General features: G+C 36.8%; 1 protein-coding gene and 1 pseudogene across 2 annotated transcripts; both read left to right on the top strand.

Moving 5' to 3' along the window:
* Nucleotides 1-31,842: 31,842 nt before the first annotated feature.
* CEP120 (centrosomal protein 120) lies at nucleotides 31,843-110,867 on the top strand. 2 transcript variants are annotated; one of them, XM_055112587.2, is made up of 21 exons: nucleotides 31,843-32,414; nucleotides 32,893-32,973; nucleotides 37,352-37,508; nucleotides 39,724-39,838; nucleotides 43,303-43,444; nucleotides 56,561-56,709; nucleotides 62,351-62,548; nucleotides 64,509-64,736; nucleotides 65,715-65,931; nucleotides 67,250-67,424; nucleotides 69,136-69,285; nucleotides 70,664-70,846; nucleotides 72,717-72,813; nucleotides 72,911-73,063; nucleotides 73,598-73,687; nucleotides 77,383-77,475; nucleotides 78,275-78,436; nucleotides 83,033-83,155; nucleotides 91,222-91,320; nucleotides 105,665-105,810; nucleotides 109,008-110,867. In XM_055112587.2, the coding sequence occupies exons 2-21, from the start codon at nucleotides 32,925-32,927 to the stop codon at nucleotides 109,240-109,242; spliced, it is 2,961 nt and encodes a 986-aa protein (XP_054968562.1). In that variant the 5' UTR covers nucleotides 31,843-32,414; nucleotides 32,893-32,924; the 3' UTR covers nucleotides 109,243-110,867. The 2 variants fall into 2 exon arrangements, with proteins under 2 accessions (XP_054968562.1, XP_054968563.1); XM_055112588.2 differs by having other exon boundaries at nucleotides 31,843-32,642.
* On the top strand, nucleotides 51,494-56,540 carry LOC100975278 (keratin, type II cytoskeletal 8-like; annotated as a pseudogene).
* Nucleotides 110,868-112,140: the final 1,273 nt, after the last annotated feature.

The following is a 112,140-nucleotide window of genomic DNA, read 5'->3' as shown; positions in this document are numbered from 1 at the left end:
ATATTTGTCCTCCTTTCACTTCCCTTTCCCTCTCCCCATCCTTCCTCTTTAATTGAAATGCCAATAGGAATTTGACAGTGATGGACACCCTAGTGGCCTCATAATGAAGTTTGCAGATCGGGTGCAATATCTCCACTTCTAGTTGCACAAGACTGAAAAATGGTTATAATTATCCTTCTTTGCGTATGTTCAAGCACAGTATGGTATTGCAGGGTGCTGTCTCTTAAAATTGTGAAACTGCAAGTCATGGTGTTTTCGGAAGACTCGGTGAATATTGGTTTATACCCTTTAGTTCCTAACTACTTGAAGCTTCCCTGTGAGCTGTATCAGAGAGGATGGATAACCAAAACAGAAACATTTGAACTCTCTGAATAACTGGGGTAATTCCTTTATGAGCTTGCTTTTTCCTTTTAAAATTTGAAAATAATATATACCATCCTATATCACACACTCTGGTTTTATGTTAAAACAAGCAACCTGATTTTTCAATGCATATTAAATATAAATATTTGCAAAGGAATATTAGTGATAATGATGATGGGGCAGTCATGGTGGTTTTGGAAAGTTTGTATGTGAACAATAGACCTTTCCATTTATATATATATATATCACTTTCTGGTTTCAGGCTGCTACTGCTATTTATAGTCTACCCTTGATGGTAAGCCGATGTCTCTACTCTTAATCTCTTTCCTTAGCCTTTGTTTCAGGCAAGCTGGCTCATTTCTAATTGTTCCACACTGGGCTAATCCATCCCTTTTTCTTACAATATGCTTGAATGGCACATGGTTAGATGCTGCTACAATGCAGATATTAGGGAATCCCTACATAGTGCATTCTGTGAACATTCCCTGCTCATTGGCATTACATAAAAATGCCCATTATTGAAATGCAGAGATAAATAGGGTTCCAGAACCAAGTGACTACTAGTGCTTCAGGACCTTACCATTTTCTATTAAAGTTGATTCAGAGATAAAGCTCACAAAACTGGAAACACCACCAGATGGGACATCAACTGGAGGTTAGATGTACTTCAGGATATATTAGCAACTGTAATCACAAATTGTTCAGCTATATATTCATAGTAGAAAAGATTATTAGTGGATCAGGGATTCCTAATCATCAGAGTGTGTGGCAGATTAATGTGAAGAGAAGGTTTACAGCCAGGCTTCAGATTATTGTGTACAGCCTGCAGCCAACTGTATCTCTACTATGCCTGTAGTAACAGTGGGTATACATACTTGTGCATATAAACATGACTCATCAGAAATGTCCTGCAGAAAAAAAAAAAATAGTTCGCCATTCCTCACTACTTGTAAACCTACATTTTTCCCTTAGAGTTTCATGTAGATTAATTTCCTTTTCTGTCTACCATTCTAACTCTCAAAGAAAAAGCCTTCTAGGAAATATAAATCAGTGGGTTGCCTCAACTGACATAACACTGAATTGAGAACTTTATCAATAGTTGATATTATGGAGACATTTAGTACTTTTGAGGGAAAGTTGTTTAAGGAAGTAGATACCCATGGGACTATCTTACTAGCACTGCATGCATTTCAGGCTTTTACTGTGCTCAATCAGTAATGTGTTAAAATCACAAAAGCATATGGAAAGCTTTACTTTGTTTAGGAAATATGTGTACTGAATACAGTGCAGGCATATACAGTTGCCCAAAAGGGAAAACTAAGAGGAGATTCTGTTTGCTGATTGCTTAAAGGGGGGTTCAGGATTTTATTAGCATCTTTATGTAACCAGGAAAGGGGAATCAGAGTCCTGGACTGAGCCTAAAGTAAGATTTAAGCCCATTCAAACATGTCTGAGGAACTTTTAAGCAGGACTTTCATGAATCCATTTGCCAGACAGTTGCTCTTTGAAAAACGGGAGAGGTAGGGAGGTTTTGTGCCTCAGGTATCCCTGTTTCATAGCCAGGGCCCCAAGCGTGAAGTTTAAAGAGAAAGGCATAGTAGGCATGAAGCATCGAAGCAAATTCCCTAAAGCACTCAAGGGAGTAGAATGTGGCATCAAGAGGCAGGAGGCTAAATATTCCCTTCCCTTCTGGGTGGAAAAGACCTTGGCTTTGGTACAGTAAGACTCCTGGAAATCCAATGTTGGGAGCATCTAGGGGAGGCACCCTGGTGTGGCTAGACATTAGCCTTGTCACAGGACCAGCAGCAGGGGAGGTAAAACGTACCCTCAGGTAGCTTAGGCAGGATCTGAGTTTTTGTAAGCCCATGAAAACCTTAAATGGGGAATCCAGACATATATTGGTAAGACTTTAAGTGGGGCAGAATTCCTGAAATCACAGGCAGGGGAATGAACCAGTGTTCTCCCCTCAATATTAGCCTATGTGCAATAATGACCACAGACAACATTTCTTCTGAGCATCTTACAAGTCCTAAATCATCGCCTTTATAAGTTGGATACTATTATTATCTTAAGGGTTTTTTTTAGATGATAAAACTGAGACGCAGAAAAGTTAAATGACTTACCTAAGGTGACACAGTAATAAATGTAGAGCCCAAAATCAGACCCACCCAGACAATCTGACCCCAGACTTCTCTCTTTACCCCTTTACTATACTGCCTTGCAGTATTAAACACACCGGTCTGAGATCAATCAGGTTACCTATGTGACTTTCTATTTTCTTTCAGGAACATCGTCCAACCCTTATAAATCTAAGTAAACATTAGAAACTGTTTATATTATGATAAATTAATTAGCATTGAAAGTTTTCTCTTTTTTTTTTTTCCCAAGACGCAGTCTCTCTCTGTTGCCTAGGCTAGAGTGCAATGGTACCATCTCGGCTTACTGCAACCTCTACCTTCCGGGTTCAAGCGATTCTCTTGCCTCAGCCTCCCAAGTAGCTGGTAATAAAGGAGCCTGCCACCACGCCTGGCTAATTTTTTGTGTGTTTTTAGTAGAGATGGGGTTTCTCCGTTTTGGCCAGGCTGGTTTCAAACTCCTGACCTCAAGTGATCTGCCCACCTTGGCCTACCAAAGTGTTGGGATTATAGGCATGAGCCACCACACCTATGCATTGCCTAGCCAAAAGTTGTCTAAGTATCACTGGATTTGCAGGAAAAATGGCACTTTAGAATTATTTATTAATTTGACAACTGTATCTAAACACTCATGAATAGCTGTCAAATTAGTGAAGGTAAAAAATGCAAAAAGAGTAGTTGAGGAAGCTTGGTATATGGAATGGACATGGAATGAGCAAAACCTAGTTCAATTTTGACTCTTTTGGCCACATGTTTTACTATACTTACATTAATTTCCTTAATGAGAGGCTCTGAATCTAGTAGATGACAACAAAGGAAAGAGCTCCAAAAACATCGCCAGAAACATGCAGGGTTCATAGTAATCAGCTAGTTAGAGAAGCATAGAAAGGAAGTAGAATAGGGCACGGAGGGGAGCCTTCCTCTCTTTTAATCATCCTATGTTGTGAAAGCAGATGCATTATAGATTAAAGATGGTGTTTGCATCTAATAGGACAAGGGTCTGGCTTGACCGTTAGGAGAGGTAGAAAAGCTTTTTAAACATAGCATTTTGATTTGTTTTTTTTTTTAGTTATGGTCTTTCAGAATTCAGCCTGTCAGGGTTTGAGACCTTTTCCTTCAACCTTTTCGTCTGGGTTGTATTCTGTTTAAGTTTTTACTCCAGGCTGAAGGAACCTGGAGTCAAGAGTAAATTTACATTTCTTTCTGGCTTCCTGTGATAGGCAAAGGAGGAAAGGATAAGGGCCCCAAAACACTGCCTGGGATTAAACGCTGTATTAAGTTTGGGCCCAGCTCACAGGTACCTAAGGGGAGAGATCAGGAGGGACATACATCCTGGTAACTTTGCAGTGTATTTGTTGGTTACCGTATATTAAGGGCCAAATTTCTGAGTTTCACTTATAAAATGATGATAGCACTGTATATCCTACTTACTTCCCGGAATTGTTTTCAAGATTAAATAAGATGATATACATGTAGGTTTTTAGAAAACTATGTAGATTATTTTAAATTAGTAAGTAATTATTCTTTAAACTATATATTTGTGTGCTATGGCTTTTCCATTAGTAGTTATGATTATCTTAATATAATAGGATTCTTTATTAATCACAAAAGCAGCGATTTTATAATATCTTTTGAAAGTAAGTATATTATACTACAATTTGTGCTCTGTAGTCTTATTCAAGTTGAATGACTTTTCATTTATATATTTTTTATTCTTTCCTAAATTTTGAGTGCCTTGAACTCAGGGAGTATTGGATTCATCTTTATTCCCAAGCTTCTGTCACTCAATAAAAGTATGTGACCCAGATGAGTGAATATGCAACCAATCAGTGATTCACAGTCACCAAGGTACATATGTGAAGAAAATGTGATAAAATTTTCATCAAGTGAAAAATGTAGATTGTTAAATAATTTTTGAGAGAATAGAAGTTTTGGATTATTTGTTAAATGACTATACTAAATGTCTTCAGTTCTGGTTTAATGTGTTTGGAGGTTCATAAATTCTTTCAGGCTACTAGGATGCCCTTTTAGTTAAGATAAAACCCTATTTTACTAATGGTACCCTAGTGACCTCTGGACATTAGTGAAAACTGCCTAATTTATGCCTGTGGCTAACTCATTTATCAAGTAAAGTCCCACCCAGAATACAGACATAAAGAGAAGCAGGGTTTAGATCACTCCAGGGGCAACTGAGCATCTGTTCAGTGCCCCAGGAGGCAAGATATTGAAAAACATATTTGAGAATGAAGAGATGTAGGGCCCTAATCCTGACTCTGCCACCAAACAGCTGTGCGACCTCAGCTGATCAAGCCTGTTTTCTAATCTTGAAACTCGCAGTGGATCTCAACCACTACTAATTTACCACAAATATATATATGTAGCATAGATGGCAGGCCTGAGTTTTTTGAACAAATTTTAAGACATTATTATAATGAAAGGAAGCACAAAACTCATAAAATTTTGTGTTTGCATTTTGTTGTTGTTTACTGTTTTTTTCTGTTATGGTGAGACCTAGGAGTTTGGTGGATTTATACCATATAAGAGGTTGAAAACCAATGGAACTGAATGATTCCTACTACATCTTCCACACTAAGGTTCTGTGAGTCTAGTTAATCACTGAATGTTTGTATGAAAGGAAACAAAGCTGGCCATGAGCCAGAATTTGTTCTAGTTGTCAAGCCAAAGCCTGCCCCTCAAAATAATGAGCTTTTAAAGTGGCTAAAACTGTTTTTATTCTTACAGTGAGCAGCTTGCTTATAATAAAAGGATAGCAGACTTCAAGAGTGTTCTATTCACTACAAATCTAATATCCACATCAAACGAATCTGCCATAGACAATTATAGTTGCAAAAATTAGAAATGATTGTCATAATTTTTCCCTTAGAGTTTAACCACATATGACAGGGAACTTTTTCAAAGTTATCTGCTATATTTTAAAAAGCCAACAATTTTCTTATTCTGTGTAAAATTCAAAATTTCTTTCTAAAAAAATTAAATGAGACAAAATTATTGTTTTCTTCATCTCATTGAAGAAGAGAAAACAAGACAGTATGTTCCAATTAGCATAAATACACAATAGATATTTTCTGCTGCAGACTTAGATCTCTGATAGGAGACATTATGTCTGGTACAAGTTATCAGGAAAGGATCAAAAGTATTTTGTAGCATGACATAAACAAAGGCACAAAAAGCAGAAGGGAAAAGAAAACTGTAGCTACCACAGCAATAATGAAACAGCATAACATTTTACTAACCTTTCAAAATTTTCAAGATTCAGGAGTGACTCAAAAGCAGTGAGTTATTTTACAGAGATAAAATCAGAATCAGAACACTTGCAACAGTTCTAAAGGAGAGAAAAATAGAAACCAAATAATCATTATGAAAACTTGCAATGATTAAAATAATTAGAAATATTAAGGGGAAAAAGGAGTATGTGAAAGGACATGAATTGAAAACAAATGTATATGTGCCATTATATATTACCACAAATCCGCCTTTACCTCCAAGTAGACTAGCCTAGATAATAGATTTATCTAGCTCTAATTTATATGAACTGGATCATGGAAGGATAAGATTTCTAGAAGAAAGTCATTAATCTATTAGTCAGTGTTTTCAGAACTGAGAACTGTTGCAATATATATATACTGGTTGGGAGACAATTCTCCATGGGTCTTTCACATTTATGCACATATTGTGACTGCCCTTTTTTGTGGATAATCTCAAGGGTGTTTGTATAGTGAATGGACTTGGCAAATGGAGAAAGTGTTGTGCTTCTGAACAAAGGTTTGCTTACAGCCTTAGAAGATAGAGACAGTGTCAAGCCTCTGGGGCAATGGACAGGCATGCCTAATATCCAGTATAACAAAGAGAATATCTCATTCCAAAGCAAAGGGCAGGCGTGCTCACTGCCCGTTGTAAAAGATTCTGGCTCTCTAAGTTCAGGTTCCTTTCCTGGAACACAACCAACAGTGTGTTACAGCTGTCATCTGCCCCATTTGTGTTGTCCTGTAAGAGTTGGGGCTCAGAGAACCAGCACAAAAATTCTGACACTGGCTCCTGCTATCTTTCATCTCTGGTCCAGGAATCTTGTCTTTTTTTCAGCATCCATGAAACTGTGGCAGCATAACTTGTAAGCCAGAAAGCAGGGTAAAAATCTCAGAACCTTCACAGTTCTTGACAACACTGACATTTGTAATTAACATCATGGTCTCTTCTCTGGAGTTCTAGTAAATAGAAACATTTCATGTGTTTAAAATGGATAATTTTTCAGAATGTATAAACAGTAGTTTTACTGTCATATGGAGAGGAGATACAGAGGTATGTACACAATTTGGTCACCCCAATAAGCCCTTAGAAGTACCAGTACTTGCATATCTAGAAATTCTGTATTGTCTGGGTCCTTAGAGTTGATACAGCCTAGGGACTAACAAAACTCATATGAGATCGATAAATAGTTCATAATGCCTCTGCGTTCATTTACATAAAAAAATATAATCTCCAGCCAGGTGCGGTGACTCATGCCTGTACTCCCAGCATTTTGGGAGGCCAAGGCAGCCAGTTTGCTTGAGCCCAGGAGTTCGAGACATGCCTGGGCAACATGGCAAATCCCTGCCTCTACAAAAAAATATATAAAAATTAGCCAGGCCTGGGGTTGCATGCCTGTACTCCCAGCTCCATGGGAGGCTGAGGTGGGAGGATCACTTGAGCCTGGGAAGTCGAGGCTGCAGTGAGCCATGATCATGCCACTGTGCTCCAGCCTGGACATCAGAGCAAGACCCTGGTATCAAGAAAAAAATACATAATTTCCAAGAAAAAAATACATAATTTCCAAGTGGATCAGAAGTTTGCCAGAAAAAGAACAAGTAAGTGCAACTCTTACATGCAAATCAAATGTAACAATTAAAGAGATAAATGCTCTCAATGATTAGTCTCACCAAGTCTGGTACATGCATGACCACTCAGTCCAGGTTGATTATTCATATCACTTCATCAATGTGCTCCCTTTTGTGAGTAATGCTGAATAACCACAGATTTTACTTTGGAAGATGTTATTTTTCCAAAAATCCATACAGATCATTCCCTCCCTATAAATACCTATTTTCTTCAGACAGAAAGCAATTCCACTGATTAAGTTTTAGCTTTCATTGTCACAATTTCTTTCTAGTTAATTTAATTTCATTGAAGATACAACCTTTGTACTTTGGCCAGACTCGGTTGTTCCCAAACCTCTTCTGCTACTCATTTAGAGATAATAAAATGTCTAGTTTCACTAGTTGTGTTTTCACTTTCAAATTCGTTCTGACTTTCTTAAGCTTACATTCTAAAAACATGAAATTAGCCGTAGATTATGTGGTTTTCATTCTTTTGTTTTCAAGGTGTGGTTCCCAGGCCACTATCATTGGCATCACCTGGGAACCTATTAGAACTGCAGCTTCTGGTTCTCTACCCTAAACCTATTGAATCTGAAATTCTGGAGGAGGAACCCAGTAACCTCTGGTTTAATATGCCTGCAGCTGATTCTAAGGCATGCTAAAGAGCCACCATATTAGTTAAATCTCACTAGATGAATAAAGTGAATTCATCTAGAGGGCTGTTGAAATTATTGAAAAATATGTAATCTGCTTAATAAAAACAATATGGTCATTGACTGGAAATATTTTGTTGAGTATGAAAAATCTGCTAATCATGTTAATATTTGCTATCATTGGGAGAAGCTGGATGGAGAATGCATAGTACCTCTCTGTACTATTTTTATTATTGATTTGTTTAGAGACAGGGTCTTACTCTGTTGTCCAGGCTGGACTGCAGTGGCACAATCTTGGTTCACTGCAGCCTCAACCTCCAGGACTCAAACAATCCTCCCACCTCAGTCTCCCGAGTAAGCAGGACTACAGGCGCATGCCACCATACCAGGCTTTTGCTCTTTTTTTTTTTTTCTGCAGAGATGGGGTCTCACCATGTTGCATAGCCTGGTCTTGAACTCTTGAACTTCTGGGCTGAAGTGATCTACCCACCTCTGCCTCCCAAAATGCTGGGATTACAGGTGTGAACCACCATGCCTTACCTGTACTATTTTTATAACTTGTTGTGAGTCTATAATTATTTCAAAATTAAAAATTAAAAAACCTTTAAAATATATTTTTATTATTAAGGGAATTTGCTTTCATATAGGAAGAATTAAGGTAGCCTCGTGGCACATAAATGAGAAAATAAAGATGTTCACCTATGCTATCTGTGTTATACTGAAATCTCCCTTATGCTTTTTTTCATCCTATCAATGAGAGGGAAAGTGAGAAACACATCAGTTCTAAAGATCCAATGTCTACTTGGGCACTATATGACAAACCAAAAACAAGTTGATATTCCCCCCAAATTAAAAAAATTGCAGAATATGTAATTATATTCACAAAAACTTTTGTAATTAATAAATATCAGAGTTTAATTCACAAAAGTATAGGTGTTAAGTTTTACAGATTTTCAACAGGATTGTGCTTCAAAGGATAAAATTGACCACATTAAAGGTTGGATGATTTTTCTGTTCTTGCCCTCAAAGGAGCAGGTGCCAAATGGAATTAGACATGCAAAAACTATGCCAATTTCGGACATTTTTAAAGGAACTCTGTGTGAAAATTTTCCATCATATATGGTTTGAGACCAAAACATTCTAATATGGTAAAAGTTAATATAATAGCTTTCATACACACAGTAAAATACCCAATGTAATTTTTTCATGACTGTGCGACTCATGTGTACAGTATATTGCTGTATACTGAAGGACACAAAGCCCCAGCCCAGGTCTAGCAGTGCCTGTAAGAGCAAGGCTACAGACTCCATCAGAGCTCTCTGATGATCAGGTGTTCACACAGTTGCCATTAATGGCCTTTTCATTTGTTTGTTTTTAATTAATAAACTTTGTCTTAGACAGTTTTAGGTTTACAGAAAATATGAGTGGAAAGTACAGAATTCCCATATACTCCCTGTCCTCACTCCGTCTCCCTACCCTCTACAGTTTCTTCTGTCATTAGCATCTGGCATTAGTGTGGTATATTTAATGAGCCAGTATTGATACATTATTATTAACTAAAGTCTACAGTTTATGACTGGGTTCACCTTTTTGTGTTGTACAGTCTATGGGCTTGACAAATGTATAATGACATGTATCCACCATTACAGCATCATAGAGATCAGTATTACTGCCCTAAAAATCCCCTGTACTCCACCTATTCCTTCCTTCCTCCCTTACTCCCGCCTCAAACCCTTGGCAACAACTGTTTTTTGTTTGTTTGTTTGTTTTTTACTGTCTTCATAGTTTTGCCTTTTCATGTAGTTGGAAGCACAGTATGTAAGCTTTTTTAGATGTGTATTTAAGACATGTATTTAAGCAATCTGCAGTTAAATTTCCCCCTTCTCTTTTCATGACTTTGTAGCTCATTTCCTTTTATCTTTGCATGAATGTACCACAGTTAGTTTATCCATTTACCTATTGAAGGACATCAGTATTGCTACTCTGTGCCCCCTCCCCTTTTTTCTTTTCTCTTATTTTCACAGGTGTTCAACTGTGGCCCTTTTAAAGATCAAAAACAGCACTTTTATGAGGTATTACCGACTTATTTATTAAGTACTCCAGTGTGATTCTCACTTTATGCAGAAGGAAATATAGCAGGTAGGATAGGCAGAGATTTTCTCCATTCCAGACTCAAGAGAGTCCCAAATCTTTCTAGCACAAAACAAAGCTTTAATCATAGTAAGTAGGGATTTCTGAAAAGAACTTAATGTTTATGGCTGTTTCCACTTTAATCTCAGCTACTAATTAATACCCTTTCAGCAAGTAAACTTTGAGACTCAAGCCTGAATCAAACTTGTATTTCTAAAACTTTGTAAATATTGTTGGTAGTTTTCTAAAGAGATGTTCACTGAAAATAAGAACAGAAGGTAACGCTGGATTGTAGGAAAGGTATTCATTTTCTTCTAGCTTTCCAGTAAATGGAGATAGACTTTTAAAATCCATTTCCGCCCCTTAAAAAAAAATCTCTGCAAAGGGAAATAGATGGTTTTCTCTTCCTAGCACACCTGTGTTACTGGTTACGCTTAGTCAGATAAAGCTTTAGACACAAAAGACTCGCACTGGTTTACTAAAAAAAAACCTGTATAATTATAATACACATGTTCTTCTACAAAGTGTAAGGGAACTGAGGTGTTTTCCAGTTTTTTTTAAAAAAAACTACAATTGTCATTAATAAAAGATTTTACTTAAAAAATAAAGGGAGATCAACTGCCTTTTATTCTAACCACAAAAGTAAAACATGTTTGGTCAGGTGTGGTGGTTCACACCTGTAATCCCAATACTTTAAGATCTGTTGAGCCCAGGAGGTTGAGGCTGCAGTGAGACATGGCTGTGCCATTGCACTCTAGCCTGGGCAACAGAACAAGCAAGACCCGGTCTTTATAGATATATATATAATTTCTAATAGTTGTTATCTAATAAATTTGGTTATTTAGTGGCAATGAAAATCAAGGCAAACTAAAGAGTGCAAAACTGATTTATTTATGCATATACACTGCTTTCAGCTTATAGTCCTTGTAAATTCTTCTTCTGCAGTCTAGTAGTATACAATGTTGACTTTCTGTATCATTTACGGAAAACAAAAGGAACTCAAGAAGTGAAATAGCATAACAGTATTCTCCCTTTGTGAAAATTATGTAGCCACCTGTGTCCCCAGTTATAGTTCAGGTATTCCACATAATAGCGGGGATAGCAAGCCACTCTAACTTAATGCTTTTCCATTGTTTCCTGAGGAACATGGTAAATTCACACACCTACTCAACTAAATCTCCAGGTTTTGCACTATACCAGGGGCTCTAAAGAATGTGATGAACAGGCAGAGAAAAAAACTCTCCATATTCTCTCTGAGCAGAGAAAATAGGTAGGTGCCATCCTCACTATTTTGCAGAGAAGACTAAACAACTAGATCAGAAGTATAGCATATGTAGGTTTATTGCCATGGTATAGATTTTTTTGGATTTTTCTATTGATTTTCAAAATAGGGATTTTTTTGTTAATTTTTCAATTCATCGGAGACATAATACAATATATACAGATTGTATATAAAAAGAATAAGTGGAAACTTAGGCTTAAGTTGCATCAATAAACAGACCTAACACAGCATTTTTTAGTCTTTATTATCTGTAAAAAAGAACACAATTCAAGAAGAGAAGAACCATCGTATTTAATCTAGCTCTCCTCTCACTCCCTTCTAGCAGAATAATCTTTTTACTTAACGTGTATGTCTGTGACACAATCTGCTCTTGTAAGACGTACAATCATTCACCCAGATCAAGCCATGAGTAATGCAAGATGAAAAATACACACGTGAATTTCTTCTTCCTCTAACTTTAATTGTCTCTTAGAGAAAGAGTAGAGGATGCCAAACCTTTGTATAAATCAGAATAAAATGTGATTTTTAAAATGTGTATAAAATCCTGTCTTGTCCATATAGTTACTGCTTGGTTCAGGTGGATGTTTTATTTCCTAATTAGATTGTAAACTCCTTTTGGGGAGTGAATTTATCTCATCATCTTTTTTTATTCCCTTATAGTATATACAATGAATATTTGTTTACAGATTGCTTTGCAAGGCTTCAGGTAAATGAGCTAAAAGTAATGAGAAGCATGTAATAAAATATACTCATAATAAAAGTTAGTGCCTTGAAACAATATTACTCTATATTAAATAATTCTGAGGACAGGCTCAGTAACTCAGGCCTGTAATCCCAGTACACTGAGGGGCTGAGGTGGGAGGATACTTAAGGCCAGGTGTTGGAGACCAGCCTGGGAAACATAGCAAGACCCATCTCTACAAATAATAATAATAATAATAAAATAAATAAATTTAAATGTTAGCAGGGCATAGTGGTGTACATCTATAATTCTAGCTACTCGGAGGCTGAGGTGGAAGAATCGCTTGAGCCCAGGAGTTCCAGTTGACTGAGAGCTATGATTGCCACTGCATCCAGCCTGGGTAACAGAGAGAGACTCTACCTCTAAAAAAATAAAAATAAATTCTGAGGCAATGGCTCACACCTCTAATCCCAGCACTGTGGGAGGCCCAGCGGGCAAATCCTTTTAGCTCTGCAGTTGGAAGCCAGCCTGGCCAACATGGTGAAACCCAGTCTCTACTAAAAATACAAAAAAAATTTACCCGGGCATGGTGGCATGTGCCTGTAGTCCCAGCTACTCTGGAGTCTGAGGTGGGAGAATGGCTTAAACCCGGGAGGTCGAGGTTGAGCCAAGATCATGCCACTGCACTCCAATCTGGGCAACAATGTGAGACCCTGTCTCAAAAAAAAAAAAAAAAAGTATATATATATATATAAAATATAAAGTTTAAAAATCTGAAAGACAGGGTTTATTTGAAAATAAAGACATTTCTAAGTTTTCATAGAGTGCAGTGAAACTCCACTAAACATAGGCCATTATATATTCTGCATATGTATATTGTATACATATATGTGTGTGCGTGCATTCCCTATCATGTTTGAAAATAACTTTTTGTCCCAAACATGATAAATAATCAAGAATAGAAATATACCATTTTATAACTGTTTCACTCTTAGGTAAGACTAAATTATTAAAAACTTTTATTTTTCTTGCAAAAATAACAATAAAAATGGAAATTTGACCATCAGCTATTTGTTCTCCCATAAAAGGCTGTCATTGCATATATCTCTAAAGCTAAACTGGAATTTTAAGTTTTCTTTGCCTCCCTCTTTAACTACAACCCTTTATATTCAGAGGAGCAAAGAGTGTAGTGTCTGTTTCTGAAACACACACACACACACACACACACACACACACATACACACACAGCTTCCAGATGGCAGGTGATTAAAAGATATTTACTACATGCATTTTTCTTTCAGTGTTTTACTTAGACGCTTATACAAATCAGTAACAATTTGAAGTTTTCATAGTAACTTATGTTAATACCACTATCCTAGATAGGCCTTTACTAATGGATTAAGATATGGAATGCTGTTAAATGCATAATAGTCTTAATTTAAAAAAAATATTTTTAATGCTATAATAACTATTTACAACAAATGCCTGGATTGGCCTACATAATAAACTGTGAGTTAATTATACATAAAATAGATTGACCAGATTTGAACACTGAAATTCTAAAATTAAAAAAATAGGCTGTGAATTTTATAACTACTATAGTATAATATGAGTATTTCAAACACATGTTTTGGTGGTCAGATTTTTTTTTAAATAGGAATCAACATAGTACACAGAAAAAAAAAGGTAGTAAGAAAACCAATGATTTGCATGATCTACTTTTGCCTGAATAGTCCATCCTCTGCCAACTAAACATATTCAATTTTTCTGTATCTTGGAACCAATCATTAAAATGATGATAATATTTACTAGGCACTTACATGCCAGGCACTATGGTAGTTCATTGAATCCTTAAAACAACATTATGAAGTAGATATTACTAAAGCCATTTTACAAATGAGAAACCTGAGGCCTAGGAAAAGGTTAAATAACTTGCCCAAGGTCATGGAGCTAGTGATTCAAATCTAGCTGCTCTAGCTTTACAGCTGAGATTCAAATCTAGCTGCTCTAGCTTTATAGTCTACGCCCTTAGCTCCTGTTCCATTGCTTCAAAAATATGTATGGAGCAAGGACAACGTGTCAGGTACCCTGCTGGATGCTGAGGAAAACATAGCTGTGTATTTTCTGACCCCAGTGTAGCCTAGTAGGAGAGACAGACAACAAAAAATAAGACAAATGACTAAAATAATTACAGATTTATGTGTATGGCTACAGCACAGGCATACAGCTCCTAGGCTTGGGGTGGCACTGAGTCAGATGGTTCTTCCTGACATCACTGTGTCATCTAGTTCCTGCAGTAGCATCTCTTTGATGTTCTTCTGTCCTGCACTGTCTCAGTTTTCAAGAAGGTTGAAGTAACAGAATACAGGAAAGCATTTGATTTGTGTCATTGACAAATGTGTCAGCTGAATTGTTCATCTAACCCATAGCAGAAGCTAGAGGGAATTATGCCAGAAGGGATGATTCCAGTTCCATTACAGAAATTTACTGCCTCCCTCAGAAGTCAAATTACTAACCCTCAAAGTACCCCAACTGGGCATCAGGCCCACCTGGCATGTAGGGCCATGCGTGTTTAGTTTGTACCCTGGTACAGTGGCTTTCAGTTGATATAGACTAACTGATTATTATCTTATTTATGGCTAATTTTATGATTTTATGGGGGCATCATTTTGGAATAAGGTCCATTTGCATCTTATGGCAAGAGCTACACCTCTGAGGACATTGTCAATCAGATTTATAACTCCATTTAAGTGTAGGGCTGTTTCCACCATTGAAGTATGTACATGATTATTTAAATGATACACAGGATTGCCTTTAATTGCTTGACTGGAACAGGTTCCTTCCACAGTCATGTACCGCATAATGACATTTCAGTCAATGATGGACTGCATGTATGACAGTGACCCCATAAGATTATAATAGAGCTGAAAAATTCCTACTGCCTAGTGATGTTGTAGCTGTAGTAACATCATAGTGCAACACATTACTCAAGTGTTTGTGGTGATGCTGATGCAAACAAACCTATTGTGCTGCCAGTCTTATAAAAGTATAAAACATGCAATCATGTACAATTCATAATTCTTGATAATAAATGAGTATGTTACTGGGTTATGTATTTACTATGCTATACTCTTTATCATTATTTTAGTATTTATTCCCTCTACTTATTAAAAAAAAAGTTAACTGTAAAGCAGCCTCAGACAGGTCATTCAGGAGGTATTTCAGAAGAAGGCATTGTTACCACAGGAGAGGACAGCTCCATGTGTGTAATTGCCCCTGAAGACCTTCCAGTGAGACAAGATGTGGAAATGGAAGATAGTCATACTGATGATCCTGACCCTGTGTAGGCCTAGACTAGTGTGTGTGTTTGTGTTTCAGTTTTTTAAAAAATGTTTTAAAATTAAAAAAATTTAAATAGAAAAATGTTTATGGAATAAAAATATAAAGAAAGGAAACTTTTCGTACAGCCTGTACAATATATTTGCGTTTCAAGCTAACTATTACAAAGAGTCAAAAGCTAAAAAAAACTTTGAAGTTTATAAAGTAAAAAAAAAAAAAAAACACAGTAAGCTAAGGCTACTTTATTATTGAAGAAAGAAATTTTTAAATAAACAGTGTAGCCTAAGTATACAGTATTTACAAAGCCAATAGTAGTGTACAGTAATGTTCTAGGCCTTCACATTCACTCACCGCTCACTGACTCACCCAGAGCAACTTCAAGTCCTGCAAATTCCATTCACGGTAAGTGCCCTAAATAGGTATGCCAATTTTCTCTTTTATACCATGTTTTTACTGCACCTTTTCTATGTTTAGATAGGTTTAAATACACAAATATTTACTATTATGTTACAATTGCCTACAGCATTCAGTACAGTACATGTGTAGAGGTTTATAGGCTAGGAGCAATAGACTATATCATATAGCCTGGGTGTGTAGTAGGCTCTACCATTTAGGTTTGTGTAAGTGCACTCTCTGATGTTTGCACATGATGAACTTGCCTAACGATGCATTTCTCAGAATGTATCCTGTCATTAAACAATGCACATGTACTCACTGGCTGTCTCCCTACGCATGATTTCCACCAGGAATCTTAGAAATTGCCATACCAGCAAAGAAACAAATCCAGATGGTCTCCACATGTGGTCTAGGCCTTAGCGCCTCTGTAATACTTCAGGAAGCAAGTCAAAGCACTTATACAAAATCTGTATCTCTGAATGTTGTTCCACTTGAGAAATGTATTGGTTTTCTAGGGCTGCCATAAGAAAGTACCATGGAACATGTGACTTAAACAACAGAAATGCATTTTCTCACAATTCTGGAGGCTAGAGGTCCAAGATCAAGGTGTCAGCAAGGCTGGTTTCTTCTGAGGCCTCTTGGCTTGCAGATGGTTGTCATCTCCTGTGTCTTCACATGTCTCTCCTCTGTGTCCTAATCTCTTTTTTACAAGGTAACCAGTCATAAGGCCCACTCTAATGGCCTCATTTTAACTTAATTACTTCATCAAAGGCCCTATTTTCAAACACAATCACATTCTGAGGTTCTGGGGGTTAGGACTTCAACAGATGAATTCTGGAGGGACACTAGCCAGCCTGTATCAGGACAGTTCATCAGATGGGAGAGCATTCCCTGACCAACATGTCATTCAGTTATAGAGTGTAGGGGTTCATGGTAACTCCTCAATTCCTGAACAGTTTCCAAGGCTGGCCTAGGGCAACAGCCAGGTCTGCTCCCTAACGCTTTACACAGGGCAGCTTCCTCCAGCAAGTGTTTGCTAGAGGGGTGTGCACCCCGGGAAAGGAACTGAGGTAGTAAAAATAATATCGAATCATATAGAGAAAGTGACTCAATGTGCTCGCAGTTCTTCTGAGGAAGTCCTTGAACAGTACCAGTTTGTTAAAGCTTTTAACTATGCTAAAATGCTAACTCCTCCTACCTACTCCCTAACCTTTTTTTTTTTTTCTAAACAAACAGAAATCAAGCCTCAGGCTCAAGAGCCTTTGGCAAGCAGCAGCAACTAGCCTTAACTAAATACTTTTAAAAATTGTTTTCTGTTTGTTTTCATTGAATTAATGAGGTTGCCTTGCATATCTATTTGTGGTAAATGATACAGTTTCTTAAAATTAAAATATTAATATGATTTTATTTAACAAATATTTACATTTTAAGAAGTGAATCATTTCCAAAAATATTAATAATAGCACAGGTGGTAGGCAGATATGGAAAAATCATGAAGGTAGTCTACAAGGGATCTAAAGTCTTGGAAATGCTGCTGTACCATAAAAACAGAAATACTGGTTTTAGTTACTCTGGAGTTGTCCACTAAGGGACACTTCTTAGAGCAATGGCACTTCCAGCTCTACCCTGAGCCACCATTCTCAGTACTGCAGTCAACACTTGTTTCCTGGGCCTGGTTGGTTTAAAGGCAATGTCAACTTCTTGCAACAATGACTGGGCCTGAGCAAGTCAGCTGTGGCATTCCCCTAGCCACAGGACTAGTTCAGAAATGAGCATGAGGGCCAATGAGAGCCAGTGAGATTCCAGCTGCTTGGAAAGAAATGTTCTTGCTTTTAGGAGAAAACTCCTAGAAGAGACATCCCCTCTTTCTCTGGCAGTCTGGCATGCTGTTGCAATGCCCAGGACTCTTACAGCCTGGCTTCAGGGAGGGAAGCTGACCTGAGAATGAAACAACTTAGAGAAGACAGCACAAATGAAAAATTTGCACTAATCCTAAAACCCTTCCTACTTCTAAAGTATCAAAGGCATACATTTTCTTATTCTGTAAGCCAATTGGGGTAAAGTTTTCCATGTCTTGCAGCTGAAAGCACACTAATACTGATACAATATATATAATATTGAAGAATTATTCAAAAATATATATGTATCATCTAACTTACCACACCATAGGTTTTGTGTGATTTGAGTTTCGCTTCATAGGTTGGAATGAATAAGAAAAAGGAAGTGGCTTTAGTCTATCTAGTCTTGATTGAAGTTAATTACCTAAAATAGCATCTTAAATATTAATTCTAAAAGTTTCCATGAAATACAGCATCATAACATGGTTAAGTTATAAGAGATGATGGCTTATAGCAATCACAAAATGTCAATGATTTTCAGCAAATCTCAATAATAGGATTTATGCTTAAACTATGTTTTACCTGTATTATCCTTGGGATCTAATCTGAAAATATCAATGCTGATAAGAAGTGATTAAAATACATTCTTTGTGAATAATTTATGTATCACATCATCAAGCTGAAGAATTACATTAAAGAGAGAGTTCAATAACTATAGTAACACTGGAAGAATAATCCTTATGTTTTTTAAAGTGGTGTCTTTTCAGATGGCTCATTCAGTCCTTTAAATTTATTGAAATATTTTAAAACAGCAACATTAACACTACAACATTTAAGGTGAGTTCCTTTTTCCCTCTTTAGTAAAATTATGTTATATTCTATTTTGTAATTCGCATGTCTAGGAAGTCAGTACCTTTAGAGTGTGGGGAGGAGAGGAGGTGATGAAAAACAGATGCAAGATAATCACGCGATGATTTTCTAGGAGAAATGTAACTGCATTGAAAGTATATGTTTTTGAAGATTACTTAGGTGCCAAAATAATTGTGGCATACCTGTATTACATTTTGATAGAAAAATCATCTGACCTTCAAACATGCTTATTTGGGGGTTTCCAATTTCTCTTCATTAAACTCAGCAGTATTTATTTTGCAGACTGCAGATCCACAGGCATATTGCCACCCATCTTCCATTATTTACTTATATTTAATTTGCTAGATTCATACATTTCTACATATTATAACAGCATATGGCCACAGCGGAAATAAAGTATTCAAGCTGGCTGAATATTGATCATTGAGATTTAAATTGATTTCCATTTTGCTGACACAAGGAAGTAGGAAAAAAGATTGCTACACCAAAAGAGAAAGCTCTTAAATTAAGGAAAAATGCATTAAATTGGCTCTATTCTTTTTGGTTGTGGAGTTCATGTTTGAGATTTTAGGAGGGAGGGCAATATCTGAACTACCAACTAATTAGACAACTAATATGAGATGATTTGTAGGTTCTACTTCTAAAAATCTAAAACATTTGAATCCAAGGAGACTTTGTTTAGGGGAAGAGGGCTTGTAAACAAAATATCTTAATGAGTAAAGTTTTGATTGAAATAAATGCCATAGATGGATATATTATTAACTTTGAATAAAGCCACGGTCAACCTATTTGAGGGGGGTGGGGAGATGAAGAATGTAGTGAATAATTTTTCTCTCATTACTGGATATCTAGTTCAAATATGTTTGATTTAAATAGATTTGAAGTTAATGAACAAGAAAAACTGCTATGAAGTTCCACCTCTTTGTATGAAAATGATAACATTAGGGACCCATACTCATGAAAACCAGGTTGGGCAAGGAGAAAGGTAAATTGATCTAGGCAGAAACACTTTAGGGGAAAGAACAAGAAAGGAAACATGACCGCACTAGTAAGATGAGTGCTCCCTAAGCTCTACTCTTAGAAGTGGTAAGTTGACTATTTGCATGGGATGACAATTGGATCTATTGAGCTGCATTTGTTATACCATTTAATGCTTTTTAAGTGGAAGCAAACTCAAGCCCTGGAATGTCTGCTCAGTTTTCCTAAAACTTAGAAGCTTCCTTTAATTTAAAAAAAAGAAAAAGAAAAAGAAATCACCAGCAAACTCTACTGAAAATAGATATGTGATAAATTTATTTGATTCCCCTGTGTACATTCAGAGGTAAATTTTTCAAGATAAACAACAATGTGGATTGGGGCATTTGAAATTTGAGGAAACTCCTGGGAATCTTATGGTGCCTGATGGTTCTACTTTGGTCCAGTTAGGAAACAGGAGAAAGACCTTGAAAACCTCTGATTTCCACATAAAAATTGAAGTTTAAAAGTTTGACAAATGGAGAAAGCTACTAGCCAAATACAATAAAATATTATAACATTTTATTGTGAAGAAATGAATATTCCAAGAAAGTGTTTAATATTTTGATTCATTTACTTTACAAAAGAGGATATTACTCAAATATATCATATCGGGTTAGATTTCACAGTCAGTCCATCTACTGGCTAAAATCTATTATGTATCATATTGAGTACTTATTGTACTCCAAGCATTATTCTAGGCCCTGGGGATAGAGAGGTAAACAGGTGAACAAACAAGATGCCTATCTCAGGTAACTTAATAGATTGTACTTCGTTGGCACTTGTGCTAGCAATATAATGACACTAATTTAAACAAGGATTTAGGACGCACTATATCAAAACTCTTAAAATTCACAACAAGGAAAAAATAACAAACACATTTTATGTGTGTGTGTGTGTGTGTGTGTGTATATATATTTTTTAGACGGAGTCTCACTCTGTCACTCAGGCTGGAGAGCAGTGGCGTGATCTTGGTTCACTGCAACCTCTGCCCCTAGGTTCAAGCGATTCTCCTGCCTCAGCCTCCCAAGTAGCTGGAACTACAGGCGCCCGCCACCAGGCCCGGCTAATTTTTGTATTTTTAGGAGAGATGGGGTTTCACCATGTTGGCCAGGGTGGTCTCGAACTCCTGACCTTGTGATCCGCCCATCTTGGCCTCCCAAAGTGCTGGGATTACAGGCATGAGCCACCACACCCGGCTAATAAAATATCTTTTTAACTTCACCCTGCTCAATAGACATCATTTTAGTGTGTTCATATTCCTTGATAGAGAGAACCCAGTTTGTTAATAAATGCTGCCTGGATAGTAAACAAAACTATAATAGTCTCTATCTTGATCCTTTGTAAATGTTATATAAATAAGAAGTAGTAGAAGTGGCTGACAAATACATAATTTCAAAAAACATTCAGAAAATGCCACTCATTGTATTAGTGTGTATTCGTTTAAGTTCTTCAGATGTCTAGATTTTTAACCCCCCTCTCCTTCCCCTCCCTTCCCTCTCTCCCTCTCCCTCTCCCTTTCCCTTCCTTGTCTCTTTCTTTCTCTTGTCCCTCTCTCACTCCCTAATGGAATATCCTCTGGTTGTCAGGCTTCTTGTGGTACTGCCAATGAAAACACTAATATAACATATAAACTTAATATTATATCCCTCCCTTTTCTTTCTTTTGTTCAATTTTTCCTCTTTCTCCTCTTAACACTTAGACATATTTTCCAATGTTAACCTACTTACCCTTATCCCTGATATTCCTCCAAAATCATCTGTTTACAGTCACCTTAATATTTGAGCCTTTTCCCAAAGCATTACTATAAATTTTTCTCTTCTCCTCCAGTGCAATAAATAATTTCCTTTCATAATATCAAAAAGCTTCTGAAATCAAATAAATACATCATAATGTTTTTCTTAATGTATCAAAGAATGGCTGGCAATTTTCTCAAATGCAATCTGAGTAAGACAATCTCATAGCCACATTTATTTATCTGCACTTAATTATGTATTCATTATTGTCTTCTACACATATAAGAATTATATCTCTATTACTCTATCACTGGTGTAAAGTTCTAACATAGTTATAAATTTAGCTTCATTTATTTATTAAATGGGAATTTATTGAGTCTTTACTATAAATTTATTCAAGACACTTCTAGGCACTAGGAATAGGGTAATAAAAAAGACATTATTTTATAAGTTACTATAATTTACATTTATCAACTTTTGGAAGATTATATTTTTCTGGTTAATGTTAAGCCTGTAAATGTTGATATTACAGACTCTTAGCCAGAAACTTTTTTTAAAAGAAATCACTATTTTGTACCTCTGATTTCACTAATCTGGGATATTAATCAATTTTATGATTAGCAAAAGTACTTCACATTCATAACCATTTATAGAGTACACTAACATCCTGTTTTCACACTCAGCAATTATAAGGGTACCTCTCAGTTAAACATTCAGCCAAATGTATCTGGAGTACTAGAATATCCAAGTGAAACTTCCTAAAAATTTCATTCACTATATTGATGTAACAACGATTTTAACATGTAATTGGAATAACTTTAATCTTCTTCTATCCCATGGAGCATAATGTGGAAGTAGCACATTACTTCCTCTTAAACATTAGGAAATGTTCCCCTTTTACTAATCCAAACAGCTTTTAATGTGATCTGGCTCAAGAATGTGGGTGATGAGCTTCTCAAAGATTCCCCAAGTTACTTCTTAAGTGCAGAGGAGAGTTAACATGGACATGGTTTCTGTAGGTTGAGGGCTGAAGATGTAATCCAAAACAAATTTCTTTGAGGTATTATATTTTATATTTAAAAATCATGCAAGGCCATGCGTAGTGGCCCATGTCTGTAATCTCAACACTTTGGGAGGCCAAGGGAGGCAGATTGCTTGAGCCCAGGAGTTTGAGACCAGCTTGGGCCAGATGGCTAAACACCGTCTCTACAAAAAATCAAAAAACTAGCTGGTCATGGTAGTGCATGCCCGTAGTCCCAGCTACTCAGGAGGCTGAGGTGGGAGAATCATCTGAGCTCTGGAGATTGCAGCTGCAGTGAGCCATGATCATGCCACTGAACTCTAGCCTGGCTGACAGAGTGAGACCCTATCTCCAAAAATAATAATAAATAAATCATGCAAATGTTTATTGTATCCGCATAGTTTCTATTTGTTTTATTATAAATACAACGTTTTAATTTCTTACCATTGATGAACATTGTTGCTCTACAACATGATATACTGTTTCTGCTCCAGTTTCCTGGCACAGCTCCATGTTCTCAGGGTAATTTGAGAATAACTTGCGTAGCTTAACACAAGCACTCAGAAGACCTGAGCTCTGATTGTTATCAAATTGCTCAGGTTATCAAACTTCAGATTTTCTTATCTGTTAAAAGATGGTAAAACGCCTGCTTTTCCCTCCACAGTGTTGCTGAGGAGATCAAAAGGGGCAATATGTATGACTGGTTTATTCAACAATCTGAACTTGGGTCAAGTACAAATATGAAATAGTTCAATTTTTCTCCAAATATTGCTTTCAGCTATGTTCCACTGAGTCTCTTTTTCCCATCCCTTAATCACAACTTTGTCAGATACCATAAGCTTTCTGATCACTTCCAATTATTAAAATGTCAGTTCATTCCATTTTGATCGAATTTAAAATTTCATCTCATATCTATTTGAAGTCTCATCTCCTCCTACCCCGCCAATTTCAGCAAAGTTTCTGTCTGAGGCACTTGGATTCGGGTGGGAGCGGGATCAATTTTTTTCACTCCTTTTTTGGGGAGCCTTTTCCTGGGGATCAGAGACAGACTACAAATATCCTTAACTTAGCTATGTGGCTGTGTTCCTCACTTGTCTCTTGCTCTTTTTCTGTTAAAGATCCATCAGTCGCTGATGCTAAGTGGATCCCAGCTAAATGTAGAGTCTCTCCCGGGACACGTGTTATTTCTGGGTTGATGTTGCAGAGTGGTGGAGTGGGGGGTCCCGGTGCCATATATTCTGTTCTGAGAGACCTGCATAACTCAGTGACTTCTGACATCTGCTCAACTCTTTTGAAACCAAATCAGTTCTTATTTTGGATTCTATACCAGGTAACGTTATGCTGCTTCAGTCTTCTCACTGGGTGGCCTGTCAACTTGGACACCAAAATCACTGAAAGTGACCTGCCGTTATATTCTTTTCACCCACAGGAATCTCACACATTTTGCCACAACAAATCGGACACAGGCTGCTAATCAATTAATCATCTCTCTCTCTCTCTCTCTCTCACACACACACACACACACATACACGCACAGTCTTTCTCTCTTTTCTTTCTACTCAAGCATTAATGGTGAATTGCTGATTAGCAAGTTCACTCATCTCCGTGAGAGGTTCCCTTTACCTGCCCTCTTCTACCCAGCTTGGGGTGAGAAAGGGAAGTGCTCCCACCTTCTAAACAGAAAGGGCCTCAGGCTTATCACTCAATACTCCTCTGCTCATCATCTAGGAATATAAAGTTAGGTGGTGCTAAGTTGATGGCTGAGGGTAGCAAAGTCAGTGTCATCTCCTCTTACCAAGACTGGGAGTGGTATCTGTGCCTCAGTTTCCTTGGGTGTTCTTTAGAGAAGGGGGACACAACACCTCTTTGTCATCCCTTGGGTCATAGGTGATAATGTGTCCGGAATTGGTGGGTTCTTGGTCTCACTGACTTCAAGAATGAAGCCGCGGACCCTCGCGGTGAGTGTTACGGTTCTAAAAGCGGCGCGTCTGGAGTTTGTTCCTTCTGATGTTCGGATGTGTTCCCAGTTTCTTCCTTCTGGTGGGTTCATGGTCTCGCTGGCTCAGGAGTGAAGCTGCACACCTTCGCGGTGAGTGTTACAGCTCATAAAAGCAGTGTGGACCCAAAGAGTGAGCAGTAGCAAGATTTATTGCAAAGAGTGAAAGAACAAAGCTTCCGCAGTGTGGAAGGGGACCCTAGCGGGTTGCCACTGCTGGCTCTGGCAGCCTGCTTTTATTCTCTTATCTGGCCCCACCCACATCCTGCTGATTGGTAGAGCCGAGTGGTCTGTTTTGACAGGGTGCTGATTGGTGCGTTTACAATCCCTAAGCTAGACACAAAGGTTCTCCACCTCCCCACCAGATTAGCTAAATACAGAGTGTCCACACAAAGGTTCTCCAAGGCCCCCACCAGAGTAGCTAGATACAGAGTGTCCATTGGTGCATTCACAAACCCTGAGCTAGACACAGGGTGCTGATTGGTGTGTTTACAAACCTTGAGCTAGATACAGAGTGCCAATTGGTGTATTTACAATCCCTGAGCTACACATAAAGGTTCTCCACGTCTCCACCAGACTCAGGAGCCCAGCTGGCTTCACCCAGTGGATCCCGCACCGGGGCTGCAGGTGGAGCTGCCTGCCAGTTCCCCGCTGTGAGCCCGCACTCCTCAGCCCTTGGGTGGTCGATGGCACTGGGTGCCGTGGTGCAGGGGGTGGCGCTCGTCGAGGAGGCTCGGGCCGCACAGGAGCCCACGGAAGGGGTGGGAGGCTCAGGCATGGGGGGCTGCAGGTCCTGAGCCCTGCCCCACGGGAAGGCAGCTAAGGCCCAGCGAGAAATCGAGCGCAGCAGCGCCGGTGGGCTGACACTGCTCAGGACCCAGTACACCCTCCGCAGCCGCTGGCCCGGGTGCTAAGCCCCTCATTGCCTGGGGCCGGCAGGGCCGGCCGGCTGCTCCGAGTGCGGGGCCGCCAAGCCTACGCCCACCCGGAACTGCAACTGGCCCGCAAGCGCCGCGCGCAGCCCCGGTTCCCGCTCGCGCCTCTCCCTCCACACCTCCCTGCAAGCTGAGGAAGCCGGCTCCGGCCTTGGCCAGCCCAGAAAGGGGCTCCCACAGTGCAGTGGTGGGCTGAAGGGCTCCTCAAGTGCCGCCAAAGTGGGAGCCCAGGCAGAGGAGGCGCCGAGAGCGAACGAGGGCTGTGAGGACTGCCAGCACGCTGTCACCTGTCAGTAACACTAAGGCAATAAATAAAAGTCACCATTCAACTTCCTGTTAACTGTTACACTTGCTAGAACCTGCTTAGAAACGTACACATTTATGCAAATACAAAGCATTATGTTGGCAGCAGAAACACATACCATAATTCAGGAAGAACAGTTTTGCGGTTGATGCAATAGTCAAGGGATAGAGCTTTGTTATACCCCTTGTGAAATGGGTGACTCAGCTTACTAGCTGCTGGCTGCGGAAGCTTCTTGTGCAGTTGTTTAATATATGATGTAGGCTTTTCTTTTCTCTGAACTCAGGTTGTATGTTTAGAACCTTCCTCTGAATTCAAAGGGGAGGGGGGTTACTATTGACTGTTGTTATAATTTATTTATTTATCTATTTTGTTCCTTGAAACACAGAGAAGTAGGGGATAGTTTTATAACCTTCAGGTGTACTTGTAATGTCAGCATTAAATAGAACCCTTCTGCCAGAGATAGCTTGTAGTAGAGAAGATTCTGTGTTATCATTTACTGGGGTCAGACTTTTATGGGCCAAAACACTCAACCAGAGCCTGGGGAATTTCTTCACCAGACAGCTGAGTAGGCCGGCACCAGTTCTTCCTCTGCTATTGGCTCCGGGGTGTCAAAAGAAAGATTTTTGGATGAAAAAAAAATCCACACACATCAGACATTACACAATAAGTGAATCAAAGTCCCACAATGTCATATAATGTTCCTCAATGTCACAGTGTTACAGAGAGGGATTCCAGCATCTACCATCTGTTCCAATCTCTACTACTAAAATGAAGCCCATTCACAAGTCATCTGTCTCTAGAATGTGGTCATTTTACCAATGGCATAGTTTTTTCAAAGCAAACCTGAGCAGCATTTTTTGTTGGCCTGAAACCCTTTGCTGTAGTTCCAGAATGTCCCTACCTCTGCCTTTCCTCCATGGAGTAGGGGGCATTCTCCCACCCTCCACTCTATACCTTGCCTCAGGGAGAGCCACTGTGACACACACCACAACAGAGTGGCTCAACGCTCATCTCAGTCTAAAGTAATCCCATGAAGCTTACAACACAAAGGACAGTGTGCAAGAAATGTTGCTTTTCTTTATACTCAAATTCAACCCCAATCTCCTTCTGCCAATCAACAGGAAATTCAATCTCAGTAATCACTGGGTCTTCCCTCTCCACATACAAAGTGCTGGGCAAAGGTGCTGGAGTTCTCACACAGAGCAAATATTGGGGGAGGCCTTGCTGGCTCTTGCCTTACTGGTCACTGATAAGCTAATACCCAAGCCAACCTGCTGAGTCTGTCAAATTAGGGCATAAGAATCTATGCCAAGGATAATAAACCAGGACCTATGGTCTCACTTCTCTAGGGTTCCCACGGGGCCACTTTCTGTGTCTGTCCCCTGCCCAAGGCTCTGCCAAGAGTGGAATGTTGGTCCCCACTACATTTTCCTTCATCCTGTTTCTTCCTAGCTTTAGGCAGTCTCTTTTATTTACTGCTGTCTTTTCTCTGCCCTGACATCTATCACAACCATCTCAATGAATTTGGCTGAAGGTAACTAACCTGTGGCTGGCAGAAGTGTTTGGTGATTTTTTTTGAGACAGAGCCTTGCTCTGTCACCCAGGCTGGAATGCAGTGATGCAATCTTGGCTCACTGCAACCTTGCCTCCCAGGTTCAAGCAATTCTCATGCCTCAGCTTCCTGAGTAGCTGGGACTACAGGTGTGTGTCACCACGCCCAGCTAATTTTTGTATATTTCATAGAGATGGGGTTTGGACATGGTGGCCAGGGTGGTCTCAAACTCCTGGCCTCAAGTGATCTGCCTGCCTCGGCCTCATAAAGTGCTGGGATTATAGGCATGACCCACTGCACCTGGTCTGCTTTTTGTTTTTAAACTAAATTTCATTATCGGCATTTAAAATTTGCATGAGTTCACATAAAAATCTGTAATTCTATCTCCTTATGAAACTTACAATCTGTCTTATTGCATGGCAATGATCAGCTGGAGCAGAGCAGGGCTGCTCCTTGAGACAGCTGTGTGCCATACTTCTGCCCTCACCCTGCCAGCCCACTTCACTACTTGACCATACCTGACCTGCAGGACGGTTTGACTTTGGCATGCTCTATTGTGGTGTTTTCACAGAAGTCAGGGAGATATTATGCATTGCAGACCTGTATCAAAATATCTCACATAACCCATAAATATGTATACCTACTACGTGCCCACAAAAAGTAAAAGAAGCCAGGGAGATAGGAGTTGTTTTGGGGATATCACCAGTAGAATATAAATATAGGCCAAAGTGAGGGAATATAAGGGTCTGGTTACCTTTGTAGAACCAAAGAAAGGGAACAAATTTCAAAATAATCCCACAACAAATTATCCCTCCATACTAACAATAAAACTAGCTACCACGTTTGGCAATTTCATCGTGTCCTAGGCCCCTCACAGAAGCAATCCCATTTAATTCTGACAAAAACCATGTGAGGAAAGGACTAATACCCTGTTTTACAGATGGAAAAACAGGTTCAGAGATAAGTGACTTGGCTAAGTCACAAAGCTAATAAGTCATGGAACTTGAAATTCAGGGACATATGACTCTTTGATACTGGGTTATCTTGCCTCTCTTATGATAGATGTTAGAGGCCCTTCTTCCAGGGATCAAAGATGCCTAAATTAATTGCCAAGTTAAATTACAGTAGATCCTGAATTGAAAGGGTTCTGTCTTCTTGACACTAAGCGATGAGGACTAGTTATCACTTTCACGCCCATTGCCTCTTTCTAATGGAGGCAATTTTAGAAGCACCTCTTGAAGTTGGGTCTGGCACCATGCTTTTACAAACTGCAGTTATTCAACAGATGGGCTAATTTTATTAGTCTTTGGGAGCTTGCCTAAAATTTTATGAAGTGTGTGTGTATTTGTGTGTATACAGTGGAAGAGGCTGAAGAAGAGAAACATAGCTCATCATTCCTCCTGTGGTGGTCCACAGAAGTGGTTGACGAAAAAAAATATAGAGAAATCCTACAAAGTAAAATGTTTTTCCAAAAGGTAAAACAACTACAGCAAAGAAAGGCTTAAAATATGTCAGAATGCTTTGTTTTATTCTTTTTTTGATAGAAAATTATGGAAATAGAAAGCCACCTAATATGATTAGTTACTAGGTTGACAAACTAATAAATTCAGAATCAAGCCTTTCATCAATTCTGTCAGTTTCACCCAGGCGTGGTGGCTCACACCTGTAATCCCAACACTTTGGGAGGCCAAAGCGGGTGAATCACCTGAGGTCAGGAGTTCGAAACCAGCCTGGACAACACGGTGAAACTTCATCTCTACTAAAAATATAAAAATGAGCTGGGTGTAGTGGTGTGCACCTGTAATCCCAGCTACTCAGGAGGTTCAGGCAGGAGAATCACTTGAACCTGGGAGGCGGAGGTTGCAGTGAGCTGTGAGCCAAGATCGTACCACTGCACTCCAGCGTGGGTGACAGAGCAAGACTCCATCTCAAAAAATAAATAAATAAAATAAAAAACCTGTCAGTTTAAATTTATAAGCTTATAGTGTAATGAGTCTCATATTGTCTTATAGATAAAAATTACATGTTACTAGCATTTACTTACATATTTTGAAACAGTAATTGGTACTTTATTAACTTACAACAAGATTTTCCCTCATAAATTTAAGCTTAAATGTGATGATTTATACTAGAACTGAAGTTACTACTGTTTAATATCACATATGAAAGGAAATTAGATTATAGAATAACAGATATAGATGATAGGATTATAATTCCATTTCTAGATGAGGAATTTCATATCATTGATTTTGTACATTCTGTTAAAGGAAGCACCAGGCCAACTAAATTGGTGACTTTTCAGTAGCTGTGCTGAAAGTGATTTTAGAAATAATGATGTTGTTCAGGAGGAAAATCCAAATAAAGGGAATCATGTGAAATTTACTACATGAAAAAGTTTCTTTGTTAATTTTAATAATCTGTCAGATTTTTTATGACCTAAAACTATTCTATGGCATACAGTAATGGTTTATAATCTAGGTGTGAAGCCCTGCTAGATATCCTAAAGCAAAACAACAAGGTATGCTGATGGACAGTTCCTGGCTCTTTTCACAGCTACTACTTAAAGTCTGAGATTGTTCATATAAAAAATAGTAACTAAGTGGCATTTACTACATTTAAGTCCTGCACTAAAGAACCATGCATACTATCGTTTTATAGCTGAAACTGAGGCTCAAAGAGGGAAAGTGATTTGCTTAAGGTCACCTGACATGCAAATAGCAGAGGTAGGTCCCAAACTCTGATCTTCTGGGGTACTCTTTCCATCAGAGGTACTTGGGCCTCTCTTTGTCTATAATGCTAAGTACTGTCTTGCACCACTGATAACATTATACTTTGCTTGTGGTTAATTTGTTTCCTAATCTTTAAGTGTTGTTAATGTGTACATATTTATTAGACTTCTCAACAGAGGATATGTTAAACCACAACATTGGTATTATACCAACAAAATTCAGACTGTGGTAAACTCTACAGACACGACCAGTTTCTTCAATAAAGAATTTCAAGAAAAAAAAAAGTAGGATTGGGTACCTCCATTAGTCCGTTTTCATACTACTATAAAGAACTGCCCAAGACTGGGTAATTTCAAAAGGAAAGAGATTTAATTGACTCATAGTTCGGCATGGCTGGGGAGGCCTCAGGAAACTTACAGTCATGGCAGAAGGCAAAGGGGAAGCAAGGCACCTTCCTCACAAGGCAGCAAGAAGGAGAAGAGTGAGTGAGTAAACGGGGAAGAGCGCTTAATAAAACCATCAGATCTCCTGAGAACTCACTGACTATCAGGAGAATAGCATGGAGGAAACCACCCCCATGATTCAATTACCTCCACCTGGTCCCTTCCTTGACACGTGGGGGTTGTGGGGATTACAATTCAAAATGAGATTTTGGTGGGGGCACAAAGCCTAACCATATACATTAAAAAAGACAAGAGACATACCAACCATTGTATTTTGGAACTTGTTTGGATCCTGATTTGAAAAAACCAACTGCCAACAAATTATTAGACAATCAGAGAAATTTGAACAGTATATATTTAATGGGATTAAGAAATTTTTGTTAATTATTAAGTGTAATAATGGGATTGTGGTTAAATACTTAATATTTTAAGATTCTTTAAGAAGTCGTTATCTTTTTTTTTTTTTTTGAGACTGAGTCTTTCTCTGTGGCCCAGGCTGGAGCGCTGTGGCATGATACCGGCTCACTGCAACCTCTGCCTCCTGATTTCAAGCGATTCTCGTGCCTCAGCCTTCTTGTGCTTCAGCCTCCCAAGTAGCTGGGATTTCTGGCTTGCGCTACCACGTCTGGCTAATTTTTGTATTTTTAGTAGATACGGAGTTCTGCTATGTTGGCCAGGTTGGTCTCGAACTCCTGACTCAAGTGATCCGCCCACCTCAGCCTCCCAAAGTGCTGGGATTACAGATGTGAGCCACTACCACACCTGGCCAAAAAGACTTCATCTTTTAGAAGTACGTATCCAAAAAGATGAACTGATGTGATGTTGGGGATTTCTTTAAAAATAACACAACAGATGAAGATGATTGGTCTTAAGTTGATAATCGTTGAAGCTGGGGTCTGGGTAACTGGGGGTTCATTATATCATTCTGCTTTCTTTAAAGTATGTTTGACATCTTCCACAAAAATAATGCATTGTTCAATGATGAATCCAAAGTAGATCATAACTTTGATTTTACATTGAATAGTGCTTCATTTTAAGAATGCCTGTGATAGGACCTGAAAGGGCCTTAGAAGTAATTAGTCCAATCTCTACATATTCCTCCTTTTCTTTTGGGCAGAAAGCAAAGAAGGAAGAAGAAAGAAGAAGAGGAAGAAGAAAACAATAGTGATATTATATTATTTGCTCTCAAAATAACTTCTAAATTTCCAAAACAAGAAAGCAATAGAAGAAAAAGAAAACAGCGAGATATTATATTTGCTCTCAAAACAACTTCTCAATTTACAAAACCAGAAAGTAATAGGAGAAGCCGCACTTATGTCCACTACCTAGTGCTATCTCTGCAGCTTTATTTTATTATGATTTACTTTTGTTTTCCGAAGCAGAATTTTTCCCAAACTTAATAGTGTCCATGATCGCTCCAACCAATTCGGTTATTTAAGTTTCAAGCTAGATAACCTCCAAAAGAACTTTGCCTTTGACTTGAATACATGCTTCTTGCAATTTGAGTAGTGTTTAGGAGGCCGTTCCCTTTACAAGTCTTGAACTGTTTCTTAAATCTGAATTTGGGAGACGTTAAGGGGAAAGGGTCGGCAGACAGCACCTCAATGCCTTGTTTATTTTTGGTTTTGAGTTTGCTAATAACTTTGTCATCGGGGGTGTAAGAACCTATACCTTTATATTTCATTGCCCACGTGACAGTGTTTTTGTTTTAGGGGTAATTTCTAAGGGACAGGAAATTCTCGGGGAGTTTACGTCAGCTTTAACAAGTACAGTAATTACCGTATTGAAGCTACTTCTTTTCAAAGGTCGGAAATTTGAGGTGCCGCGTGAGCACGATTTAGGGACTTTAGAGTTTAGATTTAAGTCATTATTTTTTTGTGATTTAATTTTTTAAGCAGTGTTGACACTGGGTACCTCAACTAAGCTAGGTTTTTTTGTTTTTTTAATCCCCACTAATATAACTCTCAGGTTGTGGCTGAGGCATAAAGCAGGTAATACGCTACACTCACGCTCCTTAAAGGCTGCGCAGCTTCAGGAAGCGTTTACAGCAGTAGTGCGCTTGCGCAGCTGGTCCCACACCAAGTCGCCCGCCTCTCCTCGTCCGGCTAGCAGAGGGCGCTGTGAGGTAATGAAGGCGTCCTCCTTAGGGCTCTGGAACAGAGCGTAAAAGGGCGGGAGGCGAAGCTCGCTGACGGGCGTTCTAGCCTTGACTGCTCTGTCTCTATCACCCGTTGTCCTCCAACCTCCCCTGGGCACTGGGCCTGCGGGCCTCGTTGCTAGGCGGAAGCTGGGCGCGGCGGCGGCCGCGGCGGCCGCCCGGGCGTTTGAAAAGCGGCTACGCAGGCGGCAAAAGGTCCTCGGGTGGCGGGCTTGTCTCTGCTTGCAGACTGGCAGGGCTGCAGCGTGGCTTTTTCCTTGAGTCGGGGCAGAGTTAGGATCTGGGCTGGCGGCCCGAGGCAGAGGAGCCGGGCGCGCTGCAGCAGACGGCGGTGGGACCTGGCTGCGGAGCGGGGTCCGGGCATCAGGGACCGGGGGCGGGCAGTGGGGGTCCCGCCGGGGGTCCCGGATTACCCGCGACTCAACTGGACCTCACTTCCCCCCAGCCGCCTTCGCCCCCGGACCGCTCACCGCAACCATGGTCTCCAAATCCGACCAACTGCTCATCGTCGTGTCCATCCTAGAAGGTGAGCAGCCTGAGGCTTGCTTTTGCAACTGCTGCCTCCCGAGTTTTAAAAGCTTAGTGTGGGACCGAGGCCTTGTTAACCTTAAGAACCCTGTCATCTGTGCTTTTGTGGTCCCCACAGACTTGTTCAAAGTTGTACGTAGTGAGGTCTGTTAGGCAATTGATTTAAAAATCTCTCCAGGGATATGAGCGCTATTAGGGATAAGTGATATTTAGCGTGACTAGCCGTAGCCCCAGAGAATCTAGAGAAAACGATTTTCATCCAAAGCAGCACGTCGATGGCTTTTATATATGAGCTGAACGTGGTCCTGAGAAGCGCGTTCTGATCAGCGGTTCCCAATAATAGCACTTGTAAGAGCTTTGACTTGAATACAGGCTTCCTGCGATTCCAGAAGTGTTCCGGAGGCAATTCCCTTTACACGTCTTGCTGGAGGACTCAGGGGACTACAGTTCTTAAGAGGGTATATTATACATTCCTTAAAAGGTGTGTTTTGGATGAGTGACATTGGTTTATTGGGACTCATTGAGTGTCAGACACTGTGCTGGGAATGTAAGAATAAAACAGTACTGATTCTAAAAAGCTAAGGATGTAGCAAGGAGAGTGTGTCAGCAAATAATTCATCAGGATGTGGAAGACCCTAATGAATGACCACCTCTGTCTAAGGAAACTGCGGAAGTTTCACTAGAGGAGGTGGCATTTTTTGGGGTCCTACAGATGATTAGGAATTTGTCAGGTGAAAAAAGGAAGGGCATTCCAGGCAAAGGGAAGAGCAGAGAGCACTTAAAGTATGGAAAAGCAAGACACGTTTTGCCTTGCTTAATTAAATTCACTCAGTAAACATTGCTTAAATTCAGTGTGGTTGGAGAACAGATTTGCAAGAAAGTGGAGGGCATAGGAGATAACAGGTGAATTTAGGTGAATTGAGGGCATAGGAGATAACAGGTGAACACTTTACGAATAATATGTTAAGAAGGAGTCATCTTGAGCCAGAGCAGAAGCCTGGCTGCATTTTTTCCCCCATGGGAGAGTGTTTTATAAAGGCCTGGCACTGTGTGAGGGATGAGAGCAAAGGAAACATTGTAATCCTAATCTTTGAATTTTGGAACAAGAGACTGACCAGAAGCCATAAAGATTTGGAGCACTATTAACTGTTAGTTTACTTATTGTTTAAAAACATAGGACTGAAATAACCTTAAAATTTGGTTAACAACAGTTTTTAGACTTACAACTGACCATGCTATGAGGAAACAAATACCTCCTTTCCCTCCAAGGATGTAGAGGTCTGTCCACGTGGGGAAATCACAGGACACAATATGTTGGGGTATAATATTTAAAATATGTGATATGGACTGTAAATATAGGTTTGAGGGTAGGGTGAGTGGGATGGCTGAAGTTCTTTAAATAATAAGTGAGCTTTAGATATGTGACAATAGAATTCTATGGACAACCCAGGCCAGTCTGACAACCCAGGACATAAATGCAATTCATTTGGGGAAGCTAGTTTTAGAGCAGCAGAAAATGAGGTCCTGAGAGAGGCCTGTTAGTGCTAATTGGGAGAGCTGTGCGATGTGTGTTAATATTCCTAATACAGAGTTTCAAGTGAGAGCCTCAGGCTTAAACTCAAAAGGTTAGCAGTCAAGGTCTTTCTGACCAGCTTGATTCCCAACCACGTAGCTTGTGCCGGGGTGAGCATGGTGGGTGGAATATTGAAAAGATCAGCAAGATGACCAGGGTAGAGGAAGGTGAATATTTAGAAATGTCATGGTAAGAAATGAGCTTGTACAACTGGAGCAAATAGGCCTCAGAGGATCTTGAAAGCCAGTTTAGAATTAATGTTCCAAGAAATAGGTTGGCAGCATATATTCCTAAATAGAATGCTTTTCTTGAGTTCAGTTTAGTAGCAGTGTGCAAGGAAGAGAACCTGGAGTCAAGGATGTCTGTTAGGTTGTTTCCACAAACATACCCAAAACTAGCATGTGGTCCTCCCTCCAAACTATTCTTCTGTCTTGTTCGTACTGTATTTCCATTCATCATAACCATGCTGTTGCCTTAAGCCAAGAACCAAGGAGTCATCCTCAGCCTGGATTCACTCTCCATTTCTAACTTCCAAATGGTCATCAAGTATAATTGATTTTATTTTCTGAATAATAATAGATTCTACGTACGAGTTTTTGAATGAATGAGTTTACATTGTGAGTGCCTTGGTAAGGGGCCCTCATTATCCACCTAACTTATTGTAATAATCTTTTCAATAGTCTGATTCTTGAATGTTTTCTTCCTTTCCAGAAACATCTAGACTTCTTCCTTTACTCCCTGGGGATGATCTTTCTGAAATGCAAATCTGATTTTCTTAAAGTCCTTCAGTGTCCTAAAGGATAATGTCTGTATTTCTTAGAATGGCATACATGGCCCTTTGTGGTAGACCTCTTGTCTACCTTTTCAGTCTCATTTCCCCTCATGTATTCTCATCCCTTTGGCTTGGTGGAGGACTCGGGGGACTACAGTCCTTAAGAGTTAACTTGCAATTTCTTGACTACACTTTTAGAAATGCCCTTTATTTAAAAGAAAATGGTTAAGCTTTTACCGTGAACAAAATTTGGGCTATGTACTAGATTCCAAGGATGAAAAAGACCATTTCTGTTATCTCTGTGTCATTGTCTGCAGCAAGGCAGGCACCTGTTTGTTCCACTTCACATCCTCTGTTCTCAAGCTTGTTGGAAGCTGCTAGTTATAATAATATGGAAAATATAGGTTCTTTGACATATATGACATTCATTTGGGGAAGCTAGGTATCTTTTGGAGCAGCAGAAAATGAGGTCCTGAGATGGGCCTCTGTTAATGCTAATTGGGAGAGCTGTGCGATGTGTGTTAATACTCCTAATACAGAGTTTCAATGAGAGCCTCAGGCTTAAACTCACAAGGTTAGCAGTCAAGGTCTTTTTAACAGCTTAATTCCTACACTTCCCCCACAAGTAGCTTGTACCAGCGTGAGTAGCAGCAGGGATTTCTTCATTAATCAATGGATAAAATTCCCCTCACTAAGATCCACCTTAACAGATTTATAAACAAGAGAACTAGTTGACTCAGTGCAAGATTCTTAGTGCTTCTTCGTTGATGTTCTTTAGCTTCCTATTTTCAGTTTTTTTTGGTTTGTTTCTCTTAACTAGATCCTCAGTTTTTTTAGAGCAAGTACTCTATTTTACTCATTTTGTACCCCACCATCTGATAAAATACCTGACTCTGAATATGTCTTCAGTAAACATTGATGAAATGGGGTTTGGCAGTACAAATGAAAAGTGATGTGTAGATAGAATATTTGAATATTTCCTGATAGTGTACAGTGTTGTCCTTGAGAATAGAATGAAGGAATCCACGTGGCTATTTTTCTTTAGCTAATTTGGAAAGTATTCTGTTTTTTTTTGTTTTTGTTTTTGTTTTTTTTGAGACGGAGTCTTGCTCTGTTGCCCAGGCTGGAGTGCAGTGCTCACTGCCACCTCTGCCTCCCGGGTTCAAGCTGTTCTCCTGCCTCAGCCTCCCGAGTAGCTGGGACTACAGGCGCATGCCACCACACCCGGCTAATTTTTTGCATTTTTAGTAGAGATGGGGTTTCACCAGGAAAGTATTCTTAACTGAGTTAACAGAAAAATTAAGCTGCAGGCAAATTTGTTTTTACTAATTTATTTCCCAGCTCTTCAGATGACTGTTCTCTATTAAGTACTGCAATAGTAGTATCTAAAATTCGTGTAATCACATTAAGTGTTTAATTCCAGATGTTGTTGAGATCATTCCTACTCAAAGTGTGGACCAAGGACAGCAGCATTCACATCACCTTGGATCTTGTTAGAAATGCGGAATCTTAGGCCCACCCTAAATCTACTGAGTCAAAATCTACATTTTAACAGGGTCCCTAGGTGATTCATGTGCACACTAATGTTTGAGAAGCACACATTTATAAATTATAGCTTTCCATTTGATTCATGTTTCTTATGAATTATGGAAGTGAATGTATATGTGAGCCTGCATTAGTGAGGTAGCTTATGGAATGCATGTCAACCACACTTAACAGATCATTAGTTTTAAAAAAACACATGCTAGGCTGGGCATGGTGGCTCATGCCTGTAATCCCAGCACTTTGGGAGGCCGAGGCAGGTAGATCACCTGAAGTCAGGAGTTCCAACATGGCAAAACCCTGTCTCTACTAAAAATACAAATTTTTAGTAGATTTGCGCTACTGAACTCCAGCCTGAGCGACAGAGTAAGACTCCATCTCAAAAAAAAAAAAAAAAAAAAAAAAACAGCCAAACAAAAAAACACATGGTAAATGATCCTGTTTGATTTTTGTACACTTTTGATTAATCTATATATTCTGTTTCTCCAGGTCGGCATTTCCCCAAACGTCCAAAGCATATGCTTGTAGTGGAAGCAAAGTTTGATGGAGAACAGTTGGCTACTGATCCTGTGGACCACACTGACCAGCCAGAATTTGCTACTGAGTTAGCTTGGGAAATTGACAGGAAAGCGCTTCATCAGCACAGGTGATTATCATTTTCATTTTAGCTTCTTTATTGGTTTCTTATTTTTCAGGCTATTATAAATAAATACAGTTTGAGTATTTAATACTTGGGACCAGAAGTATTTCGGATTTTTGGAATATCTGCATAATCAAAGTAAGATACCTCGGGGATGGGACCCAAGTCTAAACATGAAATTTATTTGTTTTACACTATACACATAGTCAAAGCTAGTTTTATATAATATTTTAAATAAATTTTCATAAAATGAAGTATGTTAAATGCTTGTGTGTGGAATTTTCCATTTGTGGCATTATGTCAGCACTCAAAGTTTTAGAATTTGGAGCATTTCAAATTAGGAATGTTCAACCTATAAATTTTGTATCTGTCATTACGTTTAATAATTATAGTTATTGAGTGTTTTTTTAAATGTGACAGGAAATTTTTTAAGTACTTTGCAACAATAACAGTTAAACATCAGAACAACACTATGAAGTTGGTATTTTTATTTCCCCCATATTATAGATGAGGAAACTGAGGCCTGAGATGTTAAGTATTAGTAACTTGTTTTAAGTCTGTTAGCTTAGTAGTGGTAGAGCCCAGGCAATCCAGCTTCAGAGCCTAAGCTTTTACACTACACTTACACTGAGCTGTTTGGGTTTTTTTTTTTTCCTAATGTGTGAGACAGTAGGTATTCTAGAAATACCTTGATGATACCTACTCATTATTAAATATGGTTGGAATTCCTTGTAATTTCTGTTAATTTATTTATTGTATATTTACCTGGCTTGCCAAGGATATATAGAGCGGTATCCAGTGAAAAGTTATGAAAGTAATTCTATCAAGGTTTCTTTCTAATTAATTTATATTTAATTTTAAACAAAACCACTTTATTAGTATATAAAATAGACTTAAAGTTGTAGTATATATTTTTTGTGAACTCTGACTAGAAGCAGGCAACAACAATAAAAGCAATACTCTTATTTAAGGATTAAAAATATATTTTCTTCTGGAAAACATGTTATCACTTTAATACTTGCTTGTTCTCAGTACTAAATTAAATCAAAATGGAAAGTTAAAAAAAAGGAAAGCAAGGAAAACTCTATTTACCTCTGTTGCTAGAGTAGTCCATGGATTTATTTGAAGAAGTATTGCATTCTTAGAGAATATCAATGTTGGATTTCCTTTCAGTGGTGTCTGTAATGGAGTCCTGCTATGAGCTGTTAGGGCTTCCATTTTGTTAGTGCCAGGTTAGTACCACTCTGATTGTTGTAGGCTGAGAAAATACAGATAAATTGAATTTATAAGTGATGATTTTGTGCTAAGTGCAGTTCTATAATAACTCCACTAGATAAAAGCAGTGGCAAAATCTATTCAGCTTAATGCATGAGCCAGTTGAGGGGTTCCGAACTAAAACAGCCCATGCTAAACAAGCCAATATCATTCTTTCAGAACATTGTTATGTGTTATATTATTAATTTAAATTTTAATTTATTTTATATTTAATTCCTGTTTGTTTTTTAGCTACAAAAGAGCTATAAGCATGTATTTGTAATTTTATGTATGTTACAGTATAAGAGAAATAAAATAGGTCCTGAAAATTCATGATAATTTTTTACTTTCAGAAAGTTTTACACATTACAGAAGCTTGAGAAACATTGACCTACATGATGGCTTCTTAGATGAAAGAATGTAAAATATGTTGACATGTTTTGTATAATATTTAGTTGGTGTAGAGGTTAGTAGATATAATTAATAGTTCTTACCTGTTTATTTTTTTTATTTTTATTTTTGAGATGGAGTCTTGATCTGTCACCCAGGCTGGAGTGTAGTGGCGCGATCTCGGCTCACTGCAACCTCCGCCTCCCAGGTTCACATAATTCCCCTGCCTCAGCCTCCTGAGTATCTGGGATTACAGGCGCGTGGCACCACACCCAGCTATTTTTTTTTGTTTTTTTTAATTTTAGTAGAGATGGGGTTTCACCATGTTGGTCAGGATGGTCTCGATTTCCTGACCTCGTGATCTGCCCTCCTCGAACTCCCAAAGTGCTGGGATTACAGGCGTGAGCCATTGCGCCTGGCCTAGTTCTTGCCTGTTGAAGAGTTTTTTAGACAATGTAAAATAGTTATAGTTTTATCCAACAAAATTATAAGTATCTTGATAATAGGCAATATTTTCAAGGCCAATAGAAAGTTTATTAAGCAAAAACCATTTTATTTATCACATGTTTTGTTATAGGCTACAGCGTACTCCTATCAAACTCCAATGTTTTGCCTTGGATCCTGTAACTTCAGCCAAGGAAACCATAGGTTACATCGTTCTGGATTTAAGAACCGCTCAAGAAACAAAGCAGGTATTGCCCTTTTGATGTTTTGCTAATGATTATGTTAGACAGTCGATTATTTTCAGTAGATAACAGATTGATGAAAAGGACATGAAATACTAGACCTGATCAGTCATAGGCTTGAGCCAATATGGCAGTTCTTTTTTTTTTTTTGAGACGGAGTCTCTGTTACCCAGGCTGGAGTGCAATAGCACAATCTTGGCTCACTGCAACCTCCGCTTCCCAAGTTCAAGCAATTCTCCCTGCCTTAGCCTCCTGAGTAGCTGGGATTATAGGCACTCACCGCCACGCCTGGCTAACTTTTGTATTTTTAGTGATGGGGTTTTGCTATGTTGGCCAGGCTGGTTTCAAACTCCTCACCTCAAGTGATCTGCCTGCCTTGGCTTCCCAAAGTGCTGGGATTACAGGTGTGAGCCACTGCACCCAGCCAATATGGCAGTTCTTATGTTTTAGTTTATGAATTAGATTTAGAAAATCTCAACATTTTAATGATTTCCTTGACCAAGAACTGTCTTGCTCAAAAAGACATCTCTGAACTGACTTGTATCCAAGTTGCTATTACCGGAAGCTTAACATGCCTAGCCCCTGAGCTGTCCTTTTAAAGGTGGTTCATCCTCTTCTAATGTTTCCTGCTTCAGTGAATTGTCAGCATTCCCCTTTCAGTTATACAAGTTAGAAATACAGAAGTCTTCCTTGACATTTTTCCTTTTCCTTCCTCCATAACTACCTGTTCCCAGTTGGGGTTTTTCCCTCCTGATCTGTCTGCTATTCTGCTTTTCACTGCTGCCACCCCAAACTCAGCTGCTATTGTTTCTTACCTTGGCTATCATAATAGCCTCCCTGCTTCCTGCTCCTTGCATTCCTTGCATAGCAGTCAGAGCAAGTGAACTTATTGAAACACAGTTGATGTTATCTAACCAGTACCTCTCTGCCCCCCTACTCCCAAGAAAAAGAACTCAGAATCATCCTGATTCCTGTGATGGTGACTTTTATTATTTAACATGGTGCTGCTTAGGGCTTTTTTTTTTTTTTGAGATGGAGTCTTGCTCTGTTGCCCAGGCTGGAGTGTAGTGGCACGATCTCGGCTCACTGCAAGCTCTGACTCCCGGGTTCATGCCATTCTTCCGCCTCAGCCTCCCCAGTAGCTGGGACTACAGGCACCCGCCACCACGCCCAGCTAATTTTTTTTTTTTTGAATTTTTAGTAGAGACAGGGTTTCACCGTGTTAGCCAGGATGGTCTCGATCTCCTGACCTCATGATCCGCCCGCCTTGGCCTCCCAGAGTGTTGGGATTACAGGCGTGAGCCACCGCGCCCGGCCGCTGCTTAGCGCTTTAAGTATCTTCTGACCTTTTTGTATGTGACCGACTTTAGAAATCTCCCTTGCAATTTTTCTGATTGTCTTGGGTCATAATTTTCTTAAGGGGGGAAAAAAAGTTAAACAATTAAAATAATATCTTCTCTTTTATTTAAAACGCCATTCTTGATTTGAATCTTAAATTGGGATTCTGTGAAGAAAAATTTATCTTTTACTAATATTTTTGCTGCTGATAGCAAGGATATTTGCATATGATCAGTCAGCCTAGCCCAAGGTTGGAATAATTTAAAAGAAACTGAAATTTAAAAATGCTTTAAAAGAGGATTTGTTTTCCCCCCATCCTTGGTACTCACTGCCTCTCTGCCACTAGATCTTATTCTGAAAAGGTTTTTCCTTCTTTAGTTTTAGACCCTGGGCTTTGATTGGGCTCTTGATGTTTCTCTTAACCACCTTCTCTCATGTAGCGTGCAAGTGTCTAGAAGACACTTCTGCAGTCAGTTTAGTTGCAGAGAAGGTAAATCCTCTTAGGGGGGTATCTGAGGGATGAGGTCATGCCTCTAAATACTCTTGGCATTCCTTGTCCCCTTGTCCTTGAGAACAGTTTGTCAACATATTTGTAATCAAAGGGAGAAATGGCTCAGTTATTTAAACTAAATGCTGTATTGCTTATTCTCTCCTGTTTGTCAGCATAAATATTTGTAATTGGATAGTACAATATTTGAAGTTCAAAATAAATTGATTCTCTGTAAATAAATATAAACAGAAAAAAATCCAGATTTATTTTTCTGAGTTATATAACAGAAAAAGTCATCAATTCTCTGAGTAGCTGGAAATCTTTCTTTCAGGCTTATATTCAAAATTATAACATATTTGTTATAAGAGATACATCAACAAACTGTATTATGCATTTTTATCTTTAAAAAATTAGGTTGTTGATTTTTATTTAAAGCTTTGGCCTACTTAATTCTATTTTACTTATCAAACATGACTTGAATATAAAATAGTATAGGCACCATTTATTATGTCTTTATATAACAAAGACAATATAAGCACCATCTACTATATCTTTATATAACAAATTATCAGAGTAAAAAATGCTGTTTCCAAGTATTGAAATGGTATTCCCACTGATCAGTGGTTCCTGCCCTAATAATATATGTAGGCATGATATTTTTCAGGCTATCTTGAGTACTAGAATTTCTGAGGTTGGTCTAATGGGGATATTCAAATAATTTAGGATGCTTCATTCTGTAAGAAGGCTTTTGTTTCAGTATCAGTCAAGTACCTGGTTCATAATCCACCACTCTTCCATTAGGCCTTGACTTTAGTATTTTGTTAATGCTTTTTATTAACACTAATAAGATTTTCTTTTTTCTTTTTCTCATTTATTTATTTATTATTATTATTATTATTTTTTGCGACAGGGCTTCACTCCTGTTGCTCAGGCTGGAGTGCAGTGGTGTGATCATGGCTCACTGCAGCTTTGATTTATCGGGCTCAAACAATCCTCCCATCTCAGCCTCCCAGGTAGCTGGGATTACAGGCGTGCACCACCATGCCTAGCTAATTTTTCGTATTTTTAGTAGAGACAGACGGGGTTTCACCATGTTGCCCAGGCTGGTCTTGAACTCCTGGACTCAAGTGATCTGCCCACCTTGGCCTTCCAAAGTGTTGGGATTACAGGCATGAGCCACCCATCCAAGATTTTCCTATGCTTATTGATATAAGCAGAACGAAGCAGGTCTATGGCAGAAAGAAAAGGTATAATTTAAAAACGTGAGAAGATAGAGGTTAGGGAATTAGAAAACTGGTAGTTTTTTTGTTGTTTAAGGGATGAAGTGAGATTGAGGGTATAAGACGAAAGGTAGAAAGAAATATATTATGCTTTCTTCCTTTTAATATTTTGCCTCTTGAAGCATAGGAAGACAAGCAAAGAAAACAATTTAAATTTCTACGTAGTTTTTCTAGAGGGAAATTCAGTTGATGGCTTCCTAAGCAGGATTGATTTGTTTTGAGAAAAATGTGAAAAAAAAATTGTTTATATAGGATAAAGTACTGAAAAGCTACAATAAATTTATTTAGAACTGTATAGCATTTCCCAATATGTTTTTTCCCTTATTAACTATTAGGTGTTTTGTTATTTTATTATTCTCTAGGCACCAAAATGGTACCAGTTGCTGAGTAATAAATACACCAAATTCAAATCTGAGATACAGATAAGTATTGCTTTGGAAACCGATACAAAGCCACCAGTGGATAGCTTTAAAGCAAAGGGGGCTCCCCCTCGAGATGGAAAAGGTTTGTGCATCATCTCTAAAAACATTCTCTGAGAAGTTCCATCTTTGGACTAGAGCTTTAGGAAGTGGGAGTGTTATAGGGACATATATGCAGGGTGTAAACCGTTCATCAGACAAATATTGTGACATTGTTACACATGCAGCACTTGTTACTCTTAGCTCTTGTTTGCAAATCTTAGAAATAGGAAAATTTATTCTTTATTTGGTATGTAATAGAACAAAGCACAATTTTGTATAGTTTTAAAAATTTGCTACTTAGGACAGTTTTCTTCCTAGGATGAGTATAGGAAAGCCCAAAATGATCATGCTGTTCTCTATTTATTAACTCAACTGTAGGTTAACAAAACCTTTATATTTTTTCTTTTTTAATTAATAAACTTTATTTTTTAGAGCAGTTTTAGTTTCACAGTAAAATCGAGCAGAGAGAAATGAGAGTTCTCCTGTATACTCCCTGTCCCCACATACTTGCAGCCTCTCTTGCTGTCAACATGCCACACCAGAGTGGTGATACTACAATGCATGAACATATCATATCATTCATATCAGTGTCACCCAAGGTCTATAGTTTACATTAGGTTTCTCTCTTGGTGTTGGACATTCTATGGGTTTTGACAAATGTAAATGACTTGTAGTATCCACTATTGTAGTATCATACAGAATAGTTTCACCACCCTAAAAATCATCTGTGCTCCACCTATTCATTCCTCCCTCCTCCCATCCCCTTGGCAACTATTGATCTTTTTTACTGTCTCCATAGTTTTGCCTTTTCCTGAATGTCATATAGTTGGAATAATATAGTATGTAGCCTTTTCCAGATTGGTTTCTTTCCCTTAGTCATAAGTGCATGTAAGTTACTTCATGTCTTTGCATGGCTTGATAGCTCATTTCTTTTGAGTGCTTATAGTCAATTGTCTGGATGTATCACAGTTTATTTTTTCACTCAGCTCCTAAGGGACATCTTGGTCGCTTCTAACTTTTGGCAATTATAAATAAAGGTACTGTAAACTGCTGTAAACATCTGTGTGCAGGTTCTTATGTGGACAGAAGTTTTCAGTTCATTTGGGTAAATATCCAGGATTGCAGTCATTGGATCATGTGGTAAGAGTATGTTTAGTTCTGTAAGAAATATCCACACTGCCTTCCAAAGTGGCCGTGCTATTTGGCATTCCCACCAGCAATGAATGAGAATTTCTGTTGCTCCATATTCTTACCAGAATTTGGTGGTGTTAGTGTTTTGGATTTTGGCCATTCTACTAGGTATATCATAGTATCTCATTGTTGTTTTAATTTGCAATTCCTCAATGACATAGGATGTTGAGCATGTTTGCATATGCTTACCTACCATGTGTGTTTCTTCTTTGAGGTGTCTGCTCAGTTCTTGGGCCCATTTTTAAATTGGGTTGTTCATTTTCTTGTTGAATTTTAAGAGTTCTTTGTGTATTTTGGATAATAGTTCTTTATCAGATATGTATTTTACAAATATGTTTTCCCAGTATGTGGCTTATCTTCTCATTCTCTTGACATTGTCTTTCCCAGAGCAGAAGTTTTAAATTTTAATGAAGTCCAGCTTATGAGTTGTTGCATTCATGGATTGTGCCTTTGTAGTTGTATCTGAAAAATTGTTGCCACCACCCAAGGCCATCTAGGTTTCTCCTTTGTTATCTTCTAGGACTTTTATAGTTTTGCAGTTTACATTTAGGTCTGTAATCCATTCTGAGTTAATTTTTGGAAAGGTTGTAAGGTCTGTGTCTAGACTCACTTTTTGCATGTAGATGTCCAGTTGTTCCAGCACCATTTGTTGAAAAGACTTTCTTTGCTCCATTGCATTGCCTTTGCTCCTTTGTCAAAGATCAGTTGACTTTACTTATGTGAGTCTATTTCTGGTCTCTTTATTATGCTCCATTGATCTATTTGTCTATTTGTTTGTCAATGCAACACTGTCTTGATTACTGTAGCTTCAAGTAAGACTTGAAGTCAGTGTCAGTCCTCTGACTCTATTCTTTTTCTTCAATATTGAATTGGCTGTTCTGGTTCTTTTGCTTCTCCATATAAACTTAAGAATTTGTCAGTATCTACAAAATAATTTGCTGGGATTTTTATTGGGATTGTATTGAATCTGTAGATCAAATTAGGAAGAACTGACATCTTGACAATATTGAGTCTTCTGTGAACATGCACTATCTCCATTTATTTAGTTCTTTGATTTCTTTTATCAGAGTTTTATAGTTTTCTTCATATAGATCTTACATATTTTGTTAGATTTATATACGAATTCTTTATTTTTGGGGGTGTTCATGTAAATTTTATTTGTTCGTTGCTGGCATATAAGAAAGCTGTTGACTTGTGTATTAACTTTGTATCTTATAACCTTGCTATAATCACTTTGTGTGTGTGTGGTTTTTGTTTTTTTTTTTTTTTTTTGCTTGTTTTGTTTTTTGAGACAGGATCTCACTCTGTCACCCAGGCTGGAGTGCAGTGGTGCAATCCTGGCTTACCGCAGCCCTGACTCCCATGTTCAAGCGATTCTCCTGCCTCAGCCTCCTGAGTAGCTGGGACTACAGGTATATGCCACCATGCCTGGCTAATTTGTGTATTTTAGTAGAGAGAGGGTTTCACTACATTGGCCAGACTGTTCTCAAACTACTGACCTCAGGTGATCCGCCTGCCTCGGCCTCCCAAAGTGCTGGGCTTACAGGCATGAGCCACCACACCTGGCCTTTTTTAAAATTCTTTTTGTTGTTGTTGATTCTTTCCACAGATTTTTTATGTAATCATGTCCTCTGTGAACAAAGACAGTTATATTTCTTCTTTCCTCATCTGTATACTCTTTATTTCCTTTTCTTTTGCATTAGTAAGACTCTAAGTATGATGTTGAAAAGGAGTGGTGAGAAGGAACATCCTTGTCTTGTACCTGATGAATTATATTTCTTCTTTCCTAATCTGTATACTTTTTATTTCCTTTTCTTTTCCATTAGTAAGGCTCTAAGTATGATGTTGAAAAGAAGTGGTGAGAGGGGACATCCTTGTCTTGTACCTGATCTTGAATGCTTCAGGTTTTTCACCATTAAGTATAATGTTAGCTGTAGGTTTTTATATATTCTTTATTAAGTTGAGGAAGTTTCCTTCTAATTCTGGTTTATTGAGAGTTTTTATCATTAATAGATAATGGATTTTGTCAAATACTTTTTCTGCATCTATTGATAAGATTATGTGATTTTTTTTTCTTCATTAGGCTGTTGATGTGATGGATTACATTAATTGATTTTTGAATGTTGAACCAGACTTGCATACCTGGGATAAATCCCACTTGATCATGGTGTATAATTATTTTTCTTTCTAAAAACCTTTTGTAGAGATGCAGTCTCCCTATGTTGCCAAGACTGGTCTCGAACTCCTGGGCTCAAGTGATCCTCTCACCTCAGCCTCACAAAGTGCTGGAATTACAGGTGTGAGCCACCATGCCCGGCCTATTATTCTTTTTATACACTGATGGATTTGATTTGCTAATATTTTGTTGAAGATATTTGCATTTGTGTTCATAGAGATATTGGTCTGTATTTTTTGTTTGTTTTCTTTTCTTTATTGTAATGTCTTTGATTTTGGTATTAGGATGATGCTGGCCTCATAGAATGAGTTAGGAAGTATTATCTCTATGTTTCTGTCTTCTGAAAGAGATTATAGAGAATTGGTATAATTTCTTCCTTAAATGTTTGGTGGAATTCACCAGTGATCTCTAGACCTGGTACTTTCTGTTTGGGAAGGTTATTGATTATTGACTCAATTTCTTTAATAGATAATAGGCCTATTCATATTGTCTATTTACTCTTGTATGAGTTTTGGCATATTGTGTCTTTCAAGGAATTGGTCTATTTCATCTAGATTATCAAATTTGTGGGCCTAGACATCTTCATAGTATTCCTTTATTATTATTTTAATACCGGTAGGCTCTGTAGTGATCCCATCTTTCATTTCTGATATGGGTAATTTGTATCCTTTCTTTTTTTTTTTCTTATTGAGCCTGGCTGGAGGCTTATTGATTTTATTTATCTTTTCAGAGAACCAGCTTTTGATTTTGTTAATTTTTCTCTATTGATTTCCTGTCTTCAGTTCTATTGATTTGCTCTAATTTTTATTATTATCTTCTGCTTACTTGGACCTAATTTGCTCCTTTTCTGGTTTCCTAAAGTGGAAGCTTAGATGTTTGATTTTAGATCTTCTCTTCTAACAAACATATGCATTTAATGCTATAAATCTTCCTCTAAGCACTGCTTTCATTGCATGTCACAATTTCTGTGCCCAGCGAAATTATCCTTCAAAAGTGAAGGAGAAATAAAAACTCTCAGACAAATAAAAATTGCATCTCACAATTTTTGTTGTGTTTTCATTTTCATTTAGTTCAAGATATTTTAAATTTCTCTTGAGATTTTTTTTTAACCCATGTGTTATTTAGAAGTATATTGTTTAATCTCAAAGTATTTTGGGATTTTCCAGCTATCTCTGTTACTGATTTCTAGTTTATATAGCTTGACAGCAGACATGGTTCTGTTCTTAAATTTGTTAAGGTGTGTTTTATGGCCCAGAATTGCTCTGTCTTGGTGAACTTTCTATGTAAGCTTGAGAAGAATGTGTATTCTGCTGTTGTTGTTTGAAGTGGTCTATAGATATCCATTGCATCCAGTTGATTGATAATGTTGAGTTCAGTTATGTCAATGATTTTCTGCCTGCTGGATCTGTCCATTTCTGATAGTGTGTGTTAAAGTCTCCAAGTTGGATTCAACTATTTCTCCTTGCAGCTCTGTTAGTTTTTGCTGCATGTATTTTGATACTCTGTTAGGTGCATTCACATTAAAAATTATTTTGTCTTTTTGCAGAATTGACTCCTTTATCATCATGTAATATTCCTCCTTTCCCTGTGAACTTTCTTTGGTCTGAAGTCTGTTCTGTCTGAAATTAATATAACTACTACCATTTTCTTTTGATTAGTATAGCTTTTAATCTATATTTGTTTTTATATTTAAAGTGGGTTTCTTATAGATAACAACATATAGTTGGATCTTGTTTTTTGATCCACTCTGACAATCTGTTTTTTAACTGGTGCATTTAAACTATTGATGTTCAAGGTGATTATTAATATAGTTGTGTGAATAACCTTATTAGTGTTTTATATTTGTTTCTCTTGTTTCTTATTCCTGTTTTTGTCTGTAACTCTTTTCCCACATTTGTGGTTTTAATTTTCTCTTTCTTGCATATCAGTTATACTTTTTTGTTTTTGTTTTTGTTTTTTTTTTACTTTTTTAGTGGTTGCCCTAGAGTTTGCACTATACATTTACAAATTTCAAATAACAGTATACTGCTTTTACTTTGAAGGTCCAGCTTCAAATAACACTATACTGCTTCACAGGTTGTTTTAGGTATTTTAAAATAAAATATTACTAATCCCTCCTTCTTGTCCCTTGTATCATTGCTTTCATTTCAGTTATACATCAGCATACACATGTGCATGCGTGCACACACACACATAATAATTGAAGAACCTTTTATCTGTTAGATCAATTAAGAATAAAAAATAAAAGTTTTTATTTTACTTTCATTTATTCTCTGATGTTCATTTCTTTGTGTAGATCTGAGCTTCTTACCCATGCCATTTTTCTTGTCTGTGAAGAACTTTTTAATATTTCTTGCACACAGGTCTACTGGCAACAAATGCCCTCAATTTTTATTTGTCTGAGAGTTTTTATTTCTCCTTCACTTTTGAAGGATAATTTCACTGGGCACAGAATTCTAGGGTGGTGGTTTTTTTTTTTTTTTTCTCAACATTGTAAATACTTCACTCTACCCTTCTTGCTTGCATGGCTTCTGAGAAATTGGATGTAATTCTTATCTTTGGTCCCTTACAGGTAAGATTTTTTTTTTCCCGTTTGGCTTCTTTCAATATTTTTTCTTTAGCTTTGATTTTCTGATGTTTTAATATGGGATGCCTAGCAGCAAGTTTTTTTTTTTGGCATTTATCCTGCTTAGTGTTCTCTGAGCTTCCTGAATCTGTGGTTTGGTGTGTAACATTAATTGGGGGAAATTCTCAGTAATTATTGCTTCAAATATTTCTTCTGTTCCTTTCTCTCTTTTTTCTTCTGGTATTCCCAGTCTGTGTTTATTACACCGTTTTTAGTTATCTCACAGTTCTGAGATGTTCTGTTCTGTTCTGTTCTGTGGTTTTTTTTCCCCCCAGTCTTTTTTCTCTTGATGTTCCAGTTTTGGAAACTCCTATTGTCATACTAAGCTCAGAGATTCTTTCCTCAGCCTGTGTCCCACCTACTAATGAACCAATTCTCATAGTCATTCATTTCTGTTTTAGTATTTTTGTCTCTAGCATTTCGTTTTTATTCTTTCTTACACTTTAGCATCTTTCTGCTCCCATTATCTCTCTGTTCTTGTATGCTGTCTACTTTTTTCATTAAAGCCTTATAAGGCATATTAATCATAGTTAAAAATTTTTTCTGTTTTGATAATTCCAACATTCCTGCCATATCTGACTTTAGTTCTGATGCTTGTTTAGTCTCTTCAAACTGTACTTTTTTTTTTCCTTTTAGTATGCCTTGCAATTTTTTGTTGTAAGCCGGACATGATGTATGGGACAAAAGGAACTGCTGTAAATAGGCCTTAGTAATGTAGTGGTCAGGAATCGGGAAGGGGAAGCATTCTATAGCCTTATGGTTAGGTCTCAGTCTTTTACTGAGCCTGTGCCCCTTGGGTCTGAACTTCACCATTGCTTCTCAGTTTTTTCTTCCCTTAGATGGGGCAGAGTGTCTGGAGGGGCTGGAGTTGTGTATTCCCTTCCCTTGCATGGAAGACCAGAGGCAGCTGGAGTTGGGTATTTCTCTTCTCCCTGGTCAGTTAGGCTCTGATAGAACCTCAACAGGTTAGGCTCTGGCAAATAGTTTCTCCGAGGGCAGGCCTTGTTAACAAGAACAGAATTGTCTGGCATGTTTCAGAATGGTTTCTTTTCTCTTCCCTATGCCAGAAGAATGAGGGAACTTTTCTCTGATATTCACTGTGAGGACCTGGTAGAGCTCCCTGGAGGTAAAAGTCACAAAAGTGTGGGGCTCCCTTGTGACTGGGTCCCCCTGGAGTTTTTATCTCTCAGGCTGGTTCACACCAAGCTACTAGCAGTTCATCCCAGTTCACGTTTTCCTACTTACTGCATTGGCTCTTTCTGTTCCAAAATTGTGATTCTCCGTAGCTCCCTGTCTGTTTCCTTAGTTTTGGGGAGCAGCAGGTTTCCTGAGACCTCACTTCTCTGACAGATCTATGGAGAGTTGTTAATTTTTAGTTCGTTCAGCTTTTTATTTGCTATTAGGGCTAACTGAAGATTTCTAAGCTCTATGTGCCAGACTGCATATTTCTTCTTCAATGTTTTACAGTCCCTATTTTCTTTTAGGTAAAATGATGGAGTTGGATGAGATAGTCTCGAAAGTTTTTTCGTACTCTAATATTTTGTGATTACATCTCTTCTGTAAACTTTTTCTGTAGAGGAAGAAGGTGTCTTCTGGAAGTGAGAGAAACAAATAGTGAAATTGAAATCATACAATTGATATTCTACTATGCTTCAGTCATGTTGCATGGAATGTCCTAGACTTACATGGAAAACTAATGTTAATAGCAGTGTTTGTATTGGCACATATATTCTTAGTTCAGTGAATTTATAAATAGTTGTCTTGTCCTAAAAGTTTAATTCTGAGTTGAGAATTACCTTTTGAATTGAGAAGATATTATAATTCAGTATTTTAACAATAACTTTTCTTCAGCTTCTTCTCTTACCAGTACTTCTTAACTTCCTTTTGGCCTTTTCGTTCTCTTCCCAACCTTTATATATTAAAGAAATTTCTTCTCATTCTGTACACGCTCTTCCAATGCAATACTATTTATTTGCCAGGCATCAGTCATACAATCATACTCTTCTGTGCCGAAGACCCCCACTTAGGCCTTTGGATCCAAATATCACTTGCCTCCTGGACATCTTTTGGATGACCTCTGGGCACCATAAACCCAAGAGATGGTTAAATTGAATTTCAGCGATGTGTTTGCCAAAATGGCATACATTGTAAGTAGTGAAGTCAGGATGTGAGCTTGGAAGTCAGATTCTAGAGCCTTTATTATTTTTTCCCTCAGTGAAAAAAAATTTTAAGAATTTGTTTTCATTGTGAAATAATCTCAGTCTTCCCCAAAAGTTGGAAGTATGTTATGAAGAAGAATATTTTTCCCTGGACTGTTTGAGAGGAATTTACTACCTAATGCACCTGAATGTTTGGAGTATTTATTAGAGCATTCTTCTTCATATCCGTGGTATATCCATCAGAACTGGGAAATTTACATCAATATATTAACAGATGTAACCTTATTACATTAATGAAACATTGATACATTGCTACCACCTAATTTCATTTGAGTTTTGTTTTACCAATTGTCTTTTCCCAATAATTTCCTCTATAGGAAAAGAATTTAGTTTAGAATTAGATGTTACATTGAATTGTTATATCTGTGTATTCTGAAATAGTTCCTTGATCTTTCCATGACCTTGAAATTTTGAAGATTGCAGGCCAGTTAATTTGTAGATTGTTTCATGACTTGAGTTTGTCTGATTTTAGATTTAGCTTATGCATCTTTGGCAGAAATATCATCGAAGAGATGCCACGTTCTTCCCATTGCATCTTATCAGGTGGTACACAATTTTGATTTGTCCTATTTCTGATGCTAACTTTGATTACTTGATTAAAGTGTTGTGTGTTAGTGCTCTCAACTGTAAACTTGCTCTTTTTTCCTTTGTAATTAATAACTCTTTTGTGGGGCAGAATTGTGAAATTATGAATATATTCAATTTCTCATTAGACCTTCAATTCGTTTATATCAGTCTGAATTTACAGTTTTCTCTTTTTATTTAGTGTTTCACAATATTTAACTATGCTTAATTGTTTGTCCCAGATTTGGGCAGCCCTTTTAAGTTGCTTTTGTTTCCTTTTGAATGTCTCCATGATTCTTTGAACTTATCAACAAATATTTTCAGGCACAGCAAGATGTTCCAAGCTCATCTTGTGCTTACTCTGTCTCAGCTCTGGATTCAGCCATTTCTCTAAGGAGCCCTGCTTCCTTTCAGTAAAGAATGATTTTTAGAAGCCAAGATCTAGGTGCTAGGTATGTTAGCTGATATCGAGGTGTCACTGCTCCCAGGCCCTTTGAGTAGACAAAGTGAGGGAATTTGTGCATATATGTGTACACACACATATAAATACCTACACACATTTGTATATATACATATGGTCTTACCTGTTTTGTGCTGCTATGATAGAACACTACAGACTGGGTAATTTATAAAGAACAAATTTATTTCTCGCAGTGCTGGAGGCTGGGAAGTTCAAGATCGAGGCACTGGCATCTGGTGAGGGACTTCGTCCTACATCCTCACATATTGGAAGGCTGAAGAGCAAGAGAGGAACTCTCTCCACCAAGCCCTTTTATAAGGGCACCTGATCTCATTCATTAGGGAGGAGCTCTCATGACCTAATCACCTGTTTAAGACCATATCTCCTAATACCATCACATTGGCCATTAAGTTTCAACACCTGAGTTTTGGAGGGGACACATTGAAACCATAGCACATATACACCATTTTGCTTATATTTATCAATATACATTGAACAGTGCCAGGTGCGGTGGCTCACGCCTGTTCCAGCACTTTGGGAGGCTGAGGCAGGTGGATCACTTGAGGCCAGGAGTTTGAGACTGGCCTGGCCAACATGGTGAAACCCCTTCTCTACTAAAAATACAAAAAATTAGCCTGGCTTGGTGGCACAAGCCTGTAATCCCAGCTACTCAGGAGGCGGAGGCAGCAGAATTGCTTGAATCCGGGGGGGCAGAGGTTGCAGTAAGCCGAGATCCACTGCAGCCTGGGTGACAGAGCAAGACTCTGTCTCAATAAAAAACAAAAAACAGACCAAGAAGCAGCTTCTCCGCTCCTTCTAGGATCTCCACCTGGTTCGGCCCGCCTGCCTCCACTCCTGCCTCCACCATGTCCATTAGGTGACCCAGAAGTCCTACAAGGTGTCCACCTCTGGCCCCCGGGCCTTCAGCAGCCGCTCCTACACAAGTGGGCCCGGTGCCCACATCAGCTCCTCAAGCTTCTCCCGAGTGGGCAGCAGCTGCTTTCAGGGTGGCCTGGGCGGCGGCTATGGTGGGGCCAGCGGCATGGGAGGCATCACCGCGGTCACAGTCAACCAGAGCCTGCTGAGCCCCCTTGTCCTGGAGGTGGACCCCAACATCCAGGCTGTGTGCACCCAGGAGAAGGAGCAGATCAAGACCCTCAACAACAAGTTTGCCTCCTTCATAGACAAGGTACGGTTCCTGGAGCAGCAGAACAAGATGCTGGAGACCAAGTGGAGCCTCCTGCAGCAGCAGAAGACGGCCGGGAGCAACATGGACAACATGTTCGAGAGCTACATCAACAACCTTAGGCGGCAGCTGGAGACTCTGGGCTAGGAGAAACTGAAGCTGGAGGCGGAGCTTGGCAACATGCAGGGGCTGGTGGAGGACTTCAAGAACAAGTATGAGGATGAGATCAATAAGCGTGCAGAGATGGAGAATGAATTTGTCCTCATCAAGAAGGATGTGGATGAAGCTTACATGAACAAGGTAGAGCTGGAGTCTCGCCTGGAAGGGCTGACTGATGAGATCAACTTCCTCAGGCAGCTGTATGAAGAGGAGATCCGGGAGCTGCAGTCCTGGATCTCAGACACATCTGTGGTGCTGTCCATGGACAACAGCCGCTCCCTGGACATGAACAGTGTCATCGCTGAGGTCAAGGCACAGTACGAGGAGATCGCCAACCGCAGCCGGGCCGAGGCTGAGAGCATGTACCAGATCAAGGATGAGGAGCTGCAGAGTCTGGCTGGGAAGCACGGGGATAACCTGCGGTGCACAAAGACTAAGATCTCCGAGATGAACCGGAACATCAGCCGGCTCCAGGCTGAGAATGAGGGCCTCAAAGGCCAGAGGGCTTTCCTGGAGGCCGCCATTGCAGATGCCGAGCAGTGTGGAGAGCTGGCCATTAAGGATGCTAACACCAAGTTGTCGAGCTGGAGGCCGCCCTGCAGCGGGCCAAGCAGGACATGGCGTGGCAGCTGCGTGAGTACCAGGAGCTGATGAACGTCAGGCTGGCCCTGGACATCGAGATCGCCACCTACAAGAAGCTGCTGGAGGGCGAGGAGAGCCGGCTGGAGTCTGGGATGCAGAACATGAGTATTCATACGAAGACCACCAGCAGCTATGCAAGTGGTCTGAGCTCGGCCTGTGGGGGCCTCACAAGCCCCGGCCTCAGCTACGGCCTGGGCGCCAGCTCCTTCAGCCGCACCAGCTCCTCCAGGGCCGTGGTTGTGAAGAAGATCGAGACACGTGATGGGAAGCTGGTGTCCGAGTCCTCTGATGTCCTGCCCAAGTGAACAGCTGTGGCAGCCCCTCCCAGCCTACCCCTCCTGCGCTGCCGCAGAGCCTGGGAGGGAGGTCGCTATGCAGGGTAGCACTGGGAACAGGAGACCCACCTGAGGCTCAGCCCTAGGCCTCAGTCCACCCGCGGGGGAGTTTACTGCCTGGGGACCCCCACTTTGCCCATGCCTCCAGCTACAAAACAATTCAGTTGCTTTTTTTTTTTTTTTTTGGTCCAAAATAAAACCTCCGCTAGCTCTGCAAAAAAAAAAAAAGCCATATATATATGTATATGTATGTATTTATGTGTATATATATGTATATATGAGATATCTGAATCGATGATGCTCTATATATATGTATATAGACGCTTCAGTATATATATTTTCAATTCAGATTGACACCTTCAATTCCATTCCAGCACCGCAAGATTCTAGTTTTCATCTTCACCCTATTTGTAACTCCCTTCCCTGTCAGTGAGAACATGTCATACTTATTTTAACTTCTAAGCTCTATTGGCCTTATTGTATGATGGCTGTCTTTATTAAAGTGCTTAATGGGTCAGAGTCTGTGCTAAATGCTTTGCTTTCATTATTTGATTTGATCTTTCAACAACTCTATAAAAGCTTTCTAGAAAAAAAAAATGGAGACTAAAAGAGATGGATATGGGTTCCCTGTGCAACAAGTCAAGGACAGAACTGGGATTGGAACCTTGGTCTATGCGACTTAGATATCTGTGCTCTTAATTATTATACTGTTTTCAGCCACTGCTACTGTAAGCACAACTCTTTAGGATTAACTCCTAGAAGAAGGATTGCTCGTTTATAGGGTATGCACATGTAAAATTTTGATAGGCCCTGATATATCACCCTCTAATAGGTTATTCTAGCATGTACCTGCCAACATTGAGAGCATTCACTTTCCTGCATTCTCCTCAACATTGGATATTATCAGTTATTTTAGTTGTGTATGTTTTTTGTTTTTTAAATCAATTTGAAAAACCCTGTCCCTCTTCAGTCTCCTCATACTAAAGCCTATTTGATTATGTCAGTTTTCTTCTCAAAACTAGTTTCATGATTTTCTCTTATTCTTAGAAAACTATCCAAAAATGTTTCTGGATAGCATACAGAAGGACTGTATGATATGGCCTCTGCTTATCCAGCCCCACCTCCCTCTGTATGTCGGTTCTCACTCTGTGATCTGGCACCCTATGCCTGTGTCAGTTTTCTCACACATGCTTTCTCTTGCTTCTGTGTTTTTGTACATACTGTCCCTTCTGTCTAGAACACTCTTTTTTTTACTCCCCCATTCCCTGTTCAGCTGCCCTTTTCTTCTTAGCCATATCTAGCTTATTCACTTTCCAGTTTAGATTCACTGTAAAACCTATGTTAGATGCCTTTTCTATGTGGTTTATTACCTTAAGGTTTTAAAAATGTTACTTCAGAATTTTACTTTTACATACAGAAAGACAATGCTGGTTAAGTAAGGTTTCTTTGGTGAGTATGTAAGAGAGTAAAGGAACCTTATTAGATATTAACTGTATTCATGAAAATTACCAAGCAAATTACAAAATATAATCAGTTTTAAAAATCTTATAATGGTTTATGACAAACTACAATGTAGTTTAATCGTGTTTTTCTCTGTAAAGTACCTGCCATCCTGGCTGGACTTGACCCCAGGGACATTGTGGCTGTGCTGAATGAAGAGGGAGGCTACCATCAGATTGGACCAGCAGAATACTGTACTGATTCCTTTATTATGTCAGTGACCATAGCATTTGCCACCCAGTTGGAACAGGTGAGACTTTCCATGAGATTGGTGACTTATGAATAATTTGAAAACTATGTAAAACATTTTACCTTTCAGGTATTAAAAAGACTTGCAAGTAGACTTTTTTTTTTTAACTTTTGAAAAATGAGTTCAAAACATGTTTTCTTTCATACTGGAAAGAAAACTTCTTAATTTAGAAAAAATAGATTTTGATGATCTTGATTGTAAGAGAATAAATCTCTCAGGATTTAGGAGAATGGCCATCAGTTAACATTGTTTTCTATCGTACTGTGTGGCATTGTAAGGACTGACATGGAAGGATTTTTAAATTTGTGAACGATTTACTTTTTGGAGAAACTTACAATGTCAGGAATACTTTCTGCCACTAATACTTAATGCCTATAGAGTTTTGGGTTCTATTTTATCTTGTTTATAAACTAATAAATTAAGCTGTTACTGTCATGGATGCTAGCAGAAGACACAGGTTCTTGGATCAGAAACAAAAGAATTTATTACCCTTAGTAGCAGAGCAAGAACATGAATATTGGTATATTTCCTTCAGTTGCCCTTACCCCAGGTCCCATGGGGACTACACAGAGGGGCCCAGGTGGTTGCTCTACACATAGTGGGTTTTATCACAGCTGAGGAAACTGAATTTGGGGAACCTGCCACTTTTATTGTAAGCAGTAAGCAGGCCTAGTCTTTGTCCAGGAAGACACATGACCTTATCTCTCAAGCTGCTTAAACAACCCTGGGAAATGGGCTGAGTAAAAGAGTGGTCTGGGCCTTGCAGTCTTGCCATACTCTGCAAGAATGTGCAGGGATGCTCAGGGCTCATGGTAGATTGCCTTCCCAACAGCGGCTCAACACAAAACTAGCTGTTATTCCACTGTCCTTCTCAAGTCCACTTCCCTTTTTTTTTTTCCCTCCTCTGCCATCAACTTGGTTTTACAGATCTACTTTTCTTGACATTATGTTGTTCTATAGTAGCTGAAATGAATTAGTACTTATAAAAATAGATAATATGGTTTATAACTGTACAATTTTTATCAGAGTATTCCCCTCCCCCACTTTTTCCCCTAAGAGACAGGTCTTTCTTTGTTGCCCAGGCTGGAGTGCCTTGGCATGATCATAGCTCACTGTAGCCTCAAGCTCCGAGAGTCAGTTGATCCTTCTGCCTCAGCCTCCTGAGTAGCTGGGATTATAGGCATGTGCCACCACACCCACCTAATTTTTAATTTTTTTGTAGAGACAGGGTTTCACTATGCTGCTCAGGCTGGTCTTGAACTCCTGGCCTCAAATGATCCTCCCACCTCAGCCTCGCAAGGTGCTGGGATTACAGGTGTGAGCCACCATGCCCGGCCTTATTTACTTTCTTAGAGGAACAAAATATCCATGTAATCCACATTCACAAATGAAATTTGCATTAGTGGCCACATTTTTATTTGACTTGCAAGGTACATCAGGTAAAGATTTTTCTCAGGAAATGTGTTTACTTTGTCACACTGAATTCATCCCCACTATATAAAGAACTTGGTGTTCTTTGAGCATTTACTCTTTCTCTCCTTATTTGGTACTGTAAATTTCCTCATTGATACATACATACTTTTGCCTTTATATCAGTTTCCGTATTTTTCTTCTCTTAAAGGTCTGCTTATGGATTGTTAATAGTTTAATATGCCACTCTAGTTGCAGGGAAAGCCAGATATCTATTGCCTTTTTATTTATTAACCACATCAGAACACTCTTGTCCATATGTCAGATAATTAGGAATGTACTGTATTTTTACTGTGTTGTTACCATATTTGCAAAGCATTTTATTTTTTATTTTTATTTTTTTGAGGTGGAGCCTCGCTCTTGTCACCCAGGCTGGAGTGCAATGGTGCAATCTCAGCTCACTACAACCTCTGCCTTCCCTGTTCAAGTGATTCTCCTGCCTCACCCTCTCAAGTAGCTGGGGTTACAGGCACCTGCCATCACACCTGGCCAGTTTTTATAGTTTTAGTAGAGATGGGGTTTCACCATATTTGCCAGGTTGGTCTCAAACTCCTGACCTCAAGTGATCCTCCTGCCTTGGCCTCCTAAAGTGCTGGGATTACAGTCATGAGCCACCATGCCCAGCTGAATTTGAAATCACTGTTTTAATACTTTTATCCTCCTCAGGGAAGCATAATTGTTCATATTTATTGATTACTTACTGTGTAATGCTTTGTATAATAGACATTGTGCCACCCACTCTGCATATTTTGTGTTTAATCCTACCACAATCTTAGAGTTGATCATTTTCATTTTAGAGATAAGGAAACCAAGTCTTAGGAAGATCTTATAGCTAGTTAATGGCCCAAGTATTTCTGACCACGTGGTCATTTTTAATATTCTCTTGTTCCCATATAATGCTCTCTTGCCTCTTAATGAGTTTGGAATAAGATAGATTTGAGTTGGAATCTCATTCTGTTTTCTAGCTCCTTCAACTTAGGCAAGTTACTTAACCTTTTTGAGGCTTGATTTTATATAGTCGTGATAGTTACCATCTTTTCAGTTGTGCATGAGGAATGAGGTAATATTACTAAGGTGCCTACCATGTTGTTTGTGAGAAGCTACATTTGTATGGTGAAGTTTCCTGTGGGTAATTGACCTATTGAGTCCATAACTTTTAAAAACCAATATAATACAGTTCTTGGTAATACAGGTGAATTACTGGGACAAATTACTGTTTCAGTTTAGTTTTAAAAAAAAAAACACACAGGTTGATGTCTGGCAAACTGTTTACTATCTCTATAAAAAATTAAGGCAGATAGATTCCTCACAATGTTAAACAGAATTACCACAGGATCAGCAATACTACTACTAGGTATACACCCAAAAGTATTGGAAATAGGTATTCAAATAAAAATCTGTATGTGAGTGTTTATAGCAATATTATACATGATAGCCAAAAGGTGAAAACTACCCAGATGCCCTCAATAGATGAATGGATAAACAAACTTTGGCATATCTATACAATTAAATACAATTTAGCTATCAAAGTACTACCTGTGGGTGGTGTGGCATACACCTGTAATCTTAGCTACTCAGGAGCCTGAGGCAAGAGGATCCCTTGAGTCCCAACAGTTCAAGACCAGCCAGGGCAACATAGCGAGACCTCCATCTTTATAGTAAAAAAAAAAAAAAAAAAAAAAGGAATGGAGACCAGGCGTGGTGGCTCACATCTGTAATCCCAGCACTTTGGGAGGCTGAGGAGGGCGGATCACGAGGTCAGGAGATTGAGACCATCCTGGCTAACATGGTGAAACCCCGTCTCTACTAAAAATACAAAAAAATTAGCCGGGTGTGGTGGTGGGTGCCTGTAGTCCCAGCTACTCGGGAGGCTGAGGCAGGAGAATGGCGTGAACCCAGGAGGCGGAGCTTGCAGTGAGCCGAGATCATGCGACTGCACTCAAGCCTGGGTGACAGTGCGAGACTCTGTCTCAAAAAAAAAAAAAAAAAAGGAATGAAGTACTGATACATGCCACAACATAAAGGAATGTTGGAAGCATGCTAAGTGAAAGAAGCAAGACACAAAAGGCCACATATTGTGTGGTTCCATTTATATGAATCATCCACAATAGGCAAAAGTTCCTACAAGCAGATTTGTGATTTCCAGGGACTGGGGGCAGGAGAGTATGGATGGTAGGGTGTTGCTGCTTAATCATTGTATTGTTTATGTTTGGGATGAAATTAGCTGTTTAATTTTTTCCTCTCAACTTAGTCAAAGGCAATGTGAGAAAGCATCTAGCAATAAACAGATTTACAAACCTTTTCAGATGCAAATCAGTGACTTAGCACATGTTACTATAAAGTTTTAATAGAATGGAGGATTGAGTTTGGAGCAGGAAGGCCGGCTAGTGACAATCTTGCTTCCTTCTTTTCTTAAATATTGAAAGTCAAGAGTAGGAAAAAAATAGTCTCTAAATATCAGGATAATAAAGAATTTTTAAAGAATTTCTTCCCATAATGGGAATAATTTAGAATTAAATGTACTGTGAAATATATAAGGATCTTTATTTCTTAATGTTTTTATTGCTGTATGATCATGAAAGAAAGTAAAAGAAAATGAAAATCTTCTCTAAACCCCTCCAGAATAATCACTGTAATGGTTAGTGTGTTCTTCTCTAGGTATTTTCCATTCTCACATAACAACAGCTGTGTGCTAGGCATTGTTGTAGCAGCGACTATGTATCTCTTTTAATCCTTCCAACAACCCTAAAACAAGTGCATACACACAGTGATTAAGTAATTTTTCTAAAATTTCACAGTAAGTTACTGATGGAACTAGAGTTAGGGTTTGGGATCTGACTCCAGAATTTGTGATTGTAACAATTATAAGTGCATAGGTGCTCCTCTCAATGTGTGTAAGTCCACATGATTAAAATCTCCTCACTTAAACATGAATACATTTTAAAGTGCAGGATTAAAATAACTTATTATTTATTATGTGTCTGGTACTGTGCTATTGTAATCTAAGTGGTTAGTACTTTTATTTTCACAAACTATACAAACTGTCCTGTAATTTTTTTAAGCCAACAGTGTATCTTAGAGAGGGATCCTCAACCCTCAGGCTGCGGACTGGTACAGGTTTGTGGCCTGTTAGGAACCGGCTACACAGCAGGAGGTGAGCAGCGGGCAAGTAAGCATTAGGGCCTGAGCTCTGCCTCCTATCAGATCAGTGGTGGCATTAGATTTTCATAGGAGCACGAACCTTATTGTCAACTACACATGTAAGGGATCTAGGTTGCGTGTTCCTTATGAGAATCTAATGTTTCTAATCTACAGTTTCCTCCTGTAACTATTCCCCCTATACCTTCCTGTTTGTGGAAAAATTGTCTTCCACGAAACCAGTCCCTGGTGCCAAAATGGTTAGGGACTGGTGTCTTAGATAACTTTCATGTTAATGTGTTACTATTTAGCAGCCATGGTGTATGATAATTATATGTAAGCCATCTCCTATTGATGAACACATTAAATGTTTATAGCTTATTGTTTAACAGTATGCTAGTGAACATTAAAGGTCTGTTAGAAAATATATTTTGTAGGACAAGAATCCCATCTCTTAGTCATATGTGGCCATGAATCTAGCAACTCTGAAAAGTAACACTCATACTACAAAAGGTATTTTTTTGGTGTTATTTTCATAGGCCTCTAAATTTCGACAGAATAGCTAAAAACTTTATCGGACACCTCAACTAAGATGTTATATATTAGATAGCCTGGATTAAATTTCTTTAAAACCTTTCCTCATTCATAACATAGAGCCTCTGATGGCTGAGGAAGTATGAGATGAAATAAAATATGTGAAAATAAGGAAAGCTCAGTTTGAAATATTTAATCTCTTTCTTCTAAGTAGAACTTTCACATATTCTTTCATGGACCAGTTGAATGCAATGAAAACTTTAAAACAACATAAATCTATAAAGTCTTTTAGACTCTGCTTTTCTAAGACAACTCTTTTTTAAAAAAAATAGTAATTTGGTAGTAATTTGGCAGAAGTTCAGAAATTTTATTTGAGCGGTTAAGACATCAAATAAAAAAATCAACATTTTAGCAAATGTTTTTGGAATGTAATAGATACACTAAGCATGTTCAGTAGTTTAGAAAGTAATAACTGTTTTCTTTTTCCTGAAATGTTTAGTTAATTCCATGTACCATGAAACTTCCAGAAAGACAGCCTGAGTTTTTCTTTTACTACTCTTTACTGGGAAATGATGTTACAAATGAACCCTTCAATGATTTAATCAACCCAAACTTTGAGCCAGAGAGAGCATCAGTTCGCATCCGTAGCAGTGTAGAAATTCTTCGTGTTTACCTGGCTCTTCAGTCTAAACTGCAGGTGAGTATTGCAGCAAATCGTTTTTAGCTGGAGGTGGTCTTTTAAGCATTAATTTAGTACCTAAACTAAACGAGAGTTTAGTACCTAAACTTAATCCTATTTCAGTAGTAGAGGTTATCTTTCTGCCACATCTTCTAATTTTTTTAGGTACTATCCTGAGTCATGAAGTTGTTGGCATTACAATTACCTCAGAATTTTATGAGATAACACCTCTTTTCCCAGGAATTGAGAAAAGAGGTATATCAGTTATCAGTCCTTTGCAATAAAAAAAATTATACCTGGAGTCTAGGGCAGCAGGCACGAGCAAGGTTTCATTATTGTTAATGGAGATATTAGGTGTAGGCACACAGATCACACTCTCGATTTCAAAATATTATGCCTTACTGCCGTTAAAAGCAATGAGGTAAGACAGCTTTCTAAAATCTGCCCTTGAATTGAATATTTTTTATGAACTATTTTTGAATTGGACTCCATTTAAAAGCAAACATTGGTGGAGCATGGTAGCTCACACCTATAATTCCAGCACTTTGAGAGGCTAAGATGGGAGGATCACTTGAGGCCAGGAGTTCAAGAATAGCCTGGGCAACATAGCAAGACCCTGTTTCTACAAAAAATTAAAAAATTACTTAGACATAGTGGTGTGTGCCTGTAATCTTAACTACTCGGGAGGGTGAGGTGGAAGGACTGCTTGAGTCCGGAAGTTGGAGACTGCAGTCAGCTATGATCACACCACTGTACTCCAGCTTGGGCAGCAGAGCAAGACTCTGTCTCAAAAAAAAGATAAGTTAACCTTACCTAGTAAACATTACTCTTCTGTCTTTTATGACACTTCCTTTTGATCAAACTGAAATAGGGTGGTGTTGTATACGGTTAGATACTCATTTGTTTAAAATAAAGTAATGGACAGGAGGTGAGAAGAAGCATTAGGAAATTTTAGTAGAACTAAATTTTAGAGATGATTCTGCTAAACCCAAGATATTTAGAAAACTGAAGACTATATAAAATGGTGACATGCAGGGAAAAGCAGTTTGAATTTTATTCTGTATCTAACATATCAGTCCTTACCAAAAGTATTGATTTATTAGTTTCTAATGGAGGGCATTTACATCATAAAAATACTTTTTTTTCCAGCCCATAAAAATATTACACCTTATAATAACTTTGGGACTAAGTTACAGGTCTCAACTCTTTCACTGATGATATTAGAGCTAAATATATTTTACAGCATGATTGCTTATTTATTATTCATTCAAATACTAAGTTTGCTAAGGCTTCAATATAGTAAGGGAAAACAAGTTATATAACATTTATCTGGAAGAGTCTTTTTTTTTTTGGTACTTGTCAAAAGGTGATAATATTGAACTTTTAATTAGCTATCAGTGATTAACAGTATATTCCACTCCAGAGATATTCTTTTACTTACTGTTAAGCACTCTTTTTAATATGAGGTCTGAAAAGCAAGAAAAGAGAAATATTCAAGATATCTTATGGGTGAAAAAAACAAAACTATTTGAGGTTTTTAAATTCCAAATCAGGATTGATCCACTGACTTATTTTTTGAAACTGTGTTTAAATTAATGGTAAATTGGAAAAAGAAAAATGTTGAGGTATTTCTTTGTTTTTTTGTTTAAATTCATGCATTAATTTTGTTATAGTAAAATATTAAAGTAGCTCACCAAAGAGACAGAAAAAGAAGCAATAACATATGATTATGTAATACCGAAAGAAGAAATGAAAAAGGTAATAGCTATTACTGAGTTTTTAGTAAACTTTGTGTTTTATCACCAGTTTTAACAGTTACGTGTGAGAATTCATTACTTAGTCACTTGAGGTCAATGAGGTATAACCTGCATTATATTTTCTTTCCATGCATCATTTTACAACTTCTTATTAAGTTTATGATATTTAGGAGAAAGGAGAAAGTATAAAGCCCTATTTTGATTTTTCCCTTTCATATTAGATTCACCTCTGCTGTGGAGACCAGTCACTTGGAAGTACAGAAATACCTTTAACTGGATTACTTAAAAAGGGCAGTACAGAAATCAACCAGCACCCAGTCACAGTCGAAGGTGCTTTTACCCTTGACCCTCCAAACAGAGCCAAACAGAAGCTTGCACCTATTCCTGTGGAGCTAGCCCCAACTGTGGGAGTGTCTGTGGCTCTGCAGAGAGAAGGCATAGACTCCCAGGCAAGTAGTGGCCCTCCTTCATTCCCCTGGCTTCACTAGTCCCACGCATGATTACTTACAAAAGTTGAATTTCAGAAGAGTTACCTTCATAAGGATATATTTATTAATCTTAATTAGTGACCTTTGTTATATGATACCTCCTTTCTGAAAAGTGCTGTGACTTCTGTTATGGTTTATAAGTGATTCTACCCAGAGCCTTCTTAGCCTTTGAGACAGTCTTTTTGTGTAGTGGCAACCCACTTATGGTCTCCCCCACCCCCAACTCCAGAAAAGGAACTCCAGTGAAAGAGAACATTTTTAGACCTAGTTTCTGGGAATCTGCATTACTGATATCTTTTTGGTTAATGCAACCTGAGCCAAAATAAAATCCTTGGTTCCTTAGTGCTTTGTAGTCCTCATACTCTCTTTAGTCAGTTTTCATGACACAGATGATCATTTATTTGGCCGTGTATTTTTTTTTATTGTATCTATTCCCAGAAATCAACTTTATCTTGTTCTTTCAAAAAGCTGATCTTTATGCAGGTTGTGAATTAAAGATAGAAGAACCGAAATGAGTGTTTAAAAGATACATATACATATATTTTTAGTGGGGAGTGGAATAAAGGAGAGAAGGAAAGTCATACTAGACATGTGTTTTTTCTCTTTAGGAGTATAGTTCTCCATTGTACTGCCTTGGTAGGAATAACCATTCCCGGGGACACCTATGCCTGACTTCTTTTCTCAAATATCCCTTCTTAGGGATATTTCCATTAGGATGCATTTTGGTATTCAGCTCTGGATATCATATTTCCTCTGTTCATCTTCCTTTTTCTGGTCCTAGATGCTATAAGGAAATTTGCAAATTATGAAGAAAAATAGACTAGGAATATCCAAACTGGGAAAGGAAGCTTATATTTTTAAAAAACAACGCCAAGTTTTTTGCTTAATTATGAAGGAAAGTTCTTTGCAAATTATACTTTATTTAAAAATTGTTTTTAGTCTTTAATTGAATTAAAGACCCAGAATGAACATGAGCCAGAGCATTCAAAGAAGAAAGTTTTAACCCCCATAAAGGAGAAGACACTTACTGGGCCAAAATCACCAAGAGTGTCCCCTGTTCCATCTAACAACCAGTCACCTCCAACAAAAGATGATGCAACAGAAAGTGAAGTGGAAAGTTTACAGTATGATAAGGACACCAAACCAAATCCAAAAGGTAAGGTTTTTTGTTGTTTGTTTATAGATCTTTGAAGTATTGCATTTTGCAGCCATCTAAAAAATGACTATGAGAACTTTCATGAGTTATAAGTAAAAATTGTGGGTTTGTTAAGAACCAATAAGGCTGGGCACGGTGGCTCACGCCTATAATCCCAGCACTTTGGAAGACCGAGGCAGGTGGATCACCTGAGGTTGGGCATTCGAGACCAGCCTGACCAAGGTAGAGAAATCCCGTCTCTACTAAAAATAACAAAATTAGCCGGGCGTGGTGGTGCATGCCTGTAATCCCGGCTACTCGGGAGGCTGAGGCAGGAGAATTGCTTGAACCCAGGAGGCGGAGGTTGTGGTGAGCCAAGATTGCGCCATTGCACTCCAGCCTGGGCAACAAGAGCGGAACTCCGTCTCAAAACAAAAAACAAAACAGTAATGTGTGGAAATATAAAAAATTTCAATGCAAAGTCATTGCAATCTATCTAACTTCAAAATATAATTCTCTAAATTAACAGAATTTTTTATTTTACTTGTACACTGGAAATATCCTATTCAATAGACATTAAATAATATAGTTTTTGCAAGTAGATTTTTTAAATGATTAGATTCTTAAATATCTTGAAGTTTGGAGAAAACAGTTGTTAACTGCCTCTTATAGTAAACTCATAATAACCATTTTTGATCCTGAAGTTAAGAGAGAGTCTAAGAATGCATGTTTATCTGATTTAATAAAATTTTTCCATCCATTGCAGTTATAGTTAGTAGTGTAAATAGTAGTGGATTAGGAGTTAGATGTCTTTGCTGTAAGTTACATCTCTGTCACTGAGTGGCTGTGTGACTTCGGCCACTCACTAAGTATCTCTGATCTCTAATAGGTTGGACTAGATATCTGTCTTTTTAAGTTTTAGCTTTCTGTTATTTTAAATATGCCTAAAATAACCAAAATTACTGTAAAAAGGTGATGTCATTATATCTCAGTAAGTCTCATATACAGCCCTTCAAATGTTAAGTTATGTGCCTCTTGGAAATAAGTTAGTGCCTTCTAGGCTGCAGTCATGTATATTTCTCTATTGGTTCTGTACGTTTTCTATATGTATTGAGAGTAAGCTCTTTTTTCACGCAATTCTAGAATGGAAATTAAAACCTGGGTTATTTTTGTGTGAGTTACTTTTAAGATACTTATACCTCAATTCATATGTTCATGAGACAAAATAGCCCAATTCCTGCTTAAAGGTAAATGAGATGATAGCCTTAAACTATCTGTACAATTTAAGAGAAACTGTTAGCAAGTGTGATTATTTTGTTTTATTTTATGTTCATTTCAGCCAGTTCTTCTGTACCTGCTTCACTGGCCCAGCTAGTGACTACATCCAATGCTTCAGAAGTAGCTTCAGGACAGAAGATTGCTGTACCAGCAACATCACATCATTTTTGCTTTTCAATAGACTTAAGGAGTATACATGCCTTGGAGATTGGTTTTCCAATCAACTGTATATTAAGGTGTGATTTGACTTTGTTTCAAAGTATTATTTTCTGAAGAGAAAGGACTTTCCTGTGTTTGGGGAATTGCAGAGAGAAATGTCACCAAAGAAGTTGTAACATTTGTTAAATCAGTGGACTAAAAGGGGGTAAGGCTATATCCTAATGATTTTGAATTCAACCAAGGGTAGCATAGTAGTAGGAGAGGTAACTGTCTTATTATTCTGATATAATAATTGTAGGCATTTATAATAATTTATTCTAAGTAATATAATACATGTATGTATTTTGATAAACATACATAATATGCCATATAAAGTACAGTGCCTCTTAAACTTGAAAAGTGCTTTTTTTCTGGAAAAAGGTATTACTGGTCAAAATAATGGTAGTGTATTATCTGATTTTTCTATAAAACTGTATTATAATGGGAGCTCATATTCCTAATACCTCCATTTCATAGCTATGAATCTAAACACCATACTTAATCAGCTGTAAGTGGAATGTGTCTACATTGTTCTATATTAAGAATTTTATATAATATATATGTCAGTTAAGTAGTTTTACACAATAATTTGTTTTTAATGATGTTACATTTTTATAGTCTTTTGTGCCCAAGATATAAATTAAATATAATACAATAATGTATTTAGTTTGGGGTAGTTAGCATCTCCTCATAAATTTTTTGGGAACAAGCATTAGCATTTGCAAAAGTTGAGGAAATAAATTGTTACAGTCCACTTAACACTCTTCATAGAATTCATTTGATACGGACTAATAGTTCGGTCTTTGAATCATTTTAAGGCACTTTAAAAATGCTGGCCACTTAACTTTTTCTATTGATAAATTTTCATACCATGCTCTGTATTGGTATGAAATTGTAGTTTGCAACTGTGTCATGGAATTGGTTAGGTAACACTGGTATTTGAAAAGTTTCTCATCTGCATGACTTCCTTTATTTATTTATTTTTCTTTTAATCACTAAATCCTGTAGTGTGGTGGTAAGCATAGGGAGCTGAAACTCTAGGGCATTTAACTTTCCTCGGAAATGACATGATTTAAATGGATATATAATTATATAGGAATTGGGTGACTACATAGAATTCTTCTTGTTGGAAAGCAGTTTTTACTAATAGTGTTTAAATTTTAGTTCTCATATATGAATAACAAGATACAGGATTAAATTTAAATGAACATTATAAATCTTTATATTTGGCTTTAAATACAAATTAAGTTCAGCAGTAGTCAGGCATTCTTCCATTTAATCTAGCATGGCTTTGTGATGAAAGGGAGAAACAGTGTTGTTATGTCACTCTCCTGATTCATCCATAATACATTCGAATTGTTTGCATCCTTGCAAGATTACCATAATTACCAGATTACCATGAATGCATCCTTTTGGAGTTGACTAAGGGCTTTTTATCCCATAAAAAATCAGGATACTATTGTATAAAATAAACCAGGTTTACAAATAAATTTAGGAAGCATTTCTTGAATATTTATATATGGCAGAAACTGCCTGTGTCCCTGGGAGTGCAGAGATAAAAAAGGTAGGACATGTGCCGTCAAGGAACTTCTTACACAGATGACAGATTGCTGTGTCTACCATGTTTCTATTAAAAAGTTGTATTTGCTCATAATATTCATATTATACTTTTTTCTAAAAAACAGACTGAATGTCATCTGTAAACCATATCATTAAGACTTTTTTTTTTTTTTTTTTTTTAAATTCTAGGTACTCATATCCATTCTTTGGAAGTGCAGCTCCTATTATGACTAATCCTCCTGTAGAAGTTCGGAAAAACATGGAAGTTTTTCTTCCCCAATCTTACTGTGCATTTGATTTTGCAACTATGCCTCATCAGCTGCAAGACACCTTCTTAAGGTAATGCATACAGTGTATGTATGATATTAATTAATTTAAGTCAATTCTTGAAAATTTGTATTTTATTAAAAAGGAATTCTTATAGGTTTAAATCCATAGCAGTTTATGCATTTGAGGATCAAGAAACAAATTTACTAATTATGTGTATGACATTTGTGCATCTGCTACAGGGTTTTGCATGGTTTATTATAAAGGCTCTTTTTTGATTTTCCTATCTTATTTACCTGAATTTAGATATTTTAACTTTGTTAAAACAAACTATATGTAATGAGGGGCCTTTGAAAAGTGGTCTTGCCTTTTCCTGATATAATGTGGGAAGATAAAAAACTAAGAACTAAATATTTACTTTTTATTGTTGATTCACTGAATGAAAAAATTTGCTTTTTATGTTTTTTTTAACCTATAACTAGAGATGTTAATCTGACTATCTGAAATGGATTCATGAAAAAATCTGAGATCTGCGAAACACCTTTTACTTTCTCAGAGTATCACAATTCAAATGTATACATTATTTTAAAAAGAATGAAGGGTAACTTAAATCTAACCATTTGTGGGAATTACAGCATTTGAAGGTTTTTATTGCATAGAAAGTGGTACAAAAAATATAATAGTAGGCCTGGCATGGTGACTTACACCTGCAATCCCAGCACTTTGGGAGGCCAACTTGAGCAGATTGCTTTGAGCCCCGGAGTTTTAGACTAGCGTGAGCAAAATGGTGAAACCCTGTCTCTACAAAAAATACAAAAATTAGCCAGCACCTGCAGTCCCAGCTACTTAGGGGGCTAAAACGGGAGGATCACTTGAGCCCAGGAGGTTGAGGCTGTAGTGAGTTGTGATTATGCCATTGCACAGCAGCCTGAGTGGCAGACCAAGACCCTGTCTCAAAAAAAAAAAACAGGTATAGTCGTGAATTAAAGATAGGGATACATTATGAGAAGTGCATTATTAGATAATTCTATTGTGTGAACATTGTAGAATGTACTTAAACAAACTTAGATGGTATAGCCTACTGTGCACCTAAGCTGGGTGGAATAGCCTATTGCTTCTAGACTGCAAACCTGCACAGCATGTGACTGTACTGAATACTGTAGGCAGTTGGACAAAGGTAAGTATTTGTGTATCTAAACAGAAAAGATACAGTAAAAATATGATATAATTTTATGGGACCATGATTGTATGTGAGGTTCATCATTGATGGAAACATCATTTCATATTTGGTGCCTGTGAAATTTAGCATTCAGTCTAACAATTGTGTTAGATGACATTCCAGGTAACAAAAAACATCTTTGACTCCATTGAGGGAATTCAAAGAATTTAGTTCAGAAAAGACTTTAGGTCAGAGTTGGTAGGTATGAACACATGTTTCTCTCTTCCTTAGGATTCCATTACTGGTTGAACTATGGCACAAGGATAAAATGAGTAAAGATTTACTTCTGGGAATTGCGAGAATCCAGCTTTCTAACATCTTGTCTTCAGAAAAAACTCGTTTTTTAGGTTCTAATGGTGAACAGTGTTGGCGTCAAACTTACAGTGAAAGTGTGCCTGTTATAGCAGCACAAGGGTAATGCATTTCACAGAATTGGTATTTGCTTTTCTTTTCAATTCATGGAATGATTTTGATTAGTCAGCCACCACTTCACCCTTCCATAACCTCTTTTTTCTGATCCACCACTTCACCCTTTCATAACCTCTTTTTTCTGATCTTCTCTGACCTGTGGCAGCTATACCCCACTTTGCCCTTTAGCTTTCTGATACCGATTTCACCTCACAGAAGTCAAGAGTCTGTGTTACCATGGTATTGTAATATTCAGATGGCTAATTATTTTCCTTCCTCTCTCTAGCTTGAGAATTTTAAATGCAGGATCTATTTTTTTATTTTGTAATTTGAGGTTAAACTTTATAATGTATTTTATATTATTTTGCACTGGGAATGGCTGAGACTGTTTTTCCACTTAAAATATTTTACTCCTACCCCAAATCAAAAGTCTGAGGACATTATAGATATTTGGCAGTCAGAGGCAGTTTTTAAAATAATTATTGGTTTTTTGCCCTGAACTTCATTGCCACAAAGAAAAACTTGCGTTTTTTTTAACTTATTTTAAATACAGTAAAATATTTGTTGAATTATCTTTTTAAAATTAACAATAAAAATTTAAAATTTAACTTAACATTATATATCATATGCCCTTTATCATTAAAGATAAGACCAAAAAAAAGAGAAACAAGGCTCAGTGAAATTTTAGCTCTAAAAGTATTGAAATGTCTTTCCTTATTCCTCACCATTCATAGCCATTTTGTTTCAACTCCTATTATTGAAGAATCTTTCTTAAAAATTAGCATTTTTTTGTCGTAAGTAGAAGATAATAAAATCACTAATAATTGAAGCCATTTTAATGCTGCCCGTTTGTTATGAATATTAACTTTTATTGCCATACTTTGTAGACAGAAAGTTTTAGGAGATTTACTTAAGTGAGAACCTTAGATACTCTCAGGAGTTTCTGTCAGATACAGTAGTGCTTCATTTAACTTTATTCATTTCTTCTGAAATCTGTGAGATTAGAAGAAGAAAATACAAAAGTTGGTTAATTAAGAGTTCTAATTGTGTGAGAACCATTCATTCAAGTTTTGTTTGACTAGAGTATATTTGATTTAGACAAAACCATGGTTTTGTATTACTAGCATTTTATTTTCTTCTAATATTTTATCTTGTTCTCATTTGGTTAATGACAAATGCTGCATGCAGTTGTATGATACAAAGAGGTGCTCATTATGATCATACTAACATATAATTATCCTAGGAGCATTGCTTATGTGCCAATTAGGCCTAGAGGCATTGCTTATGTCTAGTAAAATATTTATGAGTATGTACATCCCAGGAAAAGTAGAAAAAAGAATTCAGAATAACCAATATAATCAAGAGTAGGGGAATTGTTAAGTATATTTTACTACATAAATTCATTTGTATATTTTACAGGCAGTAAAAAAAAAAATCACATTTTTAAATTAATGTTATGATGTGAAAAAATGCCCCTGATGTAAATAGGAAAACAAGACAAAACTGTATGAAGTCAGCATGCATGTGTGCATGTATATCTATATATAAATAAAACAGGAAGGAAATAAGCTACATATTAGCAATAATTACCTGTGGGCAGTAAGATTTTAAATTTCACCTTTATACCTTTTAAAGCTCTTATAGGGGTCATTTTGTAGTAAATGTATGCATGTATTTAGCAGGGTGTTTGTGATGATCAATTTATATATATATGGAAGGTGTTGAAGCCTACAGAAGTTGCTGCAGTTTCAAAAACAATAGAGTTAGGAGCAGAAAATGTTGCTTACTTCCCATTGCTAAAGCACTGGGGAAATAAAAGGAAAAATAATATAAAGTATTTCTGTGAATTTTAAGGTATTTCTTATTTTATTTGTAGATCAAATAACAGGATAGCAGATCTTTCTTACACAGTGACTCTAGAAGATTATGGACTAGTAAAAATGCGTGAGATTTTTATCTCTGATTCATCTCAGGTAAATATAATTGAATGTTATCAAATTATTTTTTAAAAGGAATCTAATGTGCATATGTGTGTGAGTGTTTAAATGTACTTTTTGGTTCATCTCTTAGGGTGTATCTGCCGTACAACAAAAGCCGTCTTCTCTTCCTCCAGCACCTTGTCCTTCAGAGATCCAGACAGAGCCTCGTGAAACGTTAGAATACAAAGCAGCACTTGAGCTAGAAATGTGGAAGGAGATGCAAGAAGATATATTTGAAAATCAGGTTACTTTTTAAATGTTACTTTAAAAAATCTGCTTTGTCTGCTCTGTATATTTTTCCTTCTCCATAGCAAGGTTTAATCTCTATGTTCTGTAGGTACCTTATCTAATTTCTTTGAATGTCAACAATGCTTTACTTAAAAAAATTTGAGAATCAAAAAATACCTGAAATGTGGCACCTTGGCAGAAGCCACTCAGAATTCTGTAAACTTTGTTCATGATTATTGGGTAAAATTGGGAAGTTACTCTTTAAATTTCATGTCCTCATTTGGCATGCCCTCCTGGAACCTTGCATCATTAGTCTCCAAACAAGAGTTAGAAAGCACAACCCACTGTTAGTTTTATAGTTTCCTGAAGTGAACTCAAATGGGCATTATTTGCCTCAGGCATCCTCCTTTTTTTTTTTTTTTTTTAGAATAAAAAAGAATGCCTGAAAAAATCATATTAGTGATCAGCATCGGTTATTTAACTGACAACTGATTCATTTATTTGACATATTTGGGGTTTTTTGGCGACTTTATTTTTCTTCCTTTTGTAGCTGAAGCAGAAAGAACTGGCTCATATGCAGGCTCTTGCAGAGGAATGGAAGAAAAGGGACCGAGAAAGAGAATCACTAGTAAAGAAAAAGGTAATAACTTGTGTAAAAGTGAGGAAGAGAAGGAAGAATATTAATGATAATATCTTGTATTTGCATTAAAGACAGTCTCTGGAAGGAATAACTAATTTTAGTGGTGATATGTTGGCATGGAAGAAGTGAGTGGTGGCTCTGGATAGAGAAGGGAGGCGTTTCACTGTAAAGTATTTTGTGCTTTTGGAATATGCAAATGTATTACCTATTCAAAAAATATATAATATAGGCCAGGTATGGTTGCTCACACCTGTAATCCCAGCACTGAGGGAGGATTGCTTGAGGCCAGGAGGTTGAGACCAGCCTGGACAACATAGTGAGACCCCCATCTCTTAAAAAAAAATGTGTGTGTGTGTGTATGAATATACAAAAATGAATAGAGAAAAACCCTGCTGATGTATAAAAAAGAAATAAAAGCACATTTCAATATATATAAAACTACGTATTATAATCTGTAAGTTAATAGAATGCCTCAAACGTTTAAGCTATTTTTAAGAATTATGAAATAAATTACATTTTTAAAAATGATAACATGAGACCATCTGATTTTATTCCTGAAGCAAAAGCTTAATATTTATCCATTTACACTGAAGTTACTAAATAAAACAACCCTAACAGACTTTCTTCAAATATTCTATTAATAATTTTAGGACTTTAGAAATACTCTTATTAGTGGTTAATCAGTATTCAGCTTCAGATTTGAGGGGATGGCTCTACAGGTCTCCAGTGCTCCAGTGCTCCTTCTCTCTATAACCCCCTCCTCTCATCAACTCTAGTTGCCTCAGCCTCTCTGGTCTCCATTCCGTTTTCTCAGCTCAGCAAGATTGCTAGTGTCTGTTTGGGTTCCCCTTCCTTGAGCTACTACAGTCTTCAGGCAGTAAGCTAGATATATTGTAGGGGTTGCCTCATTTATTTCTCACCTTTTAGGGATCATTGTCCTGTGCTGCCTGTTACCCAATGTCTAAAAACAGTTGTTTCATAAATGTTGTTTAATTTGTGTTTATAAAGGAGGGCCATTTGTCTTTTATGGGTGGAAACAGAAGTACACAGGCCTTTGATTTTAAAATAACCAAATCAGCTTTTTCTAACTTAATTCTCACCATTAAAAACTTGAATAACCAGTGAACTTTTAAAAAAGCTGAAAGACAAAAATAAGAGTATTTCAAAGTCTCTATTCTTTAGAAACGTTCAGATAACCCAAATTACAATAATTAGAAGCCCTGACATACATTTTAACATTATGCAAGTTATCCTGTTATTAAGTGAGTTTCATATTAAGTAATATTTACAGACCTCACCTATTAGATATTCATTGAATCTGGGGGAGCTGGAAAATATCATTTTAATTTTTAAAATTTTTAACCTAGCCTTTAAGACAAGATGAGTTTATCCTTGAATCATTTCTCTTCATTGCTGTTGAAGAGTATTTTAGTATTGAGGTCTGCAAAATTCAAATCAGGAAATACTTGAAAAGTTAATAAAATAACTAGAACCGTGACAAATTGACTTTGTGCCATAATTAAACTTTCTGTGAAAACTCACCAAGTAATTTTTGGTTTGTTGTCATTTTGGTAATAATGATCTTTTCAGTTGAAATTTGTAATTGGTTTCCATTTATACACTTCTACCCTTTCAGCCTGAAATGATGAGTTCCTGGCTAGTTAATAACTCCAGTCAGAAAACAATATGATGCCTACATAATAAGTGTTTGTGCTGTGTATTCAAATTAGTCATATGATAAAGGTAGATCTGAGATTGAGATTTGCCATTTTCTTTCAACCTAAGTGCATTTTTGAGACCAAATACTTTAATTCATTTGTCTTAAAGTATCCTGTCTTGCATGGGATCAGTTTTTCTTTTAAATTTTATCAACCACTACAAAATCAAGTCAGTAGTGAGAAAAAAAAGTTGTTTTTCAGTATGATGAAATATTTTAAAGCTAAATACCCTGAGACTCTCACTATAGTATTTTTTAAATGTCAATTATATGTGAGCCTTTTCTGTTTATTTACCTGATTTGCCTTAAAAAACGATGTATAACTTCTTTCACACTTTGAAAATTTACCTGAAGGAGTAAATATATACGTGGTTCTTGTTCTGCCCTCTGGAGCAACTGAGATATATCTGTCTTACGTATGACTGCCTGTCAGATAGCTGAAGATAGTCATTACCCACAGAGAAGGAAGACATCAGTTCTACATAAGGAAGTGTTCTGTAGATAAGATCATGCTTTCACTTTGGTGAAGATTAGTGGATATTGCTAGGTAGACTCAAAGGGTATTCCAGACACAGCCCCTTGAGCAAAAGGCAAAGAAGTTTGAAATACACTCTGCATTAAGAAAATTATATGTAGTTTGATGTTGGAAGAGGGGAGGAAAGAGTGTGCCTCAAGAAATAAGGTAAGAGAGGTTGATACCCTGGAGAATAAATGATCTCGTAAATCCATTATGTAGAGTTTAGACTAGATACTGTAGGCTTTTCTTAGCCAGGCCTTCCTGAGAGAATGAAGCCCTTAATACCCTAAGTGATCCATTATTGGTAATAAATTAACTTTATCCTATGCATCTAAAATGGTAGTTATGTACCATTTTAGGAGAGGATGGAGAAAATAATTAAATCATTTTCTGTGTTTTGTGGTTCAGATGATAAACCCTGGTTGAGAAAGGTAGAAATATCAGAAATTTTTTAAATGAAGATTTTTATATAAAATAATTAGGTTTTCATTCTATAACAATAATTCTGATGGAGGTACAGTGGCTAGAATAGAGGAATGTGAAACTAAAGTCCAGGAGACCAGGAAAGCAATATGTATAAAAAATGAAAGCCAAAAACTAATAGTAGCGAAAGGTTATGGAGAAAAGATGAGTGGTAAAGAGATGATTTTAAGGAGGTTTAGGACCTCAAGCGCTAAGACGTCCTCACGGCTGCTCACAATCCTACTGCTTTCCCTAGTCAATTCATTTTCTCACTCGCCAGAACAGTTAGTTTTTGTCTTAACAAACAATCCTTCCTCATCCTTACCCGGTTTATCTCTGTCTTTGAAACACTTCCTCTATTTGGCTTCTTTGACTATACTTTTTTTTTTTTTGGACTACACTTTTCTACTGTTGTGTTCCGCTGTCTTCACTGGTCTCTCTTTCCTAATTTTCATGCTAGATTCTCTTCATGTTGGCTTTATAGGCTTGTCCCACGGCCCAGTCCTCAAATACCATCCTTTCTTCTCTCTGTATACTCACTCCTTGGATGATGTCATTCACTCTCTTGGCATTATATACACCAAGACACCCACCACACGCACCCCCATCCCTGACTTCTTCCCTGGACTCCACACTTGGCTATTTAGTTGCTTATACTACATATGCGTTTCAAATTTAGCAGTCTTTTGTTTCCATCCTCTGTAAATTTAGATTAAGTCTAACATACTAGAGGATGTGGAAATCATAATATGTGAATAACAGTTAAAATTTGTGTTTATCTTGGAGAAGAAAAAAGACCAAGAGGAGGAAATATGACCATCACCAGTCTCAAATTCATAAAAGCACATTTTTTTCTTTGAATTGGCGGATGTAATTTGTGACTTTCCTATTCTTAGGTCCTCTGTTTCAGTGAAATGATGTGTATTTTTGAATTTGTGTGTGTTTTAAGTTTGGGAGAAGGTAGGTAACTTTTTTTTTTTTTTTTTTACTATATTTTAGGTGGCTGAATATACTATTCTAGAAGGAAAACTTCAAAAAACTCTAATTGACTTGGAGAAGCGAGAGCAGCAGCTTGCTAGTGTGGAATCAGAGGTATGTCATTCGTCCATCATATTTTTTTTTTCAGCATAGAGGGGTTTATTGCAAAGTAGAAATACTATTTTAAAAGTTAGATGCAAAATAGTCCCGAGAGAGAAGGGACTCAGGATGGGCTGCTTATAAGAATGAGACAAGCAAAGACTGGAATAGAGGCACTCCATTTATGAGAGTCTTACATAATTATTTACAAAGAGGTGGAAAGTGGTGTTATTAGTAAGTATGTCATCTATCATATATCTTTATTTCACAGAGTCTATATATGAAATTCATACTGTTTATTACTTTGTGCTCCATATATTTCATGAAAATTGTCTTTTAGACATGCAGAAAACTGCTATTCAAACTGCTATTCAGCATATCTTATATATTAAGAATAGGTCGAAAAGTATGTCAGAGTGTTTAAACTTAATAGTGTAGATTTGTGCCTAATACCAAGGCTGTATTCTATGCGATTAGGCAAGAATCAGAAGTTTCTAAAAGAAGAAAAGAAACTTGGGCATATTTGCTTACACACTTAAAAAGGTTTTATTCAAATGGAAATGTTAAGTGCTTAGGGTTTTCAAGTGAATTTATACAAATTGTTTATGGATTTTTATATGTGTGTATAGTATTAAACAATGATTGAAAACTTATAATGGTACACTTGAACATTAACTCTCTAATAACTAAAAAAGATATGAAAATAAATTTGTAAATATCCTCAACATTTGAGTGTATAGAAAGATATTGGAATATCGAATAGTATAATGCAGCTAGCAATAAACCAACCTCTTAAAGATGCCTTTGTTTTAAGCTTCAAAGAGAAAAAAAGGAACTGCAATCAGAACGTCAACGGAACCTGCAAGAACTGCAGGACTCTATCCGTAGGGCCAAAGAGGACTGTATTCACCAAGTAGAACTAGAAAGGTTAAAAATCAAACAGCTCGAAGAGGATAAACACCGCATTCAGCAACAGGTTGGATAACGTACTTGTCATCTTTTTATGCTTAGTTTATTTGCATTCTAGTAATAAGAGAAATAGTTCACTAACTACTAAAAAGTGGTAAAATTCATAGTAATTTAGACTATTAATCATATTATTGCACTGAGATTCAAATATACTTTAAGTTGGATCTTTTTCTAACTATTTTGTATGAAATTGTGCATATTTCAGGTCATTTCCAACTTAAATCTTTTTCTGATAAGTCTTCTTTAAGCAAATATAGATATTCTTCATGTAGCACTGAACCAAATTCAGTTAAGGACCAAATTTAGTTAAGATCCAAATTTCATGAGAGAATTGTCTCTGTTCCTATTTCCTCTCCTCATACTCAGTAAAACTGATTGATATCATCAACACTGTTGTCCTTGTTTTTGTATTTTCTCTTCTCAACTTCCACATCACCACTCTCCCTTGTTTTTCTCTACCTTTCTGGCCACCCTCCGGCTCTTTTGCAGGCTTGTCTTCCTTTAGCCGTTACATGTTGGACTTCGTCCAAGCTCAGGACTTACTTTCTGCAAAAACAATCTTATTCATGATTTCATGCCCATGATTTCAGAGACAGTCTACATCTGGGACTTTCACATCCAGGGTCATATCCAAGACCTTACCTTTGCCCTCTAGACCCATATATCTGATTGGCTTTTTGGCATCTCTGTTCAGATGTCTTAAAGGCATTTAAAACCCACTGTGGTCCTTCTCTCCATACTTGACCTTCTACCTGTAAATGTTCTTTGTTTCAGTGATGGGCCCCTCTAATCTGCTCCTCATGTTGTAGCCAGAATGATATTTTTGAAATTGGGAATCTTGATACTCTCCTCTTTAAAACCTTTCAGCATTGTCTTGTTGCTCATAGGAAAAAGATCAGAATCATTGCCTTGTCCTGCAGGCCTCTGCATAGATCAGAGCCTGTCTCTCTGACTTCATCTCCCACTCTTGTGCCTGTGCTGTGTACTCTCTGCCCGTGCTTGTCTGCCCTCAAGTTCTCAGGCATGCCATGCTCACTTCAGCCACAGGATCTTCATGTTTGCTGCATTATCTGGGCCTGGTGTACTCTGTTCCTCCTTCAGTTTTAAGCTAAAGCATCACCCACTCCTAGAAATCTTCCCTAATTCATGCTCCTCAAGTCTAGGACAAATTTTTATTTTATGGTCTCATAGGACATTATTCTCCTGTTCTTTTTCTTTGATATGTCATATCAGTTTGTTTTTATTTTCATTAGCATGATAATTTAATCAGTATCAGATTGTTTGCTCCATAAAAACTGTTCTGGTTTATAGCTGTATCCCAGGAGTCCAGGCCAGTTGTCAGCACATAATAGGGGCTCAATAAATATTTGCTAAAAAAAAAAAAAAAAGAATCAAGCTGTTAAAAATTAAGCTTATCTTTCTTGAAAAATTCCAATGTAGATTAGATATGTATGATGAATGCCTCCCAAGTCTTCAGTAAATTTTCTCATGAATAGTTTCCACAGCAGCACAGAGCCATTATGTAGGTGGTTGTAAAAATATGAATTTGATTGTTACCAAGTAGGGTAGTCTTGTTTAAAATACAAAAGATAAAGTTGTAAAAGTGGGCAATTATGATGGGATTCACCAGTAATGCTTCTCTTCTTCCAATTATCAGGAAGATTCACCCATCTAGAACAAAGGCTCTTAACACATATTAGAGTCACCAGGAGAGCTCTTGAGAAATACACATATCTGTACCTTGTCTAAGACTGGTATAAGCCAGGCACAGTGGTTCACACTTGTAATCCCAACACTTTCGGAGGCTGAGGTGGGAGGAGTGTTTGAGCCCAGGAGTTCAAGACCAGCCTGGGCAACATGGCAAAACTGCATCTCTTCAAAACATATAAAAATTAGCCAGGCATAGTGGTGCACACCTGTGGTTCCAGCTACTCAGGAGGCTGAGGTGGGAGCATCACTTGAGCCCAGGAGGTCAAGACTCCAGTGAGCCATAATCACAACACTGCACTCCAGCCTGAGCAACAGAATGAGACAGTGTCTCAAAAAAAAAAGAAAAAGACTTGTGTATGGTGTTGTATATGGTGTAGTTTACTTCTTTGTAGGAATAACTAACTTTGGTGGGAAGAACTGGTATTTTGGAAAAATTACTTGGAGCACACTTGTATTCTTGAAGCACTGTTCTAAAACCTGGGGGAGAAAAAGGGGGTAGGAAGGACAGGAGAAGTTTCCAAGATGCCCAGATTGCTAAGTCCATGACTGTATACATTTCACGTTTTAGGTGTGGAAAAGCTTTTTGGGCCCTTACCTTGACCATGTTACATGTATTATACACACAATTCTAACTAGACTGGTAGAAGGGACAGTTACACTGTCAGTGAGAGCTGATGAAGATGAAGTATCTGTACTCAAATAGATTATAGCAGTCACCAGAACTCAAATCTGTAGTTTGTGGATCACTTAGCAAAGGAAAAAGAGCCCAACATGCCTTAATAGCTTACTGCTTTATAACCCAATTGTAACAAGAATTGTGTATGATAATGTTCTGGAATTGTGAAGAAACTACCAAATTTAATATTTTCTTAGCTTTTGTTTAAAACAGAAAAGTGAGAGACTTTAGAAAGGTTTCTGTTCAACTTTGGATGTTAAAAAACTGTCATATGGACAGTTCTCATGTATGGAACACTACATTATCTAAACATGCTAGATAAATCCTAATTATTACTGATGATTTCCATTTTTGCCACATATTTTCTTAGTATTAATATTTCAGATTTAGGTAAGTCCTATGCCTTAGGGAAGAGACAATTGGTTTATATAATGATGGATAGTCATAGCGGTATATGTTTTTGGAAAACATCTTTAGCAATCTTTGTTCGCATTTCAAAAAAAACTCATTCAAAAAAGAACATCTTCGTACCTTTTTAAAAATTTTTGAAACTGTTCTAAGAGAAATTTGAATGTTTAGTCAAGGCTATCTTGTCATTTTGTTTTTCAGGAAGTATTGACTGCTTTAATGAAAGCACTATTCAAGGGGATGAAAAGGTCTGAAGTTAGTTTTTGCCCCGCTACTGACTTAGCTCACTAGGTCTTTGACATTGCCTCAATTATTTAGTTTCTTTGACTTTCAGTTTTGTTGTTGTTGTTGTTGTTGTTGTTGTTTTTACCTATTAGTATGAAGGAATTGAACCAAATAATCTTTAAATTACCTTAACTTGTAATAGTATTTGAATTTGTAAAATTCATATGGTACCAAACTGTAAAAACAAGAAATGCTACATTAAAATTGAGCTTATTTTTATTTACATGGATATTTATCTGGCATATCTGTAATGCTCAGTCTTTTTTTGGCAGGGGGTCAGGATTATTCATTTTTTTCACATTTTATTTTCATTACATTGGGCTGGGTAGAGTCATGCACCAGAGTACTGATGATTATGGTATTCTTTTGCTTTCAAACAGAATTGGGATCCAGGTTGTAACTGTCTCTAAATTCAAGATCTGGAGCAGAATCAGCAGAGGTTGACCACTGCTGCTGGGGGCTGGGGGGTCTCTGGGAAAAAGGAAACAGGCATGGAGCTGACTGTGGAGGCCTTATAGTTCCAGGGCTCCATTGGGGTACCCGAGGATCTTCCATGTGGCTCAGAGGAGCCCTTCAAAACACAAGCCTGGAGTTAGAACTCAGGAATTGGAAGGACAATCACATCTGTAAAGAGAGAACCTGAAAAGATGTCATCCTTCCATCTGTATCCCAGAATCCTGTGTAGGCCTTCTCCATAAGTAGAGGGCCAGGGTTGGCTTGTTGGCCTCAAAGTAGTCTAGTAAAAGTCTACAAACTTGTCACCATCTGGAGACACTCTTGCCAGCTCTCCTTTATGCTCCTGTGCTTTGGACACTGGGCAATTGCTTTAGACTATTCCTGATTGTTCGTCCTCAACTCTTCAAATTCAAGAAATTTCCATTCTTTTAGTAAACTGGATCTCCCGGTCGCTCCTTGATTTAATTAATTGGGCTGATGGTTTTTCTGGTTTCTTTTTCCTTCTTTGTTTTCTGAGGATTTCTAGTAATTTTAGCCTGTAATCTCTTTCTCTGCTTTTATTCCTGAGTCTTCTCCTGAGATTCTTTTCACTGTAGCTGTAGGGCCTAATCCTGGGTTGGCAGAGAACTTGCACTTACTCTGCTCTCATGGAATCCAGGAGAGACAGAGTTGCCTTAGTGTTGAAATGTGTTTGTTCCTCTCTGCTTCTGGTGGTCTCTTGCTGAATTTTTTCTTATATGCGACATCTTAAGAAAAGTGTAAAGAAAGTGTTAGGATTTCTGAAGTTAACTTTTACATTTGACATTTGAGTTTTACCAAAAACATTTTCATGATACCAGTTTGATAAGAAATTTCATACTCTTCAAAAGTTTTTGTAGAATCAGTTGATTTACTGAATTTTTAATTACTAAGGATCTTTATTTTCCTCATTGTACTTTATCAGTTTTCCAGATTTTCTACTATGAGCATGCTGTAGAATAAAAAAAAAAAGACCTTGTTGAATTCAATACTTTATTGTTAAACTTTGCATATCATTGTTTTGAAATGGCTAAACTTTTTTTAATACAGCTTAATGATGCTGAAAATAAGTATAAGATTTTGGAAAAAGAGTTCCAACAGTTCAAGGACCAGCAAAACAACAAACCAGAAATCCGTCTACAGTCTGAAATAAATCTTCTCACCTTGGAAAAGGTACACATGTTAATTTTGTGCAGTTTAACTAGTCCCAGTGATTAATTTATAAAATCAATCAATAATGTGTATACAATATAATAATGTTTTGCTGTAGTGTTCTGATGTCAAATAAGAATGCATTAGAGAATTAAAGGCACGTGACATTATTAATACTTGAATTTTTTGGCTTATGTCAGTTGTAGCTTATACAGATTAGAGTCCTTGGTTGCAAACATCAGAACTGACTAACTCTAGTAAGGAAGGGATTTACAAAACTTTCAGGAGGCTAAAGAAGTAGTTTCAGAATATGGGCAGGATAGGGAAAGCAAGGCATAGCCAAGATCCTATCAGAAAACAGTCTACTTCGGATGCTCCTGTTGGTGCTGTCACTGCCATGTCACTGGATTCCCTACCCTCTGATTCTAATGTCATGCTGTTGAACTGTTTTGTGGTAGCCATTGTGAATATTCTCTCCATGTATCACCCCTGTAGATTCAATGTCCTAGATAGGAGTATTCATTTGAACCACAGACTTGCACTCTAGCTCTCAGCTAGGAAGAAGGAATAGTTGTCTTATTTTGTTTTCTGTGGTTGGAAGCCATGTTCTTCTCATTTAAATTGAGATTCCTCCACAAACAATGTTCAGGTGCTAGGCATTAAAAATGTATAATGTCCAATAGACAAGTTTGACCATATGTGTTCTTGCATTTTATGATTTGATAACTTTTAGGCATGATTAAAAAAATATAGCAGTCAGAGGAAAATAACACAGGTAATACATAGGAAAATTACCTTTAAAGTTTAAGGATTTAATTGTGCCAGCCATTCCCATCTTTTCCTACTCAGCTTTGTGTTGAAGGCTTCCTTTCCCTCATAGACTCGCCACCAGGGGGCACTAGCGGAAGACCAGTGGGTGGGAGTTGGATCTATGTTGGGAAGTTTTTTCCATCTCTCTCTACTTCCTTTATTTTTGCTGGCAGTAGTTGAATCTTTTTATGGTTCCATGTCCCATCAGAGAGCCCTTCTCTCCAGCTTCCTTCAGGCCATCCTCCCTGTGGTTCTAGTTCACTGGACAACAGAGCTCCGGTGAGCATTTCCTTTGGGCACTGATATAGTTTGGCTCTGTGTCCCCACCCAAATCTCATCTTGTATCTCCCATAATTCCCAGATGTTGTGGGAGGGACCCGGTGGGAGATAATTGAAACATGGGGGCAAGTCTTTCTTGTGCTGTTCTCCTGATAGTGAATAAGTCTCACAACATCTGATGGCTTTAAAAAATGGGAGTTTGCCTGCACCAGCTCTCTCTTTGCCTGCCGCCATCCACATAAAATGTGACTTGCTCCTCCTTGCCTTCTGCCATGATTGTGAGGCTTCCCCAGCCACGTGGAACTGTGAGTTCTCCATTAAACCTCTTTCCTTTGTAAATTGCCCAGTCTCAGGTTTGTCTTTATCAGCAGTGTGAAAACAGACTAATATAGGCATCATGTTACATTCAAAAAGTTTCAAATGTTGGAACATTTTAGATTTTTGGATGAGAGATGCTGAACCTGTAATAGTAGTTTATAAAATAGGGCTGATAAGAGAATGCTGGAAGTAAAGGTAATTTTTGGCCATATGGGGGAATGTCTTAGATGCTAAGTTAAAGAATTCAAATTTTATCTGGTAAGCAAAGTCAAATATTACTCCCAAGTTTGTAAGATTTGTGTAATGGATGTTAATAGAAATGAGTTTTGATGAATTGTAATCAGAAAGTAACATTGGGGACTGGGTATAGTGGCTCATGCCTGTAATTCCAGCAGTTTGGGAGGCCACGGTGGGCAGATTGCTTGAGCTCAGTTCAAGACCAGCCTGGGCAACATGGAGAAACCCTGCCTCTATAGAAAAATATACATATATAATATATATATAAAATATACATTATAATACATTATATATGTGTGTATGTATGTATATAGGTATATATGTGTATATATATACACACACACACATATATATGTATATATAACATATATATACACTAGCTGGATGTGGTGGCACATACCTGTTGTCCCAGCTACTCAGGAGGCTGAGGTGGGAGGATCACTGGAGCCCAAAGAGGTTGAGACTACAGTGAGCCATGATCCCACCACTGCACTTCATCCTGGGTGACAGAGCAAGAACTTATCTCAAAAAAACAAAAACAAAAACAAAGTAGCATTAGGGAGTGATAAACTTCCATGTTTTGGAAAATGGACTGAGGAATAACAGTCACAGCCAAGAGTACTTTGAGAGAAGTAGTGTCTGGTGTCTGCTAAAGTGTGGCAGGGAGAGAAAGACTATGGAATAGCTTCAAAATCTTTTATTTAATAAATCCAGCACTCAAATCCTTAAAGCTTATGTTGAGATACTATAATCTGATAGTAGGCTGTGGAATAGATTCCTCTAGGAACTTTTAATACTTACTGTATACTTCTTATACTTATTTCAGAGCTACCATAATCCAACCTAGATTCTAAACTTTCCAAGGCAGAAACCATGTTATAGCTATTTTCATATTACCTATTCTTAGGACAGCACCCTGTACCTTATAGCACTGAGTAAACATTTGTTATTCATGATGATGAACCAACACCATGTATGCTACTCAGAATTTTCATATATTCATTGATTCAGCAAAAATTAATGGAGGGCATGTTGTCATCTTGGTACAAAATTGTTTTGAGATGTTAAGTTGCTGCTAATCATTTCACCAGCTATTTATTGAGTACCTTCTGTGTTTCTAGGATTATAGTTAGTCTTGCATTGAACAAGACAGATTCCTCAGGGAGATCCATTATAGAGGAGAGAGTAAAAAAATAAATGAATGAGATCATTTTTGTTTATGTCAAACATAAAAGTAGTAAAAAAGGTGATGTCATTGAATGTGGCAATGTAGGTGGCCTGTCAGGAATAGATACCACCCCACATAAGGTGGTTAAGGAAGGCCTCTTTGAGGAGGGTAACTAACATTTTAATTGGGATCTGTGAGAAGAGAAGGAGCTAGCAATGTGAAAAGCTATAGAAGGTGTGTCCTGGGAACAGCTGCAAAGGAACTGAAGTGAGGTTAAGCCTGGATTGTTTGAGGTTGAGGACGAAGGCCATCCTAGAGCATGAGGGAAGGAGAATATACAAGATGAGGTTCAAAGTATGGGCCATTAAAGCCATGACAAGGAGTTTAGGTTTTTATTCTAATAGAGTTATAGTATAATAGTAGTTAACAGTATGAACATGAGCCACATCACCTTGGTTCAAATCCTAGCTCTGCCACTTAGTTTACTTCTCTGTACTTATTTCCATATCTTTTAAATGGAGGTAGTAAGGTGATAAGGTTGATAACAGAGTTAAATGACTCAATATTTGTAAAATGCTAAACATAGAACCTAGGACATTGTTTTACTTAAATCGTATGTTTGTAAATATAAAAGTTAAGTAAATAATGAGATACCATTGAAAGGTTTTAAGTAGGAGAGTAACTTGATCTTTACATTAAGGAAAAAAATTATTCATCTAGTGTGTAGAAAATATGTGTTAGAGGACAAGACCTGTCTCTTCGGCTTATGACCCATATATTCAACTGCCTACCCAACATCTTTTCTTGAATGCCTTAGAACAGTAGTTCTCAAACTTTTTTGACTCAGGGTCCCTTTATTGATAATCACTGTATTAGAAATGGGAAAAAAAAACCTAGATAACAGGAAAAAAAACCTAGATAACATTTTTATGAAAAATAACCATTTTCTAAAACAAAAAATTGAGAAGAGTAACATTGTTTTACTATTTTACAAATCTCTTTAGTGTCTGGATAATAGACATCTGAATTCTTATATCTGATTTTGAATTCACTCTGTTGTGATATTATACATCATGTAGCCTCTGGAAAACTCCAGTGTACATTTATAGAAGCATGAAAGTGGAAAAGACAAATAATCTTTCGATATTATGGAAATAGTGTCCATCTCCTGGACCCTTGGAAGTCAGTCTTCAAGATATCCCAGAATGTCCAAAACTAAACTCAGCCATCTCCCTGAAATATATTTTTCATGTAGTGTTTCTGAACTCAGTAAATGTTTCTGTAGCGTGTTAACTGCCAAGCTATCTTGGGGTACTCTTATCCCCACATTGCTTTAATTGCAAGTCTTAATTGATTCTTTTTCTTACATATTTGGTCAGTTTCTTCATTTTTCTACCAGTGAACTTGAATCCAGCTGGACAGTTCCCATTTCTCTTTTGATAAAACCAAGTAGTAAAGTATTTCTGCGTTTATAAATATGAATTCTGTAGTGCCTACCAGAAATATTTGAAGCACTCATTGGATAATGTCACATGGATTCTCACAAGATCTATTATGTGGGTGTCTAAGAGTACTTCCATTTTACCCTGGGGAAATTTAAAGACCAGAAATCAAAATTGTAACAGAGGTGTTATCTTATTCATCCCTGAATATAGACTGGTTGACTAGGTAATATCCACAATAAAAATAAATTTTAAATGACTTTTAAAATTTCTTCCAACTATGCTTTTATCGGAAGGATAGAAATCACTAAACATATTAAAAGTATAAGCAGTACTGTGAGTTTGCCTTGAGAGAGAAAAGTACATAATTTAATTGCCTCTATTTTAGACTTAATACATTCATCCAGCATGTTTAAGTGCCTAGTGAAAAGAGGCTTTTCAGCTCTTCTGAAAATTCTTTGTAAATCTTTTTGGAGCCAGAAGAGGGCAGAATCTTATTTCTTAAAATAGTGACAAAGAGATAAATGCACAAAAAGAAAGACCCAAGTAAAAAAGTATCTGATTTAATTTGTAAGCTCTGGTTATGTCTGATTGAGAGTTTTGTTTCTTTTCTCATTACGTATTCTTTTCAGTGTAATATGCACATTCCCATTTTTTTACTGAAATTGTCTAAAAATAAGTTAACATAAACATATAGTTTTAGCAACTGTAATTGTTGATTCTTTTTACAGGTTGCATATCCCTTATCCAAAATGCTTGGGATCAGAGGTGTTTCCAATTTTAGATTTTTTGGATTTTGGGATGTTTGCATTGTATTTACCTGTTCAGCATCCAATTTTAGATTTTTTGGATTTTGGGATGTTTGCATTGTATTTACCTGTTCAGCATCGCTGATCGGAAAATCTGAAGTCTGAGATGCATTTCTTATGTGTCATGTCAGTGCTGAAAAGGTATTGGATTTTGGAACACTTTGGATTTTGGATTTTTGGATTAGGGATATATATACATACATACATACATATATATATAAATATAGCTTCAATAATTGGGACTTTAAAAAATGAAATATTGAAGGCATGTAATTTAGTAGGGCCTACATAGGTTGAAAAGACTGAAGATATATTGAAAGAACATAAATATTTTTAATTAAGCTAAAATTTATGTATGTAAGAATATTTGGTGAGTATCTACTATATGCCACCCCTGACTTGGGGCAAATGGGAAAGATAAGAGAAAAATCAAAGACAGGAAGAGAAAAAGTACATTATCCCTTTGAGACTTCCTTTTGAGACTTCACTTAAAGAGTTCGTAAAGTAATTGGGAGATTACTCAGAGAGCAGTAAATGACCTTGAATAATCAAACACCAAGGAATGTGATAGAAACCATTTGGTGTTCGGAATCTAGTAGTTGTAAGACAGCTTCATGTAGAGGTAGAGGTAGAGTCTGAGCTGAGCCTTAAGATTTAGGTAAGCAGAGGAAAAAGAATTGGCAGCCTCAGGAAGTAAATTGGGCAAGGAGTAGGGAAGGCACAGGGGACACAAACCTGGTTGGAGTAGGTTTCCTGTTGAGGAAAGCAGGTTGAGCGGGTAGGACAGATACTGTATTTTGGAATGCTTTCAATCCTAGGTGGAGTAGTTTAGGTTTAATGCTGTAGATAAATAGTAGCTACTATAGATTTATTTAATAGTGGTTTTTACAAGATTAGTAGATAGAATAGATTTGAGGCTGGGAGGCTGGAGAGACAAAAGAACCTCATAGTCAAGATGAGTTGAGAAGAACCTGGGCTAAGGAAGTAGCGGTAGGAATATAAAGGAATAGAATTTGAAAATATTTCAAGAGAGAAATGTAGAGTTCCTTGTGACAGAATTGATCTGGGAATAGCAGATTAAGAGACAAAGACAATGCCATACTTCTAGTAAAGAACTAGAATTGTAGGTGTATCAAGAGTAGAAATAGGGAGATTGGAAACCAGTGAATTTTAATCTATGCTTTGAGTTTTCCTAGCCTCTGAATGGACTGTAGGTCCTGAGCTGAGTTTTTCTTTCAGGAGTATATAACTCGGCTTATGGTCTATTACCTCAGTCATGACCAAGAAAACCTAAAGAAAAATATAAGTACAAAGGCTTCCAGAAGTTTAAATCTACTTACAGTAAGGGCTCTTAAGAACCCAAGTCTTTGAATGCCTTGAAATTATATCAAAATTTTAGTTGTGTATATTTTTTCTGGGAATTGGGTCCATATATTTCTTTAGAATCACAGAGACATCTATATCTTAAAAAAAAATAAGTTAGGAATCGTTGATTTGGGGATAGGAATGAATTAGAAGAATGAGGTTTGTGTCTCAGATTTACTAGCTACAGGATTGTATTAAGAATAAAGAAATTATATCTATAACTATACATGTGTTTTAAGTTAGTGTGACTATGCAAATACAAATTATTTTAATAATTATGGCAGAACAGATATAACCTATCCACAATTTTTTCTGATGGTGCATTGAGTATAAGTAATCCCTCTAGGTTCATCTCTGGCCTAACCCTCATTCTTGGGCTCGTCTGGTATACTAGACCTTCTCTCCAAGACCCATGGACATGATTGCTTGTATAATTGAATACTATCCTCTTATCCCACAGTGATAAAAATATTTTTTTCTTTTCTTCTGAGGTATGGCCTCTTGTTAAATTACCAAGTAGTAGGTATACATCTTTGGGGCATAAGTAGAAGAGATCATCTTCAATAATCTCAGCAGTATTATTCAACTTAAGATGCTTGAGTCTAGTTGTGAAATGTCAACACATTTAAATCCAAGCACTAGGGATTTGTAAAGCAGAAAAGACCTTGACTCCATGTAGTCATATATTACTACAGAAGATGTTCTACACTTTTGTGAAGGGAATTTGACCATCTGTTTTTCCTTTCATTTTATTTTCATATATTTATGGGAAAAACTAGACTTGATATAAAAATTAGACCGGTTCAGAGTAACAGTGTATTACTGTAATTCAAGCAGATTATTACATTATCACTTAATAGTAAAACTGTCTGTTGGCTACATGAATTTGTTTGGTACTTGGTTTGAAACACTGAGTACATTCCAAAACATAGCCAAGTTGGCTTCAGTTCATGTACAACAGATTGCCTGCTGCAAGTATAAATAATCATATTTTTTAATTGAATCACTTTAGTGTTTTTCTTTATATATTTGAGGAAAAATAGAAAATAGAATGTGTGTTATTAAGGAACATTATTTTTCTTACTCTTGGCTTTATGTTAACATTCTTAAAATATTTTTGACTTTGTACTCTTTCTTAGTAAACTGCTTTCTGATAAAACATTTCAGTGTTTTCAGAGTTTCATGATTTTGCCAAAATATAGTTATAAAAGCATCTCTACTGGCTGTCTTCATAAGACAAAATTCCATATGAAGATAGGCCTCCAAAAAGAAAATTTGGCTTCTAAGATTTAGAGTTACAGCTAAATTGGAATGTTAACAGTTAGAACTGCTTTTTGTAAAAAATGAATGTATTTCTCACTCTATGATCTTTATATAATATATATGTTTAAATACATTTATAGTAACTGTCTGGAGGTTAAGACTAATTCAGTTCTTTTTAGGATAGACTGTTAGGCAATAAAAATAAGACTATATTTTAAACAAGAAAATGTTCATGTGCCATAATATTTATAGTAAATTATATAACAGTTTTAGATGATGTCGTATGTTACACTGTATAAACTCTTTTCTTAAGCCAGACTCTTTGTATATATTATCTTTCAGTGGTTGTACACAGTGGTATAGTGTTTCACTTGATATGATTTTAATCACTGTTAGGTTGAACTTGAAAGAAAGTTGGAATCTGCAACTAAGTCTAAACTGCATTACAAGCAGCAGTGGGGACGAGCTTTGAAAGAACTTGCCAGACTTAAACAGGTATGTAGTTTATAGCTTATTCTTTTTATATCTTTTTCCCTTGTTTCTTCGCAAATTCGTATGTTTGGCAATATCTGTTATGCTCTGATGTCTGCATTTGAATATTTTTATTTTTTGAGATTAGAGGCTTTTATAAAAATATGTTATAAAGGCAAGATCCTTCGTTTTTATAGTTAGAAACTGAAACAATTATGTCTTTTAAAAAAAATTGCCAGCTATCCCTTTCCTCAGAAGAAACTGGGAATAATTTATTTTACTTTCACTTATAAAACAACCACTCTTTTCTTTCTTAGGATTAAACTTCCCACTGGAAGTGCTTTTTAGGACGAAATTTAAGGATAACTTGAACATTTTCTCAAGTTTAAGAATATATTTTAAATGTTATTCTTAAGACACAGTAATTCAGTCAAGAAAGGGAATTATTGGGAATTTTTGCATGATTTTTAAAGTGTTTAAAAACTTTGATAGAAGTTTTCTGAATTATTATATTTTTTTCTTTTCCTGCTACCAATCAACAAATGCTGTTAGCTTCAGAAGAAATTAATCTTAATTTTGGACACATTTGATCTTAATCATTTGAAGAAATTATGAATAAGATTTTTATTTTGAATCTAACCCTAACTGACCTAAATCTTTTAAAGATTAATAATGGTTAGTTTATTCTAAGTTCACTTTTCTTTAATGTGTCAGTTTTATTCTGAATGAAATTTCACACATAGGGTCTTTCAGGTTTGTATTTTTCTTAATATGTCTCCATAACTGTCAAATACTATTAAACATCGTTATGGTATTATACTAAATGCTTACCACTTTCATGGAGTACTACCAGTCTACATGAGAATTAAAAACTAGGGTAGGTAGTTTACCCTAACATAAATGATAGAGGAGTTGGGATTGTAAGCATTACAAATGAAGACAGGTAGATATATATGTAAATATAAAATAATGTACCATGTGACTATATTATATAAATGTTGACAGGACTAAGGATAGACATTATGGGTAGTACTAAGAGCCTCCTGTATTGAAAGCAGTGTCTTACATGTACAATAAGTATAAAATAATATTATACCAGGTGTAAATATATGCAAGACATAGGCCTTTCCATCACAGAGCTTGCAATTTAGTAATAAGGAAGAAACAACTATAAATATAAAATTTACTGCCTAATAGTAAGAGCCTTGACACAGGCCATATAGAGTACTCAGGAGGAGAAAGTATGTCTATTTAATAGGAGTTGGAAAGGTGTCATAGGAGAGGAGGTATTTGTGATAGACCTCTGGAGATAGATACTTAAGATTTTAATAGAGGAATTGGTTGTGATTTAGGAAAGTAGTGGGGGAAATGTAAATATAATGAACAGAATGATCATAGCAAAGAGGCATGAAGTGGGAAAGCATAGGCTGTTCTTATAAAACAGAGGAGGGCCCGTTTTCTAAGTCATTTCTGGTAATAAGGGCTGGAACTTAAGTAGTAGCAGTAGGAATGCAACAAGAAGATTCTTGTCAAAGATGATGCCAAGGGCTCAAGCTTCAGTGTCTGGTCCAGTTTTGGAAATACAGTTACTAAAAAGCTGTTTGGAGGGTGGGAAGGAGATAGGATTTGCAAATTTGGATGTTTTAATTTTTACAGAATGAAATTCGGCTACCAGTTAGAAATATGGATCTGTTGTTGGGAGAATGATTGGGCTTAAAAATAGACATAAAGGAGTCCTTTGCAGAGGTAGTGTTTAAAGTTGTGCCAGCTAGAACTTGGAATTCTTATGTTTAGGAAAGAGAAAAGAAAGCTAATGAAGGAAATAACAACTAGAGAAAATGTGAAGATCATTATGATGATACTGTTAGAGCAATTAGCATGTCTGGAAGGCTTACTTTGTGCTAGGTGTAACACTGAGCCCTTCAGAATTTATCATTTAATCCTGACAAAGATCCCTACATAGCAGGTAATATTCCCATTTTATTAGGTAGGTGCAAAAGTGAAAGCGGCAAAAACCGCAGTTACTTTTGCACCAACCTAACAGATGAAGAAACTGAGACTTAAAGAAGTTAAGTTGCATGTGATCACATAGGTACTAAGTGATAGACCCAGCATTGAAAGCTTTTGATGAATCCAGCCTCAGGCTCTTTCCCTTTTATGATATGGTCTTAGTCCATTGAAGTCAAGGAATGAAATAACTTCTAGGAGAAGAAAATTAGCCACTCTGATGAGAGTACTGAGGTAGGGGTCATCGTGAGTTGGTATATCCTAAGAAGGAAAATGCCATCATTGACAAGAGAGACCAGGTCTGGTAATGAGAATTAAAGTGATTTTGAGAGAGAAGCAGCTAATATATGGTTATGATGCCAAGATATTTAAGTGCATGTAGTATAAAAGAGAGGAGTCCCTGTGGAATTGGGGCCAAGGAAATATGAAGAGAATGGCTGCTAAAGGTAACAAGATATAAACTCCATCAGAAGCAGCATAAATAGTAGTTAAGAACATGGCCCTGGAGTCAAGAGAGCTAGGTTGAATTTTGGTTCTACCTCTCTGACTTTGGGAATTTCTCTGATTAGTTTCTTCATTTGAACAATGAGAAATTTTCTTCCACAGGTTATTCTGAGAATTAAATGAGTGGTTTTAAAGTGTTTAATACAGTGTTTGATACATAGTATGTGCTTAGTAAATGGTAAGTAACTTGCTAAAAAGAGATGAGCCATAAAGCTGTTCTGTGGTGGTGGTGCGTTCAGTCAGTGGGGACCTAATTGGACAGTAGCTTTCGATGTTGATGAACAGAACAAATACTAGAGGGCTTTGTGACTGACAGAATTCTTAATGACTGACAGAATTCTTAAGTGTGCATAATTGGGGGATATTGTTATGCAGTGATAGACGTTCTGTAGAAAACTGTACAGAAGCAAAAAGTATGTAAGGGCTAAATGTACAGATGTGCAAGAGTGTCAGTAGGTAAACTTCCCAAGTTTGAGTATAAAGGAATGTGAGTACATTGAGATGAAGAAACATCTGTAGTTAGTTCATTCTTTCATTCATTCAGCAAGTGCTTATTGAGAGCCTGCTATGCACCTTGCACAATGGGATGCTATGGATATAGCAGTTGTTCACCTAGGAGGACTGATACTTAGAATATAGCAGGGTAGTAAGAAATGTAAATGAAGTCAGCAAGTATTAGAAAAACAAAGGGACCACTGGGGGCTATCACCACATTTGTCACTCAAAGCTAAGGGAGAAATATCTCAAAGAGAAAATGATTCACATAACACTACTGGATAGGAAATCATTTCAAGTTTTTAAATGGAGAGTAGATGGGGAAGAAGTGGAAAATAGTGCTTCCATTGAAGAAGCTGAGCAGTGAACAGTCATTACCCATTACCCAAATCAGCTGAAAAGGGGAACAATGTTAGCTATTGGTTAGGGCATTTTCTATGGAGAACTGAATAATCATTAATTATTGAAACAATGTCATTATAATTGACATGTTTTTTAGTGAGAAGTATGTATGCAAGAACTTTTTACTTTGTCATGTTCATATGTGTATATTATAGATTACATTCTTTCAGTTTTTCACCATTTGAGGTAGTTTCAAAAAAATAATATAAGTAAACAGTGTTCTGAATAGAATCCCCCAAATTCCTGACTTTTGGTTAGTTTTACACTGGGGTATTGAAGTAGTCTCCTCTAAAAGAAGATTCAGTGTGAAAGGCTCCACTGCAAGAATCCCTCCTTCCTAACACACGCATCCTCATACACTTTTGTTATCTGCTGGATCTTTTTTCCATTTAATCCATTTTCTATTTAACCTTCTTCTTGTGTATTTCCTACCCTCTTGCCCAAAAAGCATTGCAAAGTAATTTTAGCTATTTTATTCAAATAAGGAGAGTATCACAAACATTCAGATACCTTTTGTAAAGAAAAGGAAAAAAAAAGTTTTAAATTACTGGTTCAATTCTGAAACTTATACTCCATGAAAGAAAAGTTCTTTGAGTGCAGAGATGCTCATTGCAAACCAATTTTAATCCTTATCCCACAAACTTTCTGCTTTAGAGGCAACACTGTAAACACATTTTGAGGTCACTAGGAATCATTGATGTTCTGCAGACTACACTGAGATGCAACACTTTAAGAAGAAAAGTAATAGACCTTGGGATTATCATAGTGAATTGTGCTCTGCCCCTGACTGTTTTAGTAAGATTAAAATTAATAACTTCATCAAATAGGCACATTTCATGTGTGTGAAAATTACTCAATTTCTTTTCCTTAAACTTTTTATTAAAAACACATTTATTGTGCTTGAATGTAATTTTGGAATCGTCTATCTGGTTTTGTTCAGAAGATTGTTTGTGCAACTTCTTGTTTAAATTGGATTAGTACCATGTTAATTTTACATTGCCTCTGGTGAATAGCCACGGGGCTGTAATCTCTGCCAGTAATTTGTCACATCAAAACCCTCTGGAGGGCCATACAAAACATTTGTGTAGTACGGATTAGATGGTGAAAGCCATATCTTAGATTGTTAATAAATGTTAATGACAAAACCCAGCTGGTAAAGCTTGGAAATAAGACCTAATGCTTGGTGCCCATTGCCAGAAGAATGTTTAAACAGAGATTTCCATTACTCAAAGGTGACCTAGGATAGTCTATTTGTGAATTAAAAATATAACCTAATTATTTTATAACCTTCTAATTATTTAGAAAAAAATCTTTTCTTTTGATTCACAACCGTACCAGTGGTAAGCTTTTTTGTTCTTTGGTAACTGGGAAGGCAACAGCTGTAAAATATAAATAAGCATAACATAAAATGAGTCCTGATTTAGAAAACGAGGAAGTGATACCCTTAAGTTTGATATCATGGGACAAAGTTAAAAGTTCTACTTGTTAGACTTGTAAGAGGTAATTTAGTTTGCTTTTTTTCTTCTTCAAGATATACTATAGAAATATTTTAAAACCAAAACAAATACTTGAATTGCATTGGTCTACAAATACTCAAGTGAAGTTGTCTGCTTTCCTACTTGTGCTCTAAACAACATATTTGCATATTTACTTAAAAACGTTTCTTGACATCTTAGAATATCATTAAGCAGAATAAAACCTACTTTTTAAAAAATAAATGAAGCATTGTTATGAAGTATGAGTTTGTTGTAGACAATTTAACATTTTTATGTCAGATATATTCAGAGTAGGTATGTTTGTTCCCAGGACGGGAAAGAGAACTAATGTTTTGGGACGGATTGTGGGTCCCTTACCATATTTGTGCACAGTAGATCTGTTTAAAACTGAGCTGATATATTTAGTTAAAACAACACAGACTTCATTGGCTGACATCAGCACTATCTTGTCCAGCCTCCTGCTTATCCACTCTGAGTAATTAATTTGATTAATTTATAAGTAATTTAGCCAAGGATGGGATGTAAATCTTTGTTTAAGAAAACAGTTGGAGGTCCAAGTCTTGGTTAAAAACTGTGTCTTGAAACCATCCAGGCCCTCCTACTGACTTGTCAGCTCTGGGTTATTTTCAGAAAACTTTACTTGAGTTCCTTAGTTTAGTTGTAAGTTTTTTCCCACAGACTTACATGGTATGTGTGAGTGGGAGAGTAAGTAGTGGCCACTTTTTAGCCGCTGTTTAGTCTAGTGTATGTATGTTTACATCTCCTTTCTGGATTTATAGGCAGCCAAGGCAAAATAAAGATTATACTCACTTGATTGAGGAGCCTTTAACCCAGAGCACCTGGCACTAGAGAGGACTTCTTTCACTAACCTCTAACTTGTGTGTGTGATTATTATTAATGCCCTATACTTGATTAAAAATTCAAAGCATTTAAAGGATTTCCTTATGTTTTAGAAAATGTTAAATTTTATCAAAAACTTAATTTTATAGAGTAATCTAAAGCTAATAATCAACTTTTATTACTTATTTCCTGCTTGCAGTCATATTTACTCATTGTAAAAATTTTTTAAAAAGCCAATTTGCAGCACCATATAACATAGACACTACAGATCACCAGCAATCTTATCCTCTCCTCAGCCAAAGAAGACAGTTTGGTGTATTTTTGTCCAGATATGTTTTTCTTTTTAAATAACTTTAAAATGAAATATACATTTCAAAGAAGGTTCTTCTACTCTTTCCACCTGCCTCCTGGTTTAAGAAACAGAGCATTATGATGAATGCTTTGGAAGCCCTCTGTGTCCCTTTCTCAACTGTGTCTTCTCTTTCCAGAGGTAACCACTATCCTGAATTTGATATTTATTATTCCTTTGCTTTTCATCATAATTTTGTAACATAAGATATATTAAAAGTCTTTTTGCAAACAACATTGCTTAGTTTTGTATGTTTTGAACCTTTATATACATAGAGTCATTCTCTATAAATATTGCACAGTTTTATCCAGGATAAGAGAACACTGAATGTGTTAGTACCTGTAAGAGTTTCAGTAGTATTTATAGCTAAAAAGAGGATTTCTGGTACTAGGGGACATTCATTTCTTCAGCTTCACTAAATATTACATAATTATCTTTAAAGTGGTTATACTAATTTATAATTCCCAGTAGTAGCATATAATTGTTCTTGTCCTTCACATTTTTGCCAACAATTGGCTATTGTCAGATGTCTTAAATTTTTCAGTTTGGTTGGCCCCAAGTAGTGTCACATTGGGACTTACTTACATTTTCATTCCTCTAGTTACTAATAACTTTAAGCATCTTTTCCTATGTTTGTTTTTCAAACAAGGTCTGTCACCCAAGTTGGAGGGCAGTGGTGTATTCACAGTTCACTGCAGCCTCGACCTCCTAGGCTCAGGTCATCCACCTCAGCCTCCCAAGTATCTGGGACTACAGGTGCACGTCACCATGCCTGGCTAATTTTTGTAAAGACAGGGTTTTGCCACGCCACTTACATTTCTTCATCTGTGGAGTGCCTGTTTATGTCTTGTGCTCATTACAAATTAATCAACAAGTGTAATTCAGATTTTGGAATATCAGACAAGAAGTTTGAAATACTACCATTATTATACTCTAGAAAATAGGTGATATGATGAAGAAATGTATTAGAGAAGTGGTATATTTTGAGACTATCTTATGTGTAATTGGAGAAAGAATGGGGAGAAAGCAATATTTAAAGAGATACTGGCTAAGAATTTTCCAAAAGTAAAAAAGATATCAGTTCATAGTTCAAAAATATCTATGAACTGCAAGCAGGATAAATACAAAGTAAGCCTACCTAGATGCATCACAGCAAAATTGACAAAAAGCAAAGAAAAACCTTAAAAGCTGTTGCGGGCAGGGGTGGACAGATACATTGCCTTCAAAGGAGCAATGATAAGACTGACAGGTGACTTTTTAACAAAAATAAAGAAATTTGTAAGACAGTAAAATAGCATCACTAAAGTACTAAAGAAAACAATTGCTGAACTAAAATTTACAAATGAAAGACTTCAGACTGACAAAAATTGGCAGAATTTGTCATGGCAAATCTGAAGCAAAAGAAATACCTGGGTTCTTCAGGCAGAAGAAGAATGATCCCAAATGAAAGCTTTGAAATGCAGAAAAGTAAAGAACAATGGAAATTAAATATCAGGCTAACTGTAAATGGATATTGGTTGTAGGAAAACAACAATAACAGTATTTGTTGACTTTAAAATATACATAGAATTAAAATTTATGACAAAAATAGTGCAAAAATACAGAGAGAGAGAGTGAAATGTTTAAAGTATGTTGCATTATCTGAAGTTGTAAGGGTCCTAATTAGGTTCTGTTAAGTGAGGGATACATATTTCTAAAAAAAGAGTTAAAAATGATTTAGTAACAAGATTGAGGGTGAAAACTGAATGACAAATTATTTGATTAAAAGGAGAGAGAAGAAGGAACATAAAATAGATGGAATGAATAGAAAATCATAAGATGGAAAGATTTAAATCTATATCACCAAATGCTTTAAATATAAATGGACCAAATGCTCCCATTAAAGACAGATATTTAAAAGCTGAATTTTAAAAAGCTAACAATATGCTTTGTAAGAGGTACACCTTAAATATAAGAACATAGGATGGGCAGTATGGCCATTTTCACGATACTGATTCTTCCTACCCATGAGCATGGAATGTTCAATGCCATCGCCATCAAGCTACCAATGACTTTCTTCACAGAATTGGAAAAAACTACTTTAAAGTTCATATGGAACCAAAAAAGAGCCTGCATTGCCAAGTCAATCCTAAGCCAAAAGAACAAAGCTGGAGGCATCATGCTACCTGACTTCAAACTATACTACAAGGCTACAGTAACCAAAACAGCATGGTACTACTGGTACCAAAACAGAGATATAGACCAATGGAACAGAACAGAGCACTCAGAAATAATGCCGCATATCTACAACTATCTGATCTTTGACAAACCTGACAAAAACAGGAAATGGGGAAAGGATTCCCTATTTAATAAATGGTGCTGGGAAAACTGGCTAGCCATATGTGGAAAGCTGAAACTGGATCCCTTCCTTACACCTTATACAAAAATTAATTCAAGATGGATTAAAGACTTACATGTTAGACCTAAAACCATAAAAACCCTAGAAGAAAACCTAGGCAATACCATTCAGGACAGAGGCATGGGCAAGGACTTCATGTCTAAAACACCAAAAGCAATGGCAACAAAAGCCAAAATTGACAAATGGGATCTAATTAAAGAGCTTCTGCACAGCAAAATAAACTACCATCAGAGTGAAGAGGCAACCTACAGAATGGGAGAAAATTTTTGCAACCTACTCATCTGACAAAGGGCTAATATCCAGAATCTACAATGAACTCAAATTTACAAGAAAAAAACAACCCCATCAAAAAGTGGGCAAAGGATATGAACAGACACTTCCCAAAAGAAGACATTTATGCAGTCAAAAAACACATGAAAAAATGCTCATCATCACTGGCCATCAGAGAAATGCAAATCAAAGCCACAATGAGATACTATCTCACACCAGTTAGAATGGCGATCATTAAAAAGTCAGGAAACAACAAGTGCTGGAGAGGATATGGAGAAATAGGAACACTTTTACACTGTTGGTGGGACTGTAAACTAGTTCATCCATTGTGGAAGTCAGTGTGGTGATTCCTCAGGGATCTGGAACTAGAAATACCATTTGACCCAGCCATCCCCTTACTGGGTATATACCCAAAGGATTATAAATCATGCTGCTATAAAGACATATGCACACGTATGTTTATTGTGGCACTATTCACAATAGCAAAGACTTGGAACCAACCCAAATGTCCAACAATGATAGACTGGATTAAGAAAATATGGCACATATACACCATGGAATACTATGCAGCCATAAAAAATGATGAGTTCATGTCCTTTGTAGGGACATGGATGAAACTGGAAACCATCATTCTCAGCAAACTATTGCAAGGACAAAAAACCAAACACCGCATGTTCTCACTCATAGGTGGGAATTGAACAATGAGAACACATGGACACAGGAAGGGGAACATCACACTTTGGGGACTGTTGTGGGGTGGGGGGAGTGGGGAGGGATAGCATTAGGAGATATACCTAATGCTAAATGACAAGTTAATGGGTGCAGCACACCAACATGGCACATGTATACATATATAACAAACTTGCATGTTGTGCACATGTACCCTAGAACTTAAAGTATAATAAAAATATATTTTTTAAAAAACATAGGATGGTTGAATTCTAACAGAAGGAAAATATATACTACAATAATACTAAGTAAGAGAAAGCTGGTCTAGCGATACTTAATATTAGGCAAACCAGACTTATAGGGCGAGAGGCATTTTACTGTAGGTAAAGGGAGTTTTCATAGTTATAAAAGGGGGTTAATCCACCTGGAAGATGACAACAGTTCTACATTTGTACCTGGTAACACAGCAACAAATTAGATTAAAAAAATTAATAGAGCTAAAAAGAGAAATAGGTAAATCTATAATGATAGAAGATTTTACCATAACTCTCCTGAGAACTGATGGTGCAAACAGACCGAAAATAAGTAATAATGTAGAAGATTTGGGCAACACAACTAACCATTGGTATATTCTAGAACACTTCATCAAAAAAGTCCAGAATATACACTATTTTCTAGTGCACATGGAACATTTAGCGAAGTTGCTTATATGTTGGATTAAACTACAATTCTCAACACATTCCAGAAGATTGTAATTTAGAATATGTTCTCTGACCACAGTGATATTTAGCTAGAAATAAAAAGATAATAAGAAATGTCCCCAGATGAGTGAATATTAAGTAGTATACTTCTCGTAACCCATGGTAAACTGGAGACCACAGTAAAATTAGAAAATACTTTGAACTGAAAAATAGTGCACATAAAACACATCAAAGTGTGGGATTTAGTGAAAGCTGTGCTTAGAGGGAAATGTATAACCACAGTTGTGTTTAGAAAATAAGACAATAAATCTGCTCTCTAAATATTCCTTTCAAAAACTCAGTAGAACAAGAAGAAAGTAAAATGGGAGCAAGGAAATAAGATGAATAGAAATTAATGAAATGGGGGAAAATGTACAAGAAAAATCAATGAAGCCAAAAGTCATGTCTTTGAAAGGACCCCAACCCCGCCTTAGCAAGTATTCAAGGACAAGAATAGACAGTAACTACCCATATCAGGAATTGAAAAAAGAGACAAGACTACAGATCTCAAAGACATTTACAGAGATAAGAGGATAGTATGAACAATTTCATGTGAATTTGAAAAAAGAACTTCCAAAACTGATACACCAAGAAACAGAAAATAGAAATAGTCTTATAGCTATTAGAGAAATTGAATCTAATAAAAAACCTGCCCACAAAGAAGGCTCCAGACCCATATGTCTTCACATTTGAATTTTAGTAAACATTTTAGGAAGAAATAACACTAATCTTACACAAAGATTTTAGAAAATGGGAAGTGAAAAATGCTTCTTACTTTTTTTTTAATGAGACTAGCATAACCTTGATCCTAAAAGCTTACAAGGACAAAATTAATTGGCCAGTCTTTTAAAACATTAAAGATACAAGTTTAAGATATTAAACTTGTAAGCATCACAACGAAGTTTATTTACTAAACAAATGCAAGCTTGGTTATTTACCACATTCAAAGATTAAAGGAGAAAAAAATCATATCAATAGCTGCAGAAAAAGTCATATTCATTAACAAACTTAGACAGGAAATTTGTTAATCTAATAAAGAGTTTTTACATAAAGCCTACAAAAAACATTCTTAAAATAATGGAACTTTCTTCTGAGATCAGAAATGAGAGAAACCTTCCCTCTATTACCGTTTCTTTTTAACATTGTATTAGAGGTGTTCTAGCCAGTGTAATAGGGCAAGAAAAAGAAATACTGTATCATTTGGAAAGGAAAAAATAAAACTACCCTTATTTGCAGATAACACAGATGTATTTAGAAAGCTAAAAAGTATCTACATTGACCTATTAGGAATAAGTGAGTTTAGCAAGTTTGCTGGAAACAAAGTCAATGTGTAAAAATCAATGTTATTTGTCTACTAGAGGCAATTAGGAAGTGAAAATTGTAAAGCTCTACCATTTACAGTAGCATCTAAAATATAATCAAAGAAATATGTTAGTCTTAGCATATAGAGAACTATAAACTATTATGAAAAGACCTACATAATTAGGTAAACCATTCCATTGATTGAAAAATCAGTATTTTAAAGACACTGGTTTTGGCCAAATTGATCTGTGGATTCAATATAATCATCATAAAATCTCAGCAGGTTTTTTTTAGCCTTAGAAATGGAAATTTATATGAAAATGTAAGAGCCAAGAATAGCTAAAATCATTTTGAAGAATAGGCAAATGTAGAAGAACTATCGTATATTAAGACATTGTTACAAGAGTTACAGTAATTAAAACAGTGTAGTGTTAATGTAAGGATAAACAGATCAGTTTAGAGCATCCAGAAACAAAAACATACATATATGGACAGAGGTGATATGTGACAGGTGATAACTGCCAAGCAACAAGAGAAGAGGTGTTTTTCAATAAATGTTGCTAGGTCAGTTTGAGCTCTACATGGGGAAAAAGTGAAACTTCAAAAGGGTAACATAAAAGAATATCTTCAAGATTGAGACAGGCAAAAAAAATGTCTTAAATAGGAAAGAGCACGGTTAACCAAAAAGGAATAAACAGAAAAATCTGAACTATGTTAAAATTAAGGACTTCTCTTTATTAAAAAACATTAATGGAGTAAAAAGACAGGCCGAAGACTACTGGGAAATAGTTGTAATTTATATAATTGACGAAGGGCTTATCCAGTATTTATAAACATCAATAACAGAAGATGGACAACCAAGTAAAGTACCAAAAGCTTAAATAGGAACTTTATGAACAAAGATACCTAAATGTCATTAAAACTATTGAAACGTGTTCAACCTCACTGGTCTTTGAATAGTGCAAGATAAAATCACAATGAGATACTACTATGTAACCTGTCAAATGGCTAAAATGAAAAAAAATGACATTATGAAGTGTTGGCATTGGAATGCTCAAGTGGAAGTATGAATTGATAAGACTACTTTGCAAACTGTTTGGAAATACAGGTTGAACATCCCTAATCGGAAATGCTTCAAAATCTGAACTTTTTGAGCCCTGACAGGACACCACAAGTGGAAAAATCTACACCTGACCCTATGTGACAGTTCACACAGAATTATTTAAAACATTGTGTAAAACGTTATGTAAAATTACTTTCAGGCTGTGTATACAAGGTGTATGTGAAACATAAATGAATTTCATGTTTAGATGGTCCCATCCCCAAGATATCTCATTATGTATATGCAAATATTTCAAAATCAAAACACTTATGGCCCCACGCATTTCAGATAAAGGATACTAAAACCTCTATTTACTAATGCTGTTGTAATTCTTATATCCTCTGACCACGCAATTTGAAGCCTATGTATATATCCAGTAGTAATGCATACAAATGTGTTCCAAAAGACATGTATAAAATCTTCACATCACCATTATTTATAATTCAAAACTGGAAACTGCCCAATGTCCTTCAGCAGTGGAATGAATAAATTGTATATTCATTCAATGGAATGCTGTATAATAATGTAAATGATTAACTACAGAGAACAATGAGTCTCAAAAACAATGTTAAATGAAAGAACCCTGACACAAATACATACTGTATAGATTCTGTGTTAAGTTCAAAACTTATTTTTGTTTTTAAAATTAGGGTAGTAGTTATTGTTGGGAAAAGGTGAATGGTTAGTGACTGGGAGGAGACACAGACTTCTGGGATTCTGGCAGTCTGATCTGGATGGTGGGTATGTGAGTGGTCTACTTTGTGAAAGTATATCAAAATGTACCTTGTCATTTGGCAGTTTTCTGTTTGTTACAATTCAATAAATACTTTAAAAAAATAGTTAACAAAAACCTATTGACTCAGCTCTCCCACTTTGGGATTCTGTCCTAAACAAAAGAAAATGACGTAAGGATTCCTGAGCTAACTGTGTGATAGATGACAAGGTGTCCTATTACAGCATTGTTTGTAGTAGCAAAAGTGTCTGTTATTGAGAAAGTGGTTGAATAAGTCATGGAATATCCATTATGTGGAATGTTACTCATTTATTTTAAAAGACTTTATCTATTGACCTGAAGAATTGTTAAACTTTTTTAAAAATGCAAACTAGAATGTATTGTTTGTTTTCATTTTTGTTTAAGAATATATGTGCATAGGTTTTTGTATGAGTCTGGAGAACAGAGTGGAAAGGCATATTTACTGAAGTAGGAGTGGAATTAGTGATTTGTATAGGGACAGTTATTGAATTTTTCTAGGTACATCTTTGTATAATGTTTTTCTCAGATGCTGCTCTTACCACTAGCCTTTTGGCTGTTCATTGTATTGACAATTCATTGTATTGATAGCACCCTCTTTCTTGCCTTCAACTTCCGTTGTCCTGTGATAGTCAGCTAATATCAATCACTGATTGAAGGATTATGACTTATAGTAAAAGAGAATAGAGTGTTTACAGAAAACCTAGCTGGGTATTTCTGGTTAATATATAACTCATAAAATTAGCAGTGCAAGGGTGGGCACACACCTTGGGCCCAGATACTCCTACTTGGGCCCAGAGGCCGAAGCAGGAGGATTGCTTGAACCTAGTAGTCTGTGGCTGTAGTGTGCTTCGTTGCTCCGGTGACTAGCCAGTGCACTCCAGCCTGGGCAACACAGTGAGACTCTGTTAAAAAAAAAAGAATTGGCAGTGTGTGGCTATATCATGGGTGTTGTCAAATAGGATTATAATCACAAGTCAAAGTCATATAAAATATTTGTTCCTAATATTAAGGATATGACTTGTTTCTTTGTTTCTTTCAAGAGGGAGCAAGAAAGTCAAATGGCTCGTCTTAAAAAACAGCAGGAAGAATTGGAACAGATGAGACTACGTTACCTTGCCGCTGAGGAAAAAGATACAGTAAAAACCGAGCGACAAGAATTGTTGGATATAAGAAATGAATTGAACAGGTATAATAACTAAAAGTGTTTCTTTCAAAAACCAAAGTTTGGTTCAGGGAAGGTACAACTTGAGGTCTCCCAAGGATAAAGTAGATCATATATAAAAATATATAAAATGTAGCAGACATATACAATAGAAAATCTATGCCAGCTGGGTACTGTGGCGCATGCCTGTAATCCTAGCACTTTGAGAGGATGGTGGGAGGATCGTTTGAGCCCAGGAGTTCCAGGCTGCAGTGAGCTGTGATCATGCCACACTGCACTCCAGCCTGAGTGACAGAGTGAGACCTTGTGTCAAATCTAAAAAGAAAGAAAAAAAGTCTATGCCAAAGACTATTAAACTTTTTTTTTTTCTGTGAATACAGCTATGGCAAGTCCATTCAGCTCTTGTGTTTCCATTTATAGCATTACTACTTTAAAATTTATTTTTGTGTGATGATATCAGGATTATTGCTACTATTAAACTGAGTCTTCACTTATATAAAGTATAAGAAATTTCAAATTTAGTTATATTATTAATATCTGTAACAATAGCTCTTAATGAGCTTTTACTTTGTGCCAGGAGCTGTTTTAAATGTCTTATATTGCCCGGCCCTTTTTTTTTAAATCTTCAAAGCTACTTTGTGAGGAAGATATTTTCACCATTTTCAAGATGAAGAGATTGAAGATTAAAGACAGAGCTTAAACATTATTCAAGATCATGTAGCTAGTAAATCATGGAGCCAGAGTTCAAATCCGATTCCAGAGATTGCATTTTAACTACTGTGCTACACTGGGCTTCTCTGTAGTGCTGCGTTCATCTGAATCACAACTTCAAGTGTTTCATGTTAGAAAAGTAATCACTAGGAAGCAGCATAAAAATGAATTCTAGTCTTTTTGGAGGGTGGTTTTGGAGGAAGACTTCTTAGCTTAGTTTATCAAGGGTCTAGTATATTTTTCTTTGAGCAAAGTGCAGTTTTAGTTAACTTGGACTGGTTAAAAAAAAGTACCACAGACTGGGTAGATTAAACAGAAGTTTATTTTCTCACAGTACTAGAGGCTAGAAGTCAAAGATCACGGTGCCAGTGTGGTTGGTTTTAGAGAGCCACCTTCTCACTGTGTCCTCTCTCTGGTGTCTCTTCTTAGGAGAGCACTAATCCCATGATGAGAGTTCACCCTCATGACCTCATCTAAACCTGATTGTCTCCCAAAGGTCCATTTCCAAATACCATCACATTAAAGGTTAAGGGTTCAACATCTGAATTTGACAGGGACACAGTTCAGAGCCTACACATTACATTTAAAACAGTATCTTATTATATCTCCATGTATGAAGTGGAGAAAAATGTGGTCACTATATTAAGTGGGTTCCTAGCTGAATTAAATAACTATATTTAAAAGATAATTGAAGAAATACCAGTTGTAAAAGGTCAGCTTTAAGGACCGTGCTTAACAGGATTCAATCTGTGGTACTTTTATTCTCATTTATTCAGGAAATATTTATTTGGTATCTACCATGTTGTAGACTTGGAAGATATTACAAATTAATGAATTATAATATCCTTGCCTTCCAAAATATAGCACTTTCTTGGTTCTAGTTTAGCAAATATATATTTAGCTCCTGCTGTTTGCTAAACACTGTTTGGGTGGGTTAAAGATATCCATGTTGCCTATCAAATTTGTAGATCATATACAATTGAATCTTACTAATGTCTTAATAAATTAGGATTCTGAGAGAACTGAAACCAACAAGATTAAATATATTAGAGACAAAAGCAGAGTCCTCTGTATAAGCTATAAGAAAAATCACTTAAGTGATAGATAAGATATAAAACAGTTCATGTGAAGAAGCCTAGGAGAACTTACGTGGCCACTAATAATGGTGTGATTTGGCTACCGAAGAGTCAGTGCAGTTAGGGACATTCATAGAAGTAGTGTTCAGTATTCAGTACTGATAAATCACCTCTGGGGTGTTCTTACCACTGTGCAACACACTTTAAGGGAAATCAGCTACCTAGAGAGCTTCCAATGGCATGTGACCAGGACAGTAAGGGGCAATATATCATGCCATCCAAGAAGTGGTTAAGAGAGTGAGGGAGTTTGAGACCAGCCTGGAAAACATAATGAAATGTCATCTCTAAAAACAATATATATATACACAAAATTTAGCCGGGTGTGGTGGCATGGCCTATAGTCCCAGCTACTCGAGAGGCTGAGGTGGGCAGATCCATTGAGCCCAGGAGGTTGAGGCTGCAGTGAGTTGTGATCACACCACTGCACTCCAGCCTGGGCGACAGAGTGAGACCTTGTCTCAAACAAACAAAATATACTAAGTATTATTATTACTGCTCCAGTTTCAAGACAGTTTGATCAACAGTATTCTATTGGAAATACCCAAATCGCAGGTCAGCATCTACTCTCCTTTTCTTATCCCCAAATGAGATTATAACAAACATAACTTGAAGATATCCATACAAAACCTTAACATGCATATGCCCTTTGAACTACGCATATGTATAGAATTTCACTTTCTACAAATAGAGATACAACTCAACTCCATAATACTAGGGAATTTTTTTCTTGGTTCACTGCAGTATCCCCAAAACGTGTTTGGCACAAATAAATGTTTGTTGAATGAATTTTTAAAAATATGTTCAAAACAACAACAAAGGTTTAGGAGCAACCTAAAGATCAATAATAAAGGATGACTAAATGATGATACCCCAAATGATGGAATATTATAAAACAATTTAGAGGAACATTTAATGATATTAAAAAATCTCTATATAAATGAGAAAAGTAGTATACAGAATTGCATATGTAGTATCAAGTTTTTCAAAAAATACATATTTTAAGTACATATATGCATTTTTTAAACTTGAAAATACAGAAAAATATTACTCAAATTGGGATCACATTACAGATGATTTTTATTTTCTTCTTTACACAGCTCCAAAATATCTAGTTTTCATGTATTTTGTCACAGCTCCAAAATATCTAGTTTTCATGTATTTTGTAATTAGAAAAACAAGTATTGTTTTTAAAGTTGCCTTTTATAAATGTGCAGACTCTGACTAGCCAAGTAGAACACTGGTTTTTTTTGGTTTGTTTTCTTCCTGAAAATATTACTAAAACCTTGTCTTACCATTGAATCATTTTGTTTTTAAATAGTGACATTAAGAAAACCAACACAGTTGCTACAATGGCATTTGTTCTTGACTTCTCAGGTTAAGGCAACAAGAGCAAAAACAATACCAGGATTCCACAGAGATTGCAAGTGGAAAAAAGGATGGCCCCCATGGCAGTGTATTGGAAGAAGGTTTGGATGATTATTTGACTCGCCTGATAGAAGAAAGGGATACTTTGATGAGAACGGGTGTGTATAATCACGAGGATCGAATAATAAGTGAACTCGACCGACAGATCAGAGAGATTTTGGCAAAAAGCAATGCCAGTAATTAATAACATTTGGAAAAGCTTTACAGAGACTCTAAGTCTAAATTTTAATTTCTTTGTAAAACCCTCAAAAGTGAGGAAAATGGATGTTTTAAAATGGTATTTTCAATTTTTTATAAGCAAAATTTTGTATGTTATTGTATAGTATTTATTTGATCTTATTTACTTTATGCTACCTCTCCCACACTGGTTTTATTTGTAATTTGCATTTATATACTCATTTTAAGTGACTTTTCAGTGTTTTTCATAGTTTATAATCTGATGGCTAACTAACTTTCAAAACAGCTTTTAACTAAGTTTGTTGTAGGAGAAATGACTGCGGTAATTTCCAGTTCTATAATGTTTCATGTTGAGCCAAAAGAATATATCTTGCACTTTAAAAACACTGCGTCCTATTCCATTTGAATGTAAATTCTTAAAAGTTGAGACCAATTGTAACCAGTTTAACTCATTTTAGATGACCTTTTTTTCTTATAATATTTGCAAGTGACAAGTTTGAAAACAAAGCAAGATCAGTGCAGAGAAGCCACATGACATGTTGGGTGACAGATTGGTCATTTATTTAAATAAAGTTAATACAGATTAAATTTGTTTCAAGAGCTATTGAATTTTCAAATTTTCAGTGTATTTATAACTTTTAAGAACATGAAGTATTAGCTTAATATAGTTTTCTCTGTTGGTTTCTTCCTCAAGTTTGCATTGTTTTGTTTTGTTAAAATTAGAGATTTCTTTTTATTTTCCAGTTATAGTAATACTAGCTGTCAGCTTAAACCCTCTGTAATAGAACATGGAAACAGACACATAAAGACATTAGCTGAAAAAATAGAGTGAAAATCAACTATTTTTTACTCCCGCTAATTTCAATCAATCTTTTTCAAAAGCGCACGAGATTCACTCATTGGATTTATGCAGTGCCATGTCTATAAAAACTCTTAAGAGTTCCTTTATATCATATTCTTCAGAGCCAACATTTGTCCTCAAAGCAACACTTCCCACCTCCTTTCACAGAGTACTGAAAAAGTTTTAGCAAAGTCACAGATTAGGTTGAATTTCAAAATATATGTACTTTAAAAAGTTCTGATTTCCAAATATAATAAAGTTAAAATTAAGTATATACTTTAGGAAGTTACCAATAACTTCCATCAAAGCAGAGTAGGATATATGGTAACATTAATTTTCGGTCATTTCAAATGAGGTATATTTCTTACTAGGGAAATTAAAGTCCCTATATTTATTATATATTTTTTCCTTATTAACAGAGTATTAATCTAGTAAAAAATAACCCAGCAGTAAATAATAAAGAAATTACTGAATGAGAAGATAATGAATCTGAATCATAGCAGGAATTTGCAATATTAATTATGGTTAGCTATTTTTCTCTCATTGATTTTTGTGCCACTTGAATGGAACAGAAGCAAGCCTTATGTTTTGGAAGGTCTGCAGTAAAATGCTGTGACTGTTTACTTTCAATTGCATTGTGTGTTGCCTGTGACTGCTTTCAAACGCTAGAGGGGGCCTCTGATTTAAAGAAATAAAAAGGACTTTTCTAAAATGGATGTGTAGTTTATTTTGCCTTTTGTAAAGCTCTTTTGGCTATTGTAACTTAACAAATAAAATCATAATTGTGTGCATTTCTGAGTTCTTTAGCAGCCTGTTACTTTTGTTTCTAAACAGTGGGCAAAGTGTTCGGGTTTTCCTATTTCAAATGACTGTCTTTTTTTCTCAAGTGTTTACATACTATTTTTTGTCTTACAACTAGGGGAGTCTGAAATCTTAACACTGTTTTGTAGTCCTTTTAGCAATACCCATTCCATTTGTAAGTGGCATCGAATGTTTTTACACTGATTTTGCCTAGGAGTTAATGAGTATGACCACAGTAGATAAATCAGTGAGTGGGTACAGGCATGGGTGGGTGAATAAGTTTCCTAATAACAGGAAAATATCAAATATTTTAGGGTAAAATCAGATTTACCTTTAAAATTTCTGTGGTTTTTCATGGAGAAAGTCTAGTTTCCATGTTTAATGCGGGCATGTACTGCATAGGAGGGGTGTGTAATCTACCAGGTATATCTAATACCATGTCTGTATAAACATAGGAGTTCTCTTGCAGATAAATCCTAGTAATTTCTATCTGGACCTGAATTCCTGTTGCTTCAAGCAGATGTGGGGGTTTGAGTGTGATTTAAGGACGTATTAGGGCCTCTGCTGATGGGGAGACAGTCTTGTCTGACCAGATGATTTTCTCCTCTACTTCCTGTCCAGATGCTGCCCAGCCTGAATCTGAATTCACAGATTGCCCCAGTATATACTGCTTGTTTGCAGCCACTTCAGAATGGACTGACCTGTTTTTTACAGTCCATAGGAAGGGCCCTCTGGTAGCTATATATGGACTTAAAAGATGTGTTCTCACTAGTACCATTGTGTCTAGCTTTACTGAATACCTAAATTTTTTATTAAAATTGATATAATTCACACAACGTAAAATCACCATTTTAAAGTATAAAATTCAGTGTTTGATACAGTCACAAGGCTGTACAACCACCACCACTATTTAAGACATTTTTATCACCCCAAAAAGAAACTCCTGTACCCATTAGCAGTCACTCCTCATTCTCTTCTATCCCAGCCCCTAACTACTAATCTTTTGGTCCCTTTGGATTTGCCTATTCTGGGCATTTCGTATAAATGGAATCCCAAATTGGATATTTAAAATAGAAAATATTAGAAAACCTAAAGCATATCTTTTTCTATCACTAGTTTCTATATGTTTTGTCAGATATTGAATTAAATGATACAGAGATCCAGAAGGCCAACATAAGGGCATAATATTCATCATAATATTCATCATCCATTGGGAATAGAGTTCAACTCTTCTTGTATCTATCACCTGTAAAGCACTGACCA

This window comes from Pan paniscus, chromosome 4, assembly GCF_029289425.2.
Source record: "Pan paniscus chromosome 4, NHGRI_mPanPan1-v2.0_pri, whole genome shotgun sequence".
Lineage (NCBI taxonomy): Eukaryota > Metazoa > Chordata > Mammalia > Primates > Hominidae > Pan > Pan paniscus.
Note: the sequence above shows the minus strand (reverse complement) of the source record. Positions and strands in the feature narration are given on the sequence as shown.

What these genes read in the sequence shown, in the direction of transcription:
- CEP120 (XM_055112587.2), top strand. Translation starts at nt 32,925, where the DNA reads ATGGTCTCCAAATCCGACCAACTGCTCATCGTCGTGTCCATCCTAGAA. An exon ending in CGTCGTGTCCATCCTAGAAG is followed by an intron (nt 32,974 to 37,351) that starts GTGAGCAGCCTG and finishes CTGTTTCTCCAG; the next exon opens with GTCGGCATTTCCCCAAACGT. An exon ending in AACTTGCCAGACTTAAACAG is followed by an intron (nt 91,321 to 105,664) that starts GTATGTAGTTTA and finishes GTTTCTTTCAAG; the next exon opens with AGGGAGCAAGAAAGTCAAAT.